General features: G+C 64.1%; 6 protein-coding genes and 1 long non-coding RNA gene across 15 annotated transcripts; 2 read left to right on the plus strand and 5 right to left on the minus strand.

Annotated features, from left to right (window-relative positions):
• Positions 1 to 9817: 9817 nt before the first annotated feature.
• Positions 9818 to 12882, minus strand: LOC144247567 (uncharacterized). The gene is made up of 2 exons (XR_013341205.1): positions 12817 to 12882; positions 9818 to 10415 (listed from the first exon to the last, which is right to left on the minus strand). It is a non-coding gene; the product is annotated as an uncharacterized LOC144247567 (long non-coding RNA).
• Positions 12883 to 16469: 3587 nt separating this feature from the next.
• Positions 16470 to 22946, minus strand: SMUG1 (single-strand-selective monofunctional uracil-DNA glycosylase 1). The gene is made up of 4 exons (XM_077788681.1): positions 22884 to 22946; positions 20592 to 21060; positions 17877 to 18461; positions 16470 to 17801 (listed from the first exon to the last, which is right to left on the minus strand). The coding sequence occupies exons 2-4, from the start codon at positions 21048 to 21050 to the stop codon at positions 17220 to 17222; spliced, it is 1626 nt and encodes a 541-aa protein (XP_077644807.1). The 5' UTR covers positions 21051 to 21060; positions 22884 to 22946; the 3' UTR covers positions 16470 to 17219.
• A 1452-nt stretch (positions 22947 to 24398) lies between these two features.
• CBX5 (chromobox 5) lies at positions 24399 to 30547 on the minus strand. 3 transcript variants are annotated; one of them, XM_077788684.1, is made up of 5 exons: positions 30475 to 30547; positions 27473 to 27624; positions 26822 to 27020; positions 25720 to 25814; positions 24399 to 25176 (listed from the first exon to the last, which is right to left on the minus strand). In XM_077788684.1, the coding sequence occupies exons 2-5, from the start codon at positions 27607 to 27609 to the stop codon at positions 25026 to 25028; spliced, it is 582 nt and encodes a 193-aa protein (XP_077644810.1). In that variant the 5' UTR covers positions 27610 to 27624; positions 30475 to 30547; the 3' UTR covers positions 24399 to 25025. The 3 variants fall into 3 exon arrangements, with proteins under 3 accessions (XP_077644810.1, XP_077644808.1, XP_077644809.1); XM_077788682.1 differs by having other exon boundaries at positions 25717 to 25814; XM_077788683.1 differs by lacking the exon at positions 30475 to 30547 and adding an exon at positions 30270 to 30354 and having other exon boundaries at positions 25717 to 25814.
• Positions 30548 to 30933: 386 nt separating this feature from the next.
• Positions 30934 to 43967, plus strand: HNRNPA1 (heterogeneous nuclear ribonucleoprotein A1). Of its 2 annotated transcripts, XM_021546978.2 has the most exons (11): positions 30934 to 31033; positions 32847 to 32963; positions 34665 to 34811; positions 35424 to 35634; positions 36647 to 36739; positions 36807 to 36933; positions 37882 to 37925; positions 38052 to 38228; positions 40247 to 40369; positions 41423 to 41485; positions 43903 to 43967. In XM_021546978.2, exons 1-10 carry the CDS (start codon positions 31019 to 31021, stop codon positions 41476 to 41478), a joined length of 1110 nt encoding a protein of 369 aa, XP_021402653.1. In that variant the 5' UTR covers positions 30934 to 31018; the 3' UTR covers positions 41479 to 41485; positions 43903 to 43967. The 2 variants fall into 2 exon arrangements, with proteins under 2 accessions (XP_021402653.1, XP_021402652.1); XM_021546977.2 differs by lacking the exon at positions 37882 to 37925 and having other exon boundaries at positions 36807 to 36905; positions 43903 to 43964.
• A 1718-nt stretch (positions 43968 to 45685) lies between these two features.
• On the plus strand, positions 45686 to 50587 carry COPZ1 (coat protein complex I subunit zeta 1). 6 transcript variants are annotated; one of them, XM_021546991.2, is made up of 9 exons: positions 45686 to 45751; positions 46678 to 46746; positions 47036 to 47117; positions 47339 to 47430; positions 47669 to 47724; positions 47948 to 48025; positions 49250 to 49301; positions 49640 to 49678; positions 50025 to 50587. In XM_021546991.2, the coding sequence occupies exons 1-9, from the start codon at positions 45734 to 45736 to the stop codon at positions 50070 to 50072; spliced, it is 534 nt and encodes a 177-aa protein (XP_021402666.1). In that variant the 5' UTR covers positions 45686 to 45733; the 3' UTR covers positions 50073 to 50587. The 6 variants fall into 6 exon arrangements, with proteins under 6 accessions (XP_021402666.1, XP_021402667.1, XP_021402664.1 ...); XM_021546992.2 differs by having other exon boundaries at positions 50210 to 50587; XM_021546989.3 differs by having other exon boundaries at positions 45701 to 45751; positions 46633 to 46746.
• A 4189-nt stretch (positions 50588 to 54776) lies between these two features.
• ZNF385A (zinc finger protein 385A) lies at positions 54777 to 62969 on the minus strand. The gene is made up of 6 exons (XM_077788578.1): positions 62874 to 62969; positions 61523 to 61676; positions 60085 to 60243; positions 57673 to 57836; positions 55896 to 55988; positions 54777 to 55038 (listed from the first exon to the last, which is right to left on the minus strand). Exons 1-6 carry the CDS (start codon positions 62967 to 62969, stop codon positions 54790 to 54792), a joined length of 915 nt encoding a protein of 304 aa, XP_077644704.1. The 3' UTR covers positions 54777 to 54789.
• A 7689-nt stretch (positions 62970 to 70658) lies between these two features.
• Positions 70659 to 97474, minus strand: ITGA5 (integrin subunit alpha 5). The gene is given in 32 exon segments (XM_077788580.1): positions 70659 to 72489; positions 73244 to 73366; positions 74626 to 74727; positions 75699 to 75812; positions 76274 to 76342; positions 77555 to 77707; positions 79171 to 79273; positions 80098 to 80178; positions 80701 to 80780; positions 81281 to 81373; positions 81748 to 81827; positions 81830 to 81906; positions 82450 to 82517; positions 82988 to 83125; positions 84840 to 84917; positions 84920 to 85008; positions 85441 to 85496; positions 86096 to 86203; positions 86713 to 86758; positions 87393 to 87584; positions 89596 to 89798; positions 90915 to 90967; positions 91302 to 91358; positions 91785 to 91828; positions 91963 to 92007; positions 92360 to 92485; positions 93115 to 93160; positions 93812 to 93873; positions 94388 to 94514; positions 95167 to 95279; positions 96117 to 96244; positions 97278 to 97474. Coding segments are annotated over 32 exon segments (3135 nt in total). The 3' UTR covers positions 70659 to 72405.
• Between the last annotated feature and the right edge of the window lie 13599 nt (positions 97475 to 111073).

The raw sequence follows: 111073 nt of genomic DNA on the forward strand, positions 1-111073 counted from the left end.
TATTATATATTCTAATTTATCAAATAATATGTAATTAAGAGATATTAAATAATATTAATTGAATAATATCTATTAAATAGTATTAATTGAACAAGTTTTGATGTAGTAAATGATATTTTATAATTGATAATAAATTAATATAAAATAAATTATAGATAACAATTCATGTATACGAAAGGGTTTATGAAAAGAATATATAATTACAATAAATAAATAACGGATCATGAAATACTATTTAATTAAAGAGTATTTATTAAAATGAGGTGCAGTAAACCAATATATTATCAAATAATCGACGATAAATACTAAAATAAATCTAGATATGAATAAATAAATAAATAAATAATAAATCCACTCAAAAAACCCTTTCTGAATAGAATTAATTAATGCAATTAATTAGCGAAATAATACCAATAAAATCATTAAACTCATTAAGCTCGGGAGCCGCTCCCCCCGCGGGATCCCGCGGGAGCGCGCGCCGCTCATTAGCGCCTCCTTCATTAACGAACTCGCTCATTAATGACCCAATTAACGCCGAGATTGGGCATTTCGGGGCCTTTTTCTTTTATTTTTTTATTTTTTTGTTGAAATTTTGGGGATTTTTGGGGGATTTTGGGAGTTGGGGTTTGTGCACGTAAAATTCCCGGAATTGTGGATTTTTTAAAAAATCATATTTCTATTTATACTTATTTTTATTTCTATATTTTATATTTTCTATTCTATTTTCTATTCTATTTTTAATTCTTATTTATTAAATTTTAAAAATTTTCTTCTGCATTTACTTCTTGCAATAACAACGGCGGGAAAGGCGGAAATATCAAGGCATAAAACACAATATAAAATCTAATAACAAATAAATATTTAATCAAATCGGATAGAAAATATATAATTTACGGTATTTAATATAAAATACCTAATTTATAGTACACGATATATTATTTATAATATAAAATATAGAATTTATTGCATATAAAATATATAATTTATAACATAGAATAAAATTTATAATCCCTAACGCACGATACGTTACATACACCAAATAAATAGAATATAAATATTTAAGATGAAAAATTTCAGATTTTTAATAGAAAATACACTAAAAGCCAAAATAAATCCTAAATAACAAAATGTTCGGCCTAATGCAATGAATAATAAACTCAAGAATAAACAGAATAAACAGAAATAAATTAATATTAATTACTTTTTATAAAAATAAATCAAAATATACACCCGGGGCCGTCTGCGAATCCCGCTCCCAAAATTCCCAAAAAACGCCCAAAATTCAAAATTATTCTGAAAAAAACACTAAAAATTCAATATTATTTAAAAATAAACCCAAAAATTCAACATTATTCCCCAAAACTCCACTGAGAAATTTAATAGGCCAAATAAAAAACTTCACCGAGTTTTAAATTCCTTTTTTCTTCCACTTCGGGCCTTTTTATCCCAAAAATTCCCATTTTAGCCCCAAAATTCCCTTTTTATCCCAAAAATTCATTTTTTAGCCCCAATAATTCAATTTTTATCTCAAAAATGCCTTTTTACCCCAAAAAAATCCCCTTTCATCCCCAATTTCCCGGGTCCCGCCCCCATTTTTCACCTACCGGAGCTCAAAAATTCCAATTTTTTTCTCGGGAATTTTTTCCCAAATCCTCGCGATTTTGCCCCAATCCGCGGCTCCTTCGCTGTTCTCCAAAAAAAAAAAAAAAAAAAAAAAAAATCCCAAAATTCTTGTTTTTTCTTCTTTTTTCCCGGCTGCGATTTTTCCTTTTTAATTTCTTTTCCCTTTTTTTTTTTTTTTTTGGGATTCCGGGATCCCTTCCGGCAGCTGCAAAAAAAATAGGGAAAAAACCCAAAAATGTCCCAAAATTCCTTCCCCATCCTGATCCTCACCCGATCCAGGCGGGAATTCTCCAAAAATCCCAAATCCGGTGGGGGCGGGGGGGATCGGGAGAAAACGCCAAAAAAGGCAAAAAAGGGGCAAAAAACATTTAAAAAACAGCAAAATAAACCCCAAAATAAGCAAAAAAAAAAAAAGCAAAAAAAATTTAAAAAGAAAAAAAAAAAGAGCAAAAAATTCAAAATAAAAACGTTTTAAAAGCCAAAAAAAATTATTAAACCATAAAAAACCAAAAACACGCAAAAAAAAAAAAATAAAACCATTTTTAAAACGGCAAAAAAATCAAAATAAAACCATAAAAAAAGCTCAAAAAACCCGCAAAAAAGATTCCAAGTAAAAGCGCAAAAAATTCCAGATGAGAGCGGGAATTTTTGGCTCTCGCGGCCCGCTCCTGCGCGGAGTTTTGGGGAGTTTTTGGGATTTTTTGGGATTTTTTGGGATTTTCCTGCCCGGGTGGGGCTCCGGGAGGGGAAATCCCGAAATCCGGGCCGGGGGCGCCGCCGCTTCCGGCGCCGAATTCCCGAAATTCTGCGGGAAAAGGGCCGGGAAGGGCCGGGAAAAAGGAGCGGTTTGGGGCTTTTTTGGGGTTTTTTGGGGTTTTTTGGGGTTTTTTGGGGTTTTTTTGGGTTTTTTTGGGGGGGTTTCAGTGGGAGTTGGGGTTTGGGGTTTTTTTTTACTGAGTTTTGGGGGTTTTGAGGCGTTTTGGGGAGTTTGGGAGGTTTCGGGGTTTTGAGGGATTTTTTGAGAGTTCTGTGGTTTTTGGAGGTTTTGGGGATTTTGGGGTTTTTGGAGGTTTTGGGGGTTTGGGGTTTTTTGGGGGTTTTGGGGGGGTTTTGGGGGTTTTTGGTCATGAGGGGGTTTGGGGGGGTCGGGGTTTTGGGGTTTGGGGGGTTTCGGGGTTTTGAGGGATTTTTTGAGAGTTCTGTGGTTTTTGGAGGTTTTGGGGATTTTGGGGGTTTTGGAGGTTTTGGGGGTTTTGGGGTTTTTTGGGGGTTTTTGGGGGTTTTTGGTCATGAGGGGGTTTGGGGGGGTTGGGGTTTTGGGTTTTGGGGGGTTTTTGGAGGGTTTTGTGGTTATGGGGGTTCGGGGTTTGGTTTTTGGGGTTTTTTTGGGGTTTTTTTGGGGTTTTTTGGGTTTTTGGGGTGAGCGGGGGGGGGAGGGGGCCCGGGGGGGGGCGGGGTTTGGGGTCGATGGGGGCGTGGCCCGGTCCCTGTGGGCGTGGCCGTGTGTCCGTGTGTCCGGCTGTCCATCTGTCCGTGTGTCCATCTGTCCGTGTGTCCCTCTGTCCCTCTGTCCGGCTGTCCATCTGTCCATCTGTCCCTCTGTCCGTGTGTCCGTGTGTCCCTCTGTCCCTCTGTCCGTGTGTCCGGCTGTCCCTCCCCCACTGCCCCTGTCCGTTTGTCCCTCTGTCCGTGTCCCCGTGTCCCTGTGTCCGTCTGTCCGTGTGTCTGCCCATGCGTGTCCGTGTCCGTGTGTCCGTCCGTCCCTGTCTGCTTCCCTCCCCCGTCCCCCTGTCCGTGTGTCCGTCCGTGTCCGTGTGTCCGTCCTTGTCCCTGTGTCTGTCCCTGTCCGTGTCCGTGTGTCTGTCCGTGTCCCTGTCCGTGTCCGTGTGTCCGTCCGTGTGTCCGTGTGTCCCTGTCCGTGTCCGTGTGTCCGTCCGTGTCCCTGTGTCTGTCCCTGTGTCTGTCCGTGTGTCCCTGTCCGTGTCCGTGTGTCCGTCCGTGTCCCTGCGTCTGTCCCTGTGTCCGTGTGTCCGTCCGTGTCCCTGTGTCTGTCCGTGTGTCCGTGTGTCCCTGTCCGTGTCCGCGCCCTCCCCCTCCCCGGCCCCTCCCCCTCTCCGCTCCGGCTCCATTTCCCCGCTGCCATTTCGGGATCGATTCCCCGATCCATTACCGGCCCTGATCGATTCCCCTCCAGCTGCCCTTCCTTCCTCCCGCGCCGCCTCCTCCTCCTCCTCCTCCTGCTCCTGCTCACACCCCTCCCCTTCCCCTTCCACCCAAAAAAAAAACCCAAAAAACCCCAAACCCACCCAAAAAACCCCAAACCCACCCATGGGAAGCAATCCCTTCATCCCACCCTAAAAAGGAACCGGGATCTGCTCCCTCCTCATCCTCATCCCCTTCCTTCCCCGTCCACCCCAAAAAACCCCAAACCCACCCAAAAAACCCCAAACCCCCTCAAAAAAAACCCAAACCCACCCACGGGGTTGAAACCCCTTGATTCCACCCCAAAAACCGCCGGAATCAATTCCCGCCTCATCCTCCCGCCCCTTCCTTCCCCGTCCACCCCAAAAACCCCCAAACCCCCCCAAAAAACCCCAAACCAACCCATGGGGGTGAAAATCCTTCATCCCACCCTAAAAATCCCGGGATCCGCTCCCTCCTCATCCTCACATCCCTCCCTTTTCCATCTCCCTTTTCCACCCCAAAAATAAAAATCCAAATCCATCCCTGGGGGTAAAGCCCCTTCATCCCACCCTAAAAATCCCGGGATCCGCTCCCTCCTCATCCTCACACCTTTCCCATCCCTCTTTTCCGCCCCTAAAAAAACCCCGAACCCATTCCGGGGGGTGAAACCCCTTATCCCCACCCCAAAAATCCCGGGATCTTCTCTTTCCACCCCCAAAAATACCCCAAACCCATCCCTGGGTGTAAAACCCCTTCCTCCCACCCTAAAAATCCCGGGATCCGCTCCCTCCTCATCCTCACATCCCTCCCTTTTCCATCTCCCTTTTCCACCCCAAAAATAAAAATCCAAATCCATCTCTGGGGGTAAACCCCCTTCCTCCCACCCTAAAAATCCCGGGATCCGCTCCCTCCTCATCCTCCCGCCGCACCCACGGCGGAGCGCGGACCACACGCGGATTTCGCCCCGTTTTTAAATGATTTTTTGGGTTGTTTTCCTGGCAATATCTCGAATTTCCGCAGGCGCCGAAAGCGTTAAGCGCAGGAGCGGCGGCCGCTGATTTACGGCCGCGCTCGGGGTTCACGCGGAGTTCACGCGGATTTGCGGCCGCGCGGGGGGAGCGCCCCAAAATCCGCTTTTGGGGCGGGATTTTGGGGTTGCAGCCCCAGAAAACGGAAAAAAAGGGAGAGTTTGGGGGCCCGCACCCCAAATTCCTCTTTTGAGCGGGGATTTTTGGGAGTTCAGCCCCAGAAAATGGAAAAAAAGGGAGAGTTGGGGGTCCGCACCCCAAATTCCCCTTTTGGGCGGGGATTTTGGGGGGTTTCAGCCCCAGAAATTTGAAAAAAAGGGAGAGTTTGGGGGTCCGCACCCCAAATTCCCGTTTTGGGGCGGGGATTTTGGGGGGTTTCAGCCCCAGAAATTTGAAAAAAAGGGAGAGTTTGGGGGTCCGCACCCCAAATTCCCGTTTTGGGGCGGGATTTTGGGGGGTTTCAGCCCCAGAAAATGGAAAAAAAGGGAGAGTTTGGGCTCCGCACCCCAAATTCCGGTTCTGGGGTCCCGGGTCCGCTCCGGGGCGAGCCCCCACCGCCCCCCGGGCCCGGCCCGGCCCGGCCCGGCTCGGCTCGGGTGGGAACCGCTCCCGCAGCCGCGGCCGCATCAATCTCCCAAACGTGACTCGGATCCCAACGCGGCTCCCGCGCCGCCTCCTCCTGCTCCTGCCGCGCCCCAGAGCTCCCGATCTCTTTATTTTGTTTTATTTTATTTTATTTTATTTTATTTTATTTTATTTTATTTTATTTTATTTTATTTTATCTATTTTATTTTATTTTATTTTATTTTATTTTATTTTTTATTTTATTTTATTTTATTTATTTTATTTTTTTTATTTTATTTTATTTTATTTTATTTTATTTTATTTTATTTTATTTTATTTTATTTTATTTTATCTATTTTATTTTATTTTATTTTATTTTATTTTATTTTATTTTTTATTTTATTTTATTTATTTTATTTTTTTTATTTTATTTTATTTTATTTTATTTTATTTTATTTTATTTTATTTTATTTTATTTATTTTATTTTATTTATTTTATTTTATTTATTTTATTTTATTTTATTTTATTTATTTTATTTTATTTTATTTTTTATTTTATTTTAATTTATTTATTTTATTTTTATATGTAATTTTACTTTAAATTAATTGTCGTCTATTTAATTTTATATTTATATTTTCTTTTGTATATTTAATTCTATTTTCATTATTTTATTTTATATTCTATTTTATTTTATATTCTATTTTATTTTATATTCTATTTTATTTTATATATTTTATTTTATCATGTTTATTTTATTTTATATTTTATTCTTTCTTATTTTCTATTTATTTCATATTTTCTTTTATACATTTTATTTTATTTCATTGTTTTCATTTTATTTTAGATTTTAACTTTTTATTTTATTTTATATTTTAATTTTATTTTATATATTTTATTTCATGACGTTTATTTTGTTTTATTTCCGCTGCAGGACGCGCCCGCCCTCGAGCAGCCCTTGCGGGAGCGTTAATGAGATGGGCATGTTAATGAGATGGGCATGTTAATGAGACTGGCATGTTAATGAGACTGGCATGTTAATGAGATGCAAATTCCAGCAGCCCTGAGCCGCTCTCCGGGCCGGCGCGCGTGTTTGTGCGTGCGAACGTGCCTAATTAACGCTCCTAATTAACGCTCCTAATGACCGCAGCGCCGCAGGGCGCGGCCCCGCGTTCCCGGGGGCTCCTGCGGGATCCTATAGATCCTATAGGGTCCTATGGGTTCCTATAGAATCCCATAGGTTCCTATGGGATCCTATATGTTTCCATAGGTTCCTGTGGGATCCTATAGGTTCCTATGGGATCCTATGGGTTCCTATGGGATCCTATATGTTTCCATAGGTTCCTATGGGATCCTATAGGTTCCTATGGGATCCTATGGGTTCCTATGGGATCCTATATGTTTCCATAGGTTCCTATGGGATCCTATAGGTTCCTATGGGATCCTATGGGTTCCTATGGGATCCTATATGTTTCCATAGGTTCCTATGGGCTCCTATGGGATCCATGGGGGTCCTGGATGTTTCCATAGGTTCCTATGGGATCCCATAGGATCCTACGGGTTTTCCCAAAGGTTCCCACGTATTCCTATAGGTTCCCATAGATTCCCATATGTTCCCACGGGTTCCCATTTCCGCGCGTTCCCGACCCGACTCCCCCGAGCTCAATCCCCGTTCCCCACGTTCCCAATTCCCCTCAGCGGGAATTCCATTGAAACCCCGGTTCCAGATGTGCCCAATCCCAAATTCCTGCATTTCCACGGATCCCCGATTCCATATTCCTGCATTTCCATAGGTGCCAAATCCCAAATTCCTGCATTTCCACGGATCCCCAATCCCAAATTCCTGCATTTCCATGGATCCCCGATTCCATAGGTGCCAAATCCCACATTCCTGCATTTCCACGGATCCCCAATCCCATATTCCTGCATTTCCATAGGTGCCAAATCCCAAATTCCTGCATTTCCATGAATCCCCAAATCGATATTCCTGCATTTCCATAGGTGCCAAATCCCACATTCCTGCATTTCCATGAATCCCCAAATCGATATTCCTGCATTTCCAGAGGTGCCAAATCCCAAATTCCTGCATTTCCGTGATCCCCAAATCGATATTCCTGCATTTCCAGAGGTGCCCAGTCCCAAATTCCTGCATTTCCGTGATCCCCAAATCGATATTCCTGCATTTCCATAGGTGCCAAATCCCAAATTCCTGCATTTCCATGAATCCCCAAATCGATATTCCTGCATTTCCAGAGGTGCCAAATCCCAAATTCCTGCATTTCCGTGATCCCCAAATCGATATTCCTGCATTTCCAGAGGTGCCAAATCCCAAATTCCTGCATTTCCGTGATCCCCAAATCGATATTCCTGCATTTCCAGAGGTGCCCAGTCCCAAATTCCTGCATTTCCGTGATCCCCAAATCGATATTCCTGCATTTCCAGAGGTGCCAAATCCCAAATTCCTGCATTTCCGTGATCCCCAAATCGATATTCCTGCATTTCCATAGGTGCCAAATCCCAAATTCCTGCATTTCCGTGGATCCCCAAATCGATATTCCCGCATTTCCACCGGTCCCTGCCCTGCCCGTGGATTTTTCCTCCTGCGGAATCCGGGCTGGGTTTTCATCCCAAAATCCCGGATCCCCCCGCACCGACCCTCCCGCCGTGTCCCCAAATCCGGGAATGTCCCCAAACCCCTGGAATGTCCCCAAATCCGGGAATACCCCCAAATCCCCGGGATGTGTCCCCAAGTCCGGGAATGTCCCCAAATCCCTGGAATGTGTCCCCAAATCCCCGGGATGTCCCCAAATCCCTGGAATGTGTCCCCAAATCCCCGGGATGTCCCCAAATCCCTGGAATGTGTCCCCAAATCCCCGGGATGTCCCCAAATCCCTGGAATGTGTCCCCAAATCCCCGGAATATGTCCCCAGACCCCCGGAATGTCCCCAAATCCCCAGGAATGTCCCCAGACCCCCGGAATATGTCCCCAAATCCCCGGGATGTCCCCAAATCCCCGGAATGTGTCCCCAAATCCCTGGAATGTGTCCCCAAATCCCCGGGATGTCCCCAGACCCCCGGAATATGTCCCCAAACCCCCGGAATGTCCCCAAATCCCCGGAATGTCCCCAAATCCCTGGAATGTGTCCCCAAATCCCCGGAATGTGTCCCCAAATCCCCGGAATGTCCCCAAACCCCTGGAATGTGTCCCCAAATCCCCGGAATGTGTCCCCAAATCCCCGGAATGTGTCCCCAAATCCCCGGAATGTCCCCAAACCCCTGGAATGTGTCCCCAAATCCCCGGAATGTGTCCCCAAATCCCCGGAATGTCCCCAAACCCCTGGAATGTGTCCCCAAATCCCCTGGATGTCCCCAAATCCCCGGGATGTCCCCAAATCCCCGGAATGTCCCCAAACCCCCGGGATGTGTCCCCAAATCCCCGGAATGTGTCCCCAAATCCCCGGGATGTGTCCCCAAACCCCTGGAATGTGTCCCCAAATCCCCTGGATGTCCCCAAATCCCCGGGATGTCCCCAAATCCCCGGAATGTCCCCAAACCCCCGGGATGTGTCCCCAAATCCCCGGAATGTGTCCCCAAATCCCCGGGATGTGTCCCCAAATCCCCGGGATGTCCCCAAACCCCCGGGATGTCCCCAAATCCCTGGAATGTGTCCCCAAATCTGGGAATGTCCCCAAACCCCCGGAATGTGTCCCCAAATCCCCGGGATGTCCCCAAACCCCCGGAATGTCCCCAAACCCCCGGGGCGCGTCCCCGCTGTCCCCATTCCCAAGGTTGTCATTCCCAGGATCTTTCCCAAGCCCCACCCGCTCCCACCTTTCCCCGGAGCCGCTGGAAATCCCAAAGAATTCCCCAAAACTGCGGCTCCAGCCCGGGCGCGGCTCCCGAATATTCGGGAGAACTCCGGGCGGGGACAGACTCGGGATTTGGGAAGGGAACGGGAAGGAAAAAGGGGAGGAAAGCGTGGGAAACCCCACAGTTCCCACATCCTGCTCGTTTCCGGGGATTTCACCCCAAATCCGCGCCCAGGGTGGGAATCAGGACGGGGAAATCCTGATTTTCCCGATTTATTCCGGCATTTAAAACCCCTCGGGGATGCGAATTCCAGCTCCGCCCCGGCCCCCCGGGGATGCTCCCCAAATTCCTCCGTCCCTTTTGGGGTCCCCGTGTCCGCAAGGAGAATTTGGGAGCGAAACCCGCGGGATTTGAGTGCCTTAAAAAAACCCCGAAACCCCCAAAATCCCAACAAATACCAAAAAACTCCAGCGGCCGCCGAGGTTTTGCCGTGACCCCGCCGCCGCCTCCCCGCGGGTGTTTTTGTTTGCTGAGCAAACAGAGCCGGGAGCCCGCGGAAATAAATCCACGGAAATCCATGGAAATCCATGGAAATCTCGCGATCCTCGCGGCCATTTACACCTCCTTTATTCGGATTAAAACCGTCAAAAATAACAGAAGGGGGAAAAAAAATTAAAAAAACACAAATAATAAAGCAATAAACGGTTAAAAAGCAAACCAGCCGAGAGCGCTCGGAGCAGACGGACGCTGCGGGAATAACGCGGGGGGTTTTTTTGGGATTTTTCGGGATTTGTTTTGTTTTCGCAGGAGGTCTCGGAGCGAACAGTGCCGCCTTGTTCGGCTCACCCCGCGCTCACCCCCATCCATCACCCCGGAGCTGCCGGGGCCCGAAATCCTCCCCAGAACGGCGGAATGACCGAAATTCCAGCGGCTCTTTCCCGAAATCCTCCCCAGAACGGCGGAATGACCGAAATTCCAGCGGCTCTTTCCCGAAATCCTCCCCAGAACGGTGGAATGACCGAAATTCCAGCGGCTCTTTCCCGAAATCCTCCCCAGAACGGTGGAATGACCGAAATTCCAGCGGCTCTTTCCCGAAATTCCAGCGGCTCTTTCCCGAAATCCTCCCCAGAACGGTGGAATGACCGAAATTCCAGCGGCTCTTTCCTGCTTCCAGCCGCTCCTCCCGGCGCCGGCCCGGCCCGCGGCTCCTCGGGAGGAAAATGAGCGCAAAATGAGGAAAAACGAGGCGAAAAAACCCCAAAATCTCCCCTCCCTGCGTTTCTCTCGCCTTCCCCTGAGGAGCTCCCGCACGGGGGGATGCGGGGCTGATTTTTTGGGGCTTTTATCCCAAATTTTTGGCACGGGCGGGAGGATTTGCAGCATCCCTCGCTCCCAAAATCCCCGCGCGGCTGCGGGAGCCGGGAAACGGCTGCGGATCCCGGGAATTCTGGCGTGGACGCGGGTGTCCCTGGCACGGCGGGGGTTAAACCGGCCCGGGGGCACCCCCAGGCCGGGATTTGCACCCCCAGACCCGGGATTTGCACCCCCAGACCCGGGATTTGCACCCCCAGGCCCGGGATTTGCACCCCCAAACCGGGATTTGCACCCCCAGACCAGGATTTGCACCCCCAAGCCGGGATTTGTGCCCCCAGACCCGGGATTTGCACCCCCAGGCCGGGATTTGCACCCCCAGACCCGGGATTTGCACCCCCAGACCCGGGATCTGCGCCCCCAGACCCGGGATTTGCACCCCCAGGCCAGGATTTGCACCCCCAGACCCGGGATTTGCACTCCCAGACCGGGATTTGCGCCCCCAGATCCGGGATTTGCACCCCCAGGCCGGGATTTGTGCCCCAGATCCGGGATTTGTGCCCCGGCCTCCTCGGGCTGGATTTGCCCGCTCAGGTGCGCAAATCCCGGGGCCACGGGAAAGGAAAGAGCCCCGGGAAGGTGTCCGAGGGCTGGAAATCCCATTCCACAAATCCCCATTTCCCCAAATCCCCATTTCCCCAAATCCCCATTTCCCCAAATCCCCATTTCCCGGTGTTCCCAGTCCCCCATATCCCCATTTCCCCAAATCCCCATTTCCCGATGTTCCCATTTCCCCAAATCCCATATTCCCGGTGTTCCCAGTCCCCCAAATCCCATATTCCCGGTGTTCTCGGTTCCACACGTTCCCGTTTCCGTGTCCTGCTGGGAAGGTGCCACACACGGGGACAGAGGGACACGGGGACAGAGGGACAGAGGGACAGAGGGACACGGGGACAGAGGGACACGGGGACAGAGGGACACGGGGACACGGGGACAGAGGGACAGAGGGACAGAGGGACAGAGGGACAGAGAGGGGACAGAGGGACACGGGGACAGAGGGACAGAGGGACAGAGGGACACGGGGACAGAGGGACAGAGGGACAGAGGGACAGAGGGACAGAGAGGGGACAGAGGGACACGGGGACAGAGGGACAGAGGGACAGAGAGGGACAGAGGGACAGAGAGGGGACAGAGGGAGAGAGGGACACGCGTCTCCCTGCGGCTCCCGCAGCGCCCTTGGAACTGCCCAAACCCCAGGAAATCGCCCCAAATCCTCGGGGGCGCCGTCCGGGGACCCCCGCGGCCCTTCCCTTCCCAACCCATCCCCCGGGAGCACCGGGGAAGAATTCCCGGTCCCGGGAACACCGGGGGCGAATTCCCGGCGCCGGGAGCACCGGGGGAGAATTCCCGGCGCCGGGAACACCGGGGAGAATTCCCGGCGCCGGGAACACCGGGGGAGAATTCCCGGCGCCGGGAACACCGGGGGAGAATTCCCGGCCCCGGGAACACCGGGGGGAGAATTCCCGGCCCCGGGAACACCGGGGGAGAATTCCCGGCGCCGGGAACACCGGGGGAGAATTCCCGGCGCCGGGAACACCGGGGGAGAATTCCCGGCCCCGGGAACACCGGGGAGAATTCCCGGCGCCGGGAACACCGGGGGGAGAATTCCCGGCGCCGGGAACACCGGGGGGAGAATTCCCGGCGCCGGGAACACCGGGGGAGAATTCCCGGCGCCGGGAACACCGGGGGAGAATTCCCGGCGCCGGGAGCACCGGGGGAGAATTCCCGGCGCCGGGAACACCGGGGGAGAATTCCCGGCGCCGGGAACACCGGGAAGAATTCCCGGTCCCGGGAACACCGGGGGCGAATTCCCGGCGCCGGGAACACCGGGGGAGAATTCCCGGCGCCGGGAACACCGGGGGAGAATTCCCGGCCCCGGGAACACCGGGGGCGAATTCCCGGCGCCGGGAGCACCGGGGGAGAATTCCCGGCGCCGGGAACACCGGGGGGAGAATTCCCGGCGCCGGGAACACCGGGGGAAGAATTCCCGGCCCCGGGAACACCGGGGAAGAATTCCCGGCGCCGGGAACACCGGGGGAGAATTCCCGGCGCCGGGAACACCGGGGGGAGAATTCCCGGCCCCGGGAACACCGGGGAGAGAATTCCCGGCCCCGGGAGCCCGGGGGGAGAATTCCCGGCCCCGGGAGCACCGGGGAGAATTCCCGGCGCCGGGAACACCGGGGGAGAATTCCCGGCGCCGGGAACGGGGCGGCCCCCGATCCCCCCGCACCCCCTCACCCTCCTGTCCCTCAGCGGGCTGTGAACGGTTTCGGGCGCTTCCCGCGGATCTTTCCCGGTTTTTCCGCGGATCTCTCCCGGTTTTTCCGCGGAGATCCTCATTAGCATTCCGGCCGCTGCCTGACCTCTCCGTGCACCCGCAGCCGGGCGCGGGGCTCGCTCTAATTCGCGATTACTGTCACCGGGCCGTTTGTCACCCGCGCCCGCCCGGGGACACGCTCCCATCCCCGCGGAGCCGGTCCGCGACCGGCGCGGCAGCGAGCGGGGCGGGGGGCGAGGGGCGGGGGCGAGGGGAGACGGGATGGGGGAGAGGGGCGAGGGGCGAGGGGCGGGGGGCGGGGGGCGAGGGGAGACGGGATGGGGGAGAGGGGAGAGGGGAGAGGGGCGAGGGGCGGGGGGCGAGGGGAGACGGGATGGGGGAGAGGGGAGAGGGGAGAGGGGCGGGGGCGAGGGGCGGGGGGCGAGGGGAGACGGGATGGGGGAGAGGGGCGGGAGGGGAGAGGGGAGAGGGGATGGGGGAGAGGGGATGGGGAGAGGGGAGAGGGGAGAGGGGAGAGGGGAGAGGGGAGAGGGGAGAGGGGAGAGGGGAGAGGGGCGAGGAGCGGGGGGCGAGGGAGAGGGGCGAGGAGCGGGGGCGAGGGGCGGGGGGCGAGGGGAGAGGAGAGAGGGGAGAGGGGTGAGGGGCGGGGGGCGAGGTTCCGGCGCCACAAACCCGCATTGCCACAAATCCCCTTTTCCACAAATCCCCATTTCCACAAATCCCCTTTTCCACAGATCTGCATTTCCCCATTTCCCACGTTTCCCGTTCCACAAATCCCCTTTTCCCCCACGTTTCCATTCCAACAAACCCCAATTTCCCCACGTTTCCATTTCCACAAATCCCCTTTTCCACAAATCCCTATTTCCCCAAATCCTCATTTCCCCTCGTTTCCATTTCCACAAATCCCCTTTTCCACAAATCCCCCTTTCCACAAACCCGCATTGCCACAAATCCCCTTTTCCACAAATCCCCATTTCCCCCATGTTTCCATTTCCACAAACCCCAATTTCCTCGCTTTTCCATTTCCACAAATCCCCCTTTTCCACAAATCCTCATTTCCACAAATCCCCTTTTCCCCTCGTTCCATTTCACAAATCCCAATTTCCCCAAACCCCAATTTCCCCTCGTTTCCATTTCCCCACGTTTCCAGTTCCCCAAATCCCAATTTCCCAGTGTTTCCAGTTCCCCGAATCACATTTTCCCGGTGTTTCCAGTTCCATCTATCCCCATTTTCCCGTGTTTCCATTTTCCTGCTTTTCCAGTTCCAAAACCCCCATTTCCCCAAATCCTCATTCCCCGTTTTCCCCAGTGCCATCAATTCCAATTTTCCTGCCTTTCCAGCTTCCCAAATCCCCCTAAATCACCCCAAAATCCCCGATTTTCCGGGATGAGGATGGATGGATGGAGCGCCCTTGGAGCAGAGCAGAGCGCCCCCGCCCCCTCCCCAATTAATTCCCCGAATCAATTAAAAACCGGCCAGGGCTTCGCTGCCTTCATTAACGCTGCCGGTGTTAATTAGCAACAGGCAGGAGCTGCCCTCCCCCCTTTCCTTATTAATTAATTGCTGTCAGTAATTAATAGGCCGGGGGTCGAGGTGGGGGAGGGGCGGTGACCCCGCTGTGACCCCTGCCCGGGGTGGGGTGGGGCGCGCTCAGAATTCCCAGGGGATGGAGCTGTCCAAAAAAAGGGTCGGGATTGGGGCGGAAAGCGCTGGGAAAAAAAAAACACCGAGGTTTTGGGGCAAAAATGTGGGAAAATGGGTGCGGGGGAATTTATGGGGTGTGGGAAAATTCGGGATATTGACACAGGAAAACCTGGAATTCTCTGGGATGCTGATACGGGAAAATCTGGGATGCTGATAGAGGAAAACCTGGAATTACTTGGGGTGCCAGTGCAGGAAAATCTGGATGCTGATACAGGAAAATCTGGAATTACTTGGGGTGCCAGTGCAGGAAAATCTGGGATGCTGATACAGGAAAATCTGGATTTTTTTGGGGTGCCAGTGTAGGAAAATCTGGGATGCTGATACAGGAAAACCTGGAATTCTCTGGGATACTGATACAGGAAATCCTGGAATTCTCTGGGATGCTGATACGGGAAAATCTGGAATTCTCTGGATGCTAATACAGGAAAATCTGGGATACTCTGGGATGCTGACACTGGAAACCTGGAATTGTCAGGGATGCAGAGGAGGGAAAATCTGGGATACTGATACAGGAAAATCTGGGATTCTCTGGGATGCAGATACAGGAAAATCTGGAATTGTTAGAGATGCAGATAAAGGAAAATCTGGGATGCAGATACAGGAAAATCTGGAATTATTTGGGATGCAGATACAGGAAAATCTGGAATTGTTAGAGATACAGATAAAGGAAAATCTGGGATGCTAATACAGGAAAATCTGGGATACTCTGCGATGCTGATACAGGAAAACCTGGAATTCTCTGGGATGCTGACACAGGAAAACCTGGAATTGTCAGGGATGCAGAGGAGGGAAAATATGGGATGCTGCTACAGGAAAATCTGGGATTCTCTGGGATGCCGATGGAGGAAAGCCGGGCCTTGCTGCAGAAGCTCCGCCGCCTTCCCGAGGCTTTCCCGGCTGGAAAATCCCGGCTGGAAAATCCCGGGCTGGAAAATCCCGGCTGGAAAATCCCGGCTGGAAAATCCGGCTCCGCGTCCCGCTTGTCCGGGCTCCCTCTGGAGTCGGCGGAGAGGATCGGCACCGAACCCGGGAATTCCCGGGAAAAACCCCAAAACGCGGATTCTAAACGGGCCCGACCCCCCCAGATCCATCCAGCTGTTCCTAAATCAGCGAATTCCAGGGAAAAACCCCAAAACGCGGATTCTAAACGGGCCCGACCCCCCCAGATCCATCCAGCTGTTCCTAAATCAGCGAATTCCAGGGGAAAAACCCCAAAACGCGGGATTCTAAACGGGCCCGACCCCCCAGATCCATCCGGCTGTTCCTAAATCAGCGAATTCCAGGGAAAAACCCCAAAACGCGGATCCCGAACGGGCCCGACCCCCCCCGATCCATCCAGCTGTTCCCAAATCAGCGAATTCCAGGGAAAACCCAAAACGCGGATTCTAAACGGGCCCGACCCCCCCGATCCATCCGGCTGTTCCTAAATCAGCGAATTCCAGGGAAAAACCCCAAAACGCGGATTCTAAACGGGCCGACCCCCCCGATCCATCCGGCTGTTCCTAAATCAGCGAATTCCAGGGAAAAACCCCAAAACGCGGATTCTAAACGGGCCCGACCCCCCGATCCATCCGGCTGTTCCTAAATCAGCGAATTCCAGGGAAAAACCCCAAAACGCGGATCCCGAACGGGCCCGACCCCCCGATCCATCCGGCTGTTCCTAAATCAGCGAATTCCAGGGAAAAACCCCAAAACGCGGATTCCCTCCCCCCAGTGCCTCTTTCCTTGTTTTTTTTTTTTTTTTTACCAATTCTTGTTGGTTTTTTTTACCAATTCTTGTTTTTTTTTTTTTTACCAATTCTCGTTGTTTTTTTTTTTTACAATTCTCGTTTTTTTTTTTTAACCAATTCTCGTTGTTTTTTTTTTATTTTTACCAATTCTCGTTGTTTTTTTTTTTACCAATTCTCGTTGTTTTTTATTTTTACCAATTCTCGCCTTTATTAATTCCAGAATTCCACAGCAGACGCCGCGAGGCAGCGTCCCACGACCCCCCCCCGAGGGAAACTGAGCAGGACCCAGCCCCCAGCCCCTAAAGGAGCCCTAAGCCCCTCCCGAGCGGGAAACTGAGGCAGGGGCTCACCCCTGTAGTGTCGCCCTAAATCCTGTTCTGAGTGGGGAAACTGAGGCAGGGACCCATCAGTTCCCCTCTGCCCAGCCCCAAACTGGTCAAACTGGGCCAGGGACACCCCAGGGTCCTTTCCCTGCGTTTCTGAGTGGGGAAACTGAGGCAGGGACCCTCCAAATTCCTTTCCTTCCCGTTTCTGAGTGGGGAAACTGAGGCAGGGACCCCCCGACTTTCTTCCTCTTAGCTCCTAGGCGGGAAACTGAGGCAGGGACCCTCCAAATTCCTTTCCCTGTGTTTCTGGGTGGGGAAACTGAGGCAGGGACCCTCCAATCTCCTTCCCCTCTGTTTCTGAGTGGGGAAACTGAGGCAGGGACCCCCTATCTTTCTTCCTCTTAGTTCCTGAGCAGGGAAACTGAGGCAGGGACCGCCCAACCTCCTCTCCCTCGTAGGTAAACTGAGGCAGGGACCCCCTATTTTTCTTCCTCTTAGCTCCTGAGTGGGGAAACTGAGGCAGGGACCCCTCAACCTTCTTCCCCTCAGCTCCTGAACGGGGAAACTGAGGCAGGGACCCCAATCTTTCTTCCTCTTAGTTCCTAGGCAGGGAAACTGAGGCAGGGACCCCCCAAGCTCCCTCCCCTCATCTCCTGAGCAGGTAAACTGAGGCAGGGACCCCCCAACCTCCTCTCCCTCGCAGGTAAACTGAGGCAGGGCCCCCCTATTTTTCTTCCTCTTAGCTCCTGAGTGGGGAAACTGAGGCAGGGACCCCTCAATCTCCTCTCCCTCGCAGGTAAACTGAGGCAGGGACCCCCCCGCCTCCTCTCCCTCCTCGGTAAACTGAGGCAGGGACCCCCTATTTTTCTTCCTCTTAGCTCCTGAGTGGGGAAACTGAGGCAGGGACCCCTCAACCTCCTCTCCCTCCTCGGTAAACTGAGGCAGGGCCCCCCCGCCTCCTGTCCCTCCTCGGTAAACTGAGGCAGGGCCCCCCCCGCCTCCTCTCCCTCCTCGGTAAACTGAGGCAGGGACCCCCCCGCCTCCTGTCCCTCGCAGGTAAACTGAGGCAGGGACCCCCTATTTTTCTTCCTCTTAGCTCCTGAGTGGGGAAACTGAGGCAGGGACCCCCCAAGCTCCTCTCCCTCCTCGGTAAACTGAGGCAGGGCCCCCCCCGCCTCCTGTCCCTCGCAGGTAAACTGAGGCAGGGACCCCCCCGCCTCCTGTCCCTCGCAGGTAAACTGAGGCAGGGCCCCCCCCGCCTCCTCTCCCTCCTCGGTAAACTGAGGCAGCGGCCTCCCCAGCGCCTCGCCCTCCTCCCGCAGCCCCAGCAGCCGCAGCACGCCCAGCTCCGCCAGCCGCGCCCGCGCCTCGCTCCGCCAGCCGCGGTTGGCGCGGGCGTTGCGGGGGGACGGGTGCGGGATCCAGGCCACGGGCACGGGCAGCCCCGCGTCCCGCAGCGCCCGGCGCGCCCGCAGCTCGGCCACGCGGCCCACGGCCACCACGAGCCGCACGCCGAGCGCGGCCACGGCGGCGGCGAGCGCGGCGGAGCACGGCGCCAGCAGCCGCTCCCGCTCGGCCGCCCGCAGCTCCGGCGGGGCCACGTTGCGGCCGCTGGCGGCCAGGAAGAGCAGCGGGCACAGGTTGTGCACGAAGCAGCGGCGGAAGAAGGCGCGGGGCTCCGGGCACAGGCTCCGCACCAGCCCCCAGAAGCGGCCGCCGCTCACCTCGGCCCGCGGGCAGCGCAGCCCCAGCACCGGCCGCTTCGGGTGCTCCCCCGGCGGCCGCTGCACCGCGCCCGACACCCGCAGCCACTCCCGGACGTGCCACGCGTCGCCGAACGGCACCTGCGGGACGGGGGGGGGCGTCAGAGAGGGGGGGACACGGCGGGGACAGCCCCGGCCCCCCCGTGCCTCAGTTTCCCCCCGTGGGATACAGCGGGACCCCCCCCGTGCCTCAGTTTCCCCCCATGGGATACAGCGGGACCCCCCCCGTGCCTCAGTTTCCCCCCGTGGGATAGAGCGGGACCCCCCCCGTGCCTCAGTTTCCCCCCATGGGATACAGCGGGACCCCCCCCCGTGCCTCAGTTTCCCCCCGTGGGATAGAGCGGGACCCCCCCCGTGCCTCAGTTTCCCCCCGTGGGATAGAGCGGGACCCCCCCCCGTGCCTCAGTTTCCCCCCATGGGATGGACTGGGACTCCCACCGTGCCTCAGTTTCCCCCCATGGGATGGACTGGGACCCCCCCCGTGCCTCAGTTTCCCCCCATGGGATGGACTGGGACCCCCCCCCGTGCCTCAGTTTCCCCCCGTGGGATACAACGGGACCCCCCCCGTGCCTCAGTTTCCCCCCGTGGGATACAGCGGGACCCCCCCGTGCCTCAGTTTCCCCCCATGAGATGGACTGGGACGCCCCCCCGTGCCTCAGTTTCCCCCCATGGGATGGACTGGGAACCCCCCGTGCCTCAGTTTCCCCCCGTGGGATAGAGCGGGACCCCCCTGTGCCTCAGTTTCCCCCCATGGGATGGACTGGGACCCCCCGTGCCTCAGTTTCCCCCCATGGGATGGACTGGGACTCCCACCGTGCCTCAGTTTCCCCCCGTGGGATGGACTGGGACTCCCACCGTGCCTCAGTTTCCCCCCATGGGATGGACTGGGACCCCCCCCCGTGCCTCAGTTTCCCCCCATGGGATGGACTGGGACCCCCCCCGTGCCTCAGTTTCCCCCCATGGGATACAGCGGGACCCCCCCCCGTGCCTCAGTTTCCCCCCGTGGGATACAACGGGACCCCCCTGTGCCTCAGTTTCCCCCATGGGATGGACTGGGACCCCCCCGTGCCTCAGTTTCCCCCCATGGGATGGACTGGGACTCCCACCGTGCCTCAGTTTCCCCCCGTGGGATGGACTGGGACTCCCACCGTGCCTCAGTTTCCCCCCGTGGGATGGACTGGGACTCCCACCGTGCCTCAGTTTCCCCCCGTGGGATGGACTGGGACTCCCACCGTGCCTCAGTTTCCCCCCATGGGATGGACTGGGACTCCCACCGTGCCTCAGTTTCCCCCCGTGGGATGGACTGGGACTCCCACCGTGCCTCAGTTTCCCCCCATGGGATGGACTGGGACCCCCCCGTGCCTCAGTTTCCCCCCATGGGATGCCGGTGCCCCCCAGCACTTCTCCCCCGCAGCCCCATCCCCTCCCGCTGCCCGCAGCCCCCTCTCCCCTCTCTGCCGGTGCCCCCCGCCACCTCCCGGTGCCCACATCCCTCCACCCCCCGTGTCCCGTGCCCCCCATCCCCTCCCGCCTCCGCCTCCGCTCCCCGCTGCCCTCCCGGGACACCGAGCCCCTCTCCCCGTGCCCCCCACCCGCTCCCGGTCCCCTCCCGGTACCCCCAGCCCCTCTCCCGGTGTCCCGGTATCCCCAGCCCCGCTCCCGCTCCCCCTCCCGGTATCCCGGTGCCCGCTCCCCACTCCCGCTGCCGGTCCCGGTGCCCGCTCCCTCTCCCGGTGTCTCGGTGCCCCCAGCCCCTCTCCCGGTGTCCCTCTCCCTCTCCCCGCTCCGGTCCCGGTGCCCGGTGTCCCTCTCCCTCTCCGGTCCCGGTGTCCCTCTCCCCTCTCCGGTCCCGGTGCCCGGTGCCCCTCTCCCTCTCCGGTCCCGGTGTCCCTCTCCCCTCTCCGGTCCCGGTGCCCCTCTCCCTCTCCGGTCCCGGTGCCCCTCTCCCTCTCCGGTCCCGGTGTCCCTCTCCCTCTCCCTCTCCGGTCCCGGTGTCCCTCTCCCCGCTCCGGTCCCGGTGTCCCTCTCCCTCTCCCTCTCCCCTCTCCGGTCCCGGTGCCCGGTGGCCCTCTCCCTCTCCGGTCCCGGTGCCCCTCTCCCTCTCCGGTCCCGGTGTCCCTCTCCCCTCTCCCCTCTCCGGTCCCGGTGCCCCTCTCCCCTCTCCCTCTCCGGTCCCGGTGCCCGGTGCCGCCGCGGTGCCGGCGGGCGCACCCCGGTCTGCGCCATGCCGAAGGGCCCGGGGTTCATGCCGAGGAAGAGCACGGCGGGCGGGCGGCGCAGGAAGCGGCGCACGAAGCGCCGGTGCGGCTCCCAGGCGTACTCGAGCGGGGCGTACACCGCGGCCACCGGCGGCCCCGGCGGCGGCAGCGCCCGCAGCCGCTCGGACAGCGCCCGCTGCAGCGCCAGGAACCGCGCCGCCAGGCCTTCGGCCCCGGCGGCATCCTCATCATCCTCATCCTCGTCATCCTCATCCTCATCCTCGTCATCCTCATCCTCATCCTCGTCATCCTCATCCTCGTCATCCTCATCCTCATCCTCGTCATCCTCATCCTCATCCTCATCCTCAGCCCTGGGCCCGTCTCCAGCCCCGCGTCCATCTTCATCTGCAGCGCCGGCTCCCTCCTCTTCCTCATCCATCGCTCCTTCCTCCTCCTCCTCCTTCCGCTCCATCCCCCATGGCCTGCGGGGACAGAGGGGTGGCAGAGGGGACACGGGGGACACGGGGGACACGGGGGACAGGGGAGCCCCGGGGGTGACAGAGGAGCCCCGGGGTGGCACAGAGGGGACAGGGGACACCGGGGGTGGCACAGAGGGGACAGGGGACACCGGGGAGGGGACAGGGGACACCGGGGGGGGGACAGGGGAGCCCGGGGAGGGGACAGAGGGGACAGGGGACACCGGGGAGGGGACAGGGGAACCCGGGGGGAGGACAGAGGAGCCCCGGGGTGGCACAGAGGGGACAGGGGACACCGGGGAGGGGACAGGGGACAGCGGGGAGGGGACAGGGGAGCCCGGGGGGGTGACAGCGGAGCCCGGGGGTGACACAAGAGGGGACAGGGGACAGCGGGGAGGGGACAGCGGAGCCCGGGGGGGTGACAGCGGAGCCCGGGGGTGACACAAGAGGGGACAGGGGACAGCGGGGAGGGGACAGGGGAGCCCGGGGGGGACAGAGGAGCTCCGGGGGTGGCACAGAGGGGACAGGGGACAGCGGGGAGGGGACAGGGGAGCCCGGGGGGGTGACAGCGGAGCCCGGGGGTGACACAAGAGGGGACAGGGGACAGCGGGGAGGGGACAGCGGAGCCCGGGGGGGTGACAGCGGAGCCCGGGGGTGACACAAGAGGGGACAGGGGACAGCGGGGAGGGGACAGGGGAGCCCGGGGGGGGACAGAGGAGCTCCGGGGGTGGCACAGAGGGGACAGGGGACAGCGGGGAGGGGACAGGGGAGCCCGGGGGGGTGACAGCGGAGCCCGGGGGTGACACAAGAGGGGACAGGGGACAGCGGGGAGGGGACAGCGGAGCCCGGGGGGGTGACAGCGGAGCCCGGGGGTGACACAAGAGGGGACAGGGGACAGCGGGGAGGGGACAGGGGAGCCCGGGGGGGGACAGAGGAGCTCCGGGGGTGGCACAGAGGGGACAGGGGACAGCGGGGAGGGGACAGGGGAGCCCGGGGGGGGACAGAGGAGCTCCGGGGGTGGCACAGAGGGGACAGGGGACACCGGGGGTGACACAAGAGGGGACAGGGGGGACCCGGGGAGGGGACAGGGGAACCCTGGGGTGGCACAGAGGGGACAGGGGACACCGGGGGTGGCACAGAGGGGACAGGGGGGACCCGGGGAGGGGACAGGGGAGCCCGGGGAGGGGACAGAGGGGACAGGGGGGACCCGGGGGGGGACAGGGGAGCCCGGGGAGGGGACAGAGGGGACAGGGAAGTTCCCTCACGCCCCGCTCCCCCCGTGACGTCACACACTACACCGATGACGTCACGGCCGCAGCGAGCCCATCCTGGCCCCGCCCCCTGCCCATCCTGGCCCCGCCCCCTGCCCCGCCGGAACCCGCCCCTTTCCCCATTGGCCCCGCCCCCTGCCCATCCTGGCCCCGCCCCCTGCCCCGCCGGAACCCGCCCCTTTCCCCATTGGCCCCGCCCCCTGCCCCTTCCCGGCATGCCCCGCGCGCGGGGGGCGTGGCCCGGCCCTTTGTCTGCGCGCGGAGTTTCCCATCGTGCTTTGCGGCGGGAAAACTTCCCCGAAAATCCCACCCAGACCCCCAAAAATCCCACCCAGACCCCCACAATTCCCCCCAGACACCCCCAAAAAAATCCCACCCGGAGACCCCCAAAGTCCCACCCAGACCCCCCAAAATCCCCCCAAAGTCCCACCCAGACACCCCAAAATCCCCCCCAGACACCCCAATTCCCCCCCCCACACGCCCAAATCCCTCCCAGTGCCCCCCAAATGCCCCCAGACCCCCGAAAATCCCTCAGAGTCCCCCAAAATGTCCCCGAACCTCGGGGGGGCGGTGCGCCGGGCAGGGGGCGGGGCCCGCTCAGGCCACGCCCCTTCCGCGGCGGGGGAGGGGCGCGCGGAGCTGCGGCGGCGCGAGGGCGCCCCCTAGCGGGCGCGGGAGGAACCGGCCGCGAAATCCCCAACCCCCCCCGGTGTCACCCGAGTGTCCCCAAACCCTCCTCGGTGCCACCCGAGTGTCCCCAAACCCTCCTCGGTGCCACCCGAGTGTCCCCAACCCCCCCGGTGTCACCCGAGTGTCCCCAAACTCCCCCCGGTGTCACCGAGTGTCCCCAACCCTCCTCGGTGCCACCCGAGTGTCCCCAATCCCCCCCCGGTGTCACCGAGTGTCCCCAAACCCTCCTCGGTGCCACCCGAGTGTCCCCAACCCTCCTCGGTACCACACCAGTGTCCCCAAACTCCCCCCGGTGTCACCCCAGTGTCCCCAAACCCTCCTCGGTGCCACCCGAGTGTCCCCAACCCTCCTCGGTGCCACCCAAATGTCCCGGTGACACCCAGGTGTCCCCAAGCCCCTCCCCTGTCACTGTGGTGTCCCCACCCAGGCCCTGTGTGTGACCCCAGTGCCACCCCCGCTGTCCCCAACACCCCCCGGGTGTCCCCAGTGCCACCCCCGCTGTCCCCAACACCCCCCGGGTGTCCCCAGTGCCACCCCGTTGTCCCCTCCGGGTCCCCTTTGTCCCCGCCTGCAGTGCCGAGCTGCCACCACCAGGGGGCACCGCCGGGGCACCGGGGGGCAGCACCGAGGGGACACTGAGGCATACTGGGGACACTGGGGACACTGGGGGACACTGGGGACACTGGGGCATACTGGGGACACTGAGGCATACTGGGGACACTGGGCCAGGCTGGGGACAGTGGGCTGGGGACATTGGGGACACTGGGCCATACTGGGGACACTGAGGCATACTGGGGACACTGGGGGACACTGAGGCATACTGGGGACACTGGGGGACACTGGGGCATACTGGGGACACTGGGGACACTGAGGCATACTGGGGACACTGGGCCTCACTGGGGGACACTAAGTCATACTGGGGACACTGGGGACACTGAGGCATACTGGGGGACACTGGGGACACTGGGGGACACTAAGTCATACTGGGGACACTGGGCCAGGCTGGGGACAGTGGGCTGGGGACACTGAGGGGACACTGGGCCTCACTGGGGACATCCAGCCATAGTGGTGACACCGTGCTGGAGACACTGGGCCTTGCTGGTGACCCTGTGCAGGTGACACTGAGGTGACACCAGGCTGTACTGGTGACACTGAGGTGACCCCAGGCCGTGCTGAGGTGACACTGAGGTGACCCCAGGCTGTACTGGTGACACTGAGGTGACCCCAGGCCATGCTGAGGTGACACTGAGGTGACCCCAGGCTGTACTGGTGACACTGAGGTGACCCCAGGCCATGCTGAGGTGACACTGAGGTGACCCCAGGCCGTGCCGGTGACCCCGTGCCGGTGACGCCGGTGTCCCCAGCCCCAGCAGGTGACAGCTCTGAAAAGTGACCGTTTATTGGAAGCAAACCCGGGGGGTGGGGACAACACGGGGACAGAGGGGACACCCCGGGGGGGCCCCACTAAAAACACCGACGTTAAAAAACACCAAAATGCGGGGACACCCCGGATGTGGCCCGGGGACGGCTGGGGACACCCAGGGGAGACCTCAGGGACACCCAGGGACACCCTGGGGAGACCTCGGGGACACCCAGGGACACCCAGGGACACCCTGGGACACCCTGGGAACACCCAGGGACACCCAGGGGACACCCCAGGGACATCCAAGGACACCCTAGGGAGACCCAGGGACACCCCAGGGACACCCCACGGACATCCAAGGACACCCTAGGGAGACCCAGGGACACCCCAGGGACATCCAAGGACACCCAGGGACACCTGGGGACACCCCAGGGACACCCTGGGACACCCTAGGGAGACCCAGGGACACCCCAGGGACACCCCACGGACATCCAAGGACACCCTAGGGAGACCCAGGGACACCCCAGGGACATCCAAGGACACCCAGGGACACCTGGGGACACCCCAGGGACATCCAAGGACACCCAGGGACACCTGGGGACACCCGGGGATGGCTGGGGACACCCAGGGCCACCCCGGGCCGGGGCTCAGCTGCGGGGCGGGTCCCGCTCCTTGGGCTCGCTGTCCTCGGGGTACGCGTGCCACGTCAAGCGCTCCTCGTAGAAGGCGATGACGATCTGGGGACAGCGCAGGTTGGCCTCCTTGGCCAGCACCAGGTCAGCCTCGTCCGTGTCCTTCCTGCGGGGACATGGGGACAGAATGGGGACACGGGGACAGGCTGGGGACACGGGGACAGGCTGGGGACATGGGGACAGAATGGGGACATGGGGACAGGCTGGGGACACGGGGATGGACTGGGGACACGGGGACACAACGGGTCAGGGGACAGGCTGGGGACACGGGGACAGGCTGGGGACACGGGGACACAACGGGTCAGGGGACAGGCTGGGGACATGGGGACAGGCTGGGGACACAGGGACGGACTGAGGACATGGGGACACAACGGGTCAGGGGACAGGCTGGGGACACGGGGACAGGCTGGGGACACGGGGACACAACGGGTCAGGGGACAGGCTGGGGACACGGGGACGGACTGGGGACACAAATTGGGGACACAAGCGGGGGACATGAACTGGGGGACAAGGACAACCTGGGGACACAAACTGGGGGACACAAACACGAACTGAGGCACAAACGGGGGACACAAACAGGAACTGGGGACACAAACAGGAAGTGGGGGTCCCGGGGGTCCCGGGGCCAGCGCGGCGCTGGCCTCACCACTTCATGAGGAACATGAGGTCCCCGCAGGAGTCGGTGGCCCCGATGATCTTCTCGGGCTCCAGCCCCCGCTCGAAGCCGCGGGCGATGTCATTGCTCTGCGGGTTTGGGGGAAAATGGGTCGATTTCGGGGAAAAAGGAGATGGTTTTAGGGAAAAATGGGATTTTGGGGGGAGGAGAGGCCAGGGAAGGGTCCCCAGTGGTGGCACCGAGGGATGGCCCCGTGCCTGGGCCCTGTCCCCTTCCCTGGTGGCCACTCCAGGAGTTCCCATGGAGAGGACACTGGGTGCCACTGTCCCCAGTCCTTGTCCCCATCCCTGTGTCCCCATCCCCTCCTGGTGTCCCTGTGCCCATTGCTTGGTCCCTTGTCCTCATCCCTCAATTCCCATTCTCTTCCTGTGTCCCTGTCCCCTCCCGGTGTCCCTGTCCCCATCTCTGAATTCCCACCCCCATCCTGGTGTCCCTGACCCCGTTGCTTGGTCCCTTGTCCCCATCTCTGAATTCCCACCCTCATTCTTGTGACCCTGTCCCCATCCTGGTGTCCCCATCCCCATCCTGGTGTCCCTGTCCCCTCCTGGTGTCCCTGTCCTCCTCCCGGTGTCCCTGTCCCCTCCCGGTGTCCCTGTCCCCTCCTGGTGTCCCTGTCCCCATCCTGGTGTCTCCATCCCCATCCTGGTGTCTCCATCCCCATCCTGGTGTCCCTGTCCCCTCCTGGTGTCCCTGTCCCCTCCTGGTGTCCCTGTCCCCTCCCGGTGTCCCTGTCCCCTCCTGGTGTCCCTGTCCCCATCCTGGTGTCTCCATCCCCATCCTGGTGTCCCTGTCCCCCTCCCGGTGTCCCTGTCCCCTCCTGGTGTCCCTGTCCCCATCCTGGTGTCCCCATCCCCATCCTGGTGTCCCTGTCCCCTCCCGGTGTCCCTGTCCCCATCCCCTCCTGGTGTCCCCGTCCCCATCCCGGTGTCCCCATCCCCTCTTGGTGTCCCCATCTCCTCCCGATGTCTTTGTCCCCATCCTTGTATCCCCTCCCAGTGTCGCTGTCCCCATCCCCATGTCCCCATCCCCTCCTGTCCCCAGCTGTCCCCGGTGTCCCCGGTGTCCCGTGTCTCACCTCTCTCTTCTTCTTGGCCCTGCCGTCCTCGCTGCCGGGCAGCCCCTTGCGCTTGGCGCCCTCGGGGCGCTCCCGGGGCCGCGTCCCCTCGCTGTCCCTCATGTCCCTCATGTCCCTCATCCTGCGGTCCTTGCGCAGGAACTGCGAGATCAGCTCGGGGCAGTCCAGGTTCTTCTCGGGCTCCCACGTGTTGTGCTCCCTGGGGACACCCAGGGGACAGGGGACATGGTCAGGGGACATGGCAGGGGACACCCAGGGACACCGTCAGGGGACACAGCAGGGGACAGGGGACAGGGTCAGGGGACACCCAGGGACACAGTCTGGGGACAGGGGACACGGCAGGGGACACCCAAGGATACCCAGGGACACCGTCAGGGCACGGGGGACATGGCAGGGGACAGGGGACACTGTCAGGGGACATGGCAGGGGACAGGGGACATGGTCAGGGGACACCCAGGGACACGGTCAGGGGACAGGGGACACCCAGGGGATACCCAGCGACACCCAGGGTACAGGGGACACCAAGGGGACATGGTCAGGGGACAGGGGATACCCGGGGACACCCAGGGACACAGAGGGGACACGGTCAGGGGACACCCAGGGTGTTGTGTCCCCTGTCCCTGCTGTGTCCCTGCTGTCCCCGTCACTCACTCGGAGAAGCCCTTCCACTTGAGCAGGTACTCGGCCTGGCCCCTCACCACGCGCCGGTCCAGCACCTTCTCCACCACATACTCCTCCTCCTCCCCCGAGGACGAGCTGTCGGCGGCCCGGCGGCTCCTCCTGCCCATAGCGCAGCCACCGCTCTGGGGACAGGGACAGGGACAGTGACAGGAGTGTCACCGTGGCTCAGGGAATGTCACCGTGGGACGTGGCACTGCCCTGCTCCTCCTGCCCATGGCGCAGCCACCGCTCTGGGGACAGGGACAGTGACAGGAGTGTCACCATGGCTCAGGGAATGTCACCATGGGACGTGGCACTGCCCTGCTCCTCCTGCCCATGGCACAGCCACCGCTCTGGGGACAGGGACAGGGACAGTGACAGGAGTGTCACCATGGCTCAGGGAATGTCACCATGGGACGTGGCACTGCCCTGCTCCTCCTGCCCATGGCACAGCCACCGCTCTGGGGACAGGGACAGGGGACAGTGTCACCATGAGTGTCACCATGGCTCAGGGAATGTCACCATGGGACGTGGCACTGCTCCGGCAGCTCCTCCTGCCCATAGCGCAGCCACCGCTCTGGGGACAGGGACAGGGACAGTGACAGGAGTGTCACCATGGGTCAGGGAATGTCACCGTGGGACGTGGCACTGCCCTGCTCCTCCTGCCCATAGCGCAGCCACCGCTCTGGGGACAGGGACAGTGTCACCATGAGTGTCACCATGGGTCAGGGAATGTCACCATGGGACGTGGCACTGCTCCGGCAGCTCCTCCTGCCCATGGCGCAGCCACCGCTCTGGGGACAGGGACAGGGACAGTGACAGGAGTGTCACCGTGGCTCAGGGAATGTCACCGTGGGACGTGACACTGCCCTGCTCCTCCTGCCCATAGCGCAGCCACCGCTCTGGGGACAGGGACAGTGTCACCATGAGTGTCACCATGGGACGTGGCACTGCTCCGGCGGCTCCTCCTGCCCATGGCGCAGCCACCGCTCTGGGGACAGGGACAGTGTCACCATGGGTCAGGGAATGTCACCATGGGACGTGGCACTGCCCTGCTCCTCCTGCCCATGGCGCAGCCACCGCTCTGGGGACAGGGACAGGGACAGGAGTGTCACCATGGGTCAGAGAGTGTCACCATGGGTCAGGGAATGTCACCGTGGGACGTGGCACTGCCCTGCTCCTCCTGCCCATAGCGCAGCCACCGCTCTGGGGACAGGGACAGGGATGTCACCAGGGCACAGGGATTGTCACCATGGGTCAGGGAATGTCACACAGGGCCCCTCCTGCCACTGCTCTGGGGGCACGGATAGGAATGTCACCAGATTTGGGGACACCTGGGGATCCCCAGGAGGGATTTCGGGACATCCTGGGGATCCCCAAAAGGGATTTGGGGTAATTTTGGGATCCCTAAGAGGGATCTGGGATCATTTTGGATCCCACAAAAGGGATTTGGGATCATTTTGGGAGCCCCAAGAGGGATCTGAGGTCATTTCGGGATCCCCAAGAGGGATTTGGGATAATTTTGGGTCCCACAAAAGGGATTTGGGGTAATCCCCAAGAGGGATTTAAATTATTTTGGGATCCCCAAGAGTGATTTGGGGTTCCTTTGGGACCCCAAAAGAAATTTGGGGTAATTTTGGGATCCCCAAGAGGGATTTGGGATAATTTAGGGACGCCCAAAAGGGATCTGGGGTAATTTTGGGATCCCCAAAAGGGATCTGGGGTAATTTTGGGATCCCCAAGAGGGATCTGGGGTCACCTCAGGATCCTCAAAGTGAGACCCCAAGGGGGAGGCACAGGAGGGGCTGATTCCTAAAAACCCAGCGGGGATTTAGGCACAAAGAAACGTGATTTGGGCTAAAATCTCCTAAAAAAAAAAACAACGCAAAACCCAGAGAATTCAGGCAGAGCGAAACGGAATTTGGAATAAATCCCCAAAAACTGAAGGGGGATTTGGGAGCAGAGAAATGGAATTTGGGCTAAACCCCTTAAAAATCAAGATTAAAAAAAAGAAAAAAAAAAAAAAAGACGCTTTAAAAGCCCTCAAATCTGTTTTTTCTCCCCCCTTAGGGCAGGATTTGAGCGGATTTCTCCCTTTACACACAGCCCGAGGGGAATCCCTCGCTCCCGGCCGGAATTTCCTGCCGGGCTCCCGGCGGGGTTCCGGGCGGGCTCCTGAGGGAGAAGGCGCCGCTTTGGGTGGGAAAAGGCCAATTTTGGGAAAATCCGCGCCCGGGAATGCTGCGGGAACAAAGGGAGGGCGGCACGCGGAGGCCCGGGAGCGCCTGGCCGGGGCCGAGGCCGCGGCTGTGAGGGGAAAGCCGCCGCTGCGGGGCGGGGCGCGACGCCCCGAGGGCCCAGGCCGCGGTTTTGGGGTGAAAAGCCGCAGATTTGGGCTCGGAGCGCCCCGAGCTGAGGGGCCCGGCCGCCGGGCCTGGGGGCGGGGCCAGCAGCGCGCCGCCGCACGCCATTGGTCAGAGCCGCCGCGCGCCGCGCCCTGATTGGCAGCGCGCCCCACCGCGCGCCGCGGCCCCGCCGCGCGACTATTGGGCGGCGGAACCGTCACTCCGAGCGCCGCCCCGCCTGCCCTGCGCCGCTATAGGTCAGCGCGCCTGTCACTCGGCTCGCCGCCCCGCCTCCCGCTCGCTGCTATTCAACACCGCGCCCGCCACTCCCCGCGAGGCCCCGCCTCCCGCCCGCACCCATTGGCCGCCGCGCCTGCCCGTCACGGCGGCGGGCCCGCCCCCGCGCTGCCGCCCGTCCATCCGCCGCCCGCCGCCGGCGCTACCTGCGCGGAGAGCGGCTCCGGCGCGGGCCCGTCCGCCGCGGTCTGGCCGCCCCTCCGAGCCGCCGCCGCTCCGCGCTCCGCCCGCCAAAACCGCCCGCAGCGCGCAGGCGCCGCCGGCGGCGCTCCGCGCATGCGTCCGCCCGCCTTTTCCCCCCCCTCTCCCCAAAGCCCACCGCGATGGGCGCATGCGCTGCCGCGGCCGCACCTTGGGGCCGGCGGGCGGGCGGCCTCTGCTCGCCGCCGCCGCCGGGAGTCGCCGCCGCCTCCCCGCTCTGCGCCCGCCGCGCCGCGCTCGCCGAGCTGCGCTGGGCCCGCCGCCGCCGGCGCTGATGGACGGCCGCGCCCGCCAATGGGCACCGTCCCCCCGCTCTCCCAGCCAATGAGCGCCTGGCGAGGGGCGGGCCCTGTTTCTTTCCAACCAACCAGCGGCGCGCCGGGGAGTCTCCGGGCCGGAGCGGGAAAAGCCACGCGGGGCGTGTCGGCAGCGCTTCTCCCCAATCCCCGCGGCGCAGGGGCGGGACGTTTCGGCGCGCAGCCAATCAGCGGCGGCGCGGGGGGCGGAGCGCGGCGAGGCGGCCAATGGGGCGGCGGCGTTGTGAGGCGGCAGCCAATGGGCGGCGGCGCGGGGGCCGCGCGGGCGGCGGGGGCGGCGGGGTGAGGCGGCGGCGCTCGCGGCGCTCGGCCCCTTTCCGTGTCGGCCCTCGCAGAGGGAGCATCGCGCGCCGCCGCCACCGCCCCGCGCCGCCGCCATGGCCAAGGCCGAGGTCAGCAGCGGCGCCCGCCCCGCTCCCCGCCGATCCGCGCGCCCCGTTGTTTGTTTTTTTTTTTTTTTTTTTTGTTGTTTTTTTTTTTAACCCATCCCCGTTCCCTCCCCCCCGCCCCCGCCGCCGCCGCCGCCGCCTGGCGGGCCGCGGGACCTCACTGCGCCTGCGCGCGGCGCCCCCCCCTCATCCCCTCAGCCGCGCAGGCGCCATTGTGTGTGGGGGGGGTCACACACAGAGCCCCCCCTCCCCTCCCCCTTCCCCTCCCCCTTCCCCTCCCCTCCCCCCTCAGGTTCCATTTTTGGGGGGGGTCCCACAGAGCCCCTCCCCCCCCCCCCCCAAGGTCCATTTTCGGGGGGGGGTCCCACAGATTTCGCCCCCCTCAGGCGCATGCGCGACCCCCCCTCACCCCGCGCGCGCTCCCGCGGCCACGTGCGCGCGCTTTGTGTCACGGGGGGGGGGGGTCTCAGGAATAACGGGGGGGGGAAAGAAGGGGATGGGGGGGTGTTGGAATTTGGGCTTGAAATTAAAGCTGGGGGGGTGGGGGAGTTGGAGTTTAGGGTTGGGGGGGGCAAAATTAGGGGAGGGGGGTCAGGAATAGGGGCTGGGGGCGCTGAGGGGGCTGAGGGTGCTGGTAGGCCCCAAAATTTGGGGTTGGGGGTGTTGGAATTTGGGGTGTGGGGCCTTTGTGGGGTTTAATATTAAAACTGGGGGGGTGGGGGGTCGGAATAGGGCTGGGGGCCCTGAAGGGGCTGGGGGCGGTGAGGGGGCTGGTAGGCCCCAAAAATGGGGGTTGAGGGAGAGATTTGGGGGCCTGGAGTTGGGATTTTGGGGTTGGGGGTGTTGGAATTGGGGATGTGGGGGCTTGGGGGGGTTTAAAATGAAAGCTGGGGGGTTTGGGGGGGTGGGGGGTCAGAAATAGGGGCTGGCGGCGGTGAGGGTGATGGTAGGCCCAAAAAATGGAGGTTGGGGGAGAGATTTGGGGGCCTGGGACATTGAGAAATTTGGGTTGGGGGGGTTTGGGGGTCTGGTGGCCCCCCCAGATGGGAACTGGGGATGCTCAAGGTTCAGGTGGCCCCAAAAATTGGGGATGGGGGAGGTCAGGGAGGGTCCCCAGGGGGCTGGGGGGGGATTTGTTGGGGGTGGGTTTGGGGTGTCAGGAGCTGCTTGGGAGGGGAGGGTCCCAGTTGGGTTTTTTTGGGGTCCCAGGGGCGATTTGGGGGTGTCAGGATCTCTCTGGAGCTTTGGGGGGACATTTTGGGGTGTGAGGGGGAGTTCAGGAGGGATTTTGGGATGGGACGGGGGTCCCAAGAGGGATTTTGGGGTGTGAGGAGCACTGGAGGGGTCCCATTAGGGATTTTGGGTTGTCAGTCCCCCCGGGAGCTGGGTGAGGGGGTTTTGAGGGGGTTTTGGGGTTCCCCAGCCTCCCCAGAGCTGGGTGAGGAGGTTTTGGGGGTCCTCATCCCCCAACAGGAACTGTGTGAGGGGGTTTCGGGGTGTCAGGCCCCTGTGAGCTGAGTGTGGGGGTTTTGGGGGTGTTTTAGGGGGGATTTTTGGGGTGTTTTAAGGGGTGTTTTAAGGAGTGTTTTAGGGAAGGTTTAGGGGGTGTTTTAGGGGGGATTTTTGGGGTGTTGTAAGGGGTGTTTTGGGGGTGTTTTAGGGGGAGTTTTAGGGGGGATTTGGGAGTGTTTTAAGGGGTGTTTTAGGGGAGGTTTAGGGGGTGTTTTAGGGGGGATTTTGGGGGTGTTTAGGGGGTATTTGGGCTTCCCACCCCCTCCGTGGGGTTCCGGGGTGCCCTGAGCCCGTCCCCCCGCAGTCCCCGAAGGAGCCGGAGCAGCTCCGGAAGCTTTTCATCGGGGGCCTGAGCTTCGAGACCACGGACGAGAGCCTGCGCAGCCACTTCGAGCAGTGGGGCACGCTCACCGACTGCGTGGTGAGGGGCAGGGGGCCTGAAATGGGGCTGGGGGCCCTGGAAACGGCACTGACTGCAGGAAAAACGGGGCTGGGGGCCCTGAAATGGGGCTGCGGGCCCTGGAAACGGCACTGACAGCAGGAAAAACGGGGCTGGGGGCCGTCTGAAATGGGGCTGGGGGCCTGAAATGGGGCTGGGGGCCCTGGAAACGGCACTGAGAGCAGGAAAATGGGGCTGGGGGCCCTGGAAACGGCACTGAGAGCAGGAAAATGGGGCTGGGGGCCCTGGAAATGGCACTGAGAGCAGGAAAAACAGGGCTGGGGGCCGTCTGAAATGGGGCTGGGGGCCTGAAATGGGGCTGGGGGCCCTGGAAACAGCACTGAGAGCTGGAAAATGGGGCTGGGGGCCCTGGAAACGGCACTGAGAGCAAAAAAATGGGGCTGGGGGCCTCTGAAATGGTGCTGGGGGCCCTGGAAACAGCACTGAGAACAGGAAAATGGGGCTGGGGGCCTCTGAAATGGGGCTGGGGGCCCTGAAATGGGGCTGGGGGCCCTGGAAACGGCACTGAGAGCAGGAAAAACAGGGCTGGGGTCCCCAAAAATGGAGCTGAGGTCCCTGAAATGGGACTGAGATCTCCTGGAGTAGAGCTGGGGTCACTAAAAGGGCACTGTGATCCCTAAAACCAGCCCTGGGATCCCTGAAAATGGCCCTGAGACCCTTAAAAACGTCATGGGATCCCTAAAAATGGAGCTGGGATGACAAAAATGGCCCTGGGATCCTCAAATCCCTCCCTGGGGTCCCTGAAATCAGCCCTGGGACCCCAAAACCAGCCCTGGAGCACCAAAACCAACCCTGGGGCACCAAAACTGACCTGGGACCTTTAAAATCAGCCCTGGGACCCCAAAACCAGCCCTGGGGCACCAAAACTGATCTGGGACCTTTAAAATCAGCCCTGGGACCCCAAAACCAGCCCTGGGGCACCAAAACCGACCTGGGACCTTTAAAATCAGCCCTGGGACCCCAAAACCAGCCCTGGGGCACCAAAACTGACCTGGGACCTTTAAAATCAGCCCTGGGACCCCAAAACCAGCCCTGGGACCCCCTGAACCCAGGCCACCCTCTGGCACCTCCAGACTGCGCCCCTGGGTGCCACAGCCCCCCGAGTGTGTGTGACCCCTCACCTGTGTGTGCCACCTGTGTGTGTCACCTGTGTGTGTCACCTGTGTGTCCCTTTTTGTGTGCGTGACCTCCGTGTGACCCTTCACGTGTCACCTGTGTATTTCTTTGTGTGTGACGTGTGTGACCTTTCACCTGTCACTTGCATGTGTCCTCTCACCTGTGTGTGCCACATGTGTGTCCCTTTCTCTGTGTGTGACCTGTGTGTGACCCTTTGCGTGTGTGTGTTCTCACCTGTGTCACCTGCGTGTGTGTCCCGTGTGTCCCTTTCCCTGCGTATGATCCGTGTGTCACCTGTGTCACCTGTGTGTGTGTCCCGTGTGTCCCTTTCCCTGCGTATGATCCGTGTGTCACCTGTGTCACCTGCGTGTGTGTCCCGTGTGTCCCTGCCCTGTCCCCTGTGTCCCTGTCCCCAGGTGAGACAGGACCCCAGACACAAAACGCTCGTGGGCGTTTGGGTTTGTCACATCCCTGCCCGTGTCCCCGTGTCCCTGTGTCTGTCCTCGTGTCCCTGTGTCTGTCCCCTCAGTGTCCCCGTGTCCCCAGGTGATGCGGGACCCCAACACGAAGCGCTCGCGGGGCTTCGGCTTCGTCACCTACTCGTCGGTGGAGGAGGTGGACGCCGCCATGAACGCGCGGCCACACAAGGTGGACGGCAGGGTGGTGGAGCCCAAACGGGCCGTGTCCAGAGAGGTGAGGGACACTGGGGACACTGGGGACACTGAGGGGACACTGGGGGGACACTGGGGACATGGCAGGGTCACAGCAGGGTGGTGGAGCCCAAACGGGCCGTGTCCAGAGAGGTGAGGGACACTGGGGACACTGAGGGGACACTGGGGACACTGGGGACACTGAGGACACTGAGGGGACACTGGGGACATGGCAGGGTGGTGGAGCCCAAACGGGCCGTGTCCAGAGAGGTGAGGGACACTGGGGACACTGGGGACACTGAGGGGACACTGGGGACCCTGTGGACACTGGGGACACTGAGGGGACCCTGGGGACACTGGGGGGACACTGGGGACATGGCAGGGTCACGGCAGGGTGGTGGAGCCCAAACGGGCCGTGTCCCGAGAGGTGAGGGACACTGGGGACATTGGGGACACTGAGGGGACATTGGGGACAGGTGTGGTGGCTGTGCCAGGTGCTCCCAGCATTGACCCTGGGGACAGGGCTGGTGGCAGTGGCCAGGCCTGCTGCTCCCGGTGGTGTCCCCGGGGCAGCCCCGGTGGCCGTGTCCCCTGTCCCCACTGCCACCCCCGGCCCTGTCCCCTGTCCCGCTGCCACCCCTGGCTGTGTCCCCAGGACTCGCAGCGGCCCGGCGCGCACCTGACGGTGAAGAAGATCTTCGTGGGCGGCATCAAGGAGGACACGGAGGAGCACCACCTGCGCGAGTACTTCGGGCAGTACGGCAAGATCGAGGTCATCGAGATCATGACCGACCGCGGCAGCGGCAAGAAGCGCGGCTTCGCCTTCGTCACCTTCGACGACCACGACTCCGTCGACAAAATCGTCAGTGAGTGGCCCTGGGGACACCTGGGACACCTGGGGGGACAGCTGGGGATACCTGGGGACAGCTGGGGGGACAGCTGGGACACCTGGGGGGACAGCTGGGGATACCTGGGGGGACAGCTGGGGACACCTGGGGACAGCTGGGACACCTGGGGGGACAGCTGGGGATACCTGGGGACAGCTGGGGACAGCTGGGACACCTGGGGGGACAGCTGGGGATACCTGGGGACAGCCTGGGGACAGCTGGGACAGCTGGGGGGACAGCTGGGGACACCTGGGGACAGCTGGGACACCTGGGGGGACAGCTGGGGATACCTGGGGGGACAGCTGGGGACACCTGGGGACAGCTGGGACACCTGGGGGGACAGCTGGGGATACCTGGGGACACCTGGGGACAGCTGGGACACCTGGGGACAGCTGCAGGGGACAGCTGGGACACCTGGGGGGTGGCAATGTGGGGACACTAGGGAGTGACATTGCAGCTGGGGACACCTGGGGGTGACAGCCCAGCTGGGGACACCTGGGGACAGCCTGGGGACAGCTGAGGGGTGACATGCTGGCTGGGGACACCTGGGGGGTGACAGGCTGGCTGGGGACACTGGGGACACCTGGGGACATCTGGGGACAGCTGGTGGGGACAACTGGGACACCTGGGGGGTGGCAATGTGGGGACACTAGGGAGTGACATTGCAGCTGGGGACACCTGGGGGTGACAGCCTGGGGGTCACAGCCCAGCTGGGGACACTGGGGACACCTGGGGACAGCTGAGGGGTGACCGGCTGGCTGGGGACACTGGGGACACCTGGGGACAGCTGAGGGGTGACATGGTGGCTGGAGACACCTGGGGGGTGACCAGCTGGCTGGGGACAGCTTGAGGACAGTGTGGGGCAGTGACAGCCACCCTGGGGACAGCGTGGGGACGGTGTGGGGCAGTGACAGCCACCCTGGGGACAGCGTGGGGTGGGCGCCACCCCGGCCGGGCAGTGCCACCCGGTGAGCCCGCGTGTCCCCCGCAGTCCAGAAGTACCACACGGTGAACGGGCACAACTGCGAGGTGCGCAAGGCGCTGTCCAAGCAGGAGATGGCCAGCGCCTCGGCCGGCCAGCGAGGTGAGCCCCGGCCCGGCCCCGCCACGCCCCCCGTGCCCGCCGTGCCTGACGTCCCCGTGCCCCCCAGGCCGCAGCGGCTCCGGTAACTTCGGTGGCGGCGGCGGCCGCGGCGGCGGCTTCGGCGGCGGCGACAACTTCAACCGCGGCGGCAACTTCGGCGGCCGTGGTGAGTGGGGGACTGGGACGGGGATGGGGACAGCACCGGGACAGGGACAGCAGTGACCCCGGGGACAGGGACAGCACCGGGACAGGGACAGGGACAGCATGAGGACAGGGACAGCACCAGGAGCGGGGACACCACGGGGGACAGGGACAGCACCGGGACAGGGACAGCACCAGGAACAGGGACAGCAGTGACCCTGGGGACAGGGACAGCACCGGGACAGGGACAGGGAAAGCAGTGATGCCGGGGACAGGGACAGGACAGGGACAGGGACTGGGACAGCAGTGACCCCGGGGACAGGGACAGCACCGGGACAGGGACAGGGACAGCAGTGACCCTGGGGACAGGGACAGCACCGGGACAAGGACAGGGACAGCATGAGGGCAGGGACAGCACCGGGACAGGGACAGGGACAGCAGTGACCCCGGGGACAGGGACAGCGCCGGGACAGGGACAGGGACAGCACCGGGACAGGGACAGGGACAGCAGTGACCCTGGGGACAGGGACAACACCCGGGGACAGGGACAGCATGAGGACAGGGACAGCACCAGGAACAAGGACAGGGGACAACACTGGGCATGGGGACAGGGACAGCGTGAGGACAGGGACAGCGCCAGGAACAGGGACACCACAGGGGACAGGGACAGCACTGGGACAGGGACAGCACCAGGAACAGGGACAGGGGACAACACCGGGCATGGGGACAGGGACAGCACTAACCCCAGGGACAGGAACAGCGTGAGGACATGGACAGCACCGGGACAGGGACAGGGACAGCGTGAGGACAGGGACAGCACCAGGAACGGGGACAGGGACAGCACCAGGAGCGGGGACAGCACCGGGGACAGGGACAGCAGCGGTACAGGGACAGCACTGACCCCGGGCACCGGACCCTCCCTCACTGGCTGCCGCCGCTCCGCGTGCCCCGGGGCTCCGGTGCCCGTCCCTGGCGTGGCCCCGGCGCCGTTCGCTCTTTCCAGCCGGGTTTGGCGGTGCCGGATTTGGCAGATTTGGTGCCGACGGTAAGGCCAGGCCGGGCCCGAGCCCGGTGGCGCCGCCAGGACACCCGGCCCCGCCGGCCACAGCCGCCGGAGCTGGCCCCGCCGCGGCCCCCCGCCCCAAATCCTTTCTCCTCGTTTCTCCCGCAGGGTACGGCGGCGGCGGCGGCCCCGGCTACTCCGGGGGCAACCGCGGCTACGGCGGCAGCGGCTCCTACGACGGCTACAACAACGGCGGCGGCGGCTTCGGCGGCGGCAGCGGGGGCCGGCGGCCGGCGCGGGGCCCGGCGCTGGCCGTGCGCAACGGGCTGGGCGAGGCGGGCACAGGTGGCACCGGGCGGGGGGCACCGGGGGGTCTGGGGTCTCTGGGAGTCCGTCACGGGGGGGAAGGGGTCACCGTGGTTTGGGGTCTCTGGGTTTGGGGGGTTTGGGGTCTCTGGGGTTTGGGGGAAGGGGTCACCATGGTTTGGGGTCTCTGGGTTTGGGGTCTTTGGGAGTCCATCACGGGGGGGTTTGGGGTCTCTGGGTTGGGGGAAGGGGTCACTGGGGTCTGGGGTCCCTGGGATGAGAGCATGGGGGGTTTGGGGTCTCTGGGGTTTGGGGGAAGGGGTCACCATGGTTTGGGGTCTCTGGGTTTGGGGTCTTTGGGAGTCCATCACGGGGGGTTTGGGATCTCTGGGGTTTGGGGGAAGGGGTCACTGGGGTCTGGGGTCCCTGGGATGAGAGCATGGGGGGTTTGGGGTCTCTGGGTTTGGGGTCTTTGGGAGTCCATCACGGGGGGTTTGGGATCTCTGGGTTTGGGGGAAGGGGTCACCAGGAGCCGGGGTCTCTGGGTTTGGGGTCTCTGGGAATTCATCACGGGGGGTTTGGGGTCTCTGGATTGGGGGAAGGGGTCACCGGGGTCTGGGGTCCCTGGGATGAGAGCATGGGGGGTTTGGGGTCTCTGGGTTGGGGGAAGGGGTCACTGGGGTCTGGGGCTCTGGGTTTGGGGTCTTTGGGAGTCCATCACGGGGGGTTTGGGGTCTCTGGGTTTGGGGTCTTTGGGAGTCCATCACGGGGGGTCTGGGTCTCTGGGTTTGGGGTCTTTGGGAGTCCATCACGGGGGGTTTGGGATCTCTGGGTTTGGGGGAAGGGGTCACTGGGGTCTGGGGTCCCTGGGATGAGAGCACGGGGGGTTTGGGGTCTCTGGGTTTGGGGTCTTTGGGAGTCCATCACGGGGGGGTTTGGGGTCTCTGGGTTGGGGGAAGGGGTCACTGGGGTCTGGGGCTCTGGGTTTGGGGTCTTTGGGAGTCCATCACGGGGGGTTTGGGGTCTCTGGGTTGGGGGAAGGGGTCACTGGGGTCTGGGGCTCTGGGTTTGGGGTCTTTGGGAGTCCATCACGGGGGGGTTTGGGGTCTCTGGGTTTGGGGTCTTTGGGAGTCCATCACGGGGGGGTTTGGGATCTCTGGGTTTGGGGGAAGGGGTCACCAGGAGCCGGGGTCTCTAGGTTTGGGGTCTCTGGGAATTCATCACGGGGTGTTTGGGGTCTCTGGGGTTTGGGGGAAGGGGTCACTGGGGTCTGGGGTCTCTGGGGTTTGGGGTCTCTGGGAATCCATCATGGGTGGTCTGGGGTCACTGGGGTGGGATCACTGAGGGTTTGGGGTCTCTGGGAACCCATCCTGAAGACCATGGTGGGTTTGGGATCTGCTGACCCCAGAAGTCACGGCGGGTTTGGGATCTGCCGAGACCCACAGCGGGTTTGGGATCCCAGGGAACCCATCCTGAAGATCCCAGGGGTTTGGGATCTGCTGACCCCAGAGGTCACGGCAGGTTTGGGATCTGCTGAGACCCACAGCGGGTTTGGGATCCCAGGGAACCCATCCCGAAGATCCCAGGGGTTTGGGATCTGCTGAGACCCACAGCGGGTTTGGGATCCCAGGGAACCCATCCTGAAGATCCCAGGGGTTTGGGATCTGCTGACCCCAGAGGTCATGGCGGGTTTGGGATCTGCCGAGACCCACAGCAGGGTGGGTTTGGGATCCCAGGGAACCTATCCCGAAGATCCCAGGGGTTTGGGATCTGCCGAGACCCACAGCGGGTTTGGGATCCCAGGGAACCCATCCTGAAGATCCCAGGGGTTTGGGATCTGCTGACCCCAGGGGTCACGGTGGGTTTGGGATCCCAGTTAAAGCCCCCTGGGCTCTGCGCTCCCAGTTCAGAGCTCCCAGAGCCTCGGGGATCCCAAATCTGCCGATTCCCCAAGCACGGGGCCACCCCTGGGTGCTCCCTGTCCCTGCCAGCTCCGGGACTGTCCCCAGTGTCCCCCTGTCACCCCGCTGTCCCCCCTGACCCCGCTGTCCCCCCAGGCAGCAATTTCGGGGGCGGGGGCAGCTACAACGACTTCGGCAGCTACAACAACCAGGCCTCGAGCTTCGGGCCCATGAAGGGCGGCAGCTTCGGGGGGCGCAGCTCGGGGCCCTACGGCGGCGGTGAGTCCCCAAAAACCCCAAAAATCATCTAGGGAACCCCCAAAATATCCCAAATGTCCCGGGGGCAGCTTTGGGGGGGCGCAGCTCAGGGCCCTACGGTGGTGGTGAGTCCCAAAAAACCCCAAAAATCATCTAGGGAACCCCCAAAATATCCCAAATGTCCCGGGGGCAGCTTCGGGGGGCGCAGCTCGGGGCCCTATGGCAGTGGTGAGTCCCAAAAACCTCCAAAAATCACCTGGGGAACCCCCAAAACCCCCCTGGGAACCCCAAAATATCCCAAATGTCCCGGGGGCAGCTTTGGGGGGGCGCAGCTCGGGGCCCTACGGTGGTGGTGAGTCCCAAAAACCTCCAAAAATCATCTAGGGAACCCCCAAAACCCCCCTGGGAACCCCAAAATATCCCAAATGTCCCGGGGGCAGCTTCGGGGGGCGCAGCTCGGGGCCCTACGGTGGCGGTGAGTCCCCAAAAACCCCAAAAATCACCTGGGGAACCCCAAAATATCCCAAATGTCCCGGGGGCAGCTTCGGGGGGTGCAGCTCGGGGCCCTACGGCGGCGGTGAGTCCCCAAAAACCCCAAAAATCACCTGGGGAACCCCCAAAATATCCCAAATGTCCCGGGGGCAGCTTCGGGGGGCGCAGCTCGGGGCCCTACGGCGGTGGTGAGTCCCCAAAAACCCCAAAAATCACCTGGGGAACCCCCAAAACCCCCCTGGGAACCCCAAAATATCCCAAATGTCCCGGGGGCAGCTTCGGGGGGCGCAGCTCGGGGCCCTATGGCAGCGGTGAGTCCCCAAAAATCACCCGGGGAGCCCCAAAATATCCTGGGGAACCTCAAAAACCACATTGAGGACCCCAAAAATCACCTTGGGGGAGCTTAATTTGTATTGGGGCGGCCTTAAAATAACCTGGGGGGGGCTCAAAATGTGCTGGGAGGACCCCAAAACAAACTGGGGCGATCCCAGAATGTCCTGGCAGGGCTCTGGGGTCACTGGGGGTCCCCAAATGTCCCCCCCCGATTTTTGGGTGTCCCTGAATCCCCTCCTGGTTCCACAGGCGGCTACGGCAGCTCCAGCGGCGGCGGCAGCTACGGAGGAGGGAGGAGGTTTTAACGGCCAGGTGAGGGGAAAAACGGGGGGAAAGGAGGGGAAAATGGGGGAAAAAACAGGGAAAAAAGGTGGGGAAAGTTGGGAGAAAATAGGGAAAAAAGGTGGGGAAAATTTGGGAAAAGGGGGAGAAAAATATGGGAAAAAAGGTGGGGGAAATAAGGGAAAAATATGGGGAAAAGGTGGGGAAAATATGAGAAAATCTTGGGAAAAAATTGGGGGAAAATGGGGAAAATATGGGAAAATGGGGAAAATATGGGGAAATGGGGAGAAAATATGGGGAAAATATGGGAAAGAATGTGGGAAAAAATGGGAAGATAATTGGGAGAAGAAATTATGAATTGGTCAGGGAGAAGGGAGAGGAAAATAAAACGATGGGAGGGATTTCAGGCAGAAAAGTGGGAAAACAGGAAAAAAAAGGTTGGGAAAAGATGAAGTGGGAGGGATGAAGGGAAGGGTTGGGGAAAATGGAAAAAAAGGGGGAAAAGAAGATTGGGGGAAAAAAAGAAAAGAGGGAAGCGAGAAAAGGTTGGAAAGGAGAAAAAGCTGGGAAGAGATGGAGGAAATGGTTAAAATTGGGAGATAAAGTGATGGAAAATGGGGAAATAACAGGAAAAGGTGGAAAAAGGATGGGAATGAAGGGAAAGGGGAGGTGGGAATTGCAGCGGGGCTGGGGCTGGGATCGGGCAGGGTCATGGGGATCGGGGCAGGGATGGGAATGGGAATGGGATGGGATGGGAATGGGATTGGAGCAGGAATGAGAATGGGATCTGGGATGGAAATGGGAATGGGGCAGGGATGGGAATGGGATTGGAGCAGGAATGAGAATGGGATCTGGGATGGAAATGGAGCTGGGATTGGGGCTGGGAATGGGAGTGGGGCAGGGATGGGAATGGGATCTGGGATGGAAATGGGAATGGGGCAGGGATGGGAATGGGATCTGGGATGGGATTTGGGAATGGGATGGGAATGGGGCAGGATTGGGGCAGGGATGGGAATGGGATCTGGGCAGGGATTGGGGTTGGGAATGGGGCCAGGATTGGGGCAGGGATGGGAATGGGAATGGGGCTGGGAATGGGAATGGGATTGGAGCAGGAATGAGAATGGGATTGGAGCAGGAATGAGAATGGGATCTGGGATGGAAATGGAGCTGGGATTGGGGCTGGGAATGGGAGTGGGGCAGGGATGGGAATGGGAATGGGATGGGATTTGGCAATGGGATCTGGGATGGGATTTGGGAATGGGATGGGAATTTGGCAGGATTGGGGCAAAGATTGGGGCAGGGATGGGAATGGGATCTGGGCAGGGATTGGGGTTGGGAATGGGGCCAGGATTGGGGCAGGGATGGGAATGGGAATGGGATGGAAATGGAGCTGGGATTGGGGCTGGGACTGCCGCTGGGTTTGGGGCTGGGATGGGAATGGGATCTGGGATGGGAATGGGATCTGGGATGGGAATGGGATCTGGGCAGGGATTTGGGCCAGGATTGGGGCTTGGACTGGAGCTGGGTTTGGGGCTGGGATGGGAATGGGATCTGGGATGGGAATGGGATCTGGGCAGGGATTTGGGCCAGGATTGGGGCTGGGACTGGAGCTGGGTTTGGGGCTCTGCCCCTCCTGGAGCCCCCAACACCGGAGCTGCTCCTGATCCCAATCCCAGTGCTGATCCCAGCCCCGATCCTGACTGCCCCAATCCTGATCCCAGCGCTGACCCTGCCCCAATCCCGAACCCAATCCTGACCCCGATCCTGCCCCAGTCCCGATCCCAAAATCCCAATCCTGATCCCAGTGCTGACCCTGCCCCAATCCCGAACCCAATCCTGACCCCGATCCTGCCCTGAGCCCAATCCCAAAATCCCAATCCTGATCCCAGTGCTGACCCTGCCCAATCCTGATCCCAATCCTGACCCCGATCCTGCCCCAATCCCAATCCCAAAATCCCAATCCCAAAATCCCAATCCTGATCCCAGTGCTGACCCTGCCCAATCCTGATCCCAATCCTGACCCCGATCCTGCCCTGAGCCCAATCCCAAAATCCCAATCCCAAAATCCCAATCCTGATCCCAGTGCTAACCCTGCCCCAATCCTGATCCCAATCCTGACCCCGATCCTGCCCTGAGCCCAATCCCAAAATCCCAATCCCAAAATCCCAATCCTGATCCCAGTGCTAACCCTGCCCCAATCCTGATCCCAATCCTGACCCCGATCCTGCCCTGAGCCCAATCCCAAAATCCCAATCCCAAAATCCCAATCCTGATCCCAGTGCTGACCCTGCCCCAATCCCGAACCCAATCCTGACCCCGATCCTGCCCCGATCCCAATCCCAAAATCCCAACCCCGATCCCGGCGCTGACCCTGCCCCGATCCCAATCCCAAAATCCCAATCCCAAAATCCCGATCCCGGTGCTGACCCTGCCCCTCTGTCCCGCAGGAGCCGGAGCTGGGCGGGAGCCGGGGCAGCCCCAGGAGCCGGAGCCGGAGCTGGGCCGGGAGAGCCCCGGGACCCCCCTGGGAACCTCTGGGGACCACCCGGGACCCCCCTGGATCCCCCAGGACCCTCTGGGGACCCCCCAGGATCCCCCCTGGGACCCCCCAGGATCCCCCGGGATTCCCCTGGGACCCTCTGGGGACCCCCCGGGATCCCCCCGGGACCCCTCTGGATCCCCCAGGACCCTCTGGGGACCTCCCAGGATCCCCCCGGGACCCCCCGGGATTCCCCTGGGACCCTCTGGGGACCCCTGGGATCCCCCCGGGATTCCCCCCGGGACCTCCGGGAATCCCCCGGGACCCCCGGGGCCGGGTCCCCCCGTAGTTCCCGAGCGGAGCGGCCGGAACCCCCCCGTGTCCTGTACCCCCCCCCCTCAATAAATGTCTCTTGGGTTTTTTTTTTAATTGGTTTTTATCATCATTGTTAATTTCAGAGCTGGGGGTGGCTGCTTCCTCCTGATTGGTCACCGCAGCTGTCAGTCACAGCCTGGCTCCGCCCCACCTGACTGTCGTGTCCCCAGGTGTCCCAAAGTGTCCCCAAAGTGTCCCCTGGGTGTCCCTGAGTGTCCCCAGGTGTCCCTGAGTGTCCCCAGGGTGTCCGCAGATGTCCCCAGGGTGTCCCTGGGTATCCCAGGGTGTCCTAGAATGTCCCCAGGGTGTCCCCAGGTGTCCCAAAGTGTCCCCAAAGTGTCCCCTGGGTGTCCCTGGGTATCCCAGGGTGTCCCTGAGTATCCCCAGGGTGTCCCTGGGTATCCCAGGGTGTCCCTGAATGTCCCCAGGGTGTCCCCAGGTGTCCCAAAGTGTCCCCAAAGTGTCCCCTGGGTGTCCCTGAATGTCCCCAGGGTGTCCCACCCCCCCCCATCACTGATTGCCACCTTCCCCTTTTGAAGGAGCCCTCGGAGGTGAGCCTGGCGACACTCTGGGGACACTTTGGGGACACCCTGGGGACACTCAGGGACACCCTGGGACACCCTGGGGACACTCAGGGACACCCTGGGGACACCTGGGGACACCCTGGGGACACCCTGGGGACACTGCAGGGACAGGGCTGGGGACGAAGCAGCCACGGAGGGGCCAGACACAACACCTGGCGGATGACACGGGGGTGCCACCGCTGTCCCCCAGAGTCCCCAGATGTCCCCAGCCCCTGGTGGGTGATACAGAGGTGCCACCCCTGTCCCCAAATGTCCCCAAGTGTCCTCAGCTGTCCCCAAGTGTCCCCCAATGTCCCCCGCTGTTCTCCAAACGGCCCCATTAATATCCCCAGATGTCCCCAAATGTCCCCAGTGGCCCCAAATGTCCCCAAATGTCCCCAAATGTCCCCAGATGTCCCCAAATGTCCCCAATGCCCCCATTAATCTCCCCAAATCTCCCCCCTGTCCCCGCCCCCCCCCCGTGACACGCTCCGGGCGCCATCAGCAGAACAGGCCCCACTTCCGGTCACGTGCGCGCCGAGCCAGCCAATCAGCCCAGCCCCGGTAAAGCGGTGACGTCAGCGCTTCCCCGGTCACTATGGCAACTGCGCCGCCCCCTCCGCTTCCGGCAGCGCCGTGCAGCCGTGATTGACAGCTAGATCGTCCAATCAACGCCTGTCTAGGGAAGCGCGGGAAAGACTGGTCCGCCCACCGCGCGGAAGCGCGCAGCGATTGGTGGGGTGGAGGAAGAATTGGACCAATCAGGCCGGCGGGGTGGGGCCAACGAGAGTGATTGGCAGGCGAGCAGCCAATCAGCGGCGGGCGCTCTTCCGGCTCCACGTCGGCAGCGGCGGAGGCAAAATGGAGACGCTGGTGCTGGTGAGGGACGGGGAAACTGAGGCACGGGCGAACTGGGAGTACTGAGGAGAAACTGAGGCACGGGAGGGACTGGGGGGCCTGGTGGGAAACTGAGGCACGGGGGGGACTGGGGGGACTGAGGCACGGGGGGAACTGAGGGTACTGAGGGGAAACTGAGGCATGGGGGGGACTGGGAGTACTGAGGGGAAACTGAGGCACGGGGGGGACTGGGGGGCCTGGTGGGAAACTGAGGCACGGGGGGAACTGAGGGTACTGAGGGGAAACTGAGGCACGGGGGGACTGGGAGTACTGAGGGGAAACTGAGGCACGGGGGAACTGGGAGTACTGAGGAGAAACTGAGGCACGGGGGGAACTGGGGTACTGAGGGGAAACTGAAGCACGGGGGGAACTGGGGGGGTTCAGTCCAACACTGGGCAGTGACACTGGGGACAGTTTGGGGACAATTTGGGGACAGTTTGGCAGAGTTTGGGTGCCCGGGCCGGGGTTCTGTCCTACACTGGGCTGTGGCTCTGGGGACAGTTTTGGGGACAGGTTGGCACGGTTTGGCACAGGTTGGCACGATTTGGGCACTCAGGCCGGGGTTCTGTCCTACACTGGGCTGTGGCTCTGGGCAGTCAGTGCATCACAGAACTTGGTCCTGGGCACCCCCGGCACCGCGGGACCCGCTGGGACAGCGACAGGGAGGGGACAGAGGGACAGGGACAGAGGGACAGGGACAGACAGACAGGGGACAGGGACACAGGGACAGGGACACAGGGACAGGGACGGGGGGCACAGGCCGTGGGGACAGGGATGGGGAGGACATGGTGACAGTGACCCCAGCACAGGCTCGCCCGCTGTCCCTGTCCCGGGGGTGGCACTGTCCCTGTCCCTGTCCCCAGGGGTGTGGTGGCACTGTCCTTGTCCCTGTCCTGTCCCGTCCCCAGGAGCCGTCCCTGTACACGGTCAAGGCCATCATCATCCTCGACAACGACGGCGAGCGGCTCTTCGCAAAGGTGGGGACACTGGGACACCCAGGGGACACCCAGGGGGGATATTGGGGACACTCAGGGGACACTGGGGACAGCCAGGGGACACCTTGGGGACAGGGGCACAGTGCCCTGAGGGGGATGCGGCTCTGGGCAAGGGCCAGGGTGGGTGGCACGGGTGTCAAGGGGTGGCCGATGTCCCTGATGATGTCCCCGTGTCCGTGTCCCCATGTCCCCGATGATGTCCCCATGTCTGTGTCCCCATGTCCCCGATGATGTCCCCATGTCCCCATGACGTCCCGTGTCTGTGTCCCAGTACTACGATGACACGTACCCCAGCGTGAAGGAGCAGCGCGCCTTCGAGAAGAACATCTTCAACAAGACCCACCGCAGTGACAGTGAGTGACACCGAGGGGACACTGAGGGGACACTGAGTGACACAGGGGTGGCACGGGGGTGACACGGGGTCACAGGGACACAGGACATCTTCAGCAAGACCCACCGCAGTGACAGTGAGTGACACGGGGACACTGAGGGGACACTGAGTGACACGGGGGTGGCACTGTGTGACACAGGGGTGGCACAGGTGACACGCAGGTGACAGTGTGGCTGTCCCCAGGTGAGATCGCGCTGCTGGACGGGCTGACCGTGGTGTACAAGAGCAGCATCGACCTGTACTGCTGCGTCATCGGGAGTGCCACCCAGAACGAGGTGGGACACGGGGACACGGGGACATGGGGGGGACATGGGGGGACAGAGCAGGACAGAGCGGGGACACTGCTGGGACACCGTGGGGACTCTGCAGGGGCACGAGGACACCCAGGGCTGCTGGGGGACCCCAGGTGGATTGTGACCCCGCTGTCCCCTCTGTGTCCCCATGTGACCCCGCTGTCCCCTCTTTGTCCCCTCTGTCCCCTCTGTGTCCCCTCCGTGTCCCCTCTGTCCCCAGCTGATGCTGACGGCCGTGCTGAACTGCCTGTTCGACTCGCTGAGTCAAATGCTGAGGTAGGGACACACTGGGGACACCTGGGGACGCCTGGGACACACCTGGGGACACCTGGGGACACCTGGGACACACCTGGGGACACCTGGGACACCTGGGGACACTCCTGGGGACAGTTCTGTGGGGTGTCCCCGATGTCCCTGTGGGGTATCCGTGATGTCCCCATGTCCCCATATCTCTCTGTCCCCATGTCCCCAATGTCCCCTGTCCCTGTCCCTGTCTCAGGAAGAACGTGGAGCGCCGGGCGCTGCTGGACAACATGGAGGGGCTGTTCCTGGCCGTGGACGAGATCGTGGATGGAGGGTGGGTCCCTGTCCTTGTCCCTGCCACTGCCACTGTCACTGTCACCTCCCTGTCCCTGTCCCTGCCACTGTCACCTCCCCTGTCACCTCGCTGGGACTGTTCACTGCCACTGTCACCTCCTGGGGACTGTCACCTACCTGGGATTGTCACCTCCCTGGGACTGTCACTGTCACCCTGGGACTGGCACTGCCACCCCGGGCTCTGTCCCCGCAGTGCTGAGGTGTCCCTGTCCCCTCTGTCCCTGTCCTGTCCCATCCCTGTCCTGTCCCATCCCTGTCCCCGTCCCTGTCCCATTCCTGTCCTGTCCCATCCCTGTCCCTGTCCCATCCCTGTCCCTGTCCCATCCCTGTCCCCGTCCCTGTCCCATCCCTGTCCTGTCCCATCCCTGTCCCTGTCCCATCCCTGTCCCTGTCCCATCCGTGTCCCCGTCCCTGTCCCATTCCTGTCCTGTCCCATCCCTGTCCCTGTCCTGTCCCTGTCCCCATCCCCATCCCCATCCCTGTCCTGTCCCATCCCTGTCCTGTCCCATCCCTGTCCCCGTCCCTGTCCCATTCCTGTCCTGTCCCATCCCTGTCCCTGTCCCATCCCTGTCCCTGTCCCATCCCTGTCCCTGTCCCATCCGTGTCCCCGTCCCTGTCCCATTCCTGTCCTGTCCCATCCCTGTCCCTGTCCTGTCCCTGTCCCCATCCCCATCCCCATCCCTGTCCTGTCCCATCCCTGTCCCTGTCCCATCCCTGTCCCATTCCTGTCCTGTCCCTGTCCCCGTCCCTGTCCCATCCCTGTCCCTGTCCCATCCCTGTCCCTGTCCCATCCCTGTCCCTGTCCCATCCCTGTCCCCATCCCTGTCCCATTCCTGTCCTGTCCCTGTCCTGTCCTGTCCCTGTCCTGTCCCTGTCCCATCCCTGTCCTGTCCCATCCCTGTCCTGTCCCATCCCTGTCCCTGTCCCATCCCTGTCCTGTCCCATCCCTGTCCCCGTCCCTGTCCTGTCCCATCCCTGTCCCTGTCCCATCCCTGTCCTGTCCCATTCCTGTCCTGTCCCTGTCCTGTCCCATCCCTGTCCCTGTCCTGTCCCTGTCCCTGTCCCCATCCCCATCCCTGTCCTGTCCCATCCCTGTCCCTGTCCCTGTCCTGTCCTGTCCCTGTCCTGTCCTGTCCCTGTCCCATCCCTGTCCCCGTCCCTGTCCCATCCCTGTCCTGTCCCATCCCTGTCCGTGTCCCCTCAGGGTCATCCTGGAGAGTGACCCCCAGCAGGTCGTGCACCGCGTGGCCGTGCGGGTACGGGGGATCTGGGGGGACTGGGGGGCTTTGGGAATTTTAGGGGGGATTGGGGAGAATTTGGGGGTTTGGGAGGGATTTGGTTTTTGGGGGGGATTTGAGTTTTTTTTTGGGGGGGATCTGGGATTTTTGTGGGGGATTGGGAGGGATTTCAGGGGCATTTCAGGGGAATTTAGGGGCATTTGGGGGTCTTGGGAGGGAGTTGGGGTTTTTAGGGGGGAGTTGGGGAGAATTTGGGGTTTTTGGGGGGATTTGGGGGCAGCTGAGGGGGAATCCTGGGTGCCCCCCCTGCTCCAGGCACCCACTGTCCCCTCCCTGTCCCCTCCCTGTCCCCACAGGGCGAGGACGTGCCCCTGACAGAGCAGACGGTGTCACAGGTAGGACCCCAAAAACCCCTTGGGACCCCCCAAAACTCCTGAGAGCCCCAAAAACCCCTTGGGATCCCCAAAAACCTCCTGGGATCCCCCCAAAAAAATCCTGAGAGTCCCAGAAACCCCTTGGGATCCTTAAAAGTCCCCCTGGGACCCCCCAAAAAAATCCTGAGAGCCCCAAAACCCTCCTGAGACCTCCCCAAAACCCCCTGGGACCCCTCCAGGATCCCACCCCCGACCCCTTTGGGCCCCCCAAACCCTTCCAGGGGTGTCCTTGGCCCCCCCAGGTGTCCCCCAGGTGTCCCCCCTGTCCCCAGGTGTCCCCAGCTGTCCCCCCCGTCTGTGTCCCCAGGTGCTGCAGGCGGCGAAGGAGCAGATCAAGTGGACGCTGCTGCGTTAGGGGGACCCCCGGGACCCCCCAAAAACCCCCTGGGACCCCTCCAGGGCACCACCGACCTCTTTGGGCCCCCCCAGACCCTTCCAGGGGTGTCCTTGGCCCCCCCAGGTGTCCCCAGGTGTCCCCGTCTGTGTCCCCAGGTGCTGCAGGCGGCGAAGGAGCAAATCAAGTGGTCGCTGCTGCGTTAGGGGGACCCCCCAAAACCTCCTGGGACCCCCCAAAAACCTCCTGGGACCCCCCCAGGACCTCCCAAAAATCTCCTGGGAACCCCGAAAACCTCCTGGGAGCCACCAGGAAGCACCCAGGAGCCCCCAACAACTCCTGGGACCCCCCCAAAACCTTGTGGGAACCCCCGGGACCCCCCAAAACCCCCCCGGGATGGCCCAGGACCCCCCAAAACCTCCTGGGACCCCACAAAACCCCCTTGAGAGCCCCCCAAAACCTCCTGGGACCCACCCGGGATCCCCCAAAACTCCCCGGGACCCCCCCGTGCCCCCCAACACGCCGCTGCCCCCCCAGTCCCGTGTGCTGCCTCCTCTGTGCCTGCGCCGCCCCGGGAGGGGTTTGGGGGGATTTTTGGGGGATTTTTGGGGGGGTTCCGAGGGATTTTGGGGGCTCTGGGGGGATTTAGGGTTTCGCCCTCCCCCTTCAACAAGGGGGTGTCCCTCAGGGACCACCCTGAGGACCCCAAAACCTCCCCGGGACCCCTCTGGGGACCCCAAAATCCACCCAGGACCCCCCTGGGGACCCCAAAATCCTCCCCGGGACCCTCCTGGGGACCCCAAAATCTACCCAGGACCCCCCTGGGGACCCCAAAATCCTCCCCGGGACCCCTCTGGGGACCCCAAAATCTACCCAGGACCCCCCTGGGGACCCCAAAATCCTCCCCGGGACCCCTCTGGGGACCCCAAAATCTACCCAGGACCCCCCTGGGGACCCCAAAATCCTCCCCGGGACCCCTCTGGGGACCCCAAAATCTACCCAGGACCCCCCTGGGGACCCCAAAATCCTCCCCGGGACCCCTCTGGGGACCCCAAAATCCACCCAGGACCCCCTGGGGACCCCAGAATCCCCCCAGGACCCCCCCGGGGATCCCCAAAACCCCCGAGGACCCCAAAATTCCCCTGGGGACCCCAAAATCCCCCCAGGACCCTCCCGGGCCCCCCGAACCCCCCGGCCCCGAGCAGGAGCTCAAACCTCATCATTTATTGGGGTGAAGCGGGGGGGGGACACGGGGGGGGACACGGGGACCCCCAAACTCCCCCCCCCCGCTATTGCTTTGCTTTATCACAGTTTCAACTGGGGGAGCCCCAAATTTGGGGGGTTCAGTGCCAAAAGGGGGGGGAAACACCCAAAATTGGGGGGTTCAGTGCCAAAGGGGGGGGAAACACCCAAAATTGGGGGGTTCAGTGCCAAAAGGGGGGGGGCACAGTGAGGGGGGGCTGTGGTGATAAGGGGGGGCACAGTGATAAGAGGGGTGCAGGATTTTGGGGGGTCACAGTGATGAGGGGGCCGGGATTTTTTTTTGGGGGGGGGTCACAGTGATGGGGGGTGCAGGATTTTGGGGGTGTGCAGTTTTTTTGGGGGGGGTCACAGTGCTGGGGGGGTGCAGGATTTTGGGGGGGTGTGCAGTTTTTTTGGGGGGGTGTGCAGTTTTTTTGGGGGGTGTGCAGTTTTTTGGGGGGTGGGGGGTCACAGTGCTGGGGCGGTGCAGGATTTTGGGGGGGGTGTGCAGGATTTTGGGGGGTTGCAGGATTTTGGGGGGGGGCACAGTGCTTGTGGGGCCGTACCATGTGTGTGGGTGAGGGGGGGGCGTTATTTACAAGGGGGGGTGCCCCGGACCCCCCTCCCCAAATTATTGCAATGGGCTGGGCCCGGAATGGGGGGGGGGGCGATTTTTGGGGACCCCCCGGGGGTGTGCGGGGCTCGCTGCCCTCAGTGCAAGAGGTCATGGCTTGGGGGTCCCGGGTTTGGGGGGGGTCCCGGGTTTGGGGGGGGGTCCCGGGTTTGGGGGGGGGTCCCAGGTTTGGGGTGGGGGGTCCCGGGTTTGGGGGGGTCCATCCCTCGAGCCGTCGCTGATCGCTGAGCAGATCCCTGAGGTGCCGGGGGGGTTTTTGGGGGACCCCCCCGGACCCTTCCCCCACCCGGGGGGGGGTCCCGGCCCCCGGGGTTTGTGCAGTGGGGCCGGGGGGGGTCCCGGGGGGGGAGGGGCTCGTTGTTTTCCTGCCAAAATTCCCAAATTCCAGTTAAAAACAACAGGAAAATCGCTGAGCCCGGGGGGAGGGGGGGCAGAGGGAACAGCCGGGGGGCGGGGCCAGGGGGAGGGGGGCAGGGGGAACAGCCGGGGGGCGGGGCCAGGGCCGGTTGCCATGGAGATCCGGTTGCCATGGAGATCCGGTTGCCATGGAGATCCGGTTGCCATGGAGATCCCGGTTGCCATGGAGATCCGGTTGCCTTGGAGATCCCGGTTGCCATGGAGATCCCCGTTGCCATGGTCACGGCTGTTGCCGGGCAGGGAGGGGATGGTGGGCGTGGCCAGGGGACCGACAGGTCAGGTGAGTGACAGAGTGACCAGTGAGTGACCAGTGAGTGACCAGTGACCATCGGTGAGTGACTGTCACTGAGTGACCACTGAGTGACCACTGACCATCGGTGAGTGACTGTCACTGAGTGACCACTGAGTGACCAATGAGTGACCACTGAGTGACCACTGACCATCGGTGAGTGACTGTCACTGAGTGACCACTGAGTGACCACTGACCATCGGTGAGTGACTGTCACTGAGTGACCACAGAGTGACGCTCACTGACCATCGGTGAGTGACCCTCACAGAGTGACCACAGAGTGACCCTCACTGACCATCGGTGAGTGACCGTCACTGAGTGACCACAGAGTGATCAATGAGTGACCACTGAGTGACCACTGACCATCGGTGAGTGACTGTCACTGAGTGACCACAGAGTGACCCTCACTGACCATCGGTGAGTGACTGTCACTGAGTGACCAGTGAGTGACCACTGAGTGACCAGTGATTGACCACTGAGTGACCAGTGACCATCGGTGAGTGAACGTCACTGAGTGACCACAGAGTGACCACTGACCATCGGTGAGTGACTGTCACTGAGTGACCAATGAGTGATAACTGAGTGACCCTCACTGACCATCGGTGAGTGACTGTCACTGAGTGACCACAGAGTGACCAATGAGTGACCCTCACTGACCATCGGTGAGTGACCCTCACTGAGTGACCGTCACAGTGACCGTCACCGAGTGACCGTCACCGGGCAGTTGCTCACTGAAGGTTGCCAGGTGCTGGCTTCTGTCCGGGTGTCCCCTGGGTGTTCCCGCGTGTCCCTTGGGTGTTCCCGGTGTTCCGTGTCCCGGGGGCTGTTCCAGGATTGTCCCAAGGAATCGTTGCAGGTTTGGGGGGGGGCCTTGTCCTCGGGGGGATTGTTCCCCCTGTCCCTGTCACTGTCACTGTCAGTCATTGTGTCACTGTCCCCGTGTCCCTGTCACTGTCAGTGTGTCACTGTCCCTGTCACTGTCACGGTGTCAGTGTCACTGTCACGGTGTCACTGTCCCTGTGTGACTGTCACAGTGTCACTGTCCCCATCCCCTCAGTACGGGGAGAAGAGCAGGGGGGCGTGCGCGGGGCACAGGGGGTGGGGGCTGTCCCTGTCAGTGTGTCACTGTGACTGTCACGGTGTCAGTGTCACTGTCACGGTGTCACTGTCACTGTCACGGTGTCACTGTCACTGTCCCCATCCCCTCAGTACGGGGAGAAGAGCAGGGGGGCGTGCGTGGGGCGCAGGGGGTGGGGGCTGTCCCTGTCAGTGTGTCACTGTGACTGTCACGGTGTCACTGTCACTGTCACGGTGTCAGTGTCACTGTCACTGTCACAGTGTCACTGTCCCCATCCCCTCAGTACAGGGAGAAGAGCAGGGGGGCGTGCGCGGGGCACAGGGGGTGGGGGCTGTCCCTGTCAGTGTGTCACTGTCACTGTCACGGTGTCAGTGTCACTGTCACGGTGTCAGTGTCAGTGTCACTGTCACGGTGTCACTGTCACTGTGACTGTCACAGTGTCACTGTCCCCTCAGTACGGGGAGAAGAGCAGGGGGGCGTGCACGGGGCGCAGGGGGCCGGGGCTGTCCCTGTCAGTGTGTCACTGTCACGGTGTCAGTGTCACTGTCACGGTGTCAGTGTCAGTGTCACTGTCACTGTGTCACTGTCACGGTGTCACTGTCACTGTCCCCATCCCCTCAATAAGGGGAGAAGAGCAGGGGGGTGTGCGCGGGGCGCAGGGGGTGGGGCTGTCCCTGTCAGTGTGTCACTGTGACTGTCACGGTGTCAGTGTCACTGTGACTGTCACAGTGTCACTGTCCCCATCCCCTCAGTACGGGGAGAAGAGCAGGGGGGCGTGCGCGGGGCGCAGGGGGCCGGGGCTGTCCCTGTCAGTGTGTCACTGTCACGGTGTGTCACTGTCACTGTCACTGTCACTGTCACTGTCACTGTCACAGTGTCACTGTCACAGTGTCACTGTCCCCATCCCCTCAGTACGGGGAGAAGAGCAGGGGGGCGTGCGCGGGGCGCAGGGGGCCGGGGCTGTCCCTGTCAGTGTGTCACTGTGACTGTCACGGTGTCAGTGTCACTGTCAGTGTCACTGTCACTGTCACTGTCACTGTCACAGTGTCACTGTCACAGTGTCACTGTCCCCATCCCCTCAATAAGGGGAGAAGAGCAGGGGGGCGTGCGCGGGGCGCAGGGGGCCGGGTGCCGGCCGCAGCAGGGCGGGGGCCAGGGGGGGCCCGGGCAGCAGGGGCGGTCCCGGGGGTCCCGGGGGTCCCGGGGGGCGCAGGGCCAGGGGGGGGGCGGCGATGGCGGCGGCGGCGGCGGCGAGGGCCAGGGGGGGCGGCAGGAGCCCCCCCCCCGCCAGCGCCTTCGGCAGCTCCTTGGGGAACGGCAGCGGCGCCTGGGGGGACATGGGGGACATGGGGGGAGACCCCCGCAGACCCCCCCCGGCACCCCCAGAAACCCCAAACCCCCCCATGGTACCCACAGACCCCCCCACGGCATCCCCAAAATCCCCCCATTGATATCCCCAGACCCCCGCAAACCCCGCCTTGGTACCCCCAACCCCCCCCCCGGCACCCCCAGAACCCCCAAACCCCCCCCGGCATCCCCAAAATCCACCCCCGGCACCCCCAGAGCCCCCCAAACCTCCCCTTGGTACCCCCAGACCCCCCCATGGCATCCCCAAAATCCCCCCATTGATACCCCCAGACCCCCAACCCCCCCCACGGCACCCCCAGAACCCCCCCGGCACCCCCAAACCCCCCACGGCATCCCCAAAATCCGCCCCCGGCACCCCCAGAGTCCCCCAAACCTCCCCTTGGTACCCCCAGACCCCCCCATGGCATCCCCAAAATCCGCCCATTGATACCCCCAGACCCCCGCAAACCCCCCCTTGGTACCCCCAACCCCCCCCCCGGCACCCCCAGAACCCCCAAACCCCCCACGGCATCCCCAAAATCCCCCCATTGATACCGCCAAACCCCCCCTTGGTACCCCCAGACCCTCCCATGATACCCCAAACCCCCCTATGGACACCCCCCAGCACCCCCGAAACCCCCCCAAACCCCCCCAGGGACCCCCCCAAACCCCCCAGAGCACCCTATAGACCCCCCCAGACCCCATATAGACACCCCCAGCCCCCCCCAACCCCCTCAGGGACCCCCCAAACCCCCTCAGGGACCCCCAAACCCCCCCAGGGACCCCCAAACCCCCACCCAGGACCCCCCAGCCCCCCCAGGACCCCCCGGCCCTCACCAGCTCGGGGGGGCTGCGGGGTTTTTTGTGGCGCCCCAGGAGCGGGTTCGGCTTCCCGGCCACCCCGTCCCGGTGCCGGCGGCTGGAGATGTGCTGGGGGGCAGGGGGGGTCAGTGGCACCCCAAAAACCGGGAACCCCCCAGACTGGGGCAGGGGGGGTCAGCGGCACCCCAAAAACCGGGACCCCCCCCCGAATGGGGCAGGGGGGTCAGCGGCACCCCAAAATCCGGGACCCCCCCCTGAATAGGACAGGGGGACTATGGGGGTTTGGGGTGTCCCTGGTGGGGTTTGGGGGAATCCCAGGGAGATTTGGGGTCAGTTGAGGGTTTTTGGGGTCAGTTGAGGGTTTTTGGGCTCAGTTTAAAGGATTTGTGGTCAGTTTAAGGGATTTGGGCTCAGTTTAAGGGATCTGGGGTCGCTTTAGGGGATTTGGGCTCAGTTTAAATGATTTGGGCTCAGTTTAAGGGATTTGGGCTCAGTTTAAAGGATCTGGAGTCAGTTTAATGGATTTGGGCTCAGTTTGGGGTTTTTGGGATCAGTTTAAAGGATCTGGGCTCAGTTTACAGGATTTGGGCTCAGTTTAAAGGATGTGGGGTCAGTTTAAAGTATTTGGGGTCGCTTTAGGGGATTTGGGCTCAGTTTACAGGATTTGGGCTCAGTTTGGGGTTTTTGGGCTCAGTTTACAGGATTTGGGCTCAGTTTACAGGATTTCGGCTCAGTTTACAGGATTTCGGCTCAGTTTGGGGTTTTTGGGCTCAGTTTACAGGATTTGGGCTCAGTTTACAGGATTTGGGCTCAGTTTAAAGGATCTGGGCTCAGCTTACAGGATTTGGGCTCAGTTTACAGGATTTGGGCTCAGTTTGGGGTTTTTGGGCTCAGTTTGGGGTTTTTTGGCTCAGTTTACAGGATTTGGGCTCAGTTTACAGGATTTGGGCTCAGTTTGGGGTTTTTGGGCTCAGTTTACAGGATTTGGGCTCAGTTTGGGTTTTTGGGCTCAGTTTAAGGGATTTGGGCTCAGTTTACAGGATTTGGGCTCAGTTTGGGGTTTTTTGGCTCACTTTACAGGATTTGGGCTCAGTTTACAGGATTTGGGCTCAGTTTGGGGTTTTTTGGCTCACTTTACAGGATTTGGGCTCAGTTTACAGGATTTGGGCTCAGTTTGGGGTTTTTGGGCTCAGTTTAAGGGATTTGAGCTCAGTTTGGGTTTTTTGGGCTCAGTTTAAAGGATTTGGGCTCAGTTTACAGGATTTGGGCTCAGTTTGGGTTTTTTGGGCTCAGTTTACAGGATTTGGGCTCAGTTTACAGGATTTGGGCTCAGTTTACAGGATTTGGGCTCAGTTTGGGTTTTTTGGGCTCAGTTTAAAGGATTTGGGCTCAGTTTACAGGATTTGGGCTCAGTTTGGGGTTTTTGGGCTCAGTTTACAGGATTTGGGCTCAGTTTGGGGTTTTTGGGCTCAGTTTACAGGATTTGGGCTCAGTTTGGGTTTTTGGGCTCAGTTTAAGGGATTTGGGCTCAGTTTACAGGATTTGGGCTCAGTTTGGGGTTTTTTGGCTCACTTTACAGGATTTGGGCTCAGTTTACAGGATTTGGGCTCAGTTTGGGGTTTTTGGGCTCAGTTTAAGGGATTTGAGCTCAGTTTGGGTTTTTTGGGCTCAGTTTACAGGATTTGGGCTCAGTTTACAGGATTTGGGCTCAGTTTGGGGTTTTTGGGCTCAGTTTGGGGTTTTTGGGCTCCGTTTACAGGATTTGGGCTCAGTTTGGGGATTTGGGTCCCACCTGCTTGAGCTGCAGCTCGGAGTTGAGGCGCACGTTGCACACGCGGCAGTGGAAGCAGCGCTCGGGCCCCTCGGCCGGGGGGGTCCCCGCGCCCCCTCCCCGGGGGAAGGCGCGGATGGGGCCCAGCCCCGAGCGCGCCTCCAGCAGCGTCCTGTGCTTCGTGCCTGCCCCCCAAAAATCGGCCGGGCCCCAGAATCAGCCCTGAGCACCCAGAGACGGCCCGGGAACCCAAAAACAGCCCCGAGCCCCAAAAACACCGCCAGGAACCCCAAAAACACCGCCAGGAACCCCAAAAACACTGCCAGGAACCCCAGAAACAGCCCTGAGCACCCAGAGACGGCCCGGGAACCCAAAAACAGCCCCGAGCCCCAAAAACACTGCCAGGAACCCCAAAAACACCGCCAGGAACCCCAGAATCAGCCCTGAGCACCCAGAGACGGCCCGGGAACCCAAAAACAGCCCCGAGCCCCAAAAACACTGCCAGGAACCCCAAAAACACCGACCTGAGCCCCAAAAACATCTGCCAGGAACCCCAGAAACAGCCCTGAGCACCCAGAGACGGCCCGGGAACCCAAAAACAGCCCCGAGCCCCAAAAACACCGCCAGGAACCCCAAAAACACTGCCAGGAACCCCAGAATCAGCCCTGAGCACCCAGAGACGGCCCGGGAACCCAAAAACAGCCCCGAGCCCCAAAAACACCGCCAGGAACCCCAAAAACACCGCCAGGAACCCCAAAACACCACCAGGAACCCCAAAAACACCGCCAGGAACCCCAAAAACACCGACCTGAGCTCCAAAAACACCGCCAGGAACCCCAAAAACACCGCCAGGAACCCCAAAAACACTGCCAGGAACCCCAGAAACAGCCCTGAGCACCTGGAGACGGCCCGGGAACCCAAAAACACCGCCCCGAGCCCCAAAAACACCGACCTGAGCCCCAAAAACACCGCCAGGAACCCCAAAAACACCGCCAGGAACCCCAAAACACCACCAGGAACCCCAGAAACAGCCCTGAGCACCTGGAGACGGCCCGGGAACCCCAAAAACACCGCCAGAACCCCAAAAACACCGCCAGGAACCCCAAAATCAGCCCTGAGCACCCGGAGACGGCCCCAAGCCCCAAAATCGGCCCCGAGCCCCAGAAACGGCCCCGGGAACTCCCCCTGGGACCCCAAGCACAGCCCCGGGACCCCCCAAACCCACCGGGATTCCCCTGAGACCCCTCCCCAAGGCACCCCAATGTCCCCAACCCCCCAATGTCCCCAGTCCCCCCAATGTCCCCAGTCCCCCCAATGTCCCCAGTCCCCGCTCTGTCCCCGCTGTCCCGTGTCCTCTCTGTCCCTAGTGTCCCCCAGTCCCCCCAGTGTCCCGAACCCCCTGTCCCCACTGTCCCCAGTGTCCCCAATGTCCCAGTGTCCCCAGTGTCCCACTGTCCCCAGTGTCCCTGGTGTCCCCCAGTCCTCCCAATGTCCCCTCTGTCCCTGTGTCCCCAGCCCGTGTCTCCAGCCCTGCTGTCCCTGTGTCCCCAATGTCCCCAGTGCCCCCAGTGTCCCCAACCCCCCAGTGTCCCCACTGTCCCTGGTGTCCCCCAGTCCCCCCAGTCCCCCCAGTGTCCCCAGTGTCCCCTGCCCCTGTCCCATGTCCTCTGTCCCATGTCCCCTGTCCCCAGTGTCCCCATGTCCCCCTGTGTCCCCTGTCCCCAGTGCCCCCAGTCCTCCCAATGTCCCTGCTGTCCCCATGTCCCTGTCCCCTGTCCCCATTGTCCTGATGTCCCCAGTGTCGCCTGTCCCATCCCTGCCCCTGTCCCTGTCCCGTGTCCCATGTCCCCTGTCCCCAGTTCCCCCAGTCCCCCCAGTGTCCCCGTGTCCCCGGTGTCCCCAGTGTACCGTGTCCTCTGTCCCCAGTGTCCCCCAGTGTCCCCCAATGTCCCCAGTGTCCCCTGTCCCCTGTCCCTGTCCCTGTCCCCAGTCCCCCCAGTGTCCCCTGTCCCCACGTCCCCAGTGTCCCCCCAGTGTCCCCAAATGTCCCCAGTGTTCCCTGTCCCCTGTCCCCTGTCCCTGTCCCCGTGTCCCATGTCCCCTGTCCCCAATTCCCCCAGTCCCCCCACTGTCCCCAGTGTCCCCTGTCCCCGTGTCCCCCCAGTGTCCCCCCAGTGTCCCCCAGTGTCCCCCAGTGTCCCCCCAGTGTCCCCAGTGTCCCCCCAGTGTCCCCCAGTGTCCGCAGTGTCCCCCCAGTGTCCCCTGTCCCCGCGTCCCCAGTGTCCCCAGTGTCCCCCCAGTGTCCCCCCAGTGTCCCCCAGTGTCCCCCCAGTGTCCCCAGTGTCCCCAGTGTCCCCCCAGTGTCCCCCCAGTGTCCCCACTGTCCCCTGTCCTTGTCCCTGTCCCTGTCCCGTGTCCCCAGTGGTGTCCCACCTCTGTTGTGCGCCTCCAGCTGGGACAGGGAGTTGACGGCCACCTTGCAGAGGCCGCAGTACAGGAGCCGCTTGGCCTTCGCCCGCTCCTCCTCCTCCTCCTCCTCCTGCGGCCGCGCGGGCGGCGAGGGGGGCCCGGGGGCGCCGGGGGCGGCGGGGGCGGGGGGCTGCCCTGGGGGGATGGGGTTTGGGGGTTTGGGGGGGTTTGGGGAAATTGGGGAAATTGGGGGAATTGGGGGAATTGGGGGAAATGGGGGAAATTGGGGGAATTGGGGGAAATTGGGGGAAATTGGGGAAATTGGGGGAAATTGGGGGAATTGGGGAAATTGGGGGAATTGGGGGAATTGGGGGAATTGGGGAATTGGGGGAAATTGGGGGAATTGGGGGAATTGGGGGAAATGGGGGAATTGGGGGAAATTGGGGGAATTGGGGGAAATTGGGGAAATCGGGGGAATTGGGGGAAATTGGGGGAATTGGGGGAATTGGGGGGCTGCTGCCCTGGGGGGAAATGGGGGTTTGGGGGGGTTGGGGAAATTGGGGGAAATTGGGGGAAATCGGGGGAAATTGGGGGAAATTGGGGGAATTGGGGAAATTGGGGGAAATTGGGGAAATTGGGGGAAATTGGGGGGCTGCTGTCCTGGGGGGGATGGGGGTTAGGGGGGTTTGGGGGGGTTTGGGGAAATTGGAGGGTTTGGGGGAAATTGGGGGAAATCGGGGGAAATTGGAGGAATTGGGGGAAATTGGAGGAAATTGGGGGAAATTGGGGGAAATTGGGGAAATTGGGGGAAATTGGGGGGCTGCTGTCCTGGGGGGGGATGGGGGTTAGGGGGGTTTGGGGGGGTTTGGGGAAATTGGAGGGTTTGGGGGAAATTGGGGGAAATCGGGGGAAATTGGAGGAATTGGGGGAAATTGGAGGAAATTGGGGGAATTGGGGGAAATTGGGGGGCTGCTGTCCTGGGGGGGGATGGGGGTTTGGGGGGTTTGGGGGGATTTTGGGGGGGTTATGGGGGTTTTGGATGGGTTACAGGGGATTTCCAAGGGGTTATAAGGGAATTCGGGGGGTTTTGGGGGGATTTAGGGTTATAGGGGATTTGGGGGGGTTGTGGGGTTTTGGGGGGTTTGGGGGGGATTTAGGGGTTATAGGGGTTTGTGGGGTTTTTGGGGGGGGGGGGTGAGATTTTGGGGGGGTTGTGGGATTTTTGGGGGGTTGTGGGGTTTTGTGGGGTTGTGGGGGTTTTTGGGGGGTTTTTGGGGGGTTGTGGGGTTTTTGGGGGGGTTTTGGGGGGGTTGTGGGGGTTTTTGGGGGGTTGTGGGGTTTTGGGGGGGTTTTTGGGGGGTTGTGGGGTTTTTGTGGGGGTTTTTGGGGGGTTGTGGGGTTTTTGTGGGGTTTTTGTGGGGTTTTTGTGGGGTTTTTGGGGGTTTCGGGGCCCAGCACCCACCTGCGCTCTCGGGGGGGTCCCCGGCCGGGGGCGCCGTGGCCGGGGGGGGCTCGGGGGGGTCCCCGGGGTCGCCCCCCCGGCGGGCCCGGGCGGCCTCGAGGCCCTTGAGGCGGCGAGCGTGGCGATTGCCCTGGTAGTGAGCGGCGGCCTGGCTCTGGGGACAGGGACAGTGACAGTGACACAGTGACAGTGTGACAGTGACAGTGACACTGACACAGTGACAGTGACAGTGACACAGTGACAGTGACACTGACACAGTGACACAGAGCGTGGCGATTGCCCTGGTAGTGAGCGGCGGCCTGGCTCTGGGGACAGGGACAGTGTGAGTGACACTGTGACAGTGACAGTGACAGTGACAGTGACACAGTGACAGTGACACAGTGACAGTGACAGTGACACTGACACAGTGACAGTGACAGTGACACAGTGACAGTGACACAGTGACACAGAGCGTGGCGATTGCCCTGGTAGTGAGCGGCGGCCTGGCTCTAGGGACAGGGACAGTGTGAGTGACAGTGTGACAGTGACATTGACACAGTGACAGTGACACTGACACAGTGACAGTGACAGTGACACAGTGACAGTGACACAGTGACAGTGACACAGTGACAGTGACAGTGTGACAGTGACACAGTGACAGGGACAGTCACACACTGACACACTGACACACTGACGCACTGACACAGTGACAGTGACACACTGGCACACAGCAGGGACATGGGGACAGCACGGGGACACTGTCACCCCCAGCCCATTGTCACCCTCTGTCCCCTGTCCCCCTGTCCCCTGTCCCTCTGTCCCTCTGTCCCCTGTCCCCTGTCCCTCTGTCCCTCTGTCCCTCTGTCCCCCTGTCCCTCTGTCTCTGTCCTCTGTCCCCCTGTCCCCCTGTCCCCTGTCCCTCTGTCCCCCTGTCCCTCTGTCCCTCTGTCCCCTGTCCCCTGTCCCTCTGTCTCTGTCCTCTGTCCCTCTGTCCCTCTGTCCCCTGTCCCTCTGTCCCTCTGTCCCTGTCCCTCTGTCCCCCTGTTCCTCTGTCCCCCTGTCCCTCTGTCCCTCTGTCCCTCTGTCCCCCTGTCCCTCTGTCCCCTGTTCCTCTGTCCCCCTGTCCCTCTGTCCCCTGTCCCCTGTCCCTCTGTCCCTCTGTCCCCCTGTCCCTCTGTCCCCTGTCCCTCTGTCCCCGTGTCCCTCTGTCCCCTGTCCCCTGTCCCTCTGTCCCCTGTCCCTCTGTCCCTCTGTCCCCCTGTCCCTCTGTCCCCTGTCCCTCTGTCCCCTGTCCCTCTGTCCCTCTGTCCCTCTGTCCCCTGTCCCTCTGTCCCCTGTCCCCCTGTCCCCTGTCCCTCTGTCCCTCTGTCACCTCGGAGTTGAAGCGGATCTGGCAGACGCTGCAGGCGATCACCGGGCGCCGCGGCTTGGCCAGAGCCCCCAGCACGGCCTTGGGCAGCGGCTCCATCTGGGGGGCACGGGGGGGTCAGCACCCCAAAACTCCCAAAACAACCCCAAAATATCCCCAAAATATCCCCCAAACCCCACATATCCCATAAACCCCCACAAACCCCAAAACACCCCAAAAACTTCCCCCAGCATGGCCTTGGGCAGCGGCTCCATCTGGGGGGCACGGGGGGGTCAGCACCCCAAAATATCCCCAAAATATCCCCAAAATATCCCCAAAATATCCCCCCAAAACCCACATATCCCAGAAACCCCCACAAACCCCAAAACACCCCAAAACCTGCCCCCAGCACCCCCTTGGGCAGCGGCTCCATCTGGGGGGCACGGGGGGTCAGCACCCCAAAACTCCCAAAACAACCCCAAAATATCCCCAAAATATCCCCAAAATATCCCCCAAACCCCACATATCCCATAAACCCCCACAAACCCCAAAACACCCCAAAAACTTCCCCCAGCATGGCCTTGGGCAGCGGCTCCATCTGGGGGGCACGGGGGGGTCAGCACCCCAAAATATCCCCAAAATATCCCCAAAATATCCCCAAAATATCCCCCCAAAACCCACATATCCCAGAAACCCCCACAAACCCCAAAACACCCCAAAACCTGTCCCCAGCACCCCCTTGGGCAGCGGCTCCATCTGGGGGGGCACGGGGGGCCAGCACCCCAAAATAGCCCCAAAAAACCCCAAATAACCCCAAAATATCCCCAAAATAACCCCAAAATATCCCCAAAATATCCCCCAAACCCCACATATCCCAGAAACCCCCACAAACCCCAAAACACCCCAAAACCTGCCCCCAGCACCCCCTTGGGCAGCGGCTCCATCTGGGGGGGCACGGGGGGCCAGCACCCCAAAATAGCCCCAAAAAACCCAAAATAACCCCAAAATATCCACAAAAACCCCCCAAAAATCCCCCCAAAACCCCAAAATATCCCCCCCAAAACTCCCCATATCCCATAAAACCCCCAAACACCCCCAAAACCGCCCCCAGCACCCCCTTGGGCACTGGATCCATTTGGGTGGGGGGTTCAGCACCCTAAAAACTCCAAAATATCATCCAAACCCCCCCAAAAATCTTCCTTGCACCCCAAAATTCTTCCAGCACCCCAAAACACCCCCCAAACCCCAAAATATCCCCCCAAAACACCCCTAAAATTCCCAAAATATCCCAAAAAAACCCCGAAAATATCCCCCCAAAACAAACCCCAAACATCCCCGAAAATATCCCCCAAAATATCCTGAAAAAAAACCCAAAATAAACCCCAACCCCCCTAAAAAAATCACCCTGGCACCCCCAAAATCCCCTCCCGGTTTTGGGGAGGGGTCAGGATCCGCCCCCGCCCCAATTCCGCAGCGGCTCCGGAACCGGCCCGGCCCAAACCCGCGGGACCGGGAGGGACCGGGAGGGACCGGGAGGGACCGGGACCGCCCCCAACCCGGGGGGGGGGGGTTTGGGGGGCTCTGGGGTCCCCCCCGGATGATTTTGGGGGTCCCGGGGGCGGTTCGGGGGGGATCCCGGGGGTCCAGGGTGGGTTTTGGGGATCCCGGGGCTGTTTGAGGGTCCTGGGGGGGGTTTTGGGGGTCCCGGGGGGTTCCTGGGGGGGTTCCGGGCGAGTTTTGGGGGTCCTCGGGGGTGCCCTGAGGGTCCTGGGGGGGTTTGGGGGGTCCCGGGGGGGTCCTGTGGGGGTTCCGGGGGAGTTTTGGGGGTCCCGGGGCTGTTTGAGGGTCCTGGGGGGGGTTTTGGGGGTCCCGGGAAGGTTTTGGGGGTCCCGGGGGGTTCCTGGGGGGGTTCCGGGGGAGTTTTGGGGATCCCGGGTGTGTTTGAGGGTCCTGGGGGGGTTTGGGGGGTCCCGGGAAGGTTTTGAGGGTCCCGGGGGGGTTCCGGGGGAGTTTTGGGGGTCCCGTGGGTGTTTGAGGGTCCTGGGGGGGGGTTTTGGGGGTCCCGGGAAGGTTTTGGGGGTCCCGGGGGGTTCCTGGGGGGGTTCCGGAGGAGTTTTGGGGGTCCCGGGGCTGTTTGAAGGTCCTGGGGGGGCTTTGGGGGTCCCGGGAGGGCTTTGGGGGTCCCGAGAAGGTTTTGGGGGTCCTGGGGGGGTCCTGGAAGATGTTGGAGGTGTCGGGGGGGATCCCGGGGGTACCCCCGTCCCCTCCCGTTATCCCCGGGGGTCCCGGGGGTCGCGCGTTCCCTGGCCCGGGAGGGTTTTGGGGATCCCGGGGGGGGTTCGGGGGTCCCGGTACGGCGGCCGGGAGGGGGCGGGGCCGCCCCGCCCCCCTCTCACCGGCTCCCCCCCCCCCACACCCCGAGACCCCCCCCCGGGCCCAGGACCCCCCAAAACACCCCCGGAACCCCCCGGGACCCCTCCGTGATCCCCCCACACCCCGAGCACCGGGGACCCCCGAACCCTCCGGGACCGGGACCCCCTAAAAACCCCCGGAGCCCCCCGGAGCCCCCCGTGGAGACCCCAGACCCCCCCGGGCCCCCCTCCGCACATCACCGGGACCGCTCCGGTACCGGGGATCCCCCGAGCCCCCGGCCGGGCTCAGCCCCGCCGCTCCCGCTCCCGGGACCGCCGGACCCTTCCCGGCTCCCGGGACCCCCCCATCCCCCCGGAGCCCCCCGGAGCCCCCCGAGCCCCCCGAGCCCCCCGAGCCCGCCCCGCTCACCGCGGGCAGCGGCGGCAGCAGCCGGAGCGCGGCGGCGGCGGCGGCGGCGGCGTCGGGCAGGAGGAGGCGGCCGGGGGGCGGCCCCAGCGGCGCCGGGGCCCGCAGCATCGCCCTGCGGCGGGGAGGGGGTCAGGGGGGCCGCGGGACCCCCGGCATGGAGCCCGGGACCCCCGGGAGCCCCGGGAGCCCCGGGAGCCCCCCCCACCTCCGGTCCCGGTTCTCCCGCGGGGTCCCCGGCCCGCAACGGGGGATGCGGGGGGAGCGCTGAGTGACCCGCGGGACCCCCGGGACCCTCCCGGGACGCTCCCGGGACCCCGAGACCCTCCCGGGACCCTCCCGGGATCCCCCGGGACCCTCCCGGGACCCTCCCGGGATCCCCCGGGACCCTCCCGGGACCCTCCCGGGATCCCCCCGGGACCCTCCCGGGACGCTCCCGGGACCCCCGAGACCCTCCCGGGATCCCCCCGGGACCCTCCGGAACCCCCGAGACCCCCCGGGACCCTCCCGGGACCCGCCCGGGACCCCCGAGACCCTCCCGGGACCCTCCCGAGACCCTTCCGGGACCCTCCCGGGACCCCCGAGACCCTCCCGGAACCCCCGAGACCCTCCCGGGACCCCCCCGAGACCCTCCCGAGACCCTCCCGGGACCCTCCCGGGACCCCCGAGACCCTCCCGGGACCCCCCCGGGACCCCCGAGACCCTCCCGGGACCCCCGAGACCCTCCCGGGACCCCCCCGAGACCCTCCCGAGACCCTCCCGGGATCCCCCCGGGACCCTCCGGAACCCCCGAGACCCCCCGGGACCCTCCCGGTTCCCTCCCGGGCCCTCTCCCGCCGCCCCCGGTTCCCTCCCGGGGGTCCCCGCTCCGTCCCGCACCGGGGGGGCCCCGCGAGCTCCCCGCGACCCCCCCATGACCGCGGGCCTGGGCCCCCAAACCCCAAAAATGCCGAACCCAAAAAACCCCAGACCTCAAAAAGCCCAAAGCTCAAACCCCGAATCCCGAAGGTCCAAAATCCGAAATGGGAAATCCCGAAAATCCCAAACCCCAAATCCAGAAAATCCAAAATCCCCAAATCCAAATCCCAACCCCTAAACCCCAAATCCGAACCCCGAAGATCCCAAACCTCAGACCCTGAAAACCCCAAACCCCGAAGATCCCAAAAACTCCACATCCCAAATCCCAAATCTCAAATCCTGAAGATGCCAAATCCCCCAACCCCAAAAAACCCAAACCCTAAACCCCAAATCCCGAAAATCCCAAACCCCAAATCCTGAAAATCCCGAACCCCACATCCCAAATCCCAAAAACCCCAAACCCCGAAGATCCCAAAAACTCCACATCCCAAACCCCAAATCCTGAAGACGCCAAATCCCCCAACCCCAAAAACCCCAAATCCTAAACCCGAAGCCCCAAATCCCAAAACCCCCAAACCCCAAAAACCCCAAATCCCAAAACCCCCAAATCCCGAAAATCCCAAACCACAAACACCAAATCCCGAAGATCCCGAACCCCGAACCCCAAACCCCAAAAACCCCAAATCCCGAAAATCCCAAACCCCAAATCCCGAAGATCCCGAACCCCACATCCCAAACCCCAAATCTCCCCATCTCCCCCCGGTTTTGGGTCTCTCCCGTTACCTGCGGGGCTGTCCCGGCCCGGCGCTCTCGGTACCGGGGCTGTCCCGGTTCCCCCCGGCTCTCGGTACCGGGGCTGTCCCGGTTCTCCCCCCGGCTCTCGGTACCGGGGCTGTCCCGGTTCTCCCCCGGCCCGGCGCTGTCGGAACCGGGGCTGTTCCCCCCGGCTCTCGGTACCGGGGCTGTCCCGGTTCCCCCCGGCTCTCGGTACCGGGGCTGTCCCGGTTCTCCCCGGCCCGGCGCTGTCGGTACCGGGGCTGTCCCGGTTCCCCCCCGGCTCTCGGTACCGGGGCTGTCCCGGTTCTCCCCCCGGCCCGGCGCTGTCGGTACCGGGGCTGTCCCGGTTCCCCCCCGCTCTCGGTACCGGGGCTGTCCCGGTTCTCCCCCCGGCTCTCGGTACCGGGGCTGTCCCGGTTCCCCCCCGGCTCTCGGTACCGGGGCTGTCCCGGTTCTCCCCGGCCCGGCGCTGTCGGTACCGGGGCTGTCCCGGTTCCCCCCCGCTCTCGGTACCGGGGCTGTCCCGGTTCCCCCCGCCGTGTCCCCCCTCCCCCTCCCCGTGTCCCCCCGTGTCCCCTCCCCCCCCCGGTTGGGCCAATGGCGGCGCGCGGAATTGGGGCACGGGGGGGGGGGAGGGGGCGGATTTGGGGAGGGGGAGGGGCGGGGAGGGGGCGGGGCCTCCCGCGCGTGTCGCGCCCCACGCGTGTCCCCTCCCCGCCCCCCCCCCCGAGCTGTCACCTCGGTGTCCCCTCCCCCCCCTCCCCCCCCCGCTCCGGGACCCCTCCCCGTTCCCCTCCCCCACCCGCGCGCGTCCCCGCGTGTCCGTCCCCTCCCCCACCCGCGCGTGCGCGCGCCGGGCGGGGTCGCGCACGTGTCGCGACACGCGCGGGCGGGGGAGGGGAGGGAGGGAGGGGGAGGGGCGGACACACCCAGCGATCGTGGGAATTGAGGGGGAGGGGAGGGGAGGGGGGACACGGCGGGAGCGACCCCAAAATCCGGAGAGACACAAAATCCGGAAACCCCAAAATACAGAAACCCCAAAATCCGGAGAGACTCAGAATCCAGAAACCTCAAAATCCAGAGAGCCCAAAATCCAGAGAGCCCAAAATCCGGAGAGCCCAAAATACAGAAACCTCAAAATCCAGAGACCCCAAAATCCAGAGATCCCAAAATCCAGAAACTCCAAAATCCGGAGAGACCCAAATCCGGAAACCCCAAAATACAGAAATCCCCAAAATCCGGAAACCCCAAAAGACAGAAACCCCAAAATCCGGAGAGACCCAAAATCCAGAAACCCCAAAATCCGGAGAGCCCGAAATACAGAAATCCCAAAATCTGGAGAGCCTGAAATACAGAAATCCCAAAATCCAGAGAGACCCAAATCCAGAAACTCCAAAATCCAGAAACCCCAAAATCTGGAGAGACCCAAAACCCAGAGACCCAAAATCCAGGGACCCGGTGCGTTTTGTGGGGTCTCTCTGAATTTTGGGGTCCGTGCATTTTGGGGTCTCTGGATTTTGGGTTTCTGGATTTTGGGTTTCTGGATTTTGGGGTATCTCTCTGGATTTTGGGGTCTCTGGGTTTTGGGTTTCTGGATTGTGGGTTTCTGGATTTTGGGGTCTCTCTCTGGATTTTGGGGTCTCTGGATTTTGGGTGTCTGGACTTTGGGTTTCTGGATTTTGGGTGTCTGGATTTTGGGTGTCTGGATTTTGGGGTATCTCTCTGGATTTTGGGTTTCTGGATTTTGGGTTTCTGGATTTTGGGGTATCTCTCTGGATTTTTGGGTTTCTGGATTTTTGGGTTTCTGGGTTTTGGGTTTCTGGATTTTGGGGTATCTCTCTGGATTTTTGGGTTTCTGGATTTTGGGGTATCTCTCTGGATTTTGGGTTTCTGGATTTTGGGTTTCTGGGTTTTGGGTTTCTGGATTTTTGGGTTTCTGGATTTTGGGGTCTCTGGGGGTGCTGCAGGCGCTGCCCCCCCAGCAGCTCAGCGGTGTTTGGGGCCAGGGGGATCAATAATCGGTGAATTATTGATGAGTGATCGGTGAATTATTGATCAATTACCATTAATTATGGATAAATTATCGATTAATTATTGATAGCGGACGAGTCCCGGCTGCTAATGAGGTGTAATTGAGCCCCAGCAGTGTCCGGGGGCAGCGGGCTGTGACCGCCCGGTGAGGGGTGTCACCGTGTCCCCGAGTGTGTCACCGTGTGTGTCACCGTGTGTGTCACCGTGTGTGTCACCATGGTGTTACCATGTGTGTCACCGTGTCTCTGTGTGTGTCCCTGTGTCCCTGTCCCTGTGCCCGTGTCCCTGAGTGTGTCACCGTGTGTGTCACCATGTGTGTCACCATGTGTGTTACCATGTGTGTCACCGTGTCCCCGAGTGTGTCACTGTGTGTGTCACTATGTGTGTTACCATGTGTGTCACCGTGTCACCGTGTGTGTCACCGTGTGTGTCACCATGTGTGTTACCATGTGTGTCACCGTGTCCCCGAGTGTGTCACCGTGTGTGTCCCTATGTCCCTGTCCCTGTGTCCCCGTGTGCATCCCTGTGTGTGTCACCGTGTCTCTGTGTGTGTCCCTGTGTCCCTGTCCCTGTGCCCGTGTCCCCGAGTGTGTCACCGTGTCCCTGTGTCCCTGTCCCCTGTCCCCACGTGTCCCCATGTCCCTGTCCCCTTGCGTGTCCCTACATGTGTCCCCGTGTCCCTGTCCCCTGTCCCTGTGTCTCTGTCCCCGTGTTTGTCCCCATGTGTGTCACCGTGTCCCTGTGCCCTGTCCTTGTGCGTGCCACCGTGTCCCCTGTCACCTGTCCGTGTGTGTGTCCCCCCATGTGTGTCACTGTGTGTGTCCCCCTGTCCGTGTGTCCCCCTATCCTCATGTCCCCATGTCCTTCTTGTCCTTGTGTCCCGGTGTCCCCACGTCTGTCCGACATCCCCATGAGTGTCCCCCTGTCCCCGAGTGTGCAGCAGGGACAGCCCTGGCCACCCCCTGCACCTCCCGATGTCCCCAGTGTCCCCTGGGTGTCCCTTGGGTGTCCCCAATGTCCCCAGTGTCCTCCAGTGTCCCCAATGCCCCCAGTGTCCCCAATGTCCCCAGTGTCCCCTGGGTGTCCCTTGGGTGTCCCCAATGTCCCCAGTGTCCTCCAGTGTCCCCAATGCCCCCAGTGTCCCCAATGTCCCAGTGTCCCAAATATCCCCCAATGTCCCCAATGCCCCCAGTCCCCCCAGTGTCCCCAGTCCCCCCAGTGTCCCCAGTCCCCCCAGTGTCCCCAATGTCCCCAGTGTCCCCAATGTCCCCAGTGTCCCCAATGCCCTCAGTGTCCCCAGTGTCCCCCTGTCCCCGCATGTGTCCCCCTGTCCCCGATTGTCCCCAGCTGTCCCCACGTCCCCTCGGGGTCAGACTCATTTATTGGGGGGCCCCGAGGCCGCCCCCCCCCCCAATTAAATACAAACCGCAGCCGCCCCCCCACGCCCCCCGCCATAGTGCAAACCCCCCGTGACACCGGGGACACCCCTGGGACACCCCGGGGACACCCTGGGGACACCCGGGGACACCCCGGGGACACCCGGGGACACCCTGGGGACACCCAGAGACACCCTGGGACACCCCGGGGACACCCTGGGGACACCCCTGGGACACCCTGGGACAGGGGATCGAGGCTGCCCCCCCAAACTCGGGGTCAGTGCAAAGTGAGGTGGGGGGGGGCAGTGCAGGGCGGTGGCATTTGGGGACAGCGGGTGGCAGCAGGAGCGGGTGGCAGCGTCCCCGGGTCGCGCTGGGACAGGGTGACACCGTGACACCGTGACACCGTGACACCGTGACACTGTGACACTGTGACACCGCCACCAGGTGCCAGTGGGGCGCGGTTTTCCCACCCACAGGTCCTGTCCCGGGGGAGGTGACAGCGCTGGGGACGTGTCCTGGTGTCCCACGGGTGTCCCACGGGTGTCCCACGGGTGTCCCCTGCGGTGGCCCGGTGTCCCAGCAGTGTCCCTTCAGTGTCCTGCCGGTGTCCCCTGCCGCGTCCGTGTCGGTGCCAGCTCGGTGTCACCCCACGTGCCAGCAGCTCCCGGTGCCGTGGTGACAATTCCCGGTCTGGAGGTGACAATTCCCAGTCCCATGGTGGCAATTCCCACTGGTGACAATTCCCATTCCGGTGGTGACAGCTCCCATGGTGACAGTTCCCGCTGGTGACACATCTCGGGTTGTTCCCAGTCCGGGGGTTCCCAGTTTGGTGTCCCCAACCCGGTGGTGGCAGCTGTGCCTTGAGGACACATCCTGGTGGTTCCCCAGGGCGGTGACAGTTCTGTGACAGCGTCCCCAGGGCGGTGACAGTGTCCTGAGCCTGGTGACAGTTCTGTGACAGCCTGGGGACAGTTCCCGGGACAGTGTCCCCAGGGCGGTGACAGTTTTGGGACAGTGTCCCCAGCACAGTGACAGTTCTGTGACAGTGTCCCCAGGGCGGTGACAGTTTTGGGACAGTGTCCGCAGCACAGTGACAGTTCTGTGACAGTGTCCCCAGGGCGGTGGCAGTGTCCTGAGCCCGGTGACAGTTTTGGGACAGTGTCCCCAGGGCGGTGGCAGTGTCCTGAGCCCGGTGACAGTTCTGTGACAGTGTCCCCAGGGCGGTGGCAGTGTCCTGAGCCCGGTGACAGTTTTGGGACAGTGTCCCCAGAGTGGTGACAGTGTCCCCAACGCGGTGACAGTTCTGTGACAATGTCCTGAGCCCGGTGACAGTTCTGTGACAGTGTCCCCGGTGCGGTGACAGTTCTGTGACAGTGTCCCCAGCGCGGTGGTGGCCGTGCCAGTGTGGGGATGGGCACCGTGGGTGTCCCGGGCCAGGGCTGTGGAGTGGGGGATGTCACCGAGGCGGGTGACACGGCCACGCAGGTGACATTGTCCTTGAGGGGGTCCCCAAGCTGTGGGGTATCTCCAGGCCACGGAGTGTCCCCAAACCATGGAGTGTCCCCAGGTCGTGGGGTGACCCCAAGCCCTGGGATCTCCTGAGGTTCTGGAGTGTCCCTCACTGTGGGTGTCCCCAAACTCTGGGATGTCCCCAGGCCCTGGGATGTCCCCAGCTCTGGGATGTCCCGCCGGGTGTCCCTGTCCCGCCGGGTGTCCCTGTCCCCGCCGGCCCCTCAGGCCTCGGAGGCCGCCTGGGGTTTCAGCTGCGCCTTCTCCATGGCGGTGCCGTAGGGCCCCGAGCGCTTGAAGAAGCCCAGCTGGGGGGACAGGGGGGTCAGGGGGACCCCAAAGTGTCCCCGGGACCCCCCGGTGCCACCCCAGTGTCCCCCAGTGCCTCCCAGTTCCCCCCCAGTTCCCCCCCAGTGCCACCCAGTTCCCCCCCAGTGCCACCCCTGTGTCCCTGTGCGCTCCCCCAGTGTCCCCAGTGCCCCCCCAGTGCCCCCCAGTTCCCCCCCAGTGTCCCCAGTGCCCCCCAGTGCCACTCCTGTGTCCCTGTGCGCTCCCCCAGTGTCCCCAGTGACTCCCCAGTGCCCCCCAGTTCCCCCCCAGTGCCCCCAGTGCCCTCCAGTGCCACCCCTGTGTCCCTGTGTGCTCCCCCAGTGTTCCCAGTGTCCCCCAGTGTCCCACCAGTGACTCCCCTGTCATCCCAGTGCCCCCCAGTTCCCCCCCAGTGCCCCCCAGTGCCCTCAGTGCCCCCCCAGTGCCACCCCTGTGTCCCTGTGCGCTCCCCCAGTGTCCCCAGTGCCCCCCCAGTGTTCCCAGTGTCCCCCCCAGTGTCCCCCAGTGTCCCACCAGTGACTCCCCCGTCATCCCAGTGCCTCCCAGTTCCCCCCCAGTTCCCCCCCAGTGCCCCCCCAGTGCCACCGCAGGTCTCCCAACCCCCCAAGCTCCTCACCCCCACCATGCAGAGACCCCCCGACCCCTCTGAGCTCCCCCAAATCCCCCCAAACCCCCCCAGCCCCCCCAAATCCCCCCCCAGGCCCCCCAAACCCCCCCAGCCCCCCGGCCCACCTTGTAGAGGCCGTAGCAGAGGAGGCCGAGCAGGAGCAGCCCCAGCAGCACGGCCAGGACCACCGCCCACACCGGGACCCCCGCCCCCGCCTCGGGCCGCGCCCGCGCCAGCGCCGTCACCACCTGGGCAGGGACAGGGGCACCCAGTGTCACCCTGAGCCACCCTGTGTCACCCACAGTGTCACCCTGAGCCACCCTGTGCCACCCAGTGTCACCCTGTGTCACCCACAGTGTCACCGTGTGTCACCCACAGTGTCACCGTGTGTCACCCAGTGTCACCCTGAGCCACCCTGTGTCACCCTGAGCCACCCTGTGTCACCCACAGTGTCACCGTGTGTCACCCAGTGTCACCCTGAGCCACCCTGTGCCACCCAGTGTCACCCTGTGTCACCCACAGTGTCACCCTGAGCCACCCTGTGTCACCCACAGTGTCACCGTGTGTCACCCAGTGTCACCCTGTGTCACCCACAGTGTCACTGTGTGCCACCCTGTGTCACCCAGTGTCACCCTGAGCCACCCTGTGCCACCCAGTGTCACCCTGTGTCACCCACAGTGTCACTGTGTGCCACCCTGTGTCACCCAGTGTCACCCTGAGCCACCCTGTGTCACCCTGAGCCACCCTGTGTCACCCAGTGTCACCCTGTGTCACTCACAGTGTCACCGTGTGTCACCCAGTTTCACCCTGAGCCACCCTGTGCCACCCAGTGTCACCCTGTGTCACCCACAGTGTCACCCTGTGCCACCCTGTGTCACCCACAGTGTCACCGTGTGTCACCCAGTGTCACCCTGAGCCACCCTGTGTCACCCAGTGTCACCCTGTGTCACCCACAGTGTCACCCTGTGCCACCCTGTGTCACCCACAGTGTCACCGTGTGTCACCCAGTGTCACCCTGAGCCACTGCCCACACCGGGGCCCCCGCCCCGCCCGTGCCAGCGCTGTCACCACCTGGGCAGGGACAGGGGCACCCACAGTGTCACCGTGTGCCACCCTGTGTCACCCACAGTGTCACCCTGAGCCACCCTGTGTCACCCACAGTGTCACCGTGTGCCACCCTGTGTCACCCAGTGTCACCCTGAGCCACCCTGTGTCACCCACAGTGTCACCGTGTGCCACCCTGTGTCACCCAGTGTCACCCTGAGCCACCCTGTGTCACCCACAGTGTCACCGTGTGCCACCCTGTGTCACCCACAGTGTCACCCTGAGCCACCCTGTGTCACCCAGTGTCACCCTGTGCCACCGCCCACACTGGGACCCCCGCCTTCCTCGGGGCAGGACCGTGACAGCGCTGTCACCTCCTGCCACCCCCGACCTCAGCGTCACCCATGGTGTCCCCCCCATGTCCCCAGTGTCCCCATTGTCCCCATTGTCCCCCCGGTGTCACCTGCAGCCGGTGGCGCGGCAGCCCCTCGGGCCGCAGGCGGTACGGGAGCTGCAGCACGCGGAACTCGGCGTCACAGCGCAGGGACAGCGGCCACGGCTGCGGCTGGAGGGGACACGGGGACACGGGGACACGGGGACAGCCTCAGTGACAGGGACACGGGGACACGGGACACGGGGACAGCCTCAGTGACACCCTCAATGACAGGGACACGGGGACAGGGGGACAGGGGGACAGCCTCAGTGACACTGTCAGTGACAGGGACACGGGGACACGGGGACAGGGGGCAGCCTCAGTGACAGGGACACGGGGACAGGGGGACACGGGGACAGCCTCAGTGACACCCTCAGTGACAGGGACACGGGGACAGCCTCAGTGACACCGTCAGTGACAGGGACACGGGGACACGGGGACAGGGGGACAGCCTCAGTGACAGGGACACGGGGACACGGGGACACGGGGACAGCCTCAGTGACAGGGACACGGGGACACGGGACACGGGGACAGCCTCAGTGACACTGTCAGTGACAGGGATATGGGGACACGGGGACAGGGGGACATGGGGACAGCCTCAGTGACACCCTCAGTGACAGGGAACACAGGGACACAGGGACAGGGGGACACGGGGACAGGGGGACACGGGGACAGCCTCAGTGACACCCTCAGTGACAGGGACAGGGGACACGGGGACAGGGGGACACGGGGACAGGGGGACACGGGGACAGCCTCAGTGACACCCTCAGTGACACCGTCAGTGACAGGGACACAGGGACAGGGGGACACGGGGACACCCCTGAGTGCCACCAGGACACCCAGGGCACATGTGGGAACACAGGGGACACCCAAGGGCCACTCCTGGGGGGGGTCCCAGGGGATCCCGGGGGGTTCTGGGGTCCCGGGGCAGTTTTGTTGTCCCTGGGAGGGTCCCGGGGCAGTTTTGGGGTCCTGGGGCAGTTTCGGGGTCCTGGGACAGATTCGGGGTCCCGGGGCAGTTTTGGTGTCCCCAGGGCAGTTTCGGGGTCCCGGGGCAGTTTCGGGGTCCCCGGGGGGGTCCCGGGGCAGCCCGGGGGTCTCACCTGGCGCAGGGGGGGGGTCCGCAGGCGGAAGCTCAGCCGCAGCGTGACGCGCTGCTGCCGCTCCAGCCCCCCCGAGGGGCAGCTCAGGCGGAAACACTCGGCCTCGGGACAGCCCTGCGGCCACCGCGGGGTCACCGCGGTCACCTCGGGGTCACCGGGGTCACCGCGGGGTCACCGGGGTCACCGCGGGGTCACCACGGCCACCCCGGGGTCACCACGGCCACCCCCAGGGTCACCGGGGTCACCGCGGGGTCACCACGGCCACCCCGGGGTCACCACGGCCAGCCCCGGTCACCCCCCGTCACCTCCGGAGTCACCACAGTCACCCCGGGGTCACAACGGTCACCCCCAGCCACCCCCGGGGTCACCCCGGCCACCCCCAAGGTCACCATGGTCACCCGCGGCCATCCCCGGGGTCACCCCCAGGGTCACCATGGCCACCCCCAGGGTCACCATGGTCACCCCCGGCCACCCCCGGGGTCACCCCCGGGGTCACCGCGGCGCCCCCGCCTTGGGGACACTGTCGCGGCGGTGACAGGGGAGTGGCAGGGGGACAAGGGGACAGTGCCACTCACCAGCGTGTCCCCGGTGTCCCCGGTGTCCCGGCGCTGCAGGACATGCGGCCCGGGGCTCTGCTCCCGCTCCTGTGGGACAGAGGGACACGCTGGGGACAGGGGGACAGCGCTGGGGACAGGGGGGACACACTGGGGACAGCCCTGGCCACCCCCAGCACCTCCCGATGTCCCCAGTGTCCCCAGTGTCCCCACTGCCCCCAGTATCCCCAGCACCCCCATTGTCCCTGATGTCCCCAGTGTCCCCAATGTCCCCAGCACCCCCAATGCCCCAAGTTTCCTCAATGTCCCAGTATCCCCAATGTCCCAGTGTCCCCAATGTCCCAGTGTCCCCAGTGTCCCCAATGTCCCCAGTATTCCCAATGTCTCAGTGTCCCCAGTGTCCCCAGTGTCCCCAGTGTCCCCAGTCCCCCAGCGCCCCCAGCACCCCCAGTGTCCCATGTCCCCAGCACCCCCAATCCCCCTGGTCTCCCCGCTGTCCCCATGTCCCGGTCCCCCCATGTCCCATGTCCCGGTCCCCTCGTGTCCGTGTCCGTGTCCATGTCCGTGTCTGTGTCCATGTCCGTGTCCCATCCCCCCGTGTCCATGTCTATGTCCGTGTCCGTGCCCGTGCCCGTGTCTGTGTCCCGTCCCCCCGTGCCCGTGTCCATGTCTGTGCCCGTGTCCGTGTCCATGTCCCGTCCCCCCGTGTCCGTGTCCGTGTCCCGTCCCCCCGTGCCCGTGCCCGTGCCCGTGTCCGTGTCCGTGTCCCGTCCCCCCGTGCCCGTGCCCGTGCCCGTGTCCGTGTCCGTGTCCCGTCCCCCCGTGTCCGTGCCCGTTCCCGTGCCCGTGTCCGTGTCCCGTCCCCCCGTGCCCGTGCCCGTGCCCGTGTCCGTGTCCGTGTCCCGTCCCCCCGTGTCCGTGCCCGTTCCCGTGCCCGTGTCCGTGTCCCGTCCCCCCGTGCCCGTGTCCGTGTCCGTGTCCGTGTCCCGTCCCCCCGTGTCCGTGCCCGTTCCCGGGCTCGTTCCCATGTCCGTGTCCCGTCCCCCCGTGCCCGTGCCCGTGTTCGTGTCCATGTCCGTGCTCGTTCCCGTGTCCGTGTCCCGTCCCCCCGTGCCCGTGCCCGTGTCCGTGTCCATGTCCGTGCTTGTTCCCGTGTCCGTGTCTGTGTCCGTGCCCGTGTCCGTGTCCATGTCCGTGCTTGTTCCCGTGTCCGTGTCTGTGTCCGTGCCCGTGCCCGTGCCCGTTCCCGTGCTCGTTCCCGTGTCCGTGTCCCGTCCCCCCGTGCCCGTGCCCGTGTCGCACCGCCAGGCGCAGCGGGTCGCTGCCGTGGCTGGCCGAGCAGTTGGGCAGCCCCGCGTGGCCGGTGACGTAGAGCAGGGGGTGGCCGCGGTGGCCCAGGGGACAGCGCAGCTCCAGCGTGCCCTGGCTGATGGCACCGGGACCCTCGTTCACCACCTGCCACACGGGGACACCGCGTGTGGGGACACCGCGTGTGGGGACATGGGGACACGGACAGGGGCGCTGGGGACACGGGGACATGGGGGGATACGGGGACACAGGGGACATGGGGGACACGGGGACACAGGGGACACAGGGGACACGGGGACACAGGGGACACAGGGGACACGTGGGGACACGGGGGGACACGGGGGGACACGGAGGGATATGGGGACACGGGGGACACGGGGGACACGGGGGACACGGGGGGATATGGGGACACGGGGGACATGGGGAACATGGGGACACGGGGGACATGGGGGACATGGGGACACGGGGGACACGGGGGGACATGGGGGGACAGGGGACATGGGGGACATGGGGACACGGGGGACACGGGGGGATATGGGGACACGGGGGACATGGGGAACATGGGGACACGGGGGACATAGGGGACATGGGGACACGGGGGACACGGGGGGACATGGGGGGACAGGGGACATGGGGGACATGGGGACACGGGGGACACGGGGGATACGGGGGACACGGGGGACATGGGGGGACACGGGGGACACGGGGGGATATGGGGACACGGGGGACATGGGGGGACATGGGGGGACAGGGGACATGGGGGACATGGGGACACGGGGGACACGGGGGATACGGGGGACACGGGGGACATGGGGGGACACGGGGACACAGGGGACACAGGGGACACGTGGGGACACGGGGGGACACGGGGGGACACGGAGGGATATGGGGACACGGGGGACATGGGGGGACACGGGGGACACGGGGGGATATGGGGACACGGGGGACATGGGGGGACATGGGGGGACAGGGGACATGGGGGACATGGGGACACGGGGGACACGGGGGATACGGGGGACACGGGGGACATGGGGGGACACGGGGGACACAGGGGGATATGGGGACACGGGGGACACGGGGGACACGGGGACACAGGGGACACGGGGGACATGGGGGACACGGGGGACATGGGGGACACGGGGGGACACGGACAGGGGGTGGCATTGGGGACACGGGGGGACACGGGGGGGGACACGGGGACACAGGCACAGGGCACACTGGGGACACGGAGGACATGGGGGACACGGGGGACACGGGGGGGACACGGGGGGACACGGGGTCAGGACCTGGGGACCCCCAGGGCTCGGGGATGGGGGGACAGCCCCGATTTGGGGACACAGGGAGCCCAGGATTGGGGACATGGGGACCCCGGGGTTGGGGACACAGAGACCCCTGGCTGGGGACACGGGGGGGTGGGGACATGGGAACCCTGGGGTTGGGGACATGGGGGAACCCCAAAATTAGGGACATGAGATCCCAGGGCTGGGGACACGGAGATCCAAGGCCGGGGACATTGTGACACCAGCCCGGTGGCACTGTCACCCCAGCCCGGTGGCACTGTCACCCCAGGCCGGGGCCGTGTCCCCCGGGCCGTGTCACCGTGTCCCCACCTCGTAGACGTGCTCCACGGGTGGCCCCAGGTCCTGCAGCCGCTGGGGGGGGTCGGGTCCCCAGCCCCCCTCGGGGACGGTGACAACGTCGGGCCGGGACACCCTGAGGGGACACCGGGGTCAGCGCCGCGCGTGTCAGCTCCGTGTCACCTCCGTGTCACCTCCGTGTCACCTCCGTGTCCCTGTGTGTCCCCTCTGTGCCCCCTGTGCGTCACCTGTGTGTCCCACCTCATGTCCCCTCGTGTCCCCTCCATGTCCCCTCTGTCACCCCAAGGCACCCGGGGGGGATGTGACAGCTCCCAGGGCCACCCTCGTGTCCCCATTGTCCCCAGGCTGTCCCCGTGGCCCCATTGTCACTCACCCCAGCATGGACACCCTGGCTGTCCCCATGTCCCCAGGCTGTCCCCTGTCCCCATGTCCCCAGTGTCCCCAATGTCCCCAGTGTCCCCAATGTCCCCAATGTCCCCAATGTCCCCTGTCACTCACCCCAGCATGGACACCCTGGCTGTCCCCATGTCCCCAATGTCCCCAATGTCCCCAGTGTCCCCAGTGTCCCCAATGTCCCCAATGTCCCCTGTCACTCACCCCAGCATGGACACCCTGGCTGTCCCCATGTCCCCAATGTCCCCAATGTCCCCAATGTCCCCAGTGTCCCCAATGTCCCCAATGTCCCCGTGTCCCCATGTCCCCATGTCCCCAATGTCCCCGTGTCCCCATGTCCCCAGTGTCCCCAATGTTCCCAGTGTCCCCATGTCCCCAATGTCCCCAATGTCCCCCCAATGTCCCCAATGTCCCCATGTCCCCGTGTCCCCTGTCACTCACCCCAGCACCGACACCCTGGCTGTCCCCATGTCCCCAATGTCCCCAATGTCCCCAATGTCCCCAGTGTCCCCATGTCCCCATGTCCCCGTGTCCCCTGTCACTCACCCCAGCACCGACACCCTGGTGGCCGCCCTCACGGCCAGCGCCACGGCCACCACGGGGCTCTGCGAGTTGTTGGCGTTCTTGCTGCGGGGGGAGGGGGTCACGCCCGGGCACCCCGGGGACCCCCCCCACCTTGGGGACCCCCCCCACCTTGGGGACCCCCCCACCGTGGGGACACCCCCACCTTGGGGACCCCCCCCACCTTGGGGACCCCCCCACCTTGGGGACCCCCCCACCGTGGGGACACCCCCACCTTGGGGACCCCCCCCACCGTGGGGACACCCCAGCCCCACAAACCGGGGGTGCCACCCCCCTGTTCTCCTCCCAAGCCCCCAAAACGGGTTGCCAGCCCCTCCTGACCCCCCAAACTGGGGGTGCGCTCCATGCCCCCCAATGCCCCCCGTGCCCCCCGTGCCCCCCAATGCCCCCCGTGCCCCCCAATCCCCCCCGTGTCCCCGTGCCCCCCGTGCCCCCCAATCCCCCCGTGACCCCGTGCCCCCCATGCCCCCAATCCCCCCCCGTGCCCCCCAATGCCCCCCGTGCCCCCCGTGCCCCCCATGCCCCCCGATGCCCCCCAATGCCCCCCGCGCCCCCCGCCCGCCCCACCTGCGGATCTGCAGCTCGAAGGTGACGCTGTCGCTGCTGTCGCTCAGGTGGGGGAGGGTGAAGCGCAGCCCCCCCCGGATCTGCGGCCGTGGGGACACGGGGGGGGTCAGCCCGGAGCCCCCCAGAGACCCCAAAACCCCCCAGAGACCCCCAAAACCCCCCAGAGACCCCAAAACCCCCCAGAGACCCCCCAAACCACCCAGAGACCCCCAAACCACTCAGAGACCCCCTAAACCCACCCATAGCCCCCTAAACCCACCCACAGACCCCCAACCCCCCCAGAGACCCCCAAACACCCCCATAGCTCCCCAAACCCTCCCCAGCCTCCCCAAACCCACCAGAGCCCCCCAAAACCTCCCAAAATCCCCCAAAGCTCCCCCAGACTCTTCCAAAGCCCCCCAAACCCCTCCCAAATCCCCCCCCGGATCCCCCAAAACCCTGACAAACCCCTCCCAAAGCCCCCCAAAGCCCCCCAAAACCCTGACAAAACCCCCCAAACCCCTCCTAAATCCTCCCAAATCCCCCCCCGGATCCCCCAAACCCCTCCCAAATCCCCCCCAAAGCCCCCAGCCCCACTCACGCTGGCCCCCGCCTTCATGGGGTTGCCCAGGTCGCAGACCAGGGGGCTCGAGCCGTTGCCCCCCCCCAGCTCACAGCTCAGGGCCGAGAAATTCTGGGGGGGGGGGGAGCGGTGGTGACCCCCCACCCATTCCTGGGGACCCCCCCAGGCGCTTCTGACCCCCCCCCAAGCCCCCAAAGCCCCCCCCCAACACCTCAGACCCCCTCCCCAGCCTCAGGGTGAGCCCTCAACCCCCCCAAGCCTTGTCCCCCATCCCCTCTAGCCCCTCCCCACCCCGGGGTGCCCCCAAACCCCCTTCCCCATCACCTTTAGCCCCCTCCCCACCCCGGGGTGCCCCCAAACCCCCTTCCCCATCACCTTTAGCCCCCTCCCCACCCCGGGGTGCCCCCAAACCCCCTTCCCCACCCCCTCCCCACCCCGGGGTGCCCCCCAAGCCCCCTCCCCACCCCCTGCCCACCCCGGGGTGCCCCCTCACCCCGTGGGGCCGCAGCACCCCCGAGTAGAGCGCGCCCGGGGGGGGCCGCAGCAGCAGCTCGGCCTCGTAGGCGCCGCCCTCGCCCACGTTCCGCGCCACGAAGGTGACGTTGAGGCTGTTCCTGTCCCCCAGGAACACGGCCCGGCGGTCCCTGGGGTGACATTGGGGTGACATCCATGGGGACATGGCCAGGGACACCCCAAATCCCCCCAAAACCCCCCCAGGAACACGGCCTGGCGGTCCCTGGGGTGACATTGGGGTGACATTGGGGTGACATCCATGGGGACATGGCCAGGGACACCCCAAATCCCCCCAAATCCCCCCAGGAACACGGCCCGGCGGTCCCTGGGGTGACATTGGGGTGACATTGGGGTGACATCCATGGGGACACCCCCAAAACCCCCCCAGGAACACGGCCCGGTGGTCCCTGGGGACATTGGGGTGACATTGGGGTGACATTGGGGTGACATCCATGGGGACACCCCCAAAACCCCCCCAGGAACACGGCCCGGTGGTCCCTGGGGACATCGGGGTGACATTGGGGTGACATTGGGGACATCCATGCGGACACCCCCAGGACACCCTGGGCACGGCCACCCCTCCCCAGCCCCCCGGTGTCTCCGTGTCCCCCGATGTCCCCCCGTGTCCCCGTGTCCCCGTGTCCCCTGTCCCTGTCCCTGTCCCTGTCCCTTACGCGCTGGCCTCGAGCTGCAGGTCGGGGACGCAGACGTTGTCCTCGCCACAGTCCAGCTGGATGTGGGCCTGGGGACACAGGGGACATCAGGGGGACACTGGGGACACTGGGGACACTGGGGACACAGGGGACATCAGGGGGACACTGGGGACACTGGGGACACTGGGGACACTGGGGACATCAGGGGGACACTGGGGACACTGGGGACACTGGGGACATCAGGGGGACACTGGGGACAGAGGTGACACAGGGGACAGCTGGGTGATGAGGGACACAGGGGACACCCAGACGACACTGGGTGACACACAGGTGACACAGAGGTGACACAGGTGACACACAGGTGACACAGGTGACACGGGTGACACAGGCAGCACGCAGAGGTGACACAGGTGACACAGGTGACACACAGAGGTGACACATGTGACACAGGTGACACGGGTGACACAGGCAGCACGCAGAGGTGACACAGGTGATACAGGTGACACAGGTGACACACAGAGGTGACACATGTGACACGGGTGACACGGGTGACGCTGACCTTGGCCTCCAGGCGTGTGCGCGTGGCCGGGGCCAGCAGCGGTGACAGCCCTGGGGGCGGAGGGGACACGGCCGGGTCCAGGGCCAGGCTCAGCGACACCGGGATGGGCGACAGCTTGTCCCGGAACTCGGACTCGTTCTGGGGACAGTGAGGGGACAGTGGGGACAGGGACAGGGACACCGCAGTGACAGCTTGTCCCGGAACTCGGACTCGTTCTGGGGACAGTGGGGACAGTGACAGTGGGGACAGGGACAGGGACACCGGGATGGGCGACAGCTTGTCCCGGAACTCGGACTCGTTCTGGGGACAGGGACAGTGACAGTGGGGACAGGGACAGGGACACCGCAGTGACAGCTTGTCCCGGAACTCGGACTCGTTCTGGGGACAGGGACAGTGACAGTGGGGACAGGGACAGGGACACCGCAGTGACAGCTTGTCCCGGAACTCGGACTCGTTCTGGGGACAGTGGGGACAGTGACAGTGGGGACAGGGACAGGGACACCGGGATGGGCGACAGCTTGTCCCGGAACTCGGACTCGTTCTGGGGACAGTGAGGGGACAGTGGGGACAGGGACAGGGACACCGCAGTGACAGCTTGTCCCGGAACTCGGACTCGTTCTGGGGACAGTGGGGACAGTGACAGTGGGGACAGGGACAGGGACACCGGGATGGGTGACAGCTTGTCCCGGAACTCGGACTCGTTCTGGGGACAGTGAGGGGACAGTGGGGACAGGGACAGGGACACCGCAGTGACAGTGGGGGACACCGTGGGGACAGCGAGGGGACACCCCAGGGGGACAGCTTGGGGCAGTTTCGGGTCAGTTTTGGGTCAGTTTCGGGTCAGTTTTGGGTCAGGTTTTGGGTCAGTTTTGGGTCAGTTTTTGGGGCAGTTTTGGGTCAGTTTTGGGTCAGTTTTGGGTCAGTTTTTGGGCAGTTTTGGGTCAGTTTTGGGTCAGTTTTGGAGCAGTTTTTGGGGCAGTTTTGGGTCAGTTTTTGGGTCAGTTTTGGGTCAGTTTTGGGTCAGTTTTGGGGCAGTTTCAGGTCACTTTTTGGGTCAGTTTTGGGTCAGTTTTTGGGTCAGTTCTGGGGCAGTTTTGGGGCAGTTTGGGAGCAGTTTGGGGTCAGGTTTTGGGTCAGTTTTGGGGCAGTTTTGGGGCAGTTTTTGGGCAGTTTTGGGTCAGTTTTGGGGCAGTTTTGGGGCAGTTTCAGGTCACTTTTTGGGTCAGTTTTTGGGGCAGTTTTGGGGCAGTTTCAGGTCACTTTTTGGGTCAGTTTTGGGCAGTTTCTGGTCACTTTTTTGGTCAGTTTCAGGTCAGTTTTGGGTCAGTTTTGGGTCAGTTTTGGGGCAGTTTTTGGGCAGTTTTGGGGCAGTTTTTGGGCAGTTTTGGGTCAGTTTTTGGGTCAGTTTTTGGGCAGTTTCGGGTCAGTTTTGGGGCAGTTTCAGGTCACTTTTTGGGTCAGTTTTTGGGTCAGTTTTTGGGTCAGTTTTGGGTCAGTTTTTGGGCAGTTTTTGGGTCAGTTTTGGGTCAGTTTTTGGGCAGTTTCAGGTCACTTTTTGGGTCAGTTTTTGGGTCAGTTTTCGGGTCAGTTTTGGGTCAGTTTTTGGGCAGTTTTTGGGTCAGTTTTGGGTCAGTTTTTGGGCAGTTTCGGGTCAGTTTTTGGGCAGTTTCGGGTCAGTTTTGGGGCAGTTTTGGGTCAGTTTTTGGGTCAGTTTTGGGTCAGTTTTTGGGTCAGTTTTGGGTCAGTTTTGGAGCAGTTTTTGGGTCAGTTTTTGGGTCAATTTTGGGCAGTTTCGGGTCAGTTTTTGGGTCAATTTTGGGCAGTTTCGGGTCGGTTTCGGGGTCCCCCTTACCCTGAGGAACACGGCCAGGGTTCGGCAGCGCGGGGTCCCCCCGTTGGGGACCTCCAGGGTCAGGTTCCGGGTGGGGGAGGGGGGCGCCCCCCCCGCGCCCCCCCCAGGAACAGCGCGCGCCGCGCCCCCCCCGCCTTGGCCCCGTCCACGCTCAGCTCCAGCGCCAGCCCTGGGGACAGCGCGGGGACAGCGTGGGGACACGTCGGGGACACGTTGGGGACACGTCGGGGACACGTCGGGGACAGCCCCGGTGTCCCCTCCTGTCCCCAGGGCTGCAGTGCCACCCCCTGGGGACACGGGGACACGCGGGGGGCATCCCCGCTGTCCCCTGTCCCCCCCTCTGTCCCCTGTCCTGTCCCCTGTCCCCCTCTGTCCCCTGTCCCTCTCTGTCCCCTGTCCCCCCCCATCCCCTGTCCCCCCCTCTGTCCCCTGTCCTGTCCCCTGTCCCCTGTCCTGTCCCCTGTCCCCCCTCTGTCCCCGTCCCCCCCTCTGTCCCCTGTCCTGTCCCCTGTCCCCCTCTGTCCCCTGTCCCCCCCCATCCTCTGTCCCCCCTCTGTCCCCTGTCCTGTCCCCTGTCCCCCTCTGTCCCCTGTCCCCTCACCGATGGGCCCGGGCAGGTGACGTCCGGAGGCGTTGAGGCAGAAGGTGACATTGATGCTGGCGGGAGGTGACAATGAGGTGGCACCACGTGTCCCCTCAGTGTCCCCCCGGCCACCCCTGGCTGTCCCCAGCACTGTCCCCCTCGGTGTCCCCCCAGCAGGGACACCCAGGGACGCCGCAGTGTCCCCAGCGCTCCGTCCCCGTGTCCCCTTCCAGTGTCCCCCATCCCCTCTCCATTGTCCCTGCTCTGTCCCCCCGTGTCCCCGTGTCCCTGTGTCCGCTGTGTCCCCACTGTCCCCCCCGTGTCCCCTGTGTCCCCGCTGTCCCTGCTGTCCCCCTGTCCCCCCTGTCCTCGTGTCCCCGTGTCCCCCCGTGTCCCCACTGTCCCCCCCTGTCCCCTGTCCCCCCGTGTCCCCATGTCCCTGTGTTCCCCTGTCCCCCCGTGTCCCCCCTGTCCCCCGTGTCCCCGTGTCCCCGTGTCCCCCCGTGTCCCCCTGTCCCCCATGTCCCTGTGTCCCCCGTGTCCCCCCGTGTCCCCCCGTGTCCCCCTGTCCCCCCGTGTCCCCCCTGTCCCCCTGTCCCCCCGTGTCCCCCGTGTCCCCCGTGTCCCCCCGTGTCCCCCGTGTCCCCCGTGTCCCCTGCGTGGTGCCACCCACCAGGCCACGTGCTGGCCGCTGCCCGGCAGGACGCAGCCGCGCTCCTCGGGGTTGAACATGGTGGGGACGATGGCCAGGCTGGCGCTGGCCTGGACAATGGGGCGGCCCCTGGGGGGACAGCGGGTCAGGGACCCCGGGACACCGGGACACCGGGACACCGGGATCCCCGGACACCGGGACACCGGGACCCCCGGGACACCGGGACACCGGGACCCCCGGGACCCCGGGACCCCGGGACACCGGGACACCGGGACCCCCGGGACACCGGGACACCGGGACCCCGGGACACCGGGACACCGGGACCCCCGGGACCCCGGGACACCGGGACCCCCGGGACCCCCGGGACCCCCGGGACACCGGGACCCCCGGGACACCGGGACACCGGGACACCGGGACACCGGGACCCCGGGACCCCCGGGACACCGGGACACCGGGACACCGGGACACCGGGACACCGGGAGCCCCGGTGGCGCTGCTGACAGCAGGGACACGGAGACACGGGGACAGTGGGGACACGGGGACAGTGAAGACACGGGGGACACGGGGGACACGGGGGACAGGGGGACAGGGGGGGACACGAGGGGACACGGGGGGACACGGGGGACAGTGGCACTCACCTGTAAACCACGGCGGCGTCCGCCCCGAAGGCGCCAACCAGGAGATCTGTGGGGACAGCGGGGTCACTGGGGGGACACGGGGACACCGGGGGGACATGGGTGACACTGGGGGTGACACGGGGGGTGACAGGGTTGACACTGGGGGTGGCACGGGTGACACGGGGCTGACGGGGGTGGCACAGGTGACACGGGGGTCACACAGGTGACACGGGGGTGGCACAGGTGACACGGGGGTGGCACAGGGGGTGACACAGGTGACACGGCGGTGACACGGGGGTGACACGGGGGTGACGGGGCTGACGGGGGTGGCACAGGTGACACGGGGGTGGCACAGGGGTGGCACAGGTGACACGGGGGTGGCACAGGGGGTGACACGGGGGTGACACGGGGGTGACACGGGGGTGACACGGGGGTCACACAGGTGACACGGGGTGGCACAGGTGACACGGGGGTGGCACAGGGGGTGGCACAGGTGACACGGGGGTGGCACAGGGGGTGACACGGGGCTGACGGGGGTGGCACAGGTGACACGGGGGTGGCACAGGGGGTGACACAGGTGGCACAGGTGACACGGCGGTGACACGGGGCTGACGGGGGTGGCACAGGTGACACGGGGGTGGCACAGGGGGTGGCACAGGTGGCACAGGTGACACTGGGGGTGACACGGGGGTGGCCCTCACCCGGGTAGCCGTTGCCGTCCAGGTCGGTGGCCCCGCGCAGCGCGGCCCCGAAGAAGTCGGGCTGGCCGCGGGGCGCGCCCAGCCCCCGCAGCAGCTGCGCGGGCCGGGGCCGCAGCCCCGCGCCGCCGCCGCGGAAGATGAACACGAGCCCGCGGCGGCCCTCGGCCCCCAGCGGCGCCCCCACGGCCACGTCTGGGCACGGCGGTCAGCGGGGCGCCGGCAGCCCCGAGCTCCCCGTGCCCGGTAACGCCCCCGGAGCGCCCGGGGCCGCCGGTGCCCCCATGAACCCCCATGAACCCCCATGAACCCCCATGAACCCCCATGATCCCCCCATGAACCCCCATGAACCCCCAGGAACCCCAGGAACCCCCATGAACCCCCCACGAACCCCCCACGAACCCCCATGATCCCCCCATGAACCCCCCACGAACCCCCATGAACCCCCATGAACCCCCATGAACCCCCATGAACCCCCCACGAACCCCCCACGAACCCCCATGATCCCCCCATGATCCCCCCATGAACCCCCCACGAACCCCCATGAACCCCCATGAACCCCCATGAACCCCCATGAACCCCCATGATCCCCCCATGAACCCCCCATGAACCCCCAGGAACCCCCATGAACCCCCCACGAACCCCCAGGAACCCCCATGAACCCCCATGAACCCCCCACGAACCCCCAGGAACCCCCATGATCCCCCCATGAACCCCCCATGAACCCCCATGAACCCCCCATGAACCCCCATGATCCCCCCATGAACCCCCCATGAACCCCCATGAACCCCCCATGAACCCCCATGATCCCCCCATGAACCCCCCACGAACCCCCCATGAACCCCCCATGATCCTCCCACGAACCCCCATGAACCCCCATGAACCCCCATGATCCCCCCATGAACCCCCCATGAACCCCCATGAACCCCCCACGAACCCCCCACGAACCCCCATGATCCCCCCATGAACCCCCATGAACCCCCAGGAACCCCCATGAACCCCCATGAACCCCCATGAACCCCCCACGAACCCCCCATGAACCCCCATGAACCCCCATGAACCCCCATGATCCCCCCATGATCCCCCCATGAACCCCCCACGAACCCCCAGGAACCCCCATGAACCCCCCATGAACCCCCCATGAACCCCCCATGAACCCCCCATGATCCTCCCACGAACCCCCATGAACCCCCATGAACCCCCATGAACCCCCCACGAACCCCCAGGAACCCCCATGATCCCCCCATGAACCCCCCATGAACCCCCATGAACCCCCCATGAACCCCCATGAACCCCCATGAACCCCCATGAACCCCCCACGAACCCCCATGAACCCCCATGAACCCCCATGAACCCCCATGATCCCCCCATGAACCCCCATGAACCCCCATGAACCCCCATGATCCCCCCATGAACCCCCATGAACCCCCATGATCCCCCCATGAACCCCCATGAACCCCCCATGAACCCCCATGAACCCCCATGAACCCCCCACGAACCCCCCACGAACCCCCACGAACCCCCATGAACCCCCATGATCCCCCCATGAACCCCCCACGAACCCCCATGAACCCCCATGAACCCCCATGATCCCCCCATGAACCCCCCATGAACCCCCATGAACCCCCACGAACCCCCCACGAACCCCCCACGAACCCCCCATGAACCCCCCACACCCCCGTTCCCCCCGGTCTCGTTCCCGGTACCATTGTACCCGTCCCGGTACCACCCGGTACCCCCGTTACCACCCCCCCCCCCCCCGGTGTCTCCCCAGTGCCCCCCGTTCCTGGTACCCCCCGGTACCCTCCTTCCCGGTACCCCACATCCCGGTACCCCCGTTCTGAGTACCCCCGTCCCGGTACCCCATTCCGGTACCGTTGTACCTGTCCCGATACCCCCCGTTCCCGGTACCCCCATTCCCGGTACCCCCATTCCCGGTACCCCCGTTCCCCCCGCCCCGGTGCCCCGTTCCGGTACCGTTGTAGCCGTCCCGGTACCTCCCGTTCCAGTACCCCTGGTACCCCCGTTCCCGGTACCCCCGCTCCCCCCGCCCCGGTGCCCCGTTCCGGTACCGTTGTACCCGTCCCGGTACCCCCGTCCCGGTACCATTCCCCCCGCCCCGGTGCCCCGTTCCGGTACCGTTGTACCCGTCCCGGTACCCCCGTCCCGGTACCATTCCCCCCGCCCCGGTGCCCCGTTCCGGTACCGTTGTACCCGTCCCGGTCCAGGTCTCCGAGCGCGGCGATGGCGCTGCCGAAGCGGCCGAACTCGTGGGTGCCGGTGAGGGCGGCGGGCGCGGCGGGGCCCCGGTCCCGCTGCAGGAACACGTACACGCGGCCGAGCTCCCGCGCCCCGCCGCCGCCGCTGCGGGCCATGAACAGCGGAGCGCCCACCAGCAGGTCCGACAGCCTGGAACGGCACCGGGAACCGGTCACCGGGGAACCGGGAATGGGTCACCGGGGGAACCGGGAATGGGAACGGGAATGGGAACGGGACCGGGAACCGGTCACCGGGGAACCGGGAACGGGAACGGGACCCGGGAACGGGAACGGGAACGGGAACCGGGGAACCGGGAACGGGTCACCGGGGAACCGGGAACGGGAACGGGACCCGGGAACGGGAACGGGAACGGGAACCGGGGAACCGGGAACGGGTCACCAGAGGAACCGGGAACGGGAACGGGAATGGGACCTGGGAACGGGACCAGGAACGGGTCACCAGGGAACCGGGAACGGGAACGGGAACGGGTCACCGGGGGAACCGGCACCAGCACTGGGACCGGTCAGTGGGGGAATCGGCACTGGGAACGGGTCACCGGGGGAACCGGCACCGGCACCGGGACCGGTCAGTGGGGGAACCAGGACCGGCACCGGGAACGGGTCACCGGGGGAACCGGCATCGGGAACGGGACCCGGGAACGGGACCGGGAACGGGTCACCGGGGGAACCGGCACCGGGAACGGGAACCGGGAACGGGAATGGGAACGGGACCGGGGGAACCGGCACCGGGACCGGTCAGTGGGGGAATCGGCACTGGGAACGGGTCACCGGGGGAACCGGCACCGGGAACAGCACCGGGAACGGGACCGGGTCAGTGTGGGGAACCGGGACCAGCACCGGGAACCAGGTCAGTGGGGGAGAACCGGGACCGGGAACAGAACCAGGGCACCGGGGACACCGGGACCGGGAACGGAACCGTGTCAGTGTGGGGAAACCGGGACCGGCACCGGGAACCGGGTCAGGGTCAGGGAACTGGGAGCTGGGTCAGTTTGGGGGCACCGGGACCGGGAACCGGGGGGCACCGGGGGGCACCGGGGCACCGGGAGCACCGGGCACCGGCTCAGCGGGGATGTCCCATGGGGTTTCCCGGGGGGTTTTGGGGATCCCGGGGGGGTCCCGGTGGGGTTTCACGGGGGTCCCGGGGGTGCCGGGAGTCCCGGGAGGGTCCCGGGAGGGTCCCGGGGGGGTTTCACGGGGGTCCCGGGGGGGTTTCACGGGCGTCCCGGGGGTCCCGGGGGTCCCTCACCCGTCGTTGTTGACGTCGGTGGCGGCCACGGCGTAGCCGAAGTACGAGGCCATCTTGGGGGGGGGGGACAAAACGGGGTGAGGGAGGTGAGGACCCCCCAAATCCGTGCCCCCCCCACCCCTCCCTGAGGACCCCCCACCCCATTTAGAGCCCCTCCCCCATTTCCTCCCCCCCACCTCGGGTCCCTTCTGGGTACCCCCGGACCCCCCCAGACCCCCCCAAACCCCCCTGGGACCCCCCAGGACCCCTCCTGGAACCCCCAAAACCCCCAAGACCCCTCAGGATCCCCCCCAGACCCCTCCAGGACCCCCGGGACCCACCCAGGACCCCCCCAGACCCTCCCAAAACCCCCCCGGGCCCCCCCAAACCCCCCGGACCCGTCCCCACCTGCTCCCCCGAGAAGTTGTACAGGGACCTCATGTTGGTGCCATTGAGGATGGTGACCTGGGGACACCGAGGGGACACCCAGGGGACACTGAGCCAGCGGGGGGGGGACACGGGCACTGCCACCGCCCCGGTGCCCCCCGTGTCCCCTTTGTGTCCCCAGTGCCCCCCGTGCCCCCCGTGTCCCCTCCGTGTCCCCAGTGCCCCAGGATGGAGCCATTGTGTCCCTCCCCGTGTCCCCAATGTCCCCAGTGTCCCTTTTGTGTGTCCTTCCATGCCCCCCCATGTCCCCCCAGTGTCCCCTCTGTGTCCTCCCGTGTCCCCTTTGTGTCCCCTTTGTGTTCCCCACTTTGTGTCCCCCCGTGTCCCCCTGATGTCCCCTCTGTGTCCCCCCAGTGCCCCCTCTGTGTCCCTCCAGTGTCCCCCCATGTCCCCCCAGTGTCCCCTCTGTGTCCCCCCAGTGTCCCCTCTGTGTCCCCCCCTTACGTAGCCGTAGGTGAGGTTGCCCTTGGGGACACCGGCCACGAAGTCTGTGGGGACAAAGGGACAAAGGGACAGGGGGACAAAGGGACAGGGGGACTCTCTCAGGTGGCGGCCGGGGGTGGCTGTGTCACCCTCGGTGTCACCCTCGGTGTCACCCTGGGTGTCACCCGCTGTCACCCACCTTGTGTGTTGTCACCACTGAACTCCCCGACTGCCACCGAGTAGCCTGGGGGGAGAGAGAGTGTCACCTGGGTGTCACCTGGGTGTCACTGCCCATGTCCCCCATGTCCTCATGATGTCCCCATATCCCCGTGTCCCCATGTCCCCATGTCACCCATGTAGCTGTCCCCGTGTCCCCATGTCCCCATGATGTCCCCATGATGTCCCCGTGTCCCCATGATGTCCCCCTGTCACCCATGTAGCTGTCGTCGTGGCTGGGCTCCGCCTGCCGTGTCTGCAGCTGTCCCCGTGTCCCCATGATGTCCCCGTGTCCCCATGATGTCCCCGTGTCCCCATGATGTCCCCCTGTCCCCGTGTCCCCATGATGTCCCCGTGTCCCCATGATGTCCCCATGTCACCCATGTAGCTGTCGTCGTGGCTGGGCTCCGCCTGCCGTGTCTGCAGCTGTCCCGGCACCTCCTGGATCAGGTACTCGGGGAAGTTCCCGGCCGCGATCTGCGCCTGCGTGGCCGACAGCACCTGGCCTGGGCGGGGGACACGGGACATGGGACACGGAACACGGGACATGTGAGAACCTGGCCTGGGTGGGGGACACGGGACACGGGACACGGGACACGGGACATGTGAGAACCTGGCCTGGGCGGGGGACAGGGGACACGGGACATGGGACATGGGACAGGGGACTTGGGACAGGGGACATGGGACACAGGACATGGGACAGGGGACATGGGACATGGGACATGGGACACGGGACACGGGACATGGGACATGGGACATGGGACAGGGGACATGGGGACACCTCAGCGCCTGGCCTGGGACACGGGACATGGGCACACGGGACAGAGGACATGGGACATGGGGACACGGGACATGGGGACATGGGACACTGAGAACCTGGCATGGGACACAGGACATGGGGACATGGGGACATGGGGACATGGGGACATGGGGACATCTCAGCACTGCCTGGGGACAGGGACACCCCACTCCAGCTGGGGACACCACCCCAGGCACCACGGGACAGGGACAGAGGGGACAGGCAGGGCACACTGGGGACACAGGGGACACGGGTGACACAGGAGGTGACACAGGAGGTGACACGGGTGACACGGGTGACACGGGTGACACGGGTGACACGGGGCCAGGCTCTCACCTTGCCAGAAGAAGCTGCCCGGCCCCCCCAGCAGCACCCGGCCGGTCTGCAGAGACAGCGGGGACCCCTCAGCTGGGGCTGCACCCAAATCCGGGCACCCCAAAAACCCCAAAAAACCCAAAAAACCCCAACCCCGGCACCCCAAAAACCCAAAAACCCCAAAATCCCAAACCCCGGCACCCCAAAAACCCCAAAAACCCCAAAAAATCCCAAACCCCAGCACCCCAAAAACCCCAAATACCCCCAAAACCCCAACCCCAAACCCCGGGACCCCCCAAACCCCCCAAACCCCCGGGACCCCTCAATCCCCCCAAACCTCCCCAGGACCCCCCAGGACCCCCAAACCCCTGGGACCCCCCAAATTCCCCCAAACCCCCAGGACCCCCAAACCCCCAGGACCCCCAGGACCCCCCAATCCCCACAAATCCCCCCAATCCCCCCAAACTCCCAGGACCCCCCAATCCCCCCAAATTCCCCCAAACCCCCGGGACCCCCCAGGACCCCCAAACCCCCAGGACCCCTCAATCCCCCCAAACCTCCCCAGGACCCCCCAGGACCCCCAAACCCCTGGGACCCCCCAAAACCCCAGGACCCCCCAAAACCCCCAGGACCCCCAAACCCCCAGGACCCCCCAAAACCCCCAGGACCCCCAAACCCCCAGGACCCCCAAAGCCCGCCCCCCCGGCCCCGCGCCCACCTGGGTGAACTCGGCGCTGAAGCCGCCCTGGCAGAAGCCCTGCCCGGCCGCCGAGCTCAGGTCTGGGGGCACAGGGGGGGTTTTGGGGTTTTTTTGGGTTTTTTTGGGGTTTTTGGGGGTCCAGGGGGGCGGTTTGGGGTCCCACCCCCTCCCCACGGTTTGGGGGAGTCACCCTGGGGGTACCCGAGGGGTCTGGGGGCATCTTTGGGGGTCCTGGGGGATCCCGGTGGAGTTCTGGGGGTCTCGGGAGGGGTTTTGGGGGTCCCAGGCTGTTTTTGGGGTGGTTCTGGGGTCCCGGGGGTGTTTTTTGGGGTATTTTTTGGGGTGTTTTTGGGGGTATTTTTGAGGTTCCGGGGGTGTTTTTGGGGTATTTGTGGGGGTATTTGGGGGGTGTTTTGGGGGTATTTTTGGGGTATATTTGGGGTATTTTGGGGGTGTTTTTGGGGGTGTTTCTGGGGTGTTTTTGGGAATTTTTTGGGGGTATTTTTGGGGGTGTTTTTGGGGGTATTTTTGGGGGTGTTTCGGGGGTGTTTCTGGGGTGTTTTCGGGTTGTTTCGGGGTGTTTTGGGGTCCCACCTGAGCGGCAGGGCGCGTACTCCACGAACTTGGAGAAGTTGCCCAGCGAGAGGAAGCAGGAGCCCACCGGCTCCCGCGCCCCCCCCTCCTCCTTCGGGGGGCTCCAGCTGTACAGGGGGGCGCAGGCCTGGGCCGGGGGACACGGGGGGACACGGGGGACATGGGGTGACACCCCTGGGGTGCCCCCATCCTCCCAATGTCCCTCCAGTGTCCCCAATGTCCCCCCGTCCCCCGTCCCCCTGTCCCCCTGTCCCAAACCAGGATGGAGCCATTGTGTCCCCCCAGTGTCCCCCCTGTCCCCAGTGTCCCCCCTGTCCCCCTGTCCCCAATGTCCCCCTGTCCCCCTGTCCCCCTGTCCCAAACCAGGATGGAGCCATTGTGTCCCCCCAATGTCCCCCCTGTCCCCAGTGTCCCCCCTGTCCCCAATGTCCCCAATGTCCCCAATGTCCCCCTGTCCCCCTGTCCCAAACCAGGATGGAGCCATTGTGGGCCCCCAATGTCCCCCCTGTCCCCAATGTCCCCAGTGTCCCCAATGTCCCCCTGTCCCCCTGTCCTGTACCAGGATGGAGCCGTTGTGTCCCCCCAATGTCCCCCCTGTCCCCCTCTCCCCAATGTCCCCCCTGTCCCTCTGTCCCCCTGTCCCATACCAGGATGGAGCCATTGTGGGCCCCCAATGTCCCCCCTGTCCCCAGTGTCCCCAATGTCCCCCCTGTCCCCCCTGTCCCCCTGTCCCCCTGTCCCCAATGTCCCCCCTGTCCCCCTGTCCCCCCGTCCCGTACCAGGATGGAGCCGTTGTGGGCCCTCACGGTGGCCCCGAACCACTGCAGGGATTTGAACTCCACGGGCTCGGGGCCCTCGCTGCTGTTACCCCCAAAGTCGTGGGTGCGGGTCCCTGGGGGGACAGGGACAGGGACAGGGATGGGGACAGGGACAGGGACAGAGGGACGGGGACAGGGACAGGGATGGGGACAGGGAGAGGGGACAGGGACAGGGACAGGGATGGGGACAGGGAGAGGGGACAGGGACAGGGACAGGACAGGGATGGGACAGGGATGGGGATGGGGACAGGGACAGAGGGGACAGAGGGGACAGGGACAGGACAGGGGCAGGGACAGGGATGGGACAGGAACAGGGACGGGGTCAGGCCACCCCCCTGTCCCCCGGGGACCCCCCCGGCCCCCCCGGCCCCGGGGTTGATCATTAACGGGAGCCAAGGCCAGCGGGGGGATGGGGACAGGGACAGGGGACGGGGACACGGAGCTGCCCTGGGGGGCTCCTGGGTGTCCCCCGGGGGTGTCCCCATCCCTGTCCCCACATGCCTGGGGGGGGGTCTGTCCCCCCGTCCTGTGTCCCCATCCCTGTCCCCTGCCCATGTCCTGCTGCTGTCCCCGATCCTGGGGGTTGTCCCTGTCCCTGTCCCCATTCCTGGGGGGTTTGTCCCTGTCCCTGTCCCCATTCCTGGGGTTCCTGTCGCCACCGTGTCCCTGTCCCCATTCCTGGGGGGTTTGTCCCTGTCCCTGTCCCCATTCCTGGGGGGTTTGTCCCTGTCCCTGTCCCCATTCCTGGGGTTCCTGTCCCCACCGTGTCCCTGTCCCCATTCCTGGGGGGTTTGTCCCTGTCCCTGTCCCCATTCCTGGGGGGTTTGTCCCTGTCCCTATCCCCATTCCTGGGGGTCCTGTCCCCACCCCACACGTGTCCCCCCGTGTCCCCGTGTCCCCGTGCCCCTCACCGATGTGGTCGAAGGCGATGGGGGTGCAGCCGCCGCGGGGGGGCCAGGGGCAGTGGAACACGGCGCCCCCCTGGGTGACGTTGGGCTGGCTCGTGTTGGCCTTGGGGGCGCCCACCAGGATGCTGACACTGGGGGGGACGGGGGACTCGTCACCCACGGGGCACCCACGGGTGCTCCGGGACCCCTCCCGGCCCGGGGGGGAGCACCGAGACCGGGAGGAGGGGGGGACACGGCCGGGGGGGGCCCCGGGACCCTCACCGGGCACTCCCCGGTTCGTCCCGGGACCCCCGTGGGGTCACACGTGGGGCTGGGGGGGCGGCAAGGCTGTGCGTGGGTCCCCCCCAGATGTTCGGGTCCCCCCCCAGATGTTTGGGTCCACCCCAGATGTTCGGGTCCCCCCCAGATGTTCGGGCCCCCAGATGTTCGGGTCCCCCCAGATGTTCGGGTCCCCCCGAGCCCCCCGGGGCAGCTCCCGGCTCCGGTTACAGGAAACGCTCCGGGCCCGGGGCAGCGGGGCCCCGGGACCCCCGGCGGGGCCGGCGCGGGGGGACCCCGGGGGACCCCGGGGGACACCGGGGACCGGGGCTCGGCCCCGCTCGGGACCCCCGGGCCGGACCCCCCCGGTTCCCGTTCCCCGGCCCCGCTTCCTGCTTCCCATCCCCGGTTCCCCGGCCCGGTGTCCTGGCCCAGTCCCCGGGACCTCCCCGTTGCCCGGGTCCCGCTCCCACTCCCCCGTCCCGCTTCCCGCTCCCGGTTCACACTTCCCGTTCCCTTTCCCGGATCCCGCCGCCCCCGCCCGCTGCCGTTCCCGGCGGCCCTTCTCCTTCCCGGTTCCCGCTGTCCCGTTCCCGTTATCCCGCTCCCGGTGCCCTCCCTCCGAGCCCCGCCCCGCTCCGCGGCCGCTCCCCGTCCCACCGGGCCGCTCCCCTCCCGGGCGGCCGCTCCCGGTGCCGGTGCCGGTGCCCGGTTCCCGTTCCCGGCGCCGGGACCGCTCCCCTCGCTCGGTCCCTCCGCTCCCGTCCCGCCGCCCTCCCCGCTCCCGGCGGCCGCCCCCGCCCCGTCCCGTCCCGGTGCGGTTCCCCGCGGGCGGTCCCGGTTCCCGGTGCGGTTCCCGGTGCGGTTCCCGGTGCCGTTCCCGGTTCCCGGCCCGGTTCCCGGTACCTGCGGGGCTCGGGCAGGTAAAAGTCCAGAGCGAAGCCGAAGAAGGAGCCGGGGGCCCCGCGGAAAACCTCGGGCCGCGACGCCTCCAGGTTGAAGGCAGCGACCGGCGGGAGCAGCAGCGGGAGCAGCACCGGCAGCGGCACCGGCAGCGGCAGCCGGGGCCGGGGGCGGCGCGGCGGGGCCGGGGCCGGGGCCATGGCGGTCGGGGCTGCCCGGGCTCGGCGCTGCTCCCGCTCCGAGTCCCCTCGGAAAGTGCCCGGGGGGGGCCCGGGGCCGCCCCGCCCCGCCGTGACTCACCGGGGAGGAGCCAGAGCCCCGCCGGGCACCGGCACCGGCACCGGGAGCGGCGGCGGGGAGCCCGGGGGGAGCGGGACAGAGGGACAGGGACACCCCCGGGACACCCTCGGGACACCACAGGGACACCACGGGGGCACCGGGACAGCGGGGACAGGGACACCCCCGGGACACCGGGACACCACGGGGACAGGGACACGGCCGGGACACCGGGACACCCCGGGGACAGCGGGACACAGCGGGGACAGGGACACCCCCGGGACACCGGGACACCACAGGGGCACCGGGACGCGGCGGGGACACCGGGACATCAGAGACAGGGACACCGGGACGCCCCCGGGCCACCGGACACAGGGACAGGGACACCCCGGGGACACAGGGACACCCCGGGGACACCGGGACATCCCGGGAACAGCGGTACAGAGGGACGGGAACACCCCGGGGACACCGGGACACCCTGGGGACAGAGGGACAGAGGGACAGGCACACCCCGGGGACATTGGGACACAGGGAATGGGACACTCGAGGGACGCCGGGACACTTCAAGGACACCGGGACAGACCGGGACAGCCCAGGGCCGTGGGGACATCAGGGGTGGGGACACCTGAAGGACACCCGGGGGACATCAGGGACACCCTGAGGGCGATGGGACAGAGGGGACGGGGACCCGAAAGGTGCCGGGACACCCTGGGACACCGGGACACCGGGACATTGGGACACCGGGACACCGGGACACCGGGACATAGGGACACCGGGACACCGGGACGTGAGGGACAGGGACACCGGGACACCGGGACACTGGGACACCGGGACATTGGGACACCGGGACACCGGGACACCGGGACGTGAGGGACAGGGACACCGGGACACCAGGACATTGGGAGACTGGGACACCGGGACACTGGGGGCACTGGGACATTTGGGGACATTGGGGGCATTGGGACACTGGGACACCGGGACACCGGGACACCGGGACACCGGGACACTGGGGGCACTGGGACATTTGGGGACATTGGGGGCACTGGGACACCGGGACACTGGGACGTGAGGGACACTGGGACACCGGGACACCGGGACACCGGGACACCGGGACACTGGGGGCACTGGGACATTTGGGGACATTGGGGGCACTGGGACACCGGGACACTGGGACACCGGGACACCGGGACACCGGGACACCGGGACACTGGGGGCACTGGGACATTTGGGGACACCGGCACACAGGACAGCACGTGGGACAGGCACAGGGGACATGGGGGGACATGCGTGACACTGCAGGACACGACACGGGGGGACAGGAGCGGGCCAGGCCAGGGGGTGGCAGGGCCGGGGACACCGCGGGAGGAAGGGGACACCGAGGGGGACACGGGGGAGGAAAGGGACACTGAGAGGGACATGAGGGGGAAGGGGACACGGCGGGGGAAGGGGACACCGCGGGGGAAGGGGACACGGCGGGGGACACGGGGGGGGGCCGGATCCCGGCGCCGCTTCCTGGAAGGGAAGAGCGGAAACGGGGCCGGGGCTGGAGCCGTTCCCACGGAGGGGCGGGACCCCCACGGGGGACACGGGGGGGCGGGACGGGACTCCCGGGGAGGGGACACCGGGGGGGACAGGACCCCCACGGGGGGACACGGCGCTGGCACCTCCGTGTGGGGACATGAGGGGACAGCAGGACCCCCCCAGGGGGACCCGGGGGGGGGTGCGGGGACACGCGTGTGCAGCCCCCCCCCCCCGGTGCTGGTGCAAAGGGGGGGACACGCGGGGACACGCGGGGACACCCCCTGGACCCGTGCGGGGCGCGCGGCCGCGTGTGCAAGGGGGGCCGGGGGCGTGCAAGGCGTGAGGGGCGTGCGGGGATTGTGCAAGGGGGTGGGGGGCGTGCAGAGGGGGGCAGGGACGTGCAAAGGGGGCGTGCAAAGGGGGCTGGGGGCGCGCAGGGGTGGGGGGCGTGCAAAGGGGGCTGGGGGCGCGCAGGGGTGGGGGGCGTGCAAAGGGGGCTGGGGGCGTTCAGAAGGGTGGGGGGCGTGCAAAGGGGGCTGGGGGCGTTCAGAAGGGTGGGGGGCGTGCAAAGGGGGCTGGGGTGGGGGGCGTGCAGAAGGGTGGGGGGCGTACAAAGGGGGCTGGGGTGGGGGGCGTGCAAAGGGGGCTGGGGGCGCGCAGGGGGCCGGGGTCGGGGGCCTCGCCCGCAGCCGCCGCATTCCAGCGCCGCTGATGCAACGGCGGCCGCGCAGCTGGGCCGGGCGGGGGGCTCGGGGGACTCGGGGGGCTCCGGGGGCTCGGGGGACCGTGGGGACACCCCCGGGGACACCCTCGGGACACCCCCGGGACACCCCCGGGACAGCACCGGGACACCCCCGGGGCAGCACCGGGGACACCCCCGGGACACCCCCGGGACACCCCCGGGACACCCCCGGGGCAGCACCGGGGACACCCCCGGGACACCCCCGGGACACCCCCGAGACACCCCCGGGACACCCCCGGGACACCCCCGAGACACCCCCGGGACACCCCCGGGACACCCCCGGGACAGCACCGGGGACACCCCCGGGACACCCCCGGGGCAGCACCGGGGACACCCCCGGGACACCCCCGGGACACCCCCGAGACACCCCCGGGACACCCCCGGGACACCCCCGAGACACCCCCGGGACACCCCCGGGACACCCCCGGGACAGCACCGGGGACACCCCCGGGACAGCCCCGGGGCAGCACCGGGGACACCCCCGGGACACCCCCGGGACACCCCCGGGACACCCCCGGGGCAGCAGCGGCCGCTCCCGGGGTGGGGGGCTCGGGGGGTGGCAGGGAGCGGGGGCCGGGTGTCCCCCCCGCGTGTCCCCGCGTGTCCCCGCGGGTGTGTGCCCGCCGTGCCCCCGTGGGGACAATGGGGACGTTTCCGTGGCCGGCGGGGAAGTGGCGGCGCGGGGGGGGGAACAATGCGCTGGCGCCGGGGCCTTTCCTGCCCCGCACCGGGACCGGGGGTGGCACCGGGGCCGGGGGTGGCACCGGGGCCGGGGGTGGTGGCACTGAGCTTGGTGCGGTGGCACCGGGACTGTGTGTGGTGACACCGCAGTCGCGGGTGGTGGCACCGGGATCGGTGACCGTGTGCCGCGACACCGTGCGGTGACACGGTGACCGTGTGCCCACGCGTGTCTGACACGGTGACCGTGTGTCCACACGTCCAGTGACACCGTGACCGTGTGCCCACGCATGTATGACACGGTGACCGTGTGCCCACACACGTGCAGTGACACGGTGACCGTGTGCCCACACGCGTGCAGTGACACCGTGACCGTGTGCCCACGCGTGCAGTGACATGGTGGCCACGGGCAGGCCTGGCACCGTCCCCTGGAGCACACGCGTGTCCTGGCTGTGTCCCCGTGTTCGTGCTCATCCCCGTGTCCCTCACACCCACAGCCCTGTGTCCCCGTGTCCCCAAAGCCCCAAATTCCCCAATTCCTGAATTCCCGAATCCTCAGATCCCCAAATCTCCAAACCCCCAAATCCCCCAATTCCTGAAACCATGAATTCTCAAATCCCCAAACCCCCCCAAATCCCCAATTCCTGAATCCCCGAATTCTCAAATCCCCAATTCACCAAACCCCAAAGTTCCCCAAATCCCGGAATCCCCAAATTCCCATATCCCTGTGTCCCCAAATTCCCCAATCCCCCAAACCCCCAAATTCCCCAATTCCCGAATCCCCAAATCCCCAACCCCTGCCCCTCACTGTGCCCCCCTCCCCCCGTGGGTGCCCCGTGGGTGCCCCCCTCCCCCGTGGGTGCCCCCCCGTGCCCCCCTCCCCCGTGGGTGCCCCGTGGGTGCCCCCCTCCCCCCGTGGGTGCCCCCTCCCCCGTGGGTGCCCCCCCGTGCCCGTGCCGGTCCCTGAGTCACCGGGGGGGCCCGGGGGGGCCGGGGCTGACTCACGGCGCCGCCAGCCCCGTATATAGCCCGGCCCGGCGGCGGGGCGCGGCCCCGGCCCCCCCGGGCTCCCCCGGGCCAACCGGGCCCCTCCGGGCCCCCCCCGGGACAACCGGGCCGCGCATGGGGGGTCCGGGGGCGCCGCGCCCCCCCCCGAGGGGCCGCTGCCCCGGTGTCCCCTCCTGTCCCCTCCCGTCCCCCCGGTGTCCCCCCGGTGTCCCCCCGGTGTCCCGGGGGGGTCGGGGCTGGCCGGGAGCCCGGGCGGGCGCGGGGGGGCGCGGGGGGGCCCCGGCAGCGGCGCTTCCCAAAAAGGAGCTGGAGGGTGCGGGGGGCGGGAGCGGGGCCGGGGGGACACGGGGGACACGGGGGGACAATGGGGGGGGGACATGGGGGGGACACCGGGGGACACGGGGGAACACGGGGGGGACACGGGGGGGGACACGGGGGGACAATGGGGATAGGGGGGACACGGGGGACACGGGGGGACACGGGGGGGGGACATGGGGGGGACACCGGGGGACACGGGGGACACGGGGGGACACGGGGGACACGGGGGGGACACGGGGGGACATGGGGGACACGGGGGGGCATGGGGGGGACACGGGGGACACGGGGGGACAATGGGGATAGGGGGGACACGGGGGGGGGACACGGGGGGACACGGGGGGGAAACGGGGGGGACACGGGGGACACGAGGGGGGACACGGGGGACACGGGGGGGACACGGCGGGGGACACGGGGGACACGGGGGGGACACGGGGGACACGGGGGGGACACGGCGGGGGACACGGGGGACACGGGGGGGCATGGGGGGGATACGGGGGGGACACGGGGGGACACGGGGGGACAATGGGGATAGGGGGGACACGGGGGGGGGGACACGGGGGGACACGGGGGGGACACGAGGGGGATACGGGGGGACACCGGGGGACACGGGGGGGGGACACGGGGGGACACGGGGGGACACGGGGGGACACGGGGGACACGGGGGGGACACGGGGGGGGACACCGGGGGACACGGGGGGGATACGGGGGTACACGGGTGGGGAAACGGGGGGACACGGGGTGACAGCAGGGGGTTTGAGTGTGCCCGGACGTGCCGGGACAGGGACACGCCACACGCGTGTGCTGGCTGTGCCCGTGTCCCCATAACGCCGTGTCCCTGTGTCGCTGTGTCCCCATGTCCCTGTGGCCTCATGTCCCCATGTCCCCAAATCCTTGTGTCCCCATGTCCCCAAATCCTTGTGTCCCCGTATTCCCATGTCCCCGTGTCCCCATGTCCTCTCTTGGGGTCACCCCTCTTGTGACCCTTCCCACTGCCCCATTTGGGGTCACCGCGTGTCCCCCCGGCCCCATTTGGGGTCCCCCCCGCCATCCAGCGGGGCATTTTTGGGGCCAAACCCGGGATTTGGAGGGGATTTGGGGGTGCTCCCCCGTCGCTTTTTTGGGGTGGAAATGTTGGGGTTTGGGGGTGTTCCTTGTTTCCCCCACAAATCCCTGCCTCGGGCTCTTCTGGGGGTCCCGGCAGCCCCAAAATCCGGGATTTCGATCCCCGGCCATCAAAACCCCCCCGCAAGACCCCAAAAACCCGAGAAATCCCCCCAAAAGTACCACGGGCAGAATTCCCTCTGGATCTGGGGACAACGAAGGTGACAGCGGGGGGTGACAGAGATTTGGGGTGCCACCAGAACATTCCAGGCCCTCCCTGCCCAGGGAATTCCCGACCCGCGGGACAGGGGAAAGAAAATCGCCGTCAAAAATTGGTGGAAAAGCGGGAGCCGCCTGTTTTTTTCCCAGCCCATCCCGATTTTCCAGCCCCCGCCCGGATCCACCCTGGCAGGAAAAACACCGGGCCAGGCCCGGGACACGCAGGGAGCACTGGAAAAGCTGGGAAAATACAGGAAAAAATAGGGAAAAACTGGGTAAAATTGGGAAAAAATAGGAAAAATTGAGAAAAAAATGGGGGGAAATTGGGAAAAAGGGGGGGAAATGGGGGGGGGAATGGGGAAAAATGGGGGAAATATGGGAGAAATCTCTCCTGGAGCTGGGTGGGATTTGGGGGATCCCGCTTGGGGTGTAGGGGGGATTTGGGATGGGGCGAGCGGATAAATCCCGCTGGAGCGTCCTGGCGGAGCTGGGAGGGGTGGATAATTCCCCCCAAAAATAGGATTTGGGGGGATTTTGGGGGGAAATCCCGCGGGATGAAGCCGGGAAGGGAGATCGGGAATGGGAAAGGGACGGGCCGGCAGCGGCGGGGCCAGATGTTGGGATCGGGGCGGGGGCGGCGATCCCAAATCCCCGATCCCGCCCCGCAGCTGCGAGCCCGGAATTTCCACAATTCCAGAACCTTCCAGGCCCCCCCGGCGATCCCAGCGGGGGGAACCCCTGGGAAAAGGGGGGGAAAGGGATAAAAAGGAGATTTTCCCCCCAAAAATCCGGCGGGAGGGGAGGGGGGCGGGGGCCGGAGGCGGCGGTGACACAGAAATTCCCATTTCCACTTTTTCCGCCCCAAATCCGGCGGCTCCGAGCTGAGCTCAGCTCCCGGCGCGGGGGGAGGAGAGAAGAAATTTGAGGGGGGGGGGGTGGGGATCTCCCCATTCCTGGGGGTCCCGGGGGAGTCCCGGGGGGGATCCCGGGGTGGGGACAATTTTTGGGAGGGATTCCGAGGGTAGGGGGGTCGGGGGTCAAGGTGGGGTGTGTCCCCCCTCCCCAGGATGGGGACCCCCTCTGTTGTCCCCCCCTCAGGGTGGGGACCCCCCCCTGGTCCCCCCCACCAAGGGGGACCTTGCGCAAGATGCCCCAAAACGGCCCCGCCCGAGCCCAAAATTCCTCCTGGGAGCGGCGGATCGGAGGGAAAGGGAACGGGGGGGGACAGGGACACGGGGGGGACAGGGACACGGGTGGGGACAGGGACACGGGTGGGGACAGGGACACGGGGGGGACAGGGACACGGGTGGGGACAGGGACACGGGTGGGGACAGGGACACGGGGGGGACAGGGATAAGGACACGGGGGGGACAGGGACACGGGAGGGAAAGGGAACGGGGGGGACAGGGACACGGGTGGGGACTGGGACACGGGGGGGACAGGGACACGGGGGGGACAGGGACACGGGGGGGGACAGGGACACGGGGGGGGACAAGGACACGGGTGGGACAGGGACACGGGTGGGGACAGGGACACGGGTGGGGACAGGGACACGGGTGGGACAGGGATAAGGACACGGGGGGGACAGGGACACGGGAGGGAAAGGGAACGGGGGGGACAGGGACACGGGTGGGGACTGGGACACGGGGGGGACAGGGACACGGGTGGGACAGGGACACGGGTGGGGACAGGGACACGGGTGGGGACAGGGACACGGGTGGGACAGGGATAAGGACACGGGGGGGACAGGGACACGGGGGGGACAAGGACACGGGGGGGACAGGGATAAGGACACGGGGGGGACAGGGACACGGGGGGGACAGGGACACGGGGGGGACAGGGACACGGGTGGGGACAGGGACACGGGGGGGACAGGGACACGGGTGGGGACAGGGACACGGGGGGGACAAGGACACGGGGGGGACAGGGACACGGGGGGGGACAGGGACGGGGTGGGGGACAAGGACACGGATGGGGACAGGGACACGGGGGGGGGACAGGGACACGGGGGGGGGACAGGGACACGGGGGGGACAGGGATGGGGACAGGGACACAGGGGGAGACAGGGATATTGGGGGGACAGGGACACGGGTGGGGACAGGGACACGGATGGGGACAGGGACACGGGGGGGACAGGGACACGGGGGGGTACAAGGACACGGATGGGGACAGGGACACGGGGGGGGGGACAGGGACACGGGGGGGACAGGGACGCCGAGGAGGTGACACAACCCGCCCGAAGTGCGGTCCCTCCACATGGGGGTGGCACTGTCCCCAGCCCCGGGGCTGCGGGGACACGGCCACCAGCGCTGCGGGGACACCGCCAGGCCTCGGGGCCATTTTTATTTCCGCAAAAATTTAAAAGCCGGGGCGGCCCCTCCGGCTCCGAGCCCCCCCCGGGCCCCCGGGACCCCCCGGGTCCCCCCCGCCACCTCCGGCCAGGCTCCCGCTGTCCCCACGCGAGCTCCGGCTGTCCCCACGCGAGCTCCGGCTGTCCCCACGCGGGCTCTGGTTGTCCCCAGGCGCGCTCCCGCTGTCCCCAGGCGCGCTCCCGCTGTCGCCGGCCGCGGCTTCCTCGGGGACAGCCCCTCCGGGGGGGTGGCGGGGTCGGGGCTGGGGGACAGAGGGGGCGAGGGGGTCACTTCAGCTGTCCTGGGGGGGGACAGCTGAGGGTGGCACTTGGGGACACAGACACGGCTCAGGGTGGCACTTGGGGACACAGACACGGCTGAGGGTGGCACCTGGGGACAGTCACACACACACCTGGGGACAGTCCCACACCCCAGTGTGGCACTTGGGGACACACAGACACAGCTGTGACACCAGGGCACACTCCCACACCCGAGTGTGGCACTTGGGGACACAGACACGGCTCAGGGTGGCACTTGGGGACAGTCACACACACACCTGGGGTTCTGGTGGCACCTGGGGGCACGCACACGGCTGAGGGTGGCACTTGGGGACAGTCACACACACACCTGGGGTTCTGGTGGCACCTGGGGGCACGCACACGGCTGAGGGTGGCACTTGGGGACACACAGACACAGCTGTGACACCAGGGCACACTCCCACACCCGAGTGTGGCACTTGGGGACACAGACACGGCTCAGGGTGGCACTTGGGGACAGTCACACACACACCTGGGGTTCTGGTGGCACCTGGGGGCACGCACACGGCTGAGGGTGGCACTTGGGGACAGTCACACACACACCTGGGGTTCTGGTGGCACCTGGGGGCACGCACACGGCTGAGGGTGGCACTTGGGGACACACAGACACAGCTGTGACACCAGGGCACACTCCCACACCCCAGTGTGGCACTTGGGGACACAGACACGGCTGAGGGTGGCGCTTGGGGACAGTCACACACACACCAGGGCACACTCCCACACCCCAGGGTGGCACTTGGGGACACAGACACGGCTGAGGGTGGCGCTTGGGGACAGTCACACACACACCTGGGGTTCTGGTGGCACCTGGGGGCATGCACACGGCTGAGGGTGGCACTTGGGGACAGACACACAGACACAGCTGTGACACCAGGGCACACTCCCACACCCCAGTGTGGCACCTGGGGACACAGACACGGCTGAGGGTGGCACCTGGGGACAGTCACACACACACCAGGGCACACTCCCACACCCCAGGGTGGCACTTGGGGACACTCACACGCCCGAGTGGCCCTGCGGGTGGCACCCCTGTCGCTGTCCCCTCCCTACCTGCCGCAGGGGACGGGCAGGTCCCCCTTGGTGACGCGCAGGACGAACGGGGGCGGCTCCTGCTCCAGCTCGCCCAGCTCTGCACGGGGACACGGCGGGGACAGGATGGGGACACGGTGCGGACACAAAGGGGACACGGCGGGGACACGGGGACAGGGTGGGGACACCGCGGGACCTCACCTGCGTCCCAGTCCTCCCGGCACGGGGGGGGCTGCCAGGCCTGGGCGGGGGCCCAGGCTGGCCCGGCCGTGTCCTCGGGGTCTGCGGGGACACGGGACAGGTCAGGGGACACCTGGGGACAGCTGGGGACACCTGGGGACAGCTGGGGACACCTGGGGACGGATGGGGACACAACTGCGGATACAGCTGGGGACAGCTGGGGACACCTGGGGACGGATGGGGACACAACTGCGGATACAGCTGGGGACAGCTGGGGACAGCTGGGGACACCTGGGCACACCTGGGGGCAGCTCCAGGGGCAGCTTGTCGGGGCAGCAGCTGACACCTGGCAGTACCTGGGCACACCTGGGGGCACACCTGGCACAGCTGGCACACCTGGGGGCAGCTCGAGGGGCAACAGCTGACACCTGGCAGTACCTGGCCGTACCTGGGGGCACACCTGGCACACCTGGCACAGCTGGCATACCTGGGGGCAGCTCGAGGGGCAACAGCTGACACCTGGCAGTACCTGGCCGTACCTGGGGGCACACCTGGCACACCTGGCACAGCTGGCATACCCGGGGGCAGCTCGAGGAGCAGCTTGTCGGGGCAGCAGGTGACACCTGGCAGTACCTGGGCACACCTGGCAGTACCTGGCCATACCTGGGGGCACACCTGGCACAGCTGGCGTACCTGGGGGCAGCTCCAGGGGCAGCTTGTCGGGGCAGCAGCTGACACCTGGCAGTACCTGGCAGTACCTGGGCACACCTGGCCATACCTGGGCACACCTGGCAGTACCTGGCCATACCTGGGGGCACACCTGGCACAGCTGGCGTACCCGGGGGCAGCTCGAGGGGCAGCTTGTCGGGGCAGCAGCTGACACCTGGCAGTACCTGGGCACACCTGGCAGTACCTGGGCACACCTGGCCGTACCTGGGCACACCTGGGGGCACAGCTGGCGTACCTGGGGGCAGCTCGAGGGGCAGCTTGTCGGGGCAGCAGCTGACACCTGGCAGTACCTGGCAGTACCTGGGCACACCTGGCCGTACCTGGGCACACCTGGCAGTACCTGGCCATACCTGGGGGCACACCTGGCACAGCTGGCGTACCCGGGGGCAGCTCGAGGGGCAGCTTGTCGGGGCAGCAGCTGACACCTGGCAGTACCTGGGCACACCTGGCCGTACCTGGGCACACCTGGGGGCACAGCTGGCGTACCTGGGGGCAGCTCGAGGGGCAGCTTGTCGGGGCAGCAGCTGACGTGGCTGCGCAGGTGCCCGCGCGGGACGCGGTGCCGCGCGTTGAAGGGACAGGTGGCCAAGGCGCGCGACACCTGCGGGTTGTTCTGCCACCCGGACGGGGGTCAGGGACACCGGGGCCGAGCCCGGAGCCCCCAGACCCAATTCCCGCAGACCCCAATTCCCACAGACCCCAATTCCCACAGACCCCAGACCCAATTCCCGCAGAACCCAATTCCCACAGACCCCAGACCCAATTCCCACAGATCCCAATTCCCACAGACCCCAATTCCCGCAGACCCCAATTCCCGCAGACCCCAGACCCCAATTCCCGCACACCCCAGACCCCCGCAGACCCCAGACCCCAATTCCCGCAGACCCCAATTCCCGCAGACCCCAGACCCCAATTCCCGCAGAACCCAATTCCCACAGACCCCAGACCCCAATTTCCACAGATCCCAGACCCCAATTCCCGCAGACCCCAATTCCTGCAGACCCCAGACCCCCGGAGCCCCCCACCCCAATTCCCACAGACCCCAATTCCTGCAGACCCCAGACCCCCGCAGACCCCAGACCCCAATTCCCACAGTCCCCAGACCCCAATTCCCGCAGACCCCAGACCCCAATTCCCGCAGACCCCAATTCCCGCAGACCCCAGACCCCAATTCCCGCACACCCCAGACCCCCGCAGACCCCAGACCCCAATTCCCGCAGACCCCAGACCCCAATTCCCGCAGACCCCAATTCCCGCACACCCCAGACCCCCGCAGACCCCAGACCCCAATTCCCGCAGACCCCAATTCCCACAGACCCCAGACCCTTATGGTCTCCCCTGGCAGGTCCTGGACCCCAAAACCGAGGGACCCCTCACAGCTCCTGCTGTCCCCCCCCGTTCCCGGTGTCCCCCCGGTGTCCCCCCGTTCCCGGTGTCCCCTTCCATTCCCGGTGTCCCCCCGTTCCCGGCGTTCCCTCCCATTCCCGGTGTCCACCCCGTTCCCGGTGTCCCCCCGTGTCGCCCCGGTCCCGGTGTCCCGCGCACCTGCTGGCAGCGCACCAGGTGATACGGCAGCCGGGACACGCGCACCTGGTGGTTCCGGTCGTACGGGCACTGCACGAGCGCGTCGGGCTCCATAGCCGGTACCGGCGGGCACGGTTCGGTACCGGTTATGTCCCGCCGGGCACGGTTCAGTCCCGGTTCGGTCTCACCGGTCGTAGTCTGGTCCCAGCGGTCCCGGTTCGGTGCCGGTTCGGTGTCGGTTCGGTGTCGGTTCGGTCCCAGCAGTCCCGGTTCTGGCCCGGTCCGGTCCCAGCGGTGCCGGCCCGGTCCCACCGGTCCCGGTTCTGGCCCGGTCCGGTCCCGGCGGTGCCGGTCCGGTCCCGGTCCGGTCCCACCGGTCCCGGTTCTGGCCCGGTCCGGTCCCGGCGGTGCCGGTCCGGTGCCGGTCCGGTCCCGGCGGTGCCGGTTCTGCCCCGCTCCGGTCCCAGCGGTGCCGGTTCGGTCCCAGTCCCGTCCCACTGTCGCAGTCCGGTCCCAGAGGTCCCGGTGCTGTCCCGGTCCGGTCGCGCCGGTGCCGGTTCTGCTTTACGGCAGCGTCGCCGTTCCCATGGCAACGGGCGCCGCTCGCGTCCGCCGAGCCGCCGGGGGGCGCCGCGCGCCGTCGCCATGGCAACGCCCTGCCCGAGCTAAAAGATAAATCCCGAATTGATTAAAAATTAAAAGTTTTATCCCTAAGTTAAATGAAAAACTCATTGAAAACTCCAGATTAAAAGGCCTTAAAGTACAAGAGCCTGGCCGGGGCTCAACCCGAGCTGGTCACAAAATGGCCTAAAAAAAAATTTTTATTTTTGTGTTTTCACACTTTTCTAAGTTTTGGTTCATTTGCATATTGGGGTTGATTGTCTAATTACGGCTTTTGGGTTATGAAGCTCCATCCTCCTGCTTCGCTGTTGTTTACAGTTTTTGGGGTTGAGGCTCTTACAGTGTCCTTGGATTTGGGGATGGAAAGGGTTGTTTTGGTTAACTGAAAACATTTTATGAGTTAAAAATTACAGCATCGATGGCAACAGGGGAGAATTTGGGGTAAATGGGCCCAGATTAGGGTCAAAAAGACCCAAATTGGGGTTTTATGGGCCTGGTTTAGGCCATCTAGGCCCAAACTGGGGCAAAATGGGCCCAGATTGGGGTAAATAAGCCCAGATTGGGGTAAAATTGAACAAAATTGGGGTAAAAGGGCCCAGATTGGGGTAGAAGTGTCCAGATTGGGGTAAAATTGGACAAGATTGGGGGAAATGGGCCCAGATTGGAGTAAAATTGACAAGATTGGGGTGAAATTGGACAAGATTGGGGTAAATGGGCCCAGATTGGGGTAAAAGTGTCCAGATTGGGGTAAAATTGGACAAGATTAGGGTAAAAGGGCCCAGATTGGGGTGCCCTGAGTGGGGATAAATGAGACCAGTTTGGAGGTAAATGGGACCCTAAAGGGGGACAAATACGAGTGAATTTGGGTTCCACGGACCCGAATTGGTTCCATATAGGGCTGTGACCCCGGTTTAGGGCCCAGACCCCGGTTTAGGGCCCAGACCCTGGTTTAGCAATGTGACCCCGGTTTAGGGATGTGACCCCAATTTAGGGCCCAGACCCCAATTTAGGGCCCAGACCCCAATTTAGGGCCCATATCCTAATTTAGGGCCGTGACCCCGGTTTAGGACCATGACCCCAATTTAGCGCCCAGACCCCAATTTAGGGCCATGACCCCGGTTTAGGACCATGACCCCAATTTAGAGCCCAGACCCCAATTTAGGACTCAGACCCCAATTTAGGGCC

The sequence above is a fragment of the Lonchura striata genome, chromosome 27, assembly GCF_046129695.1.
Source record: "Lonchura striata isolate bLonStr1 chromosome 27, bLonStr1.mat, whole genome shotgun sequence".
Lineage (NCBI taxonomy): Eukaryota > Metazoa > Chordata > Aves > Passeriformes > Estrildidae > Lonchura > Lonchura striata.

Excerpts from the sequence above, each read along its gene's own strand:
- CBX5 (XM_077788682.1), bottom strand. The coding sequence starts at position 27,609 with ATGGGCAGGAGGAGCCGCCGGGCCGCCGACAGCTCGTCCTCGGGGGAG. Across the intron at positions 27,021-27,472 it reads AAGTGGAAGGGCTTCTCCGA|GGAGCACAACACGTGGGAGC; the intron begins GTGAGTGACGGG and ends GGGTGTCCCCAG. Across the intron at positions 25,177-25,716 it reads CTCATGTTCCTCATGAAGTG|GAAGGACACGGACGAGGCTG; the intron begins GTGAGGCCAGCG and ends ATGTCCCCGCAG.
- HNRNPA1 (XM_021546978.2), top strand. Across the intron at positions 36,740-36,806 it reads CGCCTCGGCCGGCCAGCGAG|GCCGCAGCGGCTCCGGTAAC; the intron begins GTGAGCCCCGGC and ends CGTGCCCCCCAG. Across the intron at positions 37,926-38,051 it reads TGGCAGATTTGGTGCCGACG|GGTACGGCGGCGGCGGCGGC; the intron begins GTAAGGCCAGGC and ends TTTCTCCCGCAG.
- COPZ1 (XM_021546989.3), top strand. Across the intron at positions 46,747-47,035 it reads GCGAGCGGCTCTTCGCAAAG|TACTACGATGACACGTACCC; the intron begins GTGGGGACACTG and ends TCTGTGTCCCAG. Across the intron at positions 48,026-49,249 it reads GACGAGATCGTGGATGGAGG|GGTCATCCTGGAGAGTGACC; the intron begins GTGGGTCCCTGT and ends GTGTCCCCTCAG.
- SMUG1 (XM_077788681.1), bottom strand. The coding sequence starts at position 21,050 with ATGGAGCGGAAGGAGGAGGAGGAGGAAGGAGCGATGGATGAGGAAGAG. Across the intron at positions 18,462-20,591 it reads TCGGCATGGCGCAGACCGGG|GTGCCGTTCGGCGACGCGTG; the intron begins GTGCGCCCGCCG and ends CCCGTCCCGCAG. Across the intron at positions 17,802-17,876 it reads TTACCGAGGAGGGAGAGGAG|GGACAGGAGGCGGGGGGGGC; the intron begins GCGGGGGGGGCC and ends TTTACCTGCGAG.
- ZNF385A (XM_077788578.1), bottom strand. The coding sequence starts at position 62,969 with ATGGAGCCGCTGCCCAAGGCCGTGCTGGGGGCTCTGGCCAAGCCGCGG. Across the intron at positions 57,837-60,084 it reads GCTGGAGGCGCACAACAGAG|GCACGAAGCACAGGACGCTG; the intron begins GTGGGACACCAC and ends TTTGGGGGGCAG. Across the intron at positions 55,989-57,672 it reads CCGAGCTGCAGCTCAAGCAG|CACATCTCCAGCCGCCGGCA; the intron begins GTGGGACCCAAA and ends CCTGCCCCCCAG.